Below are 144179 nucleotides of genomic sequence, written 5' to 3'. Positions count from 1 at the left end.
CCTGACTGTAGTGTATGCTTCATTTTTTTGCTTCTTGGAGCGTTCATAGTCATATTTTATTGATCCCGAGGGAAATTGGTTTTCGTTACAGTTGCACCATAAATAATTAAATAGTAATAAAACCATAAATAATTAAATAGTATTATGTAAATTATGCCAGGAAATAAGTCCAGGACCAGCCTATTGGCTCAGGGTGTCTGACCCTCCAAGGGAGGAGTTGTAAAGTTTGATGGCCACAGGCAGGAATGACTTCCTATGATGCTCTGTGCTGCATCTCGGTGGAATGAGTCTCTGGCTGAATGTACTCCTGTGCCCAACCAGTACATTATGTAGTGGATGGGAGACATTGTCCAAGATGGCATGCAAGTTGGACAGCATGCTCTTTTCAGACACCACTGTGAGAGAGTCCAGTTCCATCCCCACAACATCACTGGCCTTACGAATGAGTTTGTTGATTCTGTTGGTGTCTGCTACCCTCGGCCTGCTGCCCCAGCACACAACAGCAAACATGATAGCACTGGCCACCACAGACTCGTAGAACATCCTCAGCATTGTCCAACAGATGTTAAAGGACCTCAGTCTCCTCAGGAAATAGAGATGGCTCTGATTCTTCTTGTAGACATCCTCAGTGTTCTTTGACCAGTCCAGTGCAATTCAGTGCAATATTCATTGATTTATTTTACTTGCTGAAAGGATAAATGCTCTCCGGCAAGGTCAAGAGGACCTATGGGACCCCAGTGCCGAACACGACCACAGTCCGGACCAAGCTATCACCTGATGTATTTGTCTGATTGACTCAATTAAATGCATTTACCCAATTATTCTTATTGAGACCCTGGGATTTCATTATTGATACTGGAATACAGTGAAAAACTTAGTTTTGTATGTACAGATCATTTCAAAATGGAAGTATGTTGAGATAGTATTAAGGTAAAACAAAAACAGAATGCAAGATGTACTGTTACTGTTACAGAGAAGTACAGGACATGTAGACAGTAAGGTGCGAGGACCAATGTCATATTCAGTTCTGACGAATACCAATAGTCCACCTCCTAGGCAATGAGATTGTGAAATGTACAGGAAAGCAATGGAGTAGGAAGGTGACTATGAACTTATTTTATACTGTTCTATTTATTATTACCATGTGTAATGCTTACTTTGTTATCTTCATGGAAACAAAGAATTTCATTGCTCCCTGGTGTATATCACCATCTACTAAACTGAATTTGCATATACTGATGGGGAAAGGAGGAATAGATGTAAAGAGTAAAGGAGGAGGAAGGAAAACTTTGCTGTTCTTAAATCTGAAGGAAATGGCCTTTGCAATTTCAGTTGCTCACTCCAGGACCATGAAGTTGATTTGAAATTATTTGCAATCAAATCAGAATCCAAATCAGGATTAGGTTTAATATCACCAGCATATGCCATGAAATATGTTGTTTTTCGAGCAGCTGTGTATTACAATACATAGTAATAATAATTACAATAAGTATATATAAGTATATAAGATATGAGGCATTGATCGTGTGGATAGTCAGAGGCTTTTTCCCCAGGGCTGAAATGGTTGCCACAAGAGGACACAGATTTAAGGTGCTGGGGAGTAGGTACAGAAGAGATGTCAGGGGTAAGTTTTTTTACTCAGAGAGTGGTGAGTGCGTGGAATGGGCTGCCGGCAACGGTGGTGGAGGTGGATAAGATAGTGTCTTTGAAGAGTACATGGAGCTTAGAAAAATAGAGGGCTATGGGAAGTCTAGTAATTTCTAAGGTAGGGACATGTTCGGCACAACTTTGCGGGCCAAAGGGCGTGTATTGTGCTGTAGGTTTTCTGTATTTCTATGTTGTCAATAAATCTGATGGTGGAGGGGAAGAAGTTCCTGAAACATTGAGTATGTGTCTTCAAGCACCTACAGCCCCCCTTGATGGTAGCAATAAGTAGAATGCATGTCCTGGGTGATGGGGGTCCTTAGTGATTGATACCAACTTTATGAGGCATTGCCTTTTGACAGTATCTTGGACGCCAGGGAGGCTAGTGGCCATGATGCTGCTCGATGAGTTTACAACATTCTGTGGCTTTTTTCAGTTCTGTGCAGTGGCCCTTCCATATCAGAGGGTAATACAACCAGTTAGACTGCTCTCCAAGGCTCACCTATAGAAATCTGTGTGTGCCTTTGGCGAAATACTAATTTTCCTCAAACTCCTAATGAAATACAGCAGCTGTCATGTGTTCTTTGTAATTGCATCAGTATGTTAAGGCCAGGATAGATCCTTACAGATGTTGACACTAGGATGGTGAAACTGCTCACCCTTTCCACTTCTGATCCTTTGATGAGGACTGATGTATGTCCACTCAACTTACCCTACTTGGAGACCACAATCAATTCTTTAAAGAAAGAATGCAATTTATATACTGCCTCAAACATAGCAAACATGTCCCGAATGACGAATGATGAAAAAGATACTGAGACACCATAAAATGCGTCAGCTTGGATAACCACAGGGGTAGCTTTTTAAAGAATTATGTTTCAGAAAGCAAAAGTGAAGAGGTTAAAGCAGGAGGAGCAGCGTCTGCAGTGGGGTCCTTGTTAGGGGAAGAGTGTGGGTGTGAAGTCACAGCCAGCGGTACAAACATAGAATATAAAACACTATAGCACAGTACAGACCCTTCGGCCTACAATGTTATGCAAACATTTTAACCACCTCTAAGATCAATCCAACCATTCCCTCCTACAAAGCTATCCACTTCTCTATCATCCATGTGCCGATCTGAGAGTTTTTTAATTTCCCCTAATATATTTGCATCTACTACAGTCCCTGGCAGTCATTTCATACATCAAACAAACACTATATGAAAAAAAACCCTACTCTATACTTTCCCCCCAAACACCTTATAATTATGCCTCTTGGTATTAACCATTTCCTTCCTGGAAAAAAAAAAGCCTCTGTCTATCCATTCAAACTATGCCTCTTGTCATCTTGTACATCTCTATCAAGTTACCTCCCTTCCTTGGCTCCAAAGAGAAAAGCCATAAATCACTCAAGCTATCCCCATAAACATGTTCTCCAATCCAGGCAACATTCTGGTAAATCTCCTCTGCACCCTCTCTAAAACTTCTATATTCTTCCTATAGTGAGGTACATTTGGGAACAGGGCATTATTGCCCTTGAGAATACCGGAGTGTGCTATCTTGAACTTCTGCAGTGTTTTTGGTGAAGATATTTCCATAGAACATAGAACATAGAATAGTACAGCACAGAACAGGCCCTTCGGCCCACAATGTTGTGCCGACCCTCAAACCCTGGCTCCCATATAAGCACCCACCTTAAATTCCTCCATATACCTGTCCAGTAGTCTCTTAAACTTCACTAGTGTATCTGCCTCCACCACTGACTCAGGCAGTGCATTCCATGCACCAACCACTCTGAGTAAAAAAATCTTCCTCGATTATCCCCCGTGAACTTCCCACTCCTTACCTTAAAGCCATGTCTTCTTGTATTGAACAGTGGTGCCCTGGGGAAGAGGTGCTGGCTATTCACTAAATCTATTACTCTTATTATCTTGTACACCTCTATCCTTTCTCCTCTCAACCTCCTTCTCTCCAAAGAGTAAAGTCCAAGCTCCCTTAATCCCTGATCATAATGCATACTCTCTAAGCCAGGCAGCATCCTGGTAAGTCTCCTCTGTACCCCTTCCAATGCTTCCACATCCTTCCTATAGTGAGGTGACCAGAACTGGACATAGTACTCCAAGTGTGACCTAACCAGAGTTTTAGAGAGCTGCATCATTACACCACGACTCTTAAACTCTATCCCTCAACTTATGAAAGCTAACACCCCATAAGCTTTCTTAACTACACTATCCAACCTTTCAAGGATCTGTGGACATGTACCCTGAGATCCCTCTGCTCCTCCACACTACCAAGTGTCCTGCCATTTACTTTGTACTCTACCTTGGAGTTTGTCCTTCCAAAGTGTACCACCTCACACTTCTCCGGGTTGAACTCCATCTGCCACTTCTCAGCCCACTTCTGCATCCTATCAATGTCTCTCTGCAATCTTTGACAATCCTCTACACTATCTACAACACCACCAACCTTTGTGTCGTCTGCAAACTTGCCAACCCACCCTCCTACCCCCACATCCAGGTCATTAATAAAAATCACAAAAAGTAGAGGTCCCAGAACAGATCCTTGTTTTAACACCACTAGTCACAATCCTCCAATCTGAATGTACTCCCTCCACCACGACCCTCTGCCTTCTGCAGGCATGCCAATTCTGAATCCACCTGGCCAAACTTCCCTGGATACCATGCCTTCTAATTTTCTGAATAAGCCTACCATGTGGAACCTTGTCAAATGCCTTACTAAAATCCATATAGATCACATCCACTGCACCACCCTCATCTATATGTCTGGTCACCTCTTGAAAGAATTCTATCAGGCTTGATAGACACGATCTGCCCTTCACAAAGCCATGCTGACTGTCCCTGATCAGACCATGATTCTCTAAATGCCAATAGATCCTATCCCTAAGAATCTTTTCCAACAGCTTTCCCACCACAGACGTAAGGCTTACTGGTTTATAATTACCCGGACTATCCATACTACCTTTTTTGAACAAGGGGACAACATTCACCTCCCTCCAATTGTCCAGTACCATTCCCATGGACAATGAGGACATAAAGATCATAGCTAGAGGCTCAGCAATCTCTTCCCTCGCCTCGTGGTGCAGCCTGGGGAATATTCTGTCAGGCCCCGGGGACTTATCTGTCCTAATGTATTTTAACAACTCCAACATCTCCTCTCCCTTAATATCAACATGCTCCAGAACATCAACCTCACCCATATTGTCCTCACCATCATCAAGTTCCCTCTCATTGGTGAATACCGAACAGAAGTATTTATTGAGGACCTCGTTCACTTCCACAGCCTCCAGGCACATATTCCCACCTTTGTCTCTAATCGGTCCTACCTTCACTCCTGTCATCCTTTTTTTCTTCACATAACTGAAGAATGCCTTAGGGTTTTTCTTTACCCTGCTTGCCAAGGCCTTCTCATGCCCCCTTCTTGCTCTTCTCAGCCCCTTCTTAAGCTCCTTTCTTGCTTCCCTATATTCCTCAATAGACCCATCTGATCCCTGCTTCCTAAACCTCCTGTATGCTGCCTTCTTCCACCTGACTAGATTTTCCACCTCACTCGTCACGCATGGTTCCTTCACCCTACCATTCTTTATCTTCCTCACCGGGACAAGTTTATCCGTAACATCCTGCAAGAGATCCCTAAACATCGACCACATGTCCATCGTACATTTCTCTGCAAAAATATCATCCCAATTTACACCCACAAGTTCTAGCCTTATAGCCTCATAATTTGCCCTTCCTTAGTTAAAAATTTTCCTGTCCTCTCTGATTCTATCCTTTTCCATGATAATGCTAAAGGCCAGGGAGCGGTGGTCATTGTCCCCCAGATGCTCACCCACTGAGAGATCTGTGACCTGACCCGGATCATTACCTAGTACTAGATCTAGTATGGCATTCCCCCTAGTTGGCCTGTCCACATACTGTGACAGGAATCCATCCTGGACACACTTAACAAACTCTACCCCATCTAAACCCTTGGAACTAATCAGGTGCCAATCAATATTAGGGAAGTTAAAGTCACCCATGATAACAACCCTGTTATTTTTGCACCTTTCCAAAATCTGCTTCCCAATCTGCTCCTCTGTATCTCTGCTGCTACCAGGGGGACCATAGAATACCCCCAGTAGAGTAACTGCTCCCTTCCTTTTCCTGACTTCCACCCATACTGACTCAAAAGAGGATCGTGCTACATTACCCACCCTTTCTGTAGCTGTAATAGTATCCCTGACCAGTAATGCCACCCCTCCTCCCCTTTTTCCGCCCTCTCTATCCCTTTTAAAGCACTGAAATCCAGGAATATTGAGAATCCATTCCTGCCCTGGTGCCAGCCACATCTCTGTAATGGCCACTACATCATAATTCCATGTATGTACCCAAGCTTTCAGTTCATCACCTTTGTTCCTGATGCTTCTTGCATGGAGGTACACACATTTCAGCCCTTCTACCTTACTGTCTTTACACTGTTTATTCTGCTTCTCTTTCCTCAAAGCCTCTCTGTATGTTAGATCTGGCTTTACTCCATGCACTTCTTTCACTGCTCTATCGCTCTGGGTCCCATCCCCCTTGCAAATTAGTTTAAACCCTCCCGAACCATGGCAGCAAACCTTCCTGCAAAGATATTGCTCCCCCTCGAGTTCAGGTGCAACCCATCCAATCTGTACAGGTCCCACCTTCCCCAGAAGAGATCCCAATGGTCCAAAAATCTAAAACCCTGCTCCCTGCACCAACTCCTCAGCCACACATTCAACTGCCATCTCCTCCAATTCTTACCATCACCATCACATAGCACTGGCAGCAATCCTGAGAATGCCACCCTTGAGGTCCTGTTCTTCAGCCTTCTGCCTAGTTCCCGAAACTCACACTTCAGGACCTCATCCCTCTTCCTGCCTATGTCGTTGGTCCCTGCATGTATCACAACTTCTGATTGCTTTCCCTCTCGTACCAGGATGTTGTGCACCCGGTCAGAGACATCCCGGGTCCTGGCACCAGGGAGGCAACAAATCATGCGGATGTCCTTCTCATGTCCACAAAATCTCCTGTCTGCTCCTTTGACTATAGAGTCTCCAATGACGACAGCTCTCCTCTTCGTCCCACTTTTCTGCACCGCCGGGTCAGACTCAGTGCCAGAGGCCCTGCCACCGTGGCTCACACCTGGTCGGTCATCCCCACCAACAGTATCCAGGACAGTAAACTTATTATTCAGGGGAATGGCTACAGGGGTGCTCTGCACTACCTGTTTGCTCACCTTCGCTTTCCCACCTCTGACTGTCACCCAACGCCCTGGTTCCGACAGCCTAGGTGTGACTACCTCCCTGTAGCTCTCATCCATGACTGCCTCATTCTCCCTTATGAGTCGAAGGTCATCCAGGTGCTGCTCCAGATTCTTTACACGGTCTTCCAGATCACCTAGCTGTATCCTTTACTAGCCCATTCACTCACTGGCCGCTTTCCTTGAGCTATCCCTTTATTTATCTGTTTGAGGTTTTCAAAATGCTTGGTCACCTGACCTCGACTGCCCAATCAGCTGCTTTCTGCTGAGTCTGAGCTATTCAAATCTTGATTGACTTGTTTGCACAGACCAACTGCCATAACTGCCAGAATCTCTCAAGTCAAAGCCTCAAGCTCCACTCCCTCACTGGCCCACTCACTCACTGGCTGCTTTCCACAGGCCCGAGTTCCAGGAATTACACCAAGAGACTATGAAGGAGTGGCGGGTTACACTTAATAGTCACTTTATTTTCTTCCTCCTGTACCTAATAAAGTAACCACTGAGTTGACGTTTGTGGTTTTCTGCTTCAAGGTTTCATGTATTATGTGATTAGAGATGCTCTTCTGCACACCACTGTTTTAATGTCTTGTTATTTGAGTTACTGTTGCTTTCTTGTCAGTTTGAACCAATCTGCCATTCTCCTCTGACCTCTATCATTAATAAAGCATTTGCATCCACAGAACTGCCACACACTGGATTTCTTTTGGTTTTCCCACTGTTCTCCGTAAACTCTATAAACTATTGTGCATGAAAATCCCAGGAGATCAGCTGTTTCTGAGGTACTCAAGCCACCTCGCACCAACAATCATTCCACAAAGTCACAGATCACATTTTTGCCCATTCTGGTGTTTGGTCTGAAGTGAATACATCCTGACCATCTCTGCATGCTTTTATGTATTGAGTTGCCGCCATAAGATTGGCTGATTAGATATCTGCATTAACATGCAGACATACAGGTGTTCTTAATAAAGTGGCCACTGAGTGTATTTCTATATGATGGTGTCACAATGGGGTGCATTGGGAACGGACCCAAATGCGAGAACAGACACTGAATTACAAGGAACAGGACGTGGCTAGAGTAGGGATGTGACAGGATACAGACAAGGAGCAGGGACAAGAACGCAGACTTGGGCTAGGACATGGACTAGACACAGGGAACCCGGAAAAGGAACTATGAATTAGGAGCATGGGCTTGGACTCCGAGCCAGAGACTGGACAAGTACACAGGACCTGGGTCTTGCCTCGGGCTTGGACGCCGGAACTAGGCAAGGACATGACATGGCTACGGGACAGGACATGGCTGGGGTCTGGGCTCTTGAGGCTTGCAGGCTGGGGTCTTGGTTTGAGGCTACAGGCTGTGATCTTGGGTCTTGAGGCTGTAGGCAGGGGTCTTGGGTCTTGGAATGTGGAAGCTGATAACTCGGAGGCTGGAGCTTGGAGACAGACTGGGAACTGTACATCAACATAGAGAAGGGACTTATCCTTTGAAAAGCCGGGACTCATCTTTAACACGACACTAACATGAGACTGGACAGAACATAGATATAGAGCCGGGACGTATCCTTAGACAAGCCAGGATTCAACTTTATCTCCACACCAAGGTGGGACAGGACCATCCGTCGGGTAACAGCAGAACAGCCAGACTTACCCAACAAAGGCGAGGACAAGACAAGACATTACCCCCGCAGGGCAACGGTAGAACGCTGGACTTACCCCACGGAGGCGAGGACAAGACAAGATAGATCCTCCCGCAGGGCAACGGCAGAATGGCCTGACTTACCCCATGGAGACGAGGACAGGAAGAGACAAACACCAAAGAACGACAGACAGTTCCACCTCTGTATCGGGGTTACTCCAACTCACAGTTACGACCAGCAACCTAGGCTGGCTATGGAAACAGCTGGATCCCTACGTAGCTCGGATTCGCTGACAGCCACTCACCTGGCCCAGGAAACGGCCGAATCCATACCGCAAATACAGCTCCAACTACCGACAGCAAGGCTTCATGAGGGGTTGGTTCCTTTACGCGGCCTAAAGATGGCAAGTGGTCACTCTAGCCTTCCACCGGCAGTTTACTCCCAGGGGATCTTGACAAGACAAACCAGCAGATCACACTTAAACCCAAGGTCCAAGCCGCAAGATGGGAATCAGGTGCCTATGATTAATTCAACCAAAACAAGGGACAGCTGGAAGACTGAGTCCTAAGTCTACGGACCGGACCTTGAACTGGAATGTGGACTTCACGGACGGGACCATGACAGATGGCGTGTGACTTGGAAAGGAAGCTGTAAATGGTAGTGGATTGTAGATTTTGAAGTTACTGATTCACAGTCAGTCAAAACCTGCCCATTCTATCTCGCTCCCCCCCACCATAAGACCATAAGACATAGGAGCAGAATTAGGCCATTTGGCCATTGAGTCAGCACTGCCACTCCATCAGCCCCAACCCCTATCCTTTTTCCTGTAATGCTTGATGCTGTGTGCAAGCAAGAACCTATCAGTCTCTGCCTTAAATACACCCTATGACCTGGCCTCCACAGCTGCCTGTGGTAATAAATTCCACAAACTCACCACTCTCTGGCTAAAGAAATTTCTCTGCATCTTTGTTTTAAATAGATACTCCTCTATTCCGAAGCTGTTCTCCCTTGTCCTGTTCTCTCTCACCATGGAAAACAACCTTTCCACATCTACTCTGTCTAGGCCTTTCAACATTTGAAAGGTTTCAATGAGATCCCCCCTCATCCTTCTAAATTCCAGTGAGTACAAACCCAGAGCTATCAAACATTCCTCGTATGATAACCCTTTTATTCCCAGAGTCGTCCTTGTGAACCTCCTCTGAACCAACTCCAATGCCAGCATTTTTTACTGTATCTTAGTCTATAACTTAAAGTGCACAAATGAACAAGTTGAAGATAGATGATTAACTAGTGCACTTTGGTTGTGTGGAGAGGGGTGGGACAATAGCAGTTTCTGTTGCTGTCTCTGGTCACAAAGCTAGCTAATGGATGAGTCCTTCATTTTCTCACTGTCCGCAGTGGATCTCTCCCTCAGTACTGAAAACAGGAACAGAAGGCCATTCAGCCCCTCGAGATTGTTCCACTATTCAAGGTGAACATGGCTGCTCCTCTGTTCCAATTATTCCTCCAATACTATCGACAACATTTACCACATACACAAACAACATTAAAAACTGGGTGAGGGACTCAGCAAGTCAGGCAGCATCTGTGGAAAGACCATAAAACAAAGGAGCAGAAGTCGCCCATTCGGCCCATCTAGTCTGCTCCACCATATTATCATGAGCTGATCCATTCTCCCATTTAGTCCCACTCCCCTGCCTTCTCACTATAACCGTTAATGCCCTGGCTACTCAGATACCTATCAATCTCTGCCTTAAATACACCCAATGACTCGGCCTCCACTGTTGCCCGTGGCAACAAATTCCATAGATTCATCACCCTCTGACTAAAAAAAATTCTTCACATTTCTGTTCTGAATGGGCGCCCTTCAATCCTTAAGTCGTGCCCTCTCGTACTAGACTCCCCCATCATGGGACACAACTTTGCCACATCCAGTCTGTCCATGCCTTTCAACATTCGAAATGTTTCTATGAGGTCTCCCTACATTCTTCTAAACTCCAAGGATTACCATCCAAGAGCGGACAAACGTTCCTCATATGTTAACCCTCTCATTCCCAGAATCATTCTAGTGAATCTTCTCTGTACCCTCTCCAACGTCAGCACATCCTTTCTTAAATAAGGAGACCAAAACTGCCCACAGTACTCCAAGTGAGGTCTCACCAGTGCCTTTTAGAGCCTCAACATCACATCCCTGCTCCTATACTCTATTCCACATCCATGATCACAGCGAATGGCAGTGCTGGCTAGAAGGGCAGAATGGCCTACTCCTGCACCTGTTGTCTATTGTCTATTGTCCTCTAGAAATGAATGCCAACATTGCATTCGCCTTCTTCACCACCGTCTCAACCTGGAGGTTAACCTTAAGGGTATCCTGTACGAGGACTCCCAAGTCCCGTTGCATCTCAGAACTTTGAATTCTTTCCCCATTTAAATAATAGACTGCCCAAAAGAGATGGATGGTCAATATTTCGTGGGGGGGCGGGGGCGCAGTTCATTCCAGTCCAGATTAAAGGTTTCCACCAGAAACGTGGACTGTGCATTTCCTTCCGCAGATGCTGCCTGACCGCTGAATTCTTCAAACGCAAACAACAGGAATTCTGCAAATGCTGGAAATTCAAGCAACACACATCAAAGTTGCTGGTGAACCTAGCAGGCCAGGCAGCATCTATAAGAAGAGGTACAGTCGACGTTGCAGGCCGAGACCCTTCGTCAGGACTAACTGAAGGAAGAGTTAGTAAGAGATTTGAAAGTGGCAGGGGGAAGGGGAGATCCAAAATGATAGGAGAAAACAGGAGGGAGAGGGATGAAGCCAAGAGCTGGACGGGTGATTGGCAAAGGGAATATGAGAGGATCATGGGACAGGAGGTCCTGGGAGAAAGACAAGCGGGGGGGGGGCGTGGAACCAGAGAATGGGCAAGGGGTATAGTCAGAGGGACAGAGGGAGAAAAAGGAGAGTGAGAGAAAGAATGAGTGTATAAAAATAAATAACGGATGGGGTACGAGGGGGAGGTGGGGCATTAGCGGAAGTTAGAGAAGTCGATGTTCATGCCATCAGGTTGGAGGCTACCCAGACGGAATATAAGGTGTTGTTCCTCCAATCTGAGTGTGGCTTCACCTTTACAGTAGAAGAGGCCGTGGATAGACATGTCAGAATGGGAATGGGATGTCGAATTCATCCCCCCATCCCTCCCCATTGATCTCCCTCCTGGCACTTATCCTTGTAAGCGGAATAAGTGCTACACATGCCCTTACACTTCCTCCCTTACCACCATTCAGGGCCCCAGACAGTCCTTCCAGGTGAGGCGACACTTCACCTGTGAGTCGGCTGGGGTGATTTACTGCATCCAGTGCTCCCGATGTGGCCTTCTATATATTGGCGAGACCCAACGCAGACTGTGAGACTGCTTTGCTGAACACCTACGCTCTGTCCGCCAGAGAAAGCAGGATCTCCCAGTGGCCACACATTTTAATTCCACATCCCATTCCCATTCTGGCATGTCTATCCACAGCCTCCTCTACTGTAAAGACGAAGCCACACTCAGGTTGGAGGAACAACACCTTATATTCCGTCTGGGTAGCCTCCAACCTGATGGCATGAACATCAACTTCTCTAACTTCCGCTAATGCCCTACCTCCCCCTCATACCCCATCCATTATTTATTTTTATACACACATTCTTTCTCTCACTCTCCTTTTTCTCCCTCTGTCCCTCTCACTATACCCCTTGTCTTTCTCCCCGGGTCTCCTGTCCCATGATCCTCTCATATCCCCTTTGCCAATCACCTGCCCAACTCTTGGCTCCATCCCTCACCCTCCTGTCTTCTCCTATCATTTTGGATCTCTCCCTCCCCCTCCAACTTTCAAATCTCTTACTAACTCTTCCTTCAGTTAGTCCTGACGAAGGGTCTTGGCCTGAAACGTCGACTGTGCCTCTTCCTGGAGATGCTGCCTGGCCTGCTGAACTCTTCAAACAATTTGTTTTTGCTCCAGATTCCAGCAACTACAGTTTCTTGTGGTAAAGCCGAGCTTTTTTAATGTCATCTGCACATGCAGGTTGAGATACAAGTACAACGAAAACCTTGCAGCAGTAGCACAGGCACGTAGACTCGGACCACAACACACAGAACCTAAGTAAGAACATATGTAAGAGATTGGATGGAAATGACTGTACAAAAAGATATCAGTGGGGAAAATCAGAGACAGGTCCAGAGTAGTGCAAGAGACAGAAGAACAATATTTGGGAGCGATTGAAATATCATCTCCCTTGGACTCTCCTGTCTACAGTATCGAACACCCTGAGCGCCTCTTTCTGTCAGGCGGGTGTCTGAGCTGCAAATCTCCGTCAGTCCTGCCGAAGAGCAACTCCGTTTACCGCGTCAGGCTGTGAAGTTCATCCTTCAGTACGACGGAAACGGTGTGTGGGTTTTCTCTGGGAAGGGATGGAATAGGTGTGGGGCTGGGTGGTGATGGTGAGGAGGTGGCAGACGGGTTCAGGAAGGGAGGCGAAACTGCGAAAAAGAAGCAGCCGCCTCCAACTAGCATTCTTTTCTAGCGAGAAACGTCGCCTCCCCCTGCAGCCACACAAATTCTGCTTCGTCTAGCGAGGAGATTGTACTCCTCTCTCTCTCTCTCTCTCTCTCTCTCTCCTCGCTCCCCCCCCCCCCCCCGCGGCAGGACACAATTTGCCCTCCTCAGTCACTCTGTGAAAAGTTGCCCATGGAGATGTACCGCGGTCGAATACCACCTCGCGGGTCGCGCGGGGAACGTGGGTTGCTCAGCATTATTGCCTTCCTCGCTTATTGCGCCTGCCTCTCCGGTAAGTTGGTAAAGTTTTTCATTTCAGCTGTGTTTGCTGTTTTTCTATGTTTTCCCCCTGGACTTTCAGGGCGCTAGTGCCTATCCGAGGTTGGGATCGCTCACCCAAGCCCCTAATTCTCCCCATCTCCTTTAGACGGGTGACCAGGACGCAGAGTAACCCGCCTTCCCGCTACCCCCGGTCTCTGTGCTGCTTGGGAGTTCACTCACGCCGTTTCGGGTATCCGACCATCTCTGCCTATTAACCAACAGCCAGCACCTTTGGGAAGGCAGCGGTGAATTTTCAACCTGGTGTCAGGGATTGGTTCTACCGAGGGAGAGCCACAATGCTTCTTCCACTTCAGCTGGAGCTAAAGTCCTCCCAAGGACAATCCAACATTCATCTCAACCAACCCCGATCCGTGCGAATTGGCAGCTGATGTCCTAATGTGTGCACAGGTCATTGCAAGTGGCGGGGCGGGTTGAGAAGATAGTTAATAAGGCACCCACAATTTGGGGGTTATTAATGGAAATGCAGTATAAAGTTTCAAAGCAAGGAATTCGTAATATTTTGTAAAATATAGGCCCATATGCGATTTATTCAGTCCTGACGGCCCATTATAGGACGGACGTGAAGGCTTTAGAGAGTACAGAAAAAAGGTGGAAGAGGGTGATTACTAAGATGAAAGGACTGTTATAAGTGTAGATTGGAGAGGCTGTGGCTGCTTGTTTTGTACAAGAGCAGGCTGAGAGGAGATTTTATAAATTAATGAGGAGTGGACATGTGGTAGTGAAGGCCTGGTTCCTTGAAGGAGCGGTCGAGGACGAGAATTAAGGGCAACACGAAGAAAAGCAATCCAGTCCCCTGGATCGCACGAGGCTACGGGGGTTCTGGACTCAGCTTTCTCCATCACAGGCACAAGCCTCCCCACCATCCACGGCATCTTCAGTGCGTCATGGAGGCAGAGTCCACCATTAAAGACCCTTACCATACGGGACATGCCCTCATTTCGCTACTGCCATCCCATCGAGGGAGGAGGTACACAATTCTGAAGATCCACACTCAACGTTTTAAGAATAACCTCTACCCCTCGGTCATCAGAGATGAGGATGAATTTCTTTAGCCAGACGGTGGTGAGTCTGTGGAATTCATTGCCACGGGCGGTTGCGGAGTCCAAGCTATTGGGTATATTTAAAGCGAAGGTTGGTGGACCCTTGATTAGTCAGGGGGACAAAGGTTACAGAGAGAAGATTGAGAGGGAAAATAAATAAACCATGGTGGAAGGCGGAAGAGATTCGCTGGGCAGAATTGCCTAATTCTGTTCTTACGTCTTATGGCCTATCAACACTACCTCTTTTCACACACAAAATGCTTGAGGAACGCAGCAGGCCAGGCAGCATCTATGGAAAAGTGTATAGTCGACGTTTCGTGCCGAGACCCTTCAGCAGGGCTCAATGCGTGCTGCTTGGATTTGCAGCATTTACAGATTTTCTCTTGTTTGTGATTGGAACACTGCATCGTTATTTCTTTTTAACACTATTTATTTTGTAATTTGTAGCAGTGTTATGTCTTTACGCGGTGCTGCTACTGAAAAACAGTAAAGGCCAATTTACAGTTCGGTGACAGTAAACCTGATTCTGATTCTGAAGAAATATTTCCAAGACTGCGGAGAAGTGCGCGTGGAACTAGTGAGTTACTCCGGTGAGGAGATGGCAGAGAAACGATGCGCTTAATGTCTGTTAATGTTCTTTGACTCCCGTGCAATATGAGAGTTAATCTTTAAAAAATACCCAGCAACATCCCTTGAGGGAAAGGAATTGTCAAAGTTCCAGGTCGATACACTGCATCAGGACATTGCTTCAGCTTCCAGCATCTGCTGTGTCTTTAGTCTGAACTATGCTTCATAGCTCACTTTCAGGTGGTGAAATGCGCTCCGATTTTCCTTTGACTTACAATGAATTGGACGACGAGTTGACACTGATCTTACTTTTGACCTGTGGTCACTTCAGGCGCTGAATATATCCCAGGACATGCAAGGAGCTAATATGATTTTTTTTTCCGAAATCGTATGCAATTAGTGCCAGGATTTAGGATGTGCAGGAAGGTATATGAATGCAAGGTTGGTTAATTGTTTATGAAATACACCTTAGATGATGTGTAAAAGCCTTTGTTTTCCTGTACACACATTAATAAATTCCAGAATAGGCGTAAAAAGACGGTATAAAACTCGCATAAATATCCTTTTATCTCTTTCGGTGTGCAGAGTAAGATGGTCCAATAGACACATTTGTTGTTATTAGATGAGGTGGATGGGCAGTAACAGTTTTGTTTCTGGTGCAGGAATGAAACAGTGACTGAGGAGGTTCATGGTTGAAGCCGGGCTCTTCAAGGGTTAAAAACTGCTGGAGCGACTCAGCGGCCCGACCAGAATCTGTGGAGGCAGAGGGGTGGTCGACGTTTCTTTGACTCCACAGAGACTGCTCGGCCCGGACTCCGGATTCCGGATCCCCAGTTCTATTCCAAAGCAGTTTTTGACACAAAGTCCTTGAAAATCTAGACCAATGCCATTCTTCCAGATTCCAGCCACCCCTCTGCCCTCACATTCGCCCGACCCCCGCACACACAGGACATAGTTCACACGCGAACGCGCACCCATATAGATACACACACGAGCACACAGACCTTCCTTCTCTGTTAGTCAGCTGAACATCCTAAGATTAACTTCTTTTCATAAATTAACTATGAATCTCGAACAATCTGGACCGACAGCGGGTACAGAAAGAGAGGGGCACAGGAGACTGCGGATGCTGGGATCTGAAGCAGAAAAAAATCCACGGGAGGAATACGGCGGTCCAGTTGGCATCTATGGAGGCAGATAGATGGTTGACATTTCTCACCCCGTTTCTTCCGCAGCTGCTGCCTGACACCTTGAGTTCCTACAGCAGTTAGAGAGGTTGAGGTAAATCAGTAATGGTCCAAATCAGGTGAAAGGAAGATTAGAGGTACTTTTTTTTGCATTGAGAGGGATTTTTGTATTTCAACGATGTTTAACAAACCGCTGAACCCTTTAATTTGGTTCACTAACACATGATAAAGGCGCAAAAACAAAACAGTTCAGGGGTTTCAAGAGAGAGAGTTGAATCTGGAAGGGAAAGAGCTTGAAAATATTATGGGGCAAGAGCAGAAACATATGAGCAACTGGGTCCTCCCGGACGCTAGCACGATTATACATTACACAGTCATTTGTCATTTCTACCCTGTAACTGCCGTACTGATGACTTTATAGAAACAAAGGGTTGAAGGGATTTTAATGTGAGCGTCGTGATCATTCTCTTTCTCCTTCTCCGTAGCACAAATACAAGACCATAATATAACAACACACAAATTACTGGCAGAATTCAGAAGGTCAGATAGTATCTATGGAGTGAAGTAAACAGTTGACGTTTTAAAAGCGTTTTCCCCCTCTCGAGATGCCGCCTAATTCGCTGAGTTCCTCCTACATATTGTGGGTATTCAGAATCAGGTCTATTATCACTGACATATGTTGTGAAATTAGCCGTTTTGAGGTAGGATTACAGTGCAATACATAATATATTCTATAAGTTACAATAATAAATATAAAATATAAGTAGTGCAAAAAAGAGAGCAACATAGTTAGGGTTCATGGGCCATTCAGAAATCTGATGGTGGAGGGGAAGAAGCTGTTCCTAACACAGTGATTGGGTGTCTTCAGGTTCTTCTACCTTCTCTCTGACGGTTGTAATGAGAACATGTCCTGGGTGGTGGGGTCCTTAATGACAGATGCTGCCTTTTCGAGACGTCACTTTTTGAAGATGTCACCGGTGGTGGAGAGGCTAGTGCTCATGATAGAGCTAGCTGAGTTTGCAAGCCTTTGCAGGTTTTTTTCCGATCCTGTGTACTGGTCCCAGTTAGAATGTTGTCCATGACAGAATCTGTAGAAATTTGCTTGAGTCTTTGGTCTCTTCAAACTCCTACTAAAATATAGCCGTTGGCTTTCCTACTTAATAATAACTTCAATATCTTGAGCCCAGGAGAAATCCTCAGCATCTGCAAAATCTCTTCGTGTCTGGAGGCTACAATTACAATGTTTTGAGGATTCATTGTAAATCTTGTAAACTAGGGCAATGAACTAAATTAGGAGATTCGGGTAATGAAAAAGTATCAAAACACTGCAGCCAAACTCTGGATGCATTTAGACAATTATCGGAGAGACCCGGGGTCACTCCTGTCCTTTGGGCCATGGGGGGGGGGGGAGGCGGAGGGGTGGTGATGGTGATGTACTGATGTATCCTGATCATCCAGAATACAAGTCTAATTTCACCATGGCTATTGGAGAGATTGAATCAGAAATTAGAAATACTTCAGTAATAGTAATAACAAGACTGTCAGATTGCCGTTAATAATCAGAATTTTAACTATCCAAAGACAGGTGGGGGGGGTAGGTGGTACTGAGGAAGCAACATGATTGCAGCAGGACTTAGACAAATTGAAAGAATGGGCAAAAAAGTGGCAGATGGAATATAGTTTTGGGAAATGTATGAGAATGCATTTTGGTAAAAAGAACAATAGTGCAGACTTTTATCTAAATAAATGGGGAGAAGGTTCAAACATCAGATGTGCAGAGGGACTTAGTAGTCCTCGTGCAAGGTTCCCAGAAGGTTAATTTACAGGTTGAGTCTCAGGTAAAGAAGGTAAATACTTTATAATTTATACTTTATTGTCACCAAACAATTGGTACTAGAACGTACAATCATCACAGCGATATTTGATTCTGCACTTCCCACTCCCTGGATTACAAATATTAAATATTAAGAATATTAAGAATGGTAAAAATTAGCAAATATTAAAAATTTAAATTATAATTCATAAATAGAAAATAGAAAAATGGAAAGTAAGGTAGTGCAAAAAAAAAACGAGAGGCAGGTCCGGATATTTGGAGGGTATGGCCCAGATCCGGGTCAGGCTCCGTTCAGCAGTCTTATCACAGTTGGAAAGAAACTGTTCCCAAATCTGGCCGTATGAGCCTTCAAGCTCCTGAGCCTTCTCCCAGAGGGAAGAGGGACAAAAAGTGTGTTGGTTGGGTGGGTCATGTCCTTGATTATCCTGGCAGCACTGCTCTGACAGCGTGCGGTGTAAAGTGAGTCCACGGACAGAAAATTGGTTTGTCTGATGTGCTGCGCCGTGTTCACAATCTTCTGCGCTTCTTTCAGTCTTGGACAGGACAACTTCTATACCCGGTTGTGATGCACCCTAGAAGAATGCTTTCTACGGTGCATCTATAATAATTAGTGAGGGTTTTAGGGGACAGGCCAAATTTCTTTAGTTTTCTCAGGAAATAAAGGCACTGTTGGGCCTTCTTGGCAATGAACTCTGCTTGGTTGGACCAAGTCAGGTCATTTGTGATATTGACCCCGAGGAACTTAAAAGCTTTTGACCTGTTCCACTTGCGCACCACTGATGTAAGTTGGGTCATGTGGTCCGCTACTCCTTCTGAAGTCAACAATCAATTCCTTTGTCTTACTGATGTTGAAGGATAAGTTATTGTCTTCGCACCATGCCACCAGGTTCTTAATTTCCTCTCTGTACTCAAATCCATCATTACCCGAGATACGGCCTACAATTGTTGTGTCATCAGCAAGCTTATATATTGAGTTTTATGGAAACTTCGCTACACAATCATGGGTGTACAGTGAGTACAGCAGGGGGCTGAGTACACAGCCTTGTGGGGCACCGGTGCTCAGAGTAATTGTAGAGGAGAGCTTGTCCCTTATTTTTACAGCCTGTGTTCTGTCTGAGAAGAAGTTGAAGATCCAGCTGCAGATCTGAGTGCTAAGGCCCAGGTTCCAGAGCCTAGGAATCAGTTTTTTTGGATTGATGGTATTAAAGGCAGAGCTGTAGTCAATGAAAAGGAGCCTTACGTATGCATCTTTATTCTCCAGGTGCTCTAAGGAGGAATGTAGGGCCAGAGAGATGGCATCTGCCATTGACCTGTTGCTCCAGTAGGCGAATTGCAAAGTGTCGAGGTTGACCGGTAGGCTGTGGTTGATGTGTGCCATAACCAATCTCTCGAAGCACTTCATAGCAATTGACGTCAGAGCAATGTTGGCAATAATTTCAAGAGGAATGCAATATAAAAGGAAGCAGATAATCCTGAGACTTGATAAGACACTAGTCATGCTGCGCTAGGAGTGTTGTCAATAGTTTTGGGCACCATAATACAGAAAGGAATTGTTGTCATTGGACAGAGTCCAAAGAAAGTTCAACGAGGATTATTCCAGGAATGAAGAGGTTACCATAAGAGGAGCATGGAAGATTTAGGCCTGTATTCACTGGAATTTAGAAGAATGTGGGAGGATCCAATTGAAACCTACTGAATTTTGAGAGGACTAGATAGGGTGGGTGTGGAGAGGAAGTTTTCTATGGTGGGGATATCCAGAAGTAGAAGGCACAGCCTCAAAATTGAAGAGTGACGTTTTAGGACAGTGGTAAGGAGGATTTTTTTAGCCAGAGGGTAGTGAATCTGTAGAATGCTCTGCCACAGAGTGTGATGGAGGCCAAGTCCATTGGTATATTAATGCGGAAGATAATAGTTTCTTGATAGGTCAGAGCATCAAAGGATATGGCAGGAAGTCAAGTGCATGGGGTTGAGAGGAATCTGGGATCAGCCATAATGGAATTGCAGAGCAGACTCGATGGGCTGGATGTCCTAATTCTGCTCCTCTGTCTTATGGTCTATCTCATCTGACCCATACAGTCTGACCCTTACAAACTACCTGAAAAACAGATTATTCCCAACTGTCCCAGGAAGCTACTGGTTGCTTCTGATCTCCAAATGCTGCAGTTTCATTCAGACAAATTGAGATTGTCAACCAACTCCAGGAATGAGGAAATACCCTTCTTCGGAACTAACTAAGATACAGAACTATGTGTCTGTACAGATCCAGAAATGAGGGTGGTAAACAAAAATGCCCTGCAGTGGTTTACCCAGGGGTTAATAACAAAAGATGGTGGGAATAGTCAGAAGGTCAGGTAATATCTGTGCAGAGAGGAACAGTTATTTTTTCAGGTCAAGAATAGAAACATTCAGGAGTCAGATTCGGAGACAGAAACAGAATTAATGTCTCGGGTCAAGTATGGATATATTCGGTAGGTCAGGCTGTATGTGTGGTAGAGACACAGTTAATCTTTCAGATCGAGAATGAAAATATACAGGAGTCAAGTGTGCAGAAAGAAACAGACTTAATGTCTCAGGTCAAACATGGAACATCTCAGCAGGTCGGTCGGCAACCGTGGATATAGTAATGGGGTTTACGATTCAGGTTCACCACATTTTAAGAGAATGTTTCTGGGACATCAGCAAAATGGTCAGTCAGGTGAGGAGGAGAACGGATTTTTAAGGACGGTATACTGATGTTGTAAGCCTATACATTCGAGAAGTGCAGTCCTGGGCTTCAGCCGTAAATGCTGAACTTCCAGCAGAAACGGTATCTGCCTTTGGCCACACACGCTCCTAGTGGTGTGGGTATTCGGAGCCGTTTGCGTATGTGTAAAAGGGTCTCTGAAGGAAGATTGCTGTGCAATGCCATGCCATCAAGCCTCCCCAGCATGGGAGGATAGAGTAACTATACCGCTAACGTAGATCAGTACAGCACGGGAACAGGCCCTTCGCCTCACAATGATGTCATCCATAGATAAACGAGACCACTGCAGCTTTAACTGTGAATATGAAAAATATTGCCGGTACTTGAAATGTACAGCAGCTTTCCTTCAGAGAGAAAAAAAATCAGCGAGTTTGAGGGATTTCCCTGGTAATTGGTAATTGGTTCATTATTGTCACATGTAAAGATAAACAGTGAAAAACCTTTGTTTCGCATGCCATCGACACAGACAGATCATGCCATAAACAAGTACTTCGAGGTAGAAGTACAAAAGGAAAGTAACATACTGCAAAATATAAAGTTACGGTTACAGAGAAAGTGCGATGCAGATTGATACATTAAGTTGGAAACGCTATGAAGAGGTTGACTGAGAGACGTAGAGTTCATTCTTAACGGGGATAGTTCCACTCCAGAGACTGAATAACGGCGGGGAAGACGCTGTACTTGAGTTTGGTGGTACGTCTCTGGCTTTTGTATGTTCTGACCAACGTATGCGGAGAGAAGTGAGAACGGCCAGGGTAGGAGGAGTCCTTTATTGTGTTGCCTGTTTTATCGCGGCTGCAGAAGATATAAAGTTGATAGAGGGGAAGCTGGTTTTCGTATAGGCTAGAAATCAAAACAGGTGGAAATTTAAACCGGGCAAGTTTCTGCGTTCTACAAAGCTGAGGTCTACTCCTATGCACCCGAGAAGGCCAGAGTTTCCCAGTCCCCATTCCCAGCCCCGTTGGTTTGCTGTATGGGAAGCACTCCGGACGGTACCGCGACTTTGTGACCTTGGAAACATTTCACATCCGAAGATGCGCTGGAGTGACCAGGAAGGTCCTGGTTATGTAAAGTTACAAAATACTCCCAGAGTGTGTTGCATCGAATGCGCCTACCCAACCCTTCTCCCTACACAAACCTCCCCCTACCCCCGACCCACCCTTTCCACGAGCTGTATTTATTATCTTATTGTTCGGTGGTCAACAGATGAAGGTATTCTGCTCTTCATCTGTTCTGATGAAGGATCTCGGTTGGAAAAGTCGACTGTTTATTTCCCTCTTTAAATGCTGCCTGACTTATTGAATTGCTCAGTAATTTTTGCGCGTACGTGTTGATCACAGATGCTGGCTGACCCTACGATCAGACTTACCCCTTTGGGAAAGATGGGGTCTGGAGTTGGGATGGCGTCGTTTCGTGTGAGAGAGACTCATTTATGGTTTGTTATTCTGTTGCAGTCTTTGGAAGCCTCGTTGCCGCGAGCGTCCGCGAGCGAGAAGTGAACGGCATCGTTGGACAGTCTGCCCTTCTCTCTGGTTCCTACTGCAAACCCGACCCCGGCTCCGAGCTAACAGTGAAATGGAATCTGTACCCCGACCCAACTCCGCTTGTGAAACTGATCCGAACGCAATGCTCTCCACATCCCGACAAACCCGGTTATAATTGTTCAGATCGCTTGATTATCACTCCTTCCCACAGAGGACGAGTCCACCTCTATCCCGACAACGGATCCTTGTTACTGTGTGATTTACGGTCCAGTGACAGTGGAGTGTATGCGATATCCGTTTACTGCGGTGGGAACAGCAGCGTCGAATACAACGTGTCGTTGATGGTCCACAATGGGACAGGTAAGAAACCACTGATGTGAAAGCGCGAGTTTTGTGTCTCGGCGATGTCTATTTTCATCCCGTCGAGGTTATTGACCAAATTAACCAGAATGTTCTGTCATTAATGGAGTTTATTTGATAAATGTGTCCGCGAATACATTACGAAATCGGTTAATTTCCCATGACTAATGTATTTATCGTAGCGAAACCTAACATAAATTATTAAAGTAATTCTCCGTTAGTGGACCTTTGGGTCGTGTTCATCAGAATAATTTTATGTCTAGAAAAGGCGAACTCTACTTCCCCAACTACTCCACAGCCTCCGCCATCACCACGGGGTTTTATCCCAGCTCTGCCCATTTGCCTCGGCGTGATCGTTGTCGTCGCCATCTGTTTGTCCCTGAAGATGGCCAGGACACACTGGGGTAAGTGAAGGATTGAACAGTAGAGATGTCACGAAGTGTTGAGGAAGATGGAAGTAGCGAACCGGAGTGATGGTATTGGGTGATAAGGAGTTGTATAGAGGAAGGTGAATGACAGGCTTCCGGGAAATGGAAAAATAAGCGGCGAATTGTCGTCTCGTGGTGGAGGCAGCAGATAGGATTAACTGAAAAAAAGGAAGGAAGAGTTTAATATGTGGCTGAGTTTTGAATATGGAACGGTTTCTGATATCAATCAGATTAGATTAATTAATGTTTGTGGGTGGGGGGCGTTAGGAGATACTGGGGGCGTTAGGAGGTACTGTGGGCGCAAGACCTTTGAGAAGTGTGATGGTCAGTGTTTTGTGAAGATAGTAAGGAACGTGAGAAAACATTAGAGTTAAAAACTATGTAAGGAAAGAAAGTAACCCAATGAATTATATGGAACGATAGTGGTTTGAGGAGTTACAAACACGAGAAAATCTGCAGATGCTAGAAATCCAAAGTAACACACACACACACACACACACACACACACACAAAATGCTGGAGGTTGACGGGTCTCGGCTCGAAACATCGGCTGTTTACTCTTTTCCATAGATGCTGCCTGACCTGCTGAGTTACTCCAGCATTTTCTGTGTGTTTCTTTGGTTTGGGGAGTAATCTCTGGAGTGCCTCCAGATGTATCCACGGACCAAGTTAAAAATGATTTAGTAGGGGAAAAGTTGTAGACACTAAAGGTTTAAACGGGTTTCATGGTGGAATAAGAACAGATAGCTTATCAGTGTGAATTGAATGAGGGAAAAGTTTTTGCCAGATAGAGTTAATTTAGGCTATATGAGTTAAATGGTAGTGCAGTTGAAAGTCACTAGTAAGGGCAAAATGAAGTGGCCATTGTGCCAGTGGACCAGTGAAAGACTAGGGAGGCTTTGGCTTATGGCTTAGGCAAGAACAGCCTTGGTGAGATATGTATCTGGATTCTTCACCATCATTCTTCATTCTTCATAGTTAGAGCAGTGAGGATGGCTCCAGGGGCTGCGTTGTGATCTTTGTGTGAGATGTGGGAACTGTGGGAGACCTTCAGCCTCCCGGATAACCACATTGGTACTGAGCTGCAACTCCTCAGGCAAACTGTTAAGGAACTGAAACTGCAGCTCGATGACCTCTGGCTCATAAGGGAAACTGAGCAGATGATAGATGGGTTGCTATAGGGAGGTAATCACCCATAAGTTGCAGGAGGCAGGTGACTGTCACGAGAGGGAAGGGAGATGAGCAGCCAGTACAGAGTACCACTGTGGCCATTCCCCTCAATAATAAGTATTAAGTAATTCCCTCTCAATAATAAGTTGAGGGGGAATGACATACCGGGGTGGGGGTGTCCGAGGTGACAGGGCCTCTGGCACTGAGTCTGGCACTGTGGCTCATAAGGGAAGGGGGAGAACAGGACTGTACTAGTGATAAGGGAGTCCATAGTTAGAGGAGTAGACACAAGATTCTGTGGACACAATAGAGAGGCACGATTGGTATGATACAGCCCAGGTGCAATGTCAGAGCCGTCTCGATCAGGTCAATGACATCCTAACAGGGAAGGGTGAGTAGCCAGAAACCCTGCGACATATTGGCATCAATGACATAGGCCAAAAAATTGAGGAGGTTCTAAAGGGAGGTTTTAGTGAGCTAGATAAACAGCTGAAAAGTAGGACTTGTGTAGCAGTTTCTGGGTTGCTGCCTGTGCCTCACATTAGTGAGGATAAGAATAGGATGATTTGGTAGATGAATGTGTGGCTGAGAATCTGGTATAGGGGTAAGGGTTTCAGATTTCTAGATCATTGGAATCTTTTCTGGGGAAGGTATGACGTTTACAAAATGGACAGATTACACTTAAACCAGAGGGGGACCAATATCCTTATGAACCAGTTTCCTAGAGCTGTTGGAAAGGGTTTAAACTAACTTGGTGGGGGTGGGGATGGGAACTGGAGTGATAACATTGCTGCAAGCAGAGGCAATGTGTAGTGAGAGTGTCAGGAAGGGCAGGCAGATGATTGGGCAAAATTGCAGTCAGTGGGATGTGTTGCAGTGTAAAAGGGGGACAACATCAAAAACAGTGATGGATACAGGACTGAAGGTGTTATATTTGAACACACACAGTGTACAGAAGAGCTTAAAGTCCTATGATACATATTGTACTGAAAGAACAACCAGGTAGGCAGAGGGAGTGATGTGGCACTGTTGGTAAAAAAAAATAAATCAAATCCTTAGTAAAAGGTGACATAGGTTGGAAGATGTAGAATCATTGTAGATGAAGTTAAGAACCTACAGGGGTTAAAAATACTCTGCTGTAAGTTATATACAGCCTTCTGAACAGTAGCCAGGATGTGAGCTACAAATTGTAACAGGAGATAGTAAAGGCAATGTTACAATAGTCATGGGAGATTTCTATATGCAGGCAGATTGGGTAAATCAGACTGGTGTTGGATCTCAAGGGAGAGAATTTGTAAAATTCCAACAAGGTGGCTTTTTAGAGCAGGTTATGGTTGAGCCCTCTAGGGGATTAGCCATTCTGGATTTGGTGTTGTGTAATGAAACTGATTTGGTTAGAGCTTAAGGTAAAGGAAAACTTGGGAGGTGATGATAATAATGTGACAGAATTCATGCTGCAATTCGAGAGAAAGAAGGTGAAGTCAAAGATATTAGAATTACAGTGCAGTAAAGGGAACTACAGAGGCTTAAGTTGATTGGAAGGGGTCACTAACAGGGATGACAGCAGAGCAGGAATGGTTTGAGTTTCTGAGAGCAATTCAGATAGATACATCCCAAAGAAGAAGTATTGTAAAGGCAGGCTAAAGCAACCGTGGCTGACAAGGGAAGTTAAAACCAGTAGAAAAGCAAAACAGAGGGCATATAACAGCACAAAAATTAGTGGAAAGTTGGAGGATCAGAAAACTTTTAAGTGTGTTCCCCCATTTCATCATGGCTGATCCAATCTTCCTCTCAACCCCAATCTCCTGCCTTCTCCCTGCAATCCTTCAAGCCCCGATCAATCAAGAATGTATCAACATCTGCCTTAAATATACGCAAAGGCTTGGCCTCCATGTCTGCCTGTGGCAAAGAATTTCACAGATTCACCACTCTCTGGCCAGTGGAATTCCATCTCATCTACGTTCTAAAAGAACACCTCTATTCTGAAGCTGTATCCTCCGGTCTTAGACTCTCCCACCACGGGAAACATCTTCTCCATATCCACTCTATCAAGGCCTTTCACCATTTGATAAGCTTCAATGAGGTCACCCCTCATTCTTTTGAATTCTAACCAATATAGTGCCAGAGCCATAAAATGTTCTTCATATGACAAGTTGTTCAATTCTAGAATAATTTTTGTGAATTTCCATTCAACCCTCTTGAGTTTCAGCACATCGTTGCTAAGATAGGGGGCTCAAAACTGCTCATAATACTTTACCAGTGTTTTATAAAATCTCAACATTACATCCTTTCTTTTATATTCTAATCCTCTTGAAATGAATGCTAACATCATATTTGCCTCCCTCACCATAAACTCAACCTGCAAATTAATCTTTATGGAATCCTGCACAATGACTCACAAGTCACTTTGAGCTTCAGTTATTTTGTATTTTCTCTCCATTTGGAAAAAGGTCAACCCTTTCATTTCTTCTACCAAAGTGCATTACGTATCCTACCCAACACAGTATTCCATCTGCCACTTCATTGCCCATTCTCCTAATATGTCTAAATCCTTCTTTAGCCTCTCAGGTGGCTGTAGAGGCCAGATTATTGAGTGTATTTAAGGTGGCAGTTGATAGGTTTTTGATTAGTCAGTGTGTGAAAGGTTACAGAGAGAAGGCAGGAGAACGGGGATGAGAATGTAATAGATCAGCCATGATAAAATAGTGGAGCAGAATGAATGGGCTGAATGGCCTAAATCTGCTTCTACGTCTTCTGGCCTTGTGGAGTCTATGTGCGCTCCTCCCCTTACTTCTTTACAGTGTTAGACGTTTGTTCAGGTAGCAGCTGTGTGTGAGACTGAAGATATGTAGTAGATATGACTATGGTAATTGTGGAGAAGGCATTTGGCAAAACAGAGGAACTCAGTAAGTCGGGCAGCATCCGTGGAAAATATTGGTCGACGTTTCGGGCCGGAACATCGACCGATCTTTTCGACGGATGCTACCCGACCTGCTGAGTTCCTCCAGCGTGTTGTGAGTGTTGCTTTGACCCCAGCATCTGCAGATCATTTTATGTTTTATCTGGCAAAATGTAGCAATTGTAGAGGGGAACATAGCTCTGCTTATGCACGCTGTCCGGTGTATAAGAAAGCTGTGTCAGTACAGTGTGTTTGGGAGAAATGGGCATGTTATATGCTGAGACTCTTCATAAAGTACAAAAAACACTATCGATGGGACCTATTAATATCCAGAAAATGGACAGATTTCTGCCAGTGTGTGAAGTGCACGGCTTTATAACAAAGGATTCATTGATCGTTGATAAACTAAAATTTGCTGATTTCATGGCAGATGTGGTAAATTTCACAGCACAATCTAAAAGTAGGGCAGAAAATCACGAAGAGTAAGGGTCCCAGACCAGATCCGTGAGGGACTCCACTGGTGACCGACCTCCATGCAGAATATGACCCATCTACAACCACTCTTTGCCTTCTGTGGGTGAGCCAGTTCTGGAACCGCAGGAAATAGCAGTGGTACTTAGTGAATAATTTACTTCAGTATTCACAACAGAAAAGGATCTGGTGATTGTAGTGATGATTTGCAGCAGACTGTAAAGCTTGAGCATGTAGATAGTAAGAAAGAGGATGTGATGGAGCTTTTGGAAACATCAAGTTGGATAAGTTGTCGGGACCAGATGAGATGTACCCCAGGCTACTGTGGGAGGTGAGGGAGGAGATTGCTCAGCCTCTGGCAATGATCTTTGCATCATCAATGGGGATGGGAGAGGTTCCGGAGGACTGGAGGGTTGCGGATGTTTTTCCTTTATTCAAGAAAGGAAGTAGAGATAGCCCAGGAAATTATAGACCAGTGAGTCTTACCTCAGTGGTTGGTAAGTTGATGGAGAAGATCCTGAGAAGCAAGATTTATGAACATTTGGAGAGGTATAATATGATTAGGAAAAGTCAGTAGGGCTTTGTCAAGATAAGGTCATGCCTTACGAGCCTGACTGAATTTTTTGAGGACGTGACTAAACACATTGATGAAGGAAGAGCAGTAGATGTAGTGTATATGGATTTCAGCGAGGCATTTGATAAGGTTCCCCATGCAAGGTTTATTGAGAAAGTAAGGAGGCATGGGATCCAAGGGGACATTGTTTTGTGGATCCAGAACTGGCTTGCCCACGGAAGGCTGAGTGCTTGTAGATGGGTCATATTCTGCTTTCCCACAGAAGGCAAAGTGTGGTTGTAGCAAGGGCATATTCTGCATGGAGTTCAGTCACCAGTGGAGTGCCTCAGGGATCTGTTCTGGGACCCTTACTCTTCATGATTTTTATAAATGACCTGGATGAGGATGTTGAGGGATGGGTTAGTAACTTTGCTGATGACACAAAGGTTGGGTGTGTTGTGGATATTGTGGAGGGCTGTCAGAGGTTACAGAGGGATTTTGATACGATGCAAAACTGGACTGAGAAGTGGCAGATGGAGTTCAACACAGATAAGTGTGTAGTGTTTCATTTTGGTAGGTCAAATATAATGGCAGAATATAGTATTAATGGTAAGACTCTTGGCATTGTGGAGGATCAGATGGATCTTGGGGTCCGAGTCCACAGGACACTCAAAGCTGCTGTGCAGGTTGACTCTGTGGTTAAGAAGGCGTATGGTGTATTGGCCTTCATCAACCATGGAACTGAATTCAGGAGTCGAGAGATAATGTTGCAGGTATATCGGACCCTGGTCAGACCCCACTTGGAGTACTGTGCTCAGTTCTGGTCACCTCACTACAGAAAGGATGTGGAAGCCATAGAAGGGGTGAAGAGGAGATTTACAAGGATGTCGCCTGGATTGGGGAGCATGCTTTATAAAAATAGGTTGAGTGAACTCGACCTTTTCTCTATAGAGCGACGGAGGATGAGAGGTGACCTGATGGATGTGTATAAGATGATGAGAGGCATTGATCGTGTGGATGGTCACAGGCTTTTTCCCAGGGCTGAAATGTTTGCCACAAGAGGACACAGGTTTAAGGTGCTGGGGAGTAGGTACAGTAGGTCAGGGCTAAGCTGTTTACGCAGAGAGTGGTGAATGCGTGGAATGGGCTGCCGGCAAAGGTGGTGGAGGCGGATACGATTGGGTCTTTTAAGAGACTTTTGGATAGGTGCATGTGGCTTAGAAATATAGAGGGCTATAGGTAAGCCTAGAAATTTCTTTCTTTTTCAGTATTTTTATTAATTTCTTACATAAAAGAAAACAGAGTACAGTAGGATATATAATATATATCGATTACAATATATTGAAATCACAGATGAGGTGTAATTACCCCATATCCATATAAATTAAATTTAAACATAATACTGAAAAGAGATAATTTTATTTTACAAAAAATCTAAACCCACTACCATAAAAAAAACAGCTGTTTGGTTAAAAAAAGAAAGGAAAAAATCCTTAACACAAAATAAAACATATTATTAACTAACATCTGTGCTTAATAGCAAATCAAAGATTTTGAAAATAATTCTGAAAGGTCCATACAATGTTTAAAAATCTTGTCTAGGATCAGAAATTGAACAGTGAATCTTCTCTAAATTTAAGCAAGACATGACATCATGTAACCACTTAAACAACAATGCCCTCCTGGATATAAGAGAAAAAAAGTCCAAAATATGCTGATCATGTGTCTCCAAAATAATATCATTTCCTCCAACAATACCAAATAAGGCAGTCAAAGGATTAGGTTTAAAATTTACTTTAAAAAGCACCGAAAAAATGTGAAATACTTCCTTCAAATATTTTTCAAGACTTGGATTAGTTCAAAACATATGGATTAGTGAAGCTTCTCCATGAATACATCCGTCACAATAGGGAGATATATCCGAATAAAAATGAGACAGCTTATCTTTAGACATATGGGCTCTATGGACCACTTTAAATCGTAGAAGGGAATGACAGGCACATAACAATGAGGGGTATGTACCAATGTACCAACATTAACCAATTTAAAAATTTCATTCCAAGTGTCCTCAGAAATTGAAATCTCTAAACCTTGTTCTCAAAGATTTTTGATCTTATCTAAAGGAATATTTCTCATTCCCAACAACATACCATAAACATTAGATATAGATGCATTACGGAAGGGTTTCAAATTAAAAATTATATCAAGTAAATTTTTATCTGGACTTTTAGGAAATGTATGTAGTTGAGAATGCAAAAAGTCTAATTTGTAAATATCGAAATAAGTGAGTTCTCGGTAGGCTATACATAACTGACAGTTATTCAAATGAAGAGAGACTATCTCCAATAAACAAATCATGAAATCAGTTTTACCCAATCTATTCCACTCTTTAAAAACTACATCAGACATAGAAGGTTTAAAAATATAGTTAGAAAAAATGGGACTGGAAAGTGAAAAACTCAATAAACCAAAATATTTTCTAAATTGTACCTAAATCCTCAAAGTGTGTTTAACTACAAAATTATCAATTAAATTACTTAAAGATAAAGGAATTGAGGATCCGAGAAAAGAAATGATAGAAAATTTATTAACAGAGGTAGCTTCGAAAGAGACCCAGACCGGAATATAATATAACCAAAACTTAAGATTCCGCATTTATCGTGTGGATACGATAGGGTCTTTTAAGAGACTTTTGGATAGGTGCATGGAGCTTGGAAAAAATAGAGGGCTATGGGTAAGCCTAGAAATTTCTAAGACACATTCGGCACAACTTTGTGGGCAAAAGGGCCTGTATTGTGCTGTACGTTTTCTATGTTTCTATGTTAAAAAATAAATTATTTTTAAAGCTGCAGAAATACATCTAGAGATAAGGGACTTAACTCTAGAATTTATTCATGATGCTTTACAAAGGAGGGTTAAATAACATTCAGACTTTAAAGAAGAGATATTAATGTTTTTTTTCTTTTTTCTTTTTATTTATCTTCTTTTTTTTCTCTTTTTTCTTTTATTACAGTGGAATGCTAGAAGTTTGTTAGCTAATGGACAAGAGTTTTAATGCGGAGTTGTAGTGACAAAAAAATATGAAAGAGATGGTTGAGGAAAACTTTCGAGAACAAGACCTGGTGAGCTTGAATGATAAGCAACACACATAAAGTTGCTGGTGAACACAGCAGGCCAGGCAGCATCTCTAGGAAGAGGTACAGTCGACGTTTTGGGTCAAGACCCTTCGTCAGTACTAACTGAAAGTAGAGCTAGTAAGAGATTTGAAAGTAGGAGTGGGAGGGTGAGACTCGAAATGATTCCTCGTGTTTGAGATTGAATGATACTCAGTAGGGGGCAGTAATGCTCTTTATGTTGGTCTGAAATCCACCATTGAACATTATTATTATAAGAAAAAGAGATCAAGTTCAGCCCCGGAAGGGAGGCAGTGATGGAGTGTACAGATAACATCTGCAAAGCTCTCCCGTCACCCTGTGGAAAGATAGTGGCTGTGCAAGAGTCTAGCATGTGCTATATTTTGTGAATTGATGTCTTATTTGTCTGTTCGTTGCAACATGACTTTCTGTAAACACAAAATGTCAGAGGAGCTCAGCGGGTCAGGCAGCATCTGTGGAGGAAAATGAACAGTCTCTGCAGACTGTTTATTTCCCCTCAAAAAAATGTTGCTTGACTCGTTGAGATCCTCCAGCACTTTGTGTGTGTTGCTCCAGATTTCCAGTGTCTGCACTTGCTCTGTGTCATCTTTTTCTGTAGGACTTGTTTATGATACAATTTTTTTGAGCTGAATTAATGCACAATGTCAGAAATTCTGCTGCTGACTAGCTGTTTTACAACAGGTTGTGGTCGTAAGTCGGACACAACAGAAAAGATTGCCCAGTCTAATGGAGTTTCACGAGAGGAGCTGGATGAGGTAAGCAGGCAGTGAACTGCACGTGGTCAGGTCACTGACAAAAAATCTAATCTGCTTTGTCAGTTGTATTCAATATCTTGGCCATAATTCAATGAATCAAGTCTTCATTCTTGGCCCCAATTAGCCAAAGGGATTAATTTAGCTTCAGAACGTCCAAGGTATTGGATGCAGTTCTGGTTTTACAACCTATCTTAATCTATTCTCCATTGAAGTCATGTTGGGATGGTGATGGTTACAGCAATAGTAATGCCTGATCCCAAGGGATTCTCATCTTACATATCAAGTTAAAACCACTCCAGAGAATATATAATTTGGAAATGCATGGTGTCGTAGGATCTCAGTGATACAGCATGAAAACAGGCCTTTTGGCCCATCTAATCTGTGTTCACCATGTACCACCCATTTATACTAATTCTATATTCATCCCAGTTTTCTTTTTCTCTTCACACTCTCATTAACTTTCTACCCACAGTCACCCCTGTACATATCAAAGGCCATTTAACAACCTGCAAATTTCCAGGATGTGGGAAGATTAAAGGAAACCAGAAGGCTTGGGGGAAACCTATGCAATCATAAGAACATAAGAAATTGCTGATCTGGCCATGGAATCAGCTTCACCTACCTACCTTCCTTTTCCTCATGACCCATAATTAAGAGCCTTGCAGAAATCTAACTTATTGTGTCATAAATATATTTAATCAATGATCAATATGGTCTGTCATATGCATTTACATATATTAGGAATTAGGTAGACTTTACTGCTTCCTTGAGTAGAGAATTCCACAGATTCACTTGGAAAAGTAGTTGCTCCTCATCTCCATCCTAAATCTATTTCCCTGCTATATCTGCTGGTCAAGTACCAGTAGAAACAATCTTATTTAACCCTTTCATAGTTTTATGATTCTATATTATCCTTTTTCATTCTTCTGAATTCCAGGCATAAAGTCACAGGTGACCCAATCTGTCCTCATAGGCTAACACCACCCACACCTCCATCTCCTGAATCAACCTCTTCCGCTCTGCCCTCAAAGCCAGTATGTCTTTCCTTAAGTAAGGAGACTAGAACTGCATGCAGTACTCCAGGTACCACCTTACTAATACCCTGTACAGTTGCAGCATAACCATCCCATTCTTAAATTCAATCCCTCTCACGATGAAGTCCAACATTCCACTTGCCTTCTTAATAACCTGTTGAACCTGCAAACCAACGCTGGCATTTCAAGCACTCCCAAGTCCCTCTGCACAATAAGATGCTGAAATCTTCACCATTTACATAATAGTTTGATCTTCTATTTCTCCTTCCAAAGTGGCTGTCCTCACAATTATCAGTGTTGTACTCCATCTGCTAATCCACTGTTCATTCATTTAATATCCTTATCTTACTGCAGACTCTTCACATTCTTTGCTCAATTTAGATTTCTACCTAATTTAGTACCATCAGCAAACTTAAATATGCTGTACTTGTCCCCTCTTCCACATCATTAATGTATATCATGATAGTTGAACTGATCCCTGTGGCATGCCTCTCTCCACTGATTGTCAACCAGATAAACATGCACTTATCTAACAGGCTGGAGGTTCGCAATGCTGCCCTGAATGTTCCTTCTCCATTTTGGGTGGTCAAGAGATCGTTGATAGGTCGGGGAGTGGCAAGGAGAAAGGGAAAAATTAGGAAAATAACCCTAATTAGCTATTTTTAGAGTCAGCAACCAACTATTAAGAACCTTTGAAGAATCTTCCATATATTTCCCTCCAATGAATGTTATTTCTACCTCAAGATCATTTCCAAGGACCCCCACCATCCAGGCCATACTGTCTTCTCAATGCTGCCATCACAAAGGAGGTTCAAGAGCCCAAGTTCCCACACCACCAGGTTCAGGAACAGTTATTACCCTTCAACCAACAGGCTCCTGAACCACTGTTGGTAACTTCACTCTCCTCAGCACTGAACTGATGACACACCCTATGGACTCTCTTTCAAGGATTCTAGAACTTACGTTCTCAGGATTGGTTGTTTGTGTATCTATGAGTCTATCTATCTATCTGTCACACTATCTATCTATCCATCTGAGTTTTGTAAAGCATTGTAGATGCATCTTTCACCACACAGACATCAACCACTCATGAAAACTGTTTGTCACTACCGGCTTGGGGGAAGTTGGGAATTTGTAATAAATAACGGCTCTTCCATGATGTTCACAATCTGTTCCTGAATGAAGAAAGAAATACACAGCCATGATACAGATTTCGCTGAGTAATAAAACAGGCTGAAAGACATCCTTCAGCTCCTGAGATGAATTCTCCCCTGTATGTCATGCAACATTCTAGACATTCCCTGAAACCTTTTCCTCCTCTTCTAAACACCAATGAGTTGCTACATATTTTCTTCCCCCTTGCTACATATTACTTTCATAAATTGTCTTCTCTCTCTTCTCCACAGAACAGGGATCAGAATTCGCACGTTGACATCACGTACACCCTTCTGCAGCTTCCTTTGCCTGACTGCCCCACAACAACACAGGGACATGAGAATTGCATCATTTACTCTGCTCCACGAAAGGTACAGTGAGAGAGGAGAGCGTAGGTTAGCCGTGGTTAACAGAACTATATCTGCTCCCTGCACCTGCAGAAAAAGATGTATGATCAGGGAGAAATTTGACAATCAGGCCTTCTGAAAGGAGGTGGTGAATAAAGCCAACACCTGGCTCGTCAGGCAGCAGCTGTGGAGAGAGAAATTTAAGTACCTGATCTTCAGAATGGTCACATATTTGCAGCACTTTGGTTTTATAAGCTATGAAAACCTGAGGATCTTGTGAAATGGATCCTGTGACAGGAACACTGTCCTTGTTGGGGAATTGTGTAGTACATAGAATGACTTGAATGATCAGTGATCACTCTAAACCAGAATGACCTGCAATACAACAGTGAGCAACCAGGAAAGCTGAGGAGGCCTTTTTGGTAAGCTTCAGGAAATGTAACTCTGGTGTAAGTAGGGTTTGTCCAACGTGAAAGTTGATAGGAAGAAAGTAAAGTCTGATGTAGCAGTATTTCAGTGGAGTAAGGGTAATTACAGTGGAATGAGAGAGGAGTTGGCCAAAGTAAACTGGAAGGAGCTACTAGCAGGGATGTCAACAGGGCAGCAACGGTGTGCATTTCTGGGAAAAAATTAGGCAGATGCAGGACATATGTATCAAAAATGAAGAAATACTGTTACATGCCTCAAGGAGATCTGTGATTTTTTTTTGTGAGAATGATGTAATGGTCTTTTGGAGGTCACCTGATGCAATTTTCCCAACGATGTGAGGTCACGTGATGACGTGTGCACCACAGCTATATAAGGGTAGACCCCAGATGATGCAGTTACTTTTTAGTTTTTAGATTTCCAGCTAGAATGTACTGTGTCTCCGTTTCTGTTGCATATTTGTTTTTATGACGCAGTTTCATTTTTTAAACGGTTGTTACGTTCTGTTGCAAGGAATAATATTGCTGGACGGAGTTTTTGCTAGAGGTGTTGATGTACCTTATTCTAGTAGTAGCAGAAGGGAGAGTGAAGACTTTATTGAAGTATAGGACCCAAAGGATTGAAAGGAGTTGGTATCGTTCGGCAGTTTAACAAATGATCGAACTTATTGAGTCTTCGTTGAAGGAGTAGTGACCTGCATCGAAGATAACTCTTGCCAAAAGAGTAAAGAGTTCATACAAGGTTTGCTCTCTCTAGAATTTAAGGTCAGTTGTTCTAAACTGTTTATTTACTGCATCGCGAATCCTTTGGACAGAACCAGCAGGAAAGTCACATCTATGAAGAAATCTTTCTCCAGAGAAGTCTCTCCCAATTGAACGTATAAATCTGTTGGACTTTCGAATTTACCGTTTTATGAACTATATCTGACTTTACCACATTAAGAACTGTTTTTGCATTTAACGCTTTAAGAACCAGTGCCGAGTGGTGATTTGTTGAACGGCTGCATAGCGGTTAACTTCCGGTTAAGGTTTTTGTTTTCTTTTATCGTTCATCCATGTTTAATGAATGTTTGGTTGTTCTTATATAACCTGTCTCGATTGATATTCATTGTTGCCGGTTATGTAACAATACTCAATGGTAAAATAGGACAACCATGGTTGACAAAGGAAGTCAAATCTATTGTAAAGCAAAAGAAAGGATACAACAAAGCAAAAATTAGTGGGAATATAGAGGAGTGGGAAGTTTTTAAAAACCTACAAAATCTAAATGAAGAAATCATTAGGAGGGAAAAAATGAAATATGAAAGCAAGCCAGCAAATAATAGCAAAGTGGATAGTAAAAGTTTTTTCAAGTACATTAAAAATAAAAAAGAAATGAGAGTGGATATAGGACTACTAGAAAAGGAGGCAGGAGAAATAATAACAGGAGACAAGGAGATGGCTGATGAACTAAATGAGTATTTTGCATCAGTCTTCACTGTGGAAGACATGACTAGTAGTGTGTGAAGGAAGAGAAGTGGGTGCAGTTTCTATTATAAGAGTAAAGGTGCTCAAAAAGCTGAAAGACCTAAAGGTACATAAGTCACCCGGACCAGATGAACTGAACTCTAGGGTTCTGAAAGAGGTAGCGTTAGAGATTGTAGTGGCATTAGAAATTATCTTTCAAAAATCATTTGACTCTGGCATGGTACCAGAGGACTGGAAAATTACAAATGTCACTCACTCTTTAAGAAAGGAGGAAAGAAGCAGAAAGGAAATTATAGACCAGTTAATCTGACCTCATTGGTTAGGAAGATGTTAGAGTCAATTGTTAAGGATGAGGTGATGGAGTACTTTCTGAGACAGGACACGATAGAACAAAGTCAGCATGGCTTCCTTCAGGGAAAATTCTGCCTGATAAACATGTCAAAATTCTTTGAGGAGATTACAAGTAGGATAGATAAAGGGTATGCAGTGGATTTTGTATTTTGGACTTTCAGAAGGCCTTTGACAAGGTGCCTAGGAGCCCATGGTATTACAGGGAAGTTACTAACATGGTTAGAGCATTGGATGATTGTTAGGAGGCAACGAGTGAGAATAAAACAATCCTTTTTTGGGTGGCTGCCAGTGAGTAGTGGTGTTCTGCAAGGTCTGTGTTGGGACCAATTCATTTTAGGCTCGATATAAAAGATTTGGATGATGGAATAGATGGCTTTATTGCCAAGTTTGTACATGATACGAAGATTGGTGGAGGGGCAGGTAGTGTTGAGAAAACAGGCATGATGCAGAAACACAGATTAGGAGAATGGGCAAGAAAAGTGTCAAATGAAATACAAAGTTGGAAAATGCATGGTCATGCACTTTGGTGGTAGAAATAAATGTGCAGACTATTTTCTAAATGGGGAGAAAATCTGAGATGCAGAGGGACTTGGGAGTCCTTGTACAGAGCACCCTAAATGTAAACTTGCAGGTGGAGTCGGTGGTGAGGAAGGTAAACGCCACGTTAGCATTCATTTCAAGAGGTCTCGAGTACAGGAGCATGGATCAGATGCTGAGGCTTTATAAGGCACTGGTGAGGCCTTGCCTTGAGTATTGTGAACAGTTTTGGACCCCTCATCTTAGAAAAATGTGCTGGCCTTTGAGAGGGTCCAGAGGAGGTTCACAAGGATGATTCCAGGAATGAATGTGTTATCATATGAGGACCGTTTGATGGCTCTGGGTCTGTACTCGCTGGAATTCAGAAGGATGACGGGTGATCTCATTGAAACCTTCTGAATGTTGAAAGGCTGAGACAGAGTAGATGTGGAAGAAATGTTTCTCATGGTGGGAGAGCCTAGGACTAGAGGCCACAGACTCAGGATAGAGGGGCTAATTTCTTTAGCCAAGGGGTGGTGAATTGTGGAATTGTTGCCACATGCTGCTGTGGAGGCCAGGTTGTTGGGTGTACTTAAAGCAGAGATTGATAAGTTCTTGATAGGACATGGCATCAAAGGTTATGGGGAGAAGGCTGGGAGTTGGGGTTGAGGAGGAGAAGATCAGTCATGATTGAATGGCAGAGCAGACTTGATGGACCAAATGGCTCAATGCTGCTCCTATGCAGAAACGTAGGAAAATAGAAACATAGAAAAACTGCAACACAATACAGGCCCTTCGGCCCACATGCTGTGTTGAAAATGTACTTACTTTAGAAATTACCAAAGATTACCCATCGCCCTCTGTTTTCTAAGCTCCATACGCCTGTCCAGGTGTCTCTTAAAAGACCCTATCGTATCGTCTATAAGTGCGGAGCTGTATAAAGGAGAGCTGGTGTTCAAAACAAACATAACCTGACAGGTCCTCTGAGCTTACTTGCAAGCATTTTAAAACTGTGCCCTCTCGTGATAGCCATTTCAGCCCTGGGAAAAAACCTCTGACTATCCACGTGATCAATGCCGCTCATCATCTTATACACCTCTATGAGGTCACCTCTCATCCTAGGTCACTCTAAGGAGCAAAGGCCAAGTTCACTCAACCTATTCTTGTAAGGCATGCTCCCTAATCCAGGCAACATTCTTGTAAATCTCCTCTGCACCCTTTCCATGGCTTCCACATCCTTCTTATAGTGAGGCCACCAGAACTGAGCACAGTACTCCAAGTGGGGTCTGACCAGGGTACTATATAGTTGCAACATTACCTCTCGGCTCCTAAATTCAATTCCACGATTGATAAAGGCCAATACACCGTACACCTTCTTAACCACAGAGTCAACCTGCACAGCTGCTTTGAGTGTCCTGTGGACTCAGACCCCAAGATCCCTCTGATCCTCCACACTGCCAAGAGTCTTGCCATCAATATTATATTCTGCCATCATATTTAACCTACCAAAATCAACCACCTTGTACTTATCCGGGTTGAACTCCATCTGCCATTTCTCAGCCCAGTTTTGCATCCTAGCAATGTCCCACTGTAACCTCTGACAGCCCTCCACCTTATCCATAACACACCCAACCTTTGTGTCATCAGCAAATTTACTAACCCATCCCTCCACTTCCTCATCCAGGTCATTTATGAAAATCACAAAGAGTAGAGTTCCCAGAACAGATCCCTGAGACACACCACTGGTCACCAACCTCCATGCAGAATACGCCCCGTCTATAACCAGTCTTTGCCTTCTGTGGGCAAGCAAGTTCTGGATCCACAAAGCAATGTCCCCTTGGATTCCATGCCTCCTTACTTTCTCAATAAGCCTTGCATGGGGTACCTTATCAAATGCCTTGCTGAAATCCATATACACTACATCTACTGCTCTACCTTCATCAATGTGTTTAGTCTGTGACAAAATCCTAAGGATTATTCATTATGGACTGTGCCTTTAAAAAGAGTGAGAGTGTACCGCTGATTCAGAGAGAGAGAGAGAGGCACCGAGCAGCACATGAGCCGCTGTGGTGATAGAAGTGCGGAGCTATATAATGGAGAGCTGGTGTTCAACATGTTTGCATAGATATACAAGGTCAGCTGGCTTTCTGGTAGACACACAAAGACACAGAAGAAACGGACACTGGATGAGCTTTGAGTGCCCGCAAAAGGGTTCGTTTTGATGATCGATCGGGAGAATCAACCAAAGGCTCTCACTGGTGACCGGTGGAAAGCTATCAGTGTGTTTAAGCCTTGGCTGGGTTGATAGTTTTACCACGTGAAGATGGTACCTTCAGTGTGGTCACATTCGGTGACCTTAAAAGATTTGAAGGACCACGGAAAGGCGCCTTCAGCATTATCATAGAAAAGGATAGAATCAGAGAGGACAGGAAAATTTTTAATTGGGGAAGGGCAAATTATGAGGCTGTAAGGGTAGAACGTGCCGGTGTGAATTGGGATGATGTTTTTGCAGGGAAATGTACGATGGACATGTGGTCGATGTTTAGGGATCTCTTGCAGGATGTTAGGGATAAATTTGTCCCGGTGAGGATGATAAACAATGGTAAGGTGAAGGAACCATGGGTGACAAGTGAGGTGGAAAATCTAGTCAGGTGGAAGAAGGCAGCATACATGAGGTTTAGGAAGCAAGGATCAGATGGGTCTATTGAGGAATATAGTGAAGCAAGGAAGGAGCTTAAGAAGGGGCTGAGAAGAGCAAGAAGGGGGCATGAGAAGGCATTGGTGAGTAGGGTAAAGGAAAACCCCAAGGCATTCTTCAATTATGTGAAGAAAAAAATGATGACAGGAGTGAATGTAGGACGGATTAGAGATAAAGGTGCCTTGATGCTGTGGAAGTGAGTGAGGTCCTCAGTGAATACTTCTCTTCGGTATTCACCAATGAGAGGGAACTTGATGATGGTGAGGACAATATGAGTGAGGTTGATGTTCTGGAGCATGTTGATATTAAGGGAGAGGAGGTGTTGGAGTTATTAAAATACATTAGGACGGATAAGTCCCCAGGGACTGATGGAATATTCCCCAGTCTGCTCCATGAGGTGAGGGAAGAGATTGCTGAGCCTCTGGCTAGGATCTTTATGTCCTCGTTGTCCACAGGAATGGTACCAGAGGATTGGAGGGAGGCGAATGTTGTCCCCTTGTTCAAAAAAGGTAATAGGGATAGTCCGGGTAATTATAGATCAGTGAGCCTTACATCTGTGGTTGGAAAAGATTCTTAGAGATAGGATCTATGGGCATTTAGAGAATCATGGTCTGATCAGGGACAGTCAGCATGGCTTTGTGAAGGGCAGATCGTTCTAACAAGCCTGATAGAGTTCTTTGAGGAGGTGACCAGGCATATAGATGAGGGTAGTGCAGTAGAGGTGATCTATATGGATTTTCGTAAGGCATTTGACAAGGTTCCACATGGCTGGGTTATTCAGAAAGTCAGAAGGCATGGGATAGAGGGAAGTTTGGCCAGGTGGATTCAGAATTGGCTTGCCTGCAGAAGACAGAGGGTCATGGTGGAGGGAGTACATTCAGACTGGAGGATTGTGACTAGTGGTGTCCCACAGGGATCTGTTGTGGGACCTCTACTTTTCATGATTTTTATTAATGACCTGGATGTGGGGGTAGAAGGGTGGTTTGGCAAGTTTGCAGACGACACAAAGGTTGGTGGTGTTGTAGATAGTGTAGAGGATTGTCAAAGATTGCAGAGAGACATTGATAGGATGCAGAAGTGGGCTGAGAAGTGGCAGATGGAGTTCAACCCGGAGAAGTGTGAGGTGGTACACTTTGGAAGGACAAACTCCAAGGCAGAGTACAAAGTAAATGGCAGGATACTTGGTAGTGTGGAGGAGCAGAGGGATCTGGGGGTACATGTCCTCAGATCCCTGAAAGTTGCCTCACAGGTGGATAGGGTAGTTAAGAAAGCTTATGGGGTGTTAGCTTTCATAAGTCAAGGGATAGATTTTAAGAGTCGCAATGTAATGATGCAGCTTTATAAAACTCTGGTTAGGCCACACTTGGAGTACTGTGTCCAGTTCTGGTCACCTCACTATAGGAAGGATGTGGAAGGTTTGGAAAGGGTACAGAGGAGATTTACCAGGATGCTGCTTGGTTTAGAGAGTATGCATTATGATGAGAGATTAAGAGAGCTAGGGCTTTACTCTTTGGAGAGAAGGAGAATAAAAGGAGACATGATAGAGGTGTACAAGATTATAAGAGGAATAGATAGAGTGGATAGCCAGCGCCTCTTCCCCAGTTCACCACTGCTCAATACAAGAGGACAAGGTTTTAAGGTAAGGGGTGGGAAGTTCAAGGGGGATATTAGAGGAAGGTTTTTTACTCAGAGAGTGGTTGGTGCGTGGAATGCACTGCCCAAGTCAGTGGTGGAGGCAGATACACTAGTGAAGTTTAAGAAACGACTGGACAGGTATATGAAGGAATTTAAGGAGGGGGCTTATATGGGAGGCAGGGTTTGAGGGTCGGCACAACATTGTGGGTCGAAGGGCCTGTACTGTGCTGTACTATACTATGTTCTATGTTCTATAACAAATCACCTCTCTCTCTCCTCAGTTCTACTCAACTCAATATCACGAACTGAACTGACTTCGGTTACATACCATCGTAAAACTGTATTAGATAAGATTAGATTACATTATGGCGACACTCAGTCCTCGTTTTATGGTCATTTAGAAATGCATGCATTAAAAAATGATACAATGTTCCTCCAGTGTGATATCACAGAAACACAAGACAGACCAAGACAAAAACTGACAAAAACCACATAATTATAACATATAGTTACAACAGTGCAAAGCAATACCGTAACTTGATAACAGCTGACCATAGGCACGGTAAAAAAAAGTCTCAAAGTCCCGATAGCCCCAACATCTCACGCAGATGGTAGAAGGGAGACAACTCTCCCTGCCATGAGATTCCAGCGCTGCAAACTTGCCAATGAAGCATCCTGGAAGCACCCAACGACAGTCCGATTCTGAGTCCGTCCAAAAACTTCGAGCCTCTGACCAGCCCTGTGACACCCAGCACCGAGCACCATCTCTGCCGAGTGCTTCGACCCTGGCCCCCGCCGCCAAGCAACAGGCAAAGCTGAGGATTCGGGGCCTTCCCCTCTGGAGATTTCGAATCACACAGTAGCAGCGGCAGCGAAACAGGCATTTCAGAAGTTTCACCAGATGTTCCTCCGTGCTCTCATGTCTGCCTCCATCAAATCAGAATTGTGCACGGCATCCTATTTGACAGATTACAGATATAATTCACCAGAGAGGCCGCATGCCGCATCGTGCCGCCATCTTCTCCTCCCGGCAGTATCAATTACCACTTAAGTTTGAAGAAGTTTGGGTTTTGTATTTACACACATATATATGCATAAACTCTGCTAACCTGTTTGATTTATCTGGTTTTATGTTACTTTTTACGTAGTTACTAATAAAATAGGGTTAGTTAACAGCAAAACCAGACTCCAGGTGTGTTCCATTTCTGCTGGTTCTTTTAACCCGTTATGAGTTATGTAACAAGTCACATCCTCAAAAAATTCAATCAGGCTCGTAAGGCACGACCTGCCTTTGACAAGGCCATGCTGACTATTCCTAATCATATTATGCCTCTCCAAATGTTCATAAATCCTGCCTCTCTGGATCTTTTCCATCAACTTACCAACCACTGAAGTAAGACTCACTGGTCTATAATTTCCTGGGCTACCTTTACTCCCTTTCTTGAATAAGGGAATAACATCCGCAACCCTCCAATCCTCCGGAACCTCTCCCTTCCCCATTGATAATACAAAGATCATCGCCAGAGGCTCAGCAATCTCCTCCCTCACCTCCCACATTAGACTGGGTACATCTTGTCTGGTCCCAGAGACTTATCCAACTTGATGCTTTCTAAAAGCTCCAGCACTTCCTATTTCTTAATGTCTATATGCTCAAGCTTTTCAGTCTGCTGTGTCATCCCTACAATCGCCAAGATCCTTTCCCGTAGTGAATAATGAAGCAAAGTATTCATTATGTACTTCAGCTATCTCCTCTGGTTCCATACACACTTTTCCACTGTCACACTTGATTGGTCCTATTATCTCACATCTTATCCTCTTGCTCATCACATAGTTGTAGAGTGCCTTGGGGTTTTCTTTAATCCCGCTCACCAAGGCCTTCTCATGGCTCCTTCTGGCTCTCCTAATTTCGTTCTTAAGCTTCTTCCTGCTAGCCTTATAATCTCCTAGATCTCTATCATTATCTAGTTTTTTGAACCTTTCGTAAGCTTTTCTTTTCTTCTTGACTAGATTTTCAACAGCCTTTATACACCACAGTTCCTGTAGCCTACCATCCTTTTCTTATCTTAATGGAACGTACTGATGCAGAACCCCACACAAATATCCCCTGAATATTTGCCACTTTTCTGCCGTATATTTCCCTGAGAACATCTGTTCCCAATTTATTCTTCCAAGTTCCTGCCTGATAGCTTCATATTTCCACTTACTCACATTAATCATTTCCCTAACTGGTCTGTTCCTATCCCTCTCCAATACTATAGTAAAGAGAACAATTGTGATCACTATCTCCAAAATGCTCTCCCACTAAGAGACCTGACACCTGACCAGGTTCATTTCCCAATATCAGATCAAGTCCAGCTTCTCCTCTTGCAGGCTTATCTACATATTGTACCTTCCAGAACACACCTAACAAACTCCGTGCCATCTAATTCCCTTACCATAGGGAGATGCCAATCAATATTTGAGAAATTAAAACCTCCCACCATGACAACCCTGTTATTATTACGCCTTTCCAGAATCTGTCTCCCCATCTGCTCCTCGATGTCCCTGTTACTATTGGGTGGTCTATAAAGAACACCCATTACAGTTATTGACCCCTTCCTGTTTCTAACTTCCACTCACAGAGACTCAGTAGACAATCCCTTCATGACTTCCTCCATTTCTGCAGCTGTGGCACTATGTCTGATCAGTAGTGCCATGTCCCCACCTCTTTTGCCTCCCTCCCTGTCCTTTCTGAAACATCTAAAGCCTGGCACTCTAAGTAACTTCCTGTAGTCTGTTTTCAGGACCTCCTCCCTTTTCCTACCTATGTCGTTGGTACCAATATATACTACGACCTCTTGTTGTTCACCTTCCCACTTCAGGATATTGTGGACGCGATCAGAAACATCTCGGACCCTGGCACCTGGGAGGCAAACTACCATCTGTGTTTCTTTCCTACATCCACAGAATCGCCTGTCTGACCTCTAACTATAGAGTCCCCTATCACTACTGCCATCCTCTTCGTTTCCCTACCCTTTTGAGCCACAGGGCCAAACTCTGTGCCAGAGGCGAGGTCACTTTTGCTTCCCCCAGTAGGTCATCCCCCCAACAGTACTCAAACAGGAGTACTTATTGTTAAGGGGGTGTCCGCCATGGTGGTACTCTTTAGTATCTGACTCCTGCCTTTCCCTCTCCTGACTGTTACTCACTTATCTGTCTCCCGAGGCCCCGGTGTGACTACCTGCCTATTGCCCCTCTCTATCACCTCCTCGCTCTCCCTGCCCAGGCGAAGGGCATCGAGCTGCATCTCCAGTTCCCTGACCCGATCCCGAAGGAGCTGCAGCTCGATGCACCTGGCGCAGACGTCGCTGTCCGGAAGGCTGGGAGTCTCCCAGACTTCCCAAATCTGACACCCAGTACAGAACACTGGCCTCACAGACATACTTCCTGTTTCTATTCCTCACAGGTATCTTACCTCGCCTCAACCGGATATCGCCAAAGCCCGAATGAGCCAAAGCCCTACCACTCTGCCTCAGTCCTATGTCATATGGACCATGGATGCTGTCTGGCCTGCTGTGTTCCTCCAGCATTTTGTGCGTGTAGCTTAGATTCCCCAGCATCGGCAGATGTTCTCTTACTTGTTCCCAGTTATATAAGACCTTGTTTAGACCACATTTGGAGTGCTGTGTTCACTTCTGGTTACCTCTCTACAGGAAGGATGTGGATACTATAGGGAGAGTTCAGAGGAGATTTACAAGGATGTTGCCTGGATTGGAAGGTGTACCTTATGAGAGTAGGTTGAGATTACTTGGCCTTTCTTCCTTGGAACGACGGAGGATGACAGGTGACCTGATAGAAGTGGCATTGATCATGTGGGTAGCCAGAAATTTGTACCCAGGGCTGAAATGGCTAACGCAAGGGAGCATAGTTTTAAGGTCCTTGGAAGTAAGTACAGCAGCGATGTCAGGGGTAAGTTTTTCACACAGAGAGTAGTGAGTGCGTGGAATGCACTACTAGCAATGATGGTGCAGGCAGATTCAAAGCGTCTTTTAAGAGACTCTATTTGGAGAAATATTGGGCTATGCAGTAGGGAAATTCTAGGCAGTTTCTCGAGTAGGTTACATGGTCGGCACAACATTGTGGGCTGAAGGGCCTGTAATGTGCTGTCGGTTTTTATGTTCTATGTTCTAATTCAGAATCATCAGCAAACTAAGATATGCTGCTGTACTCAGTCCCCTCTTCAAACTCGTTAATTTATATTGTGAATTGTGTGGGCCCAGAACTGATCCCTGTGGCATGTTTCTCTCCACTGATTGCCAACTAGAGTAGGAGGCATTTATCCCAAATCTCTACCTTGGTGAAACAGTCCATGATCTACGCTAATATGTCAATCAAATCTCCATGCAATCTTCTCTAATGGAGAAGTCTTTTATGTGGCACCTTACGGAATGCTTTCTGAAAATCCAAGTTTACAACATCCACCTGTTACCTTCTATATGCTCATTATGTCCTCAATAAAATTCCAGTAAGTGTGTCAAACAGGACCTTCCCTTCATGAATCTATGCTGTGTCAACCTGATGGAGCCACTTCTATCGACATATCTCAATTTTTCTTCCCTAAAAATGGTTTCAAGCATTTTCATGATGACAGACATTAAGCTAAATGGCCTATAGTTACCTGCCTTTTGCCTACATCAATTTTTTTTTAAAACAGCTGCATGACATTCACTGTCTTTCAATCCTCCAGGACCTGCTCAGAGTCCAGAGAATTTTAATAAATTATTACAAGTGTCTGCTCTAACTTCTGTCATTGCTTTCAGTAGTCTGGGACCTGAAAGCCAGGATCAGGGAGGCTAAAGACAGGTACAGGAGGAAGCTTGAGTGGAAACTCCAGCAGTACAACATGAGAGAGGTCTGGAGGGGGATGAGGACCATCACTGGGTTTCGGCAAACTAGCAACAGAGGAGCTGGAGGCAGTGAGGACAGGGCCAACGAACTTAACCTGTTCTTTAACAGATTTGACATTGTGACCCCTGCCCATCCCCCGCATGAGCCATCTGTTGTTGGCCCCCAACCAACACATATTCCACTCTCCCCTCCTACCCCTCCTCACAGTCCCCCACCCTGCTCTGATGACTATACCCCACCCCCACACAAAACCACCTTGGTGGGCTTCATGGATGAACAGGTGAGAAGACAGCTGAAACGTCTCAACCCAAGCAAGGCTGCAGGACCGGATGGTGTCAGTACCAGGGTGCTCCAAGCCTGTGCTCCTCAGCTATGTGGAGTACTTCGCCATGTATTCAACCTGAGCCTGAGGCTCCGGAGGGTTCCTGTACTGTGGAAGACGTCCTGCCTCGTCCCTGTGCCGAAGACGCCACGCCCCAGCGGCCTCAATGACTACAGACTGGTGGCATTGACCTCCCACATCATGAAGACCCTGGAGAGACTTGTTCTGGAGCTGCTCCGGCCAATGGTCAGGCTACACTTAGATCCCCTCCAGTTCGCCTACCAGCCCCGACTAGGAGTTGAGGATACCATCGTCTACCTGCTGAACCGTGTCTACGCCCACTTGGACAAGCCAGCGAGCACCGTGAGGGTCATGATTTTTGACTTCTACAGTGCGTTCAACACCATCCACCCTGCTCTGCTGGTATCATGGATTCTTGATTACCTGACTGGCAGACCACAGTACGTGTGCTTGCAACACTGTGTGTCCGACAGAGTGATCAGCAGCACTGGGGCTCCACAGGGAACTGTCTTGTCTCCCTTTCTCTTCACCATTTACACCTCGGACTTCAACTACTGCACAGAGTCTTGTCATCTTCAGAAGTTTTCGGATGACTCTGCCATAGTTGGATGCATCAGCAAGGGAGATGAGATTGAGTACAGGGCTATGGTAGGAAACTTTGTCACATGGTGTGAGCAGAATTATCTGCAGCTTAATGTGAAAAAGTCTAAGGAGCTGGTGGTAGACCTGAGGAGAGCTAAGGTACCGGTGACCCCTGTTTCCATCCAGGGGGTCAGTGTGGACATGGTGGAGGATTACAAATACCTGGGGATATGAATTGACAATAAACTGGACTGGTCTAAGAACACTGAGGCTGTCTTCAAGAAGGGTCAGAGCCGTCTCTATTTCCTGAGGAGACTGAGGTCCTTTAACATCTGCCGGACGATGCTGAGGATGTTCTATGAGTTTGTGGTAGCCAGTGCTATCATGTTTGCTGTTGTGTGCTGGGGCAGCAGGCTGAGGGTAGCAGACACCAACAGAATCAACAAACACATTCATAAGGCCAGTGATGTTGTGGGGATGGAACTGGACTCTCTCACGGTGGTGTCTGAAAAGAGGATGCTGTCTAAGTTGCATGCCATCTTGGACAATGTCTCCCATCCACTACATAATGTACTGGGTGGGCACAGGAGTACATTCAGCCAGAGACTCATTCCTCCGAGATGCAACACAGAGCATCATAGGAAGTCATTCCTGCCTGTGGCCATCAAACTTTACAACTCCTTCCTTGGAGGGTCAGACACCCTGAGCCAATAGGCTGGTCCTGGATTTATTTCATAATTTACTGGCATAATGTACATATTACTATTTAACTATTTATGATTCTATTACTATTTATTACTTATGGTGCAACTGTAACGAAAACCAATTTCTCCCGGGATCAATAAAGTATGACTATGACTATGGATGCATCAGGACCTGGGGACTTCTAAACCTTTCGGCCTATCAGTTTGCTCATCACTACCTTTAAGTGACAGTGATTGCACTGAGGTCCTCACATCCCTTCATATCCATAACATGTCCCTTTGGCAAGTTAGATGCATACTTCACTGTGAAGATGAACACAAAGACAATCGCAGATAGAGCATGCAAACTCCACAAAGAGAGAAAAGAGTGGTGGGCAAGTGGGGACTGGGTGGACTGAACCTCTACCAGCTGCATCACTGTGCCACCTTAAACCAAATCCCAATGCCCTTCGTCCTAGTATGTGTTAACTCTGGAGTATTCAGTACTGGTGCAACAGAGAAGCTGGGATTGTTGTTCTTGGAGCAGGGGAGAGGAGATATGAATCAGAACACTGGTTAGGCTGCACTTGCAGTTCCGGTCACCCCATTACAGGAAGGCTGTAGAGGCTGTGAAGAGCATTTACCAGGATGTTCCCTGAATTAGAAGGCATGTGCTATAAAGCGAGTTTGAGCATCTTGGGTTGTTTGATCTGGAACGTCAGAGGCTGATAGAAGCTTATAAAGTTTTAACATAGAAACATAGAAAATAGGTGCAGGAGTAGGCCATTCGGCCCTTCGAGCCTGCACCGCCATTTATTATGATCATGGCTGATCATCCAACTCAGAACCCCGCCCCAGCCTTCCCTCCATACCCCCTGACCCCTGTAGCCACAAGGGCCATATCTAACTCCCTCTTAAACATAGCCAATGAACTGGCCTCAACAGTTTGCTGTGGCAGAGAATTCCACAGATTCACCACTCTCTGTGTGAAGAAGTTTGTCCTAATCTCGGTCCTAAAAGGCTTCCCCTCTATCCTCAAACTGTGACCCCTCGTTCTGGACTTCCCCAACATCGGAAACAATCTTCCTGCATCTAGCCTGTCCAATCCCTTTAGGATCTTATACGTTTCAATCAGATCCCCCCTCAATCTTCTAAATTCCAACGAGTACAAGCCCAGTTCATCCAGTCTTTCTTCATATGAAAGTCCTGCCATCCCAGGAATCAATCTGGTGAACCTTCTTTGTACTCCCTCTATGGCAAAGATGTCTTTCCTCAGATTAGGGGACCAAAACTGCACACAATACTCCAGGTGTGGTCTCACCAAGGCCTTGTACAACTGCAGTAGTACCTCTCTGCTCCTGTACTCGAATCCTCTCGCTATAAATCCCAGCATACCATTCGCCTTTTTCACCGCCTGCTGTACCTGCATGCCCACTTTCAATGACTGGTGTATAATGACACCCAGGTCTCGTTGCACCTCCCCTTTTCCTAATCGGCCACCATTCAGATAATAATCTGTTTTCCTATTTTTGCCACCAAAGTGGATAACTTCACATTTATCCACATTAAATTGCATCTGCCATGAGTTTGCCCACTCACCCAACCTATCCAAGTCACCCTGCATCCTCTTAGCATCCTCCTCACTGCTAACACTGCTGCCTAGCTTCGTGTCATCCGCAAACTTGGAGATGCTGCATTTAATTCCCTCATCCAAGTCATTAATATATATTGTAAACAACTGGGGTCCCAGCACTGAGCCTTGCGGTACCCCACTAGTCACCGCCTGCCATTCTGAAAAGGTCCCGTTTATTCCCACTCTTTGTTTCCTGTCTGCTAGCCAATTCTCCACCCACACCAATACCTTACCCCCAATACCGTGTGCTTTAAGTTTGCACCTGTAATCTCCTGTGTGGGACCTTGTCAAAAGCCTTTTGAAAATCCAAATATACCACATCCACTGGTTCTCCCCTATCCACTCTACTAGTTACATCCTCAAAAAATTCTATGAGATTCGTCAGACATGATTTTCCTTTCACAAATCCATGCTGACTTTGTCCGATCATTTCTCCGCTTTCCAAATGTGCTGTTATCACATCCTTGATAACTGACTCCAGCAGTTTCCCCACCACCGACGTTAGCCTAACCGGTCTATAATTCCCCAGTTTCTCTCTCCCTCCTTTTTTAAAAATTGGGGTTACATTAGCCACCCTCCAATCCTCAGGAACTAGTCCAGAATCTAACGAGTTTTGAAAAATTATCACTAATGCATCCACTATTTCTTGGGCTACTTCCTTAAGCACTCTAGGATGCAGACCATCTGGCCCTGGGGATTTATCTTCCTTCAATCCCTTCAATTTACCTAACACCACTTCCCTACTAACATGTATTTCACTCAGTTCCTCCATCTCACTGGACCCTCTGTCCCTTACTATTTCTGGAAGATTATTTATGTCCTCCTTAGTGAAGACAGAACCAAAGTAATTATTCAATTGGTCTGCCATGTCCTTGCTCCCCATAATCAATTCACCTGTTTCTGTCTGCAGGGGACCTACATTTGTCTTTACCAGTCTTTTCCTTCTTACATATCTATAAAAGCTTTTACAGTCCGTTTTTATGTTCTCTGCCAGTTTTCTCTCATAATCTTTTTTCCCCTTCCTAATTAAGCCCTTTGTCCTCCTCTGCTGAACTCTGAATTTCTCCCAGTCCTCAGGTGAGCCACTTTCTCTGGCTAATTTGTATGCTACTTCTTTGGAATTGATACTATCCCTAATTTCTCTTGACAGCCACGGGTGCACTACCTTCCTTGATTTATTCTTTTGCCAAACTGGGATGAACAATTGTTGTAGTTCATCCATGCAACCTATAAATACTTGCCATTGCATATCCACCGTCAATCCTTTAAGTGTCATTTGCCAGTCTATCTTAGCTAATTCACGTCTCATACCTTCAAAGTTCCCCTTCTTCAAGTTCAGAACCTTTGTTTCTGAATTAACTATGTCACTCTCCATATTAATGAAGAATTCCACCATATTATGGTCACTCTTACCCAAGGGGCCTCTCACGACAAGATCGCTAATTAACCCTTCCTCATTGCTCAAAACCCAGTCTAGAATAGCCTGCTGTCTTTTGAGAGACATAGATCAGGTAGACAGTCAGAGTCTTTTTCTCAGATTGAAAATGTCAAACATTAGACAGCATGCATTTAAGGTGAGAGGGAGAAAGTGTAAATGAGATGTTTGTGGCAAGTTTTTGTTGAATGCCTGGAACAGACCATAGGTGTTATACTCAAAAAAATTTTGTTAGCAGTGTATGGGAGGCTGCTAGATAGACACATGAATATGCAGAAAATGGGGAGTTATTGATCATAAACAGACAGAAGAGGATGCATTAAATCTGGCATTGGGTTCCTGTGCTGTACTATTCTACAAAATCTTTGAAGGAGCAACTATAAAAGGACTGTGCTCAGAGCGAGACAAAGCATGAACAAAAGGACAGCCAAAAAAATGCAGGTTTTGGAATGTTTGGCTCCAAAAATGAGAAGAGCTGTAGAGAGGCAAAGTTTTTTTTAAATGTTATGAGTCATTAAGATCAGAAATGGGAGCACCTGCTAGTACAGTGGAACCAGATGGTATCATCACCCACAAAAAGGAATTTGATACCTAGTTGGAAAGGGAAAAAGAAGAACTAGGCTGTAGGACCAAAGTGGAAGAAGAAGTTATAATTGAATAGTGCTTTGAAAGAGGCAGAGCTTTACAGTGAACTAAGTAGACTTCTTCTATGAGCCATGATATAATGAACTAAAGAGGAAGGTTGAGTCAAAACCATTGTTGTTTTCACTTTCTATAGCTTGGACAGCAAGTGGCCCAGCCCTGCTGAAGAAATGCTGTCATTTAAGTTTCTGCTTTTTGTACACTCACTTCACTGCAGTTCCTAGGTTCTGAGCTAGCTCAAAAGGTCAATGTGGGATCCATAGTGGGATGAGAGGTGATTGACTAAATGGACACTGAGTACTCCATTCCCTGTTTGATCTATGCACTGTGTTCTAACTAAAGGACTTGAGATTCTCAATGTTGCTTTGAATGTTGCTTCTCCATTTCGAGTGGTAAAGGGTCATTGATAGGTCAGGGAATGGCACTGAGCAGGAGAAAAGAAGATTAGCCATGATTGAATTGTGGAGCAGACTCGATTGGATCAAACAGCTTAATTCTGCTCCTATGTCTTATGCTTATGGTCTTATAATGAGGATGTGTGGAGAACATGTCACAATAACAGATGATATTAAGGCAAAAGGCTATCTGCCCTTCAAGCCTGTTGCACTATTTTTCAGGAGCCTGGATGATCTACAGTCTCCCACTGCCATTTCCTTTCACTCTCCACATATTCTTTCAATTTCCTAATTTATCGATCCTGATTTTTAATGCTCACAATAACTGAGTCTCCACACAGCACTCCGACATAGAGAATCTCAAAGGCTCATTCCCCTCTGAGTGAAGAACTGTTCCAGTAACTTTGCCTCCACTGGTGGGAGAGCCATGGACAAAAGGACCCAGCTACAAAATAAAGAACTGGTCATTTCAAATGTAGGTAGATGGAAATTTCTTCACTCTGAGAGTGATGAACCTCTGGAATTCTTCACCCCTGTAGTGGTGGAGGTCATATCATAAAATATATTTTGTGCAGATAAATAGTTACTGTAAACATTGAAGAGCTGAGGGTCATGGGGAACTCACACAGGAGTTAATGGCAGCATTGATCAGCCACAATCATATTGAATGGTGGAGCAGGTCTGAGGGGCCAAGTGGCTTATTCCAACTGTTTTTGTCACATGTTATAGTGTGTTTATTCACTTGGGTGGATGTTTCTGCCAACTGCATTCAAGGCCCCATTCACCTTGCACTAAATAACCCTAATTCGCTATTTTAAGAGTCAGCAACCAACTATTAAGAACTTATGAAGAATCTTCCAAAAGTTTCACTCCAATAACCTTACTTCTATCTCAAGATCATTTTCAGGGACCCCCACCATCCAGGCCATACTGCCTTCTCAATGTTGCCATCACAAAGGAGGTTCAAAAGCCCAAGTTTCCACAGCACCAGGTTCAGGAACAGTTATTACCCTTCAACCAACAGGCTTCTGAACCAGTGTGGATAAATTCACTCTCCTCAGCACTGAACTGATTCCACAACCAATGGACCCTCGTTCAAGGATTTTAGAACTCATGTTCTCAGTCTTGTTTCTTTGTGTATCTATCTATCTGTCACTCATTCTTTCTATCTACCTATGTATTTATGTCTATTTTATGTATTTTATTGTTATTTGCATATTTTGTATTTTCAATTTTTTTTCTTTTGCACTATGTTTTTTGTCCTTCTCTGTTTTAGAATTTCACTGACTCCATTGTTCCACTCTGAATGCCCACAAGAAAATAAATCTCAATGTTGTATAGTCATAGTAATAGTCATACTTTATCAATCCCGGGGGAAACTGGTTTTCGTTACAGTTGCACCATAAATAATAAATAGTAATAGAACCATAAATAGTTAAATAGTAATATGTAAATTATGCCAGTAAATTATGAAATAAATCCAGGACCAGCCTATCGGCTCAGGGTGTCTGACCCTCCAAGGGAGGAGTTGTAAAGCTGATGGCCACAGACAGGAATGACTTCCTATGACGCTCTGTGCTGCATCTCGGTGGAATGAGTCTCTGGCTGAATGTACTCCTGTGCCCACCCAGTACATTATGTAGTGGATGGGAGACATTGACCAAGATGGCATGCAACTTAGACAGCATCCTCTTTTCAGACACCACCGTGAGAGAGTCCAGTTCCATCCCCGCAACATCACTGGCCTTATGACTGATGACGACATATGATAATATATGGTGACATATATGTATTTTGTTAATAAAATTACTTTGAACTTTGAAGTTCACAAGTGGGTTTACTCTGTGTGGTGCAATTCATTCTGAGTTTTGTAAAGCACTGTAGATGCATCTTTCACCACACAGATTTCAATCACTCATGAGGAAGGTTTGCCACTTCTAACTTCTTGGAAAAGTTAGGAATTTGTAATAAATAACGGCTCTTCCACTGATGTCCACAGTCTGTTCCTGAATGAAGAAGGAAGTATACAGCTGTGATGCAGATTTAGCTGAGTAATAGAACAGGCTGAAAGACATACTTCTGCCCCTGAGATGAATTCTCCCCTGCATGTCAGATAGCTTTCCCGACTTTCCCTGAAATCTTTTAACCACCACTGAGTTACTACATATTTTGTTCCTGCTTTCTCACTTGAGTCTCATAGATTGTCTTCTCTCTCTTCTGCACAGAACAAGGATCAGAATTTGCACGTTGACCTCATGTACTCCCTTCTGCAGCTTCCTTTGCCTGACAGCCCAACAACACAGGGACCTGAGACATGCATTATTTACTCTGCTCCGCGAAAAGTATGGTGAGAGTGAAATGCCTGAGATAGCTGTGGTTAACAGAACTATATCTGCTCCCTACACCCGCAGGAAAAGATGAACGATCAGGGAGATATATTGGAAGGGGAGAAATTTGACAATCAGGCCTTCTCAAAGGAGGTGGTGAATAAAGCCAACACCCGGCTGGTCAGGCAGCACCTGTGGAGGGATAAACTTAAGTACCTGATCTTGAGAACGGTCACATATTTGCAGCACTTTGATTTTATAAGCTATGAAAACCTGAGGATCTTGTGAAATGGATCCTGTGACAGGAACACTGTCCTTGTTGGGGAATTGTGTAGCATGTGGAATGACTTGAATGATCAGCAATCGCTCTAAACCAGAACGACCTGCAATGCAACAGTGAGCAACCAGGAAAGCTGAAGAGGCCTCTTTGGTAAGCTTCAGGAAACGTAGCTCTGGTGTAAGTCCATAGATGCTACCTGACCTGCTGAGTTCCTTCTGCATTTCGTTTGGTTTGCTGGTTCCTGATGCAAGAGACAGATAAAAAAGTGTAATGTTTTCCTATGTATAAGCTTATTTTGAAGTGTTTATCATGTGCATTAGTTTTGCTGTCATTCTCATAATAATAGTGTTTTAAAAGTTGTTCATTTTTTATTGGAGACTGCTGCACGTGACAATAAACTAACCTGAATACTATTTGCGCTAGCTCTGTATTATGAACACAAGAGATACTGGAAATGCAATGTAACACACACAAAATTCTGGAGGACCTCAGCAGGTCTAGTGGAGTCCATGGAGAGGAAGAAATGTTTCATCAGACCCCTCATCAGGTCCTGATGAAGAGCATCAGACAAAAAAAATTGACGATTTATTTCTGTCCATTTGCGCTGCCTAGCCCTCTGAGTTGTTCCAGCACTTTGTGTGCATATACTTCTATTAATATGTTGTTAGCTCAACTAAAAGCATGGTGTGAAGGTCAGTAAATGGAATGTTCACTGTGTCAGAACAAAATTATGTTTAAAATGTGAGGTCAAGCTCATGTTAATCATTATGGGCATGCTTGTGTATAACTGCCATGAAAATTAGCTTTAAGTAGCAGCACATTACAAACTTGGCAAACATAGATTAAATAAACTTAAATGAACAAACTAAATGAATATACACTGTGGTGTTGGATGGAGACAGTCAGGCTGGAACAGACTGAATACATTTACTATTTTGAGAATCTGCTGACAAATGTATAGGGAAGGAAACAGGGCAGGACATGGCCTAACAGAGATAGGAACAGAAGGAAAAGCTGACACATCCTCTGAAGCAAGTGCTATCTGTGACTGAATTCTAGATAAATAGCTGAGGGTGCAACTTAAAAAGTAGCTCAGCCTTGCAAGAAAGGAAATGAGAGAAATAAGGAACTTCGAAAGAAGAAGTAGACCTCATGATGACTTGCGCATCGAACGTACTTCCAAAAGAGCAGGGATAAAGTTATCAGTTTGACAGCAGGAATGTAAGCAAAGTGAGTTCAAGATATGGGGTGAAAGAGAGAAGAGACAGAAAGAGTGGAAGAGATAGCGAGAGAAAGGAGAGAGATACAGGAAGGAGTGTTTGAGAAAGAGGGGAAGAGATAAAAGGGGGGAGAGGGGGAGAGAGAGAGAGAGAGAGAGATGATCTTCAGCACACCATAAGACCATAAGACAAAGGAGCAGAAGTCGGCCATTTGGCCCATCGAGTCTGCTCCACCATTTTATCATGAGCTGATCCATTCTCCCATTTAGTCCCACTCCCCCGCCTTCTCACCATAACCTTTGATGCCCTGGCTACTCAGATACCTATCAATCTCTGCCTTAAATACACCCAATGACTTGGCCTCCACTGCCACCCATGGCAACAAATTCGACAGATTCACCACCCTCTGGCTAAAACAATTTCTTCAGATCTCTGTTCTGAATGGGCGCCCTTCAATCCTTAAGTCATGCCCTCTCGTACTAGACTCCCCCATCATAGGAAACAGCTTTGCCACATCCACTCTGTCCATGCCTTTCAATATTCGAAATGTTTCTATGAGAACCCCCTTCATTCTTCTAAACTCCAAGGAATACAGTCGAAGAGCAGACAAATGTTCCTCATACGTTAACCCTCTCATTCCCAGAATCATTCTAGTGAATCTTCTCTGAACTCTCTCCAACATCAGCACATTCTTTCTTAAATAAGGAGCCCAAAACTGCCCACAGTACTCTAAGTGAGGTCTTACTAGTGCCTTATAGAGCCTCAACATCACATCCCTGCTCCTATACTCTATTCCTCTAGAAATGAATGCCAACATTGCATTCGCCTTCTTCACCACCAACTCAACCTGGTGGTTAACCTTAAGGGTATCCTGCACGAGGACTCCCAAGTCCCGTTGCATCTCAGAACTTTGAATTCTTTCCCCATTTAAATAATAGTCTGCTCGTTTATTTCTTCTGCCAAAGTGCACAACCATACACTTTCCAACATTGTATTTCACTTGCAACTTCTTTGCCCATTCTCCTAATCTATCCAAGTCTCTCTGCAGACTCTCTGTTTCCTCAGCACTACTGGCCCCTCTACCTATCTTTGTATCATCAGCAAACTTAGCCACAAAGCCATCTATTCCATAATCCAAATCGTTGATGTACAATGTAAAAAGAAGCAGCCCCAACACGGACTCCTGTGGAACACCACTCGTAACAGGCAGTCAACCAGAATAGGATCCCTTTATTCCCACTCTTTGTTTCCTGCCAATCAGTCAACGCTCTATCCATGTATGTAACTTTCCCATGGGCTCTTATCTTGTTAAGCAGCCTCATGTGTGGCACCTTGTCAAAGGCCTTCTGAAATTCCAAATATCCAACATCCACTGCATCTCCCTTGTCTAGCCCAGCGGTCCCCAACCACCGGGCCGCGGACCGGTACCGGGCCGCGAGGAAATGATATGATTTGGCGATAGGAGTCAGCTGCACCTTTCCTCATTCCTGGACTTATTTCCTGATCTCCTGGCATAATTTACACATCACTATTTAATTATTTATGGTTTTATTACTATTCAATTACTTATGGTGCAACTGTAACGAAAACCAATTTCCCCCGGGATCAATAAAGTATGACTATGACTATGACATTCCCTGTCATGCCCACTGTTGAGCTTGAACGCATGCGAGGTCATTACCCGCGGATCACCCATGTCAGCGCGGGAAGGAGGTCAACTCCTCGAGCTTGCAAATGATGGCGGGCTGAAAAGTATGTTTGACATATCATCTCTGCCGGCATTCTGGATCAAAGTCAAGGTTAAATGTCCTGAGATAGCCACGAAAGCACTGAAAATGTTTCCATTTCCAACATGTATATCTGTGAAGCGGGGTTTTCTGCAATGAATGCAACGAAAACTAAATTGCAGAATAGACTGGACATAAGGAACCCCCTTCGAGTATCGCTGTCTCCCATCACCCCTCGATAGGACCGTCTTGTTGCAGGAAAACAAGCCCAGGGCTCCCACCGATTCAGCGATATTGGTGTGTTGAAATGATTTTATATGTTCATATGGGGAAAATATGTGCTGTGTGTTTAATATCCAAACGTTACTTAAAATGTTATGACTCAGCACTCAGCCCATAACCCTCCATTCCTTTCCTGTCCATATACCTATCAAATTTAACTTTAAATGATAATATCGAACCTGCCTCTACCACTTCTACTGGAAGTTCGTTCAACACTTACTTCAAGCTCCCCTGATAATTGACTTATCGCTATATTCATGCGAGGAAAATATGTGCTGTGTGTTTAAGATGAAATTGGTTAGATAAACTCTTTTAGAAACAAAATTAAGTGTATTAGCCACTTATCACCTATATTCCGGTTGTGATTAACACCCCCTCCCGGAACAGAATCGCTGAAATCGATTTATGGAAAAAAATTGGCACGGGCACGTACATGCATGTGCAAATCACGCATGCGCACTGGTGCCCGCGCAAGGCTTCATGGTCATTGCAGTCTTTCTCAGGATAAACCCAACGTGTTTGACTGCTACTCTTGTTCGTTGGCAACCCTACCACCCACCCCTCCCCCCGGTTGGCCGGTCCGCAAGAATATTGTCAATATGAAACCGGTCCGCAGTGCGAAAAAGGTTGGGGACCCCTGGTCTAGCCTACTTGTAATTTCCTCAAAATATTGCAATAAATTTGTCAGGCAGGATTTTCCTTTAAGGAAATCATGCTGAGTTCTGCCTATCTCGTCATATTCCTCCAGGTACTCCGTAACCTCATCCTTGACAATCGACTCCAACAATTTCCCAACCAGCAATGTCAAGCTAACAGGTCTATAATTTCCTTTTTGCTTCCTTGTGCCCTGTGTATCCTTGGACATTCAACTCCCATAGATATGCATTCTTTAGCCACGTCTCTGTGATGGCCACAATATCATACCTGCCAATATGTAACTGTACGACAAGTTCATCCACCTGTTTTCCCCTTCCTCCGTTCTGGCATTCCGGTTCCCAATCCCCTGCCAAATTAGTTTAAACCCTCCTTGACAAGTCTATTAAATCTTCCCGCTAGGATATTGGTCCCCTTCGAGTTCAGGTGTAACCTGTCCTTTTTGAACAGGTCATACTTCCCCCAGAAGAGATCCCAATGATCCAAGAATCTGAAGCCCTGCCCCCTGCACCAGTTTCTCAGCCACGCATTCATCTGCCTGATCCTACTATTCTTGCCCTCGCTAGCACGTGGCACAGGTAGCAATCCTGAGATTACTACCCTGGAGGTCCTGCTTCTCAGCTTCCTTCCTAACTCCCGGAAATCTCTCTTCAGGACCTCCTCCTGAAGACTAGAAACGTGTGCGTATTTGGGTTACTGTTGCCTTCCTGTCATCTTGAACCAATGTGGCCATTCTTCTCAGACCGCTTCCATTAACAAGGCATATTTGTCCACAGAACAGCTGCTCCCTAGATGTTTTTCATTTTTTGTATCATTCTCTGTAGACCCTCGAAACTGTAGTGTGTGAAAATCCCAGGAGATCAACAATTTCTGAGATAGTCAAAGCACCACATTTTCCACCAACAATCATTCCATGGTCAAAGTCACTTTGGTGAAATTTCTTCCACATTTAATGTTTGGTCTCAACAACAACTGAACCTTCTGACTATCTCTGCCATTATAGGCTGATTAATTATTTGCATTAACGAGCAGGTGTACAAGTGTACCTTGTAAACTGTCTGCTGAATGGTATTTGTATATGATTGCTCTTTTATAAGATGATAAGGTCATGAGATATAGGAGCCAAATTAGACCATTTGGCCCATTGAGTCTGTTCCACCATTTCATCATGGCTGATCCAATTTTCCTCTCAGCCCCAATATCCTGCCTTCTCCCCGTATCCCTTCATGCCCTGACCTATCAAGAACCTATCAACCTCTGCCTTGTATATGCATAAAGACTTGGTCTCCATGGCTGCTTGTGGTAAAGAATTCCACAGACTCACCTCTCTCCAGCTAATGAAATTCCTCATCACCGTTCTAAAGGACACTCCTCTATTCTGAGGCTGTGTCCTCTGGTCCATAGGAAACCTCCTCTCCACTATCAAGGCCTTTCACCCTTCTATGGGTTTCAATGAGGTCACCCCTCCCTCTTCTGAATTCCAGTGAATACAGGCCCAGAGCCATCAAATGCTCTTCATATGACAAGCTGTTCAATCTGGAATCATTTTCATGCGGTTCCTTTGAACCCTCTGCAGCTTCAGCACATCCTTTCTAAGATAAGGGGCCCAAACCTGCTCACAATACTGCAGGTGAGGCCTCACCAGTGCTTTATGAAGTTTCAGCATTATATCCTTGCTTTAGTATTCCAGTCCGCTTGAAATGAATGCTAACATTGCAATTGTCTTCCTCACCACAGATTCAACCTGCAAATTAATCTTTAGGGAATCCTGCAGGACTCCCAAGTCCCTTTACCCCTCAGTTTTTTGTATTTTCTCTCCATTTAGAAATTTAAAAAATATATTTTCTATTGGTACTTATGTTCTGATAAGAACAGCATTTATTCCCCATTTCTAAATGCTGTTGCGAATGCACTATTAACAGCAATCACTAAGAGACAGGCTGCTAATTGCTTCCTGTAATATGACTATTATTTACACAGCTGCTGTCAATATGTTGTCATGTGGAAACGTTCCAGGCTACACAGAGTTCATTCAGGAGCTCTGCTGGTGGTGGGAGCTGGGCCACAGCTAGAGATGAGGTCACCGTGAGGAAGGCAATTTCTGAGAGGCAAGAATCTTCAGGAAGAGTCATTGCCTGGGGTTAGAGGTGCTAGGTTATGGTGTGGAATTGTCATTTTTCTTACAGTTTAACTTTGTCTGTATTTTTGTACAATCACCTACATACTGTTCATGTAAGTGTTCAGTGTGTTTTCTTGAGGTTACAGTTACCTCTGCATTTTCCTGGAAACATTTTGGTTTTAGTGGCAGGTGTCACATTACTTAGAGCTATAGAGTCATAGAACACCACAACATAGAAACAAGCCTTTCAGCCCATCTAGTCCATGACAAAACATTAATCTGCCTGGTCCAGATTTCCACCTGGACCATATTATTCCATACACTTCCTATCCACATACTGTACCTATCCAAATTTCACTTCTGGAATTTAACTACTTGCACTGGCATCTCATTTCACATTCTCACCACCTTCTGAGTGAAGACGTTTCCTCTCATGGTCCCTTAAATATTTCACCTTTCACCCTTAACCCATGTCCCCTGATTGGAAAGATGGCACTTGCGAGACACAGCAACACTTCATTGGTAGCAAACAAAAACTACTTTTTCTGAACTACTGCAATCAACAGCGTGTAATTTCTTTTTGGGAGTTGTACTTTTGAGATATTTGTATCACCTGGCATTTTTGCAGTGTTCTGGGAGATTCAGTGAACTGAACTGGAGTCTCAGAGGTACAGGTCCAGCTACAGCAGCCATTGCTGGACTGGAGTTGGGGCCAGGTCAAAGTGGTGGGACCCAGGACCAAGAGTGAAGAATGAACCAATGTTTGGCCAATTTAAGTGTCGGGCCAGATTGAGAAGCTCAGTGTGTTGGAGCTCAGAGCAAGAGATGGGCCGGTGTTCAGCTTGCTGCACCACAAAGTTTACTCACCTCTGGCTGAACTGACTCTGTGGCTGTGGCCTGCAGCCACCGGCGCTTGCTTCTGCACTGAACTGGCTTGATGGCTATGGCCTGCAGCCCTCTCCTCTTGGACCAGCTGCAGTGCCGAACGTGACTCCTTGGCTGTGGACTCCGTGGTTCATGCTCTGTCCGTTATTTATGAACTTTTTATTGATTACATGATTTGCTCTTTGTTTTTTGCACATTGGATGTTTGACAGATATTTATGTGTCTGTGTTTTTAATGGCTTCTATTGTGTTTCTTGTTTTGTGGCTACCTGTAAGAAGACAAATCTCAAGGTTGTATATAATATGCACAGAAGACTTGGATAATAAATGTACTTTGAACCCAACCTCAGAGGAAAAAGCCTGGTTACATTTACCCCATACCTCTTATAATTCTGTATACCTCCATCAAATCTCCCCTCCTTCTTCTACATTCTCGGGAAAAAATTCCTAACCTATTTAACCCTATTTTCCCTATAAGGAAGGGGGAAGATGCCAGATTAAAAAGGTTGGGGAAGGGAATGTGGCTAATTGGAAGATGATAGGTGGTCTGGAGAAAGGGAAGGAGGAGGGGACCCAGGGGGAAGTAATAGGCAGGTGAGAAGAAGTAAAAGGCTGGAGTGGGAAATAGAGGAAGTAGGGGTGGGAATTTGTTCAACTGAAAGAAGAAATCAATATTCATGCCATCAGGCTGGAGGGAACCCAAATGGAAAACAAAGTGTTGGTCCTCCACGCTGAGGGTGGCCTCATCTTGGCATCGACTCTTTTAAATCCAGGCTCAAAACTTACTTTTATTCATTAGCGTTTGAATCCTCCTGATGTGACTGATTTTTGGCTTGTGCCTAGGCCTTTGTATTGTTCCTTTTGTGCCTATAAGCTGTTTGCCTTGTTAGTTATGTCTATGTTTCTTGTATTTGTGATTTTAGCTATCTGCTTTGATCTGTACAGCACTTTAGTCAACGTGGGTTATTTTTAAATGTGCAATATAAATAAATTTGACTTGTCTTGACAGGGTCATGAATTGACATGTCGGAATGGGAAAGGGAATCAGAATTAAAATGTTTGGCCACTGGGAACTCCTGCTTGTGGCGAATGGTGCGGAAGTGCTCGACAAAGCAGTCTCCAATTCCCCTTCCTCTTTCTCTTTTCCTGGCCTGCTGAGCTCCCCCAGCATTTTGTGTGTGTTGCTTTGGATTTCCAGCATCTGCAGACTTTCTTGTGTTTCTGTCCCAATCCACACTTCCCAGATCCTTTCTGATACCATCAAAATTGGCCATTCTCCAAATTTTACTTAAATCTGGCTATTTAATTGGTTGATGCTATGAGTAGAATTTCTGTTATCGGTAGGTCTGGTATAAGGAGGCCACACTACTTTTAGCTTTTTCTCTCCTTCCTTTGTCTCTCATCATGCTTCTTTCTTTCTAATCCTTGCTGTTGTGACAATTAAGAAAATAATTGTAAGCCACAAGTTTTAAGCCATTTTCTAGACTTCTGAAGAAACTTAGGATCACAAAAGCCTCAGAATCGAAGAGAGGCCAGACAGGTGCAGCCACTCCAAAGATTCTTTGGAGAAGGACCACAATCTGTGGTCTTTTCACCTCTGGATACCGTGTAACAAACATGTCATGTGTAATGACGAAATTGGAGTGTGGCTGAAGCAATATAAGAGAAGGTATTTAACTGATGAAAAAAAATGAATATAGAGAAAAACATATCCTGATTACGTTTAGTGTAAATTTGATGGATATGTTACTCTTTTAAATAAAATTAGTCAAGAATATACATAAAAACATGAGAGATGAAAACCTGAAAAGGTCATTTAGTGTGAGGTGAACTTAAGTCTATGCCCCTCTTTCTCCAAACACCTCAATTCAAAACCCATTGAATTTGCCTTGTGTTTCTGAGCAACCATCTCCATGGTTACTTTGGGTAGAGAACTCCAGATTCACTACCTGGCAACAGAACTACGCTATCCAGAATGAACAGCCGTTACCCTGAAGCTAATTTTTAGACTGTTTTAAGCCAGAGAAAATATCCGCTCCAAATCCACTCTCTCTGTTTCTTCTACATTTCAGTAAGATTCCTTGATCTGGCAACTGCTCTGCACGTGACCGCAAGAAACAACACAGTTAGGGACACAGCTCTACACATTATAGACATCAGCCCTCCCCTTCATGGACCCTGTCCACATTTCTCACTGCCCCAGTAAAGCAGCCATCATAGAAACATAGAAAACCGACAGCACAATACACACACTTCAGCGTACAATGCAATGCTGAACATGTCCTACCTTAGAAATTACCTGGGGTTAACATAGCCCTGTATTTTTCTAAGCTTCATGTACCTATAGGAGTCTTTTAAAAAACCCTGTTGTATCCATCTCCACCACAGTCGCCGGCAGCCCATTCCACGCACTTACCCCTGACATTTCCTCTGTACCTACTTCAAAGCACCTTAAAACTGTGCCCTCTCGTGTTAGCCATTTTAGCCCTGGGAAAAAGCCTCTGACTATCCACACAATAAATGCTTCTTATCATCTTATATACCTCTATCAGGTCATACCTCATCTTCCGTCGCTCCAAGGGGAAAAGGCCAAGTTCACTCAACCTAATCTCATAAGGCATGCTCTTCAATCCAGGCAACATCCTTGTAAATCTCCTCTACACCCTTTCTATGATTTCCATATCCTGCCTGTAGAGAGGCAACCAGAACTGAGCACAGTACTCCAAGTGGGGTCTCAACAGGGTCCTATACAGCTGTAAGATTAGCTCTCAGCTCTTAAACTCAATCCCATGGTTGATGAAGGCCAATACACCGTATGCCTTCTTAACCACAGAGTCAACCTGCACAGCAACTTCGAGTGTCCTATGGATTCAGGTCCCAAAATCCCTCTGAACCTCCACAATACCAAGAGTCTTACCATTAATACTATATTCTGCCATCATATTCAACCTACCAAAATGAACCACCTCACACTTATCTGGATTGAACTCTATCTGCCACTTCTCAGTCCAGTTTTGCATCCTATCGATGCCCCACTGTAACCTCTAACAGCCCTCCACACTATCCACAACACCCCAACCTTTGTGTCATCAGCAAATTTACTAACCCATCCTTCCAATTCCTCATTCAGGTCATTTATAAAAATCACAAAGAGAATGGCCCCAGAACAGATCCCTGAGGCACACCACTAGTTAACAACCTCCATGAAGAATATGACTCGTCTACAACCACTCCTTGCCTTCAGTAGACAAGCCCATTCTGGATCCACAAAGCCAGGTCTCCTTGGACACCATGCTGACTTACTTTCTCAATAAGTCTTGCATGAAGTACTTAATCAAATTCCTTGCTAAAATCCATATACACGACACCTACTGCTCTACCTTCATCAATGTGTTTAGTCACATCCTCAAAAAATTCAATCAGGCTCGTAAGGCACCACCTGCCTTTGACAAAGCCATGTTGACTATCCCTAATTATGTTACGCCTCTCCAAATGTTCATAATTCCTGCCTCTCAGGATCTTCTCCATCAACTTACTGATCACTGAAGTAAGACTCACTAGGCAATAATTTCCTGGGCTATCCCTACTCCATTTCTTGAATAAAGGAACAACATCTGGAACCCTCCAATCCTCTGGAACCTCTCCCATCTCCATTGATGATGCAAAGATCTTTGCCAGAGGCTCAGCAATCTCCTCCCTCACCTCCCACAGTAGCCTGTGGTATATTTGTTCTGGTCCCAGTGACTTATCCAAATTGATGCTTTCCAAAAGCTCCAGCACATCTGCTTTCTTAATGTCTATATGCTCAAACTTTTTAGTCCACTGTAAGTCTTCCCTAAAATTGCTAAGATCCTTTTCTGTGGTGAATACTGAATCGAAGTATTCATTAAGTGCTTCTACTACCCCTTCTGGTTCCATACACACTTTTCCACTGTCACACTTGATTGGTCGTATTCTCTCATGCCTTATCTTCTTGCTCTTCACATACTTGTAGAATGCCTTGGGGTTTTCCTTAATCCTGCTCGCCAAGACCTTCTTATGGCACCTTCTGGATCTTCTAATTCCATTCTTAAGCTCCTTCCTGCTAGCCTTATCATTTTCTAGATCTCTATCATTACCTAGTTTTTTTTTAACCTTTCTCTGCTTTTCTTTTCTTCTTGACTAGATTTTCTAGAGCCTTTGTACTCTATGGTTCCTGTACCCTACCATCCTTTCCCTGTCACTCATAATGCAGTGGCACCAGTGACCCAGTTTCAATTCCCACCACTCTCTGTAAGGAGTTTGTGCATTCTTCCCATGACTGCATGGGTTTCCTCCAGGTGCTCCAGCTCCTTTGTACAGTCTGAATACATACCAGCTGGTACGTTAATTGGTCATTGTAAATTGTCCTGCAATTAGGCTAAGGTTAATTCACGGGTTGCTGGGCAGCGCATCTTGAAGGGCTGGAACGTCCTGTTCCGCGCTGCAGAACAATAAATAAATAAATAAAATCAAAGAACCCACCCACTACAAATATTCTCTTCTCCCTCCTACTATCAGACAGACGGTACAAAAGCCTGAAGCCACATACCAGCAAACTCAAGGGCACCTTCTACCCCAATGTTATAAGAATGTTCCCTGTACAATAAGACGGACTGCACCTCACAATCTGCCTCATTATGATCTTACACACTATTGTCTTTCTGCACCGCACGTTCTCTGCAGCCTTCACATCTTATTCTGCAATGCGATTGTTCTTCAATGCACTGTACAAAAATACGATCTGTCTGAACAGTATATAAGAGAAGCTTTTCACTGTACCTTGTTACATGTGACAATAGTAGACTAATTCTAATTCTTCCTGAATTCTGGACTGTGTAGTCCGCTTGATCATTCCTCATGAAACAAACCTGCCACCCAAGGAATATGTCTGCTGAGCCCTCCCTGGACACTCATATCACAGGTCCCGCACATAACCCCCCCTCCGCCCCCCAGTAGGGAGACCAGATCAAGACGCAGCTCCACATTTCAGCTATACATCTGATGTAAAACTTCTCTCATTGTGTGATCAAATCTTCTTGGAGTCAAGTCTCAACCAGTTCCTTCCCAACTGCTTGCTGAAATCTGCAAAGACAGGAACAGCACAGTCCCAGCACCATGATATGGTGCCAAAATAATTACACCAATGAATCCTAGTTACTCTAGTCCCTCAATTCTGCACATTAATCATATCCCTCCCTTCTCTGCATATTGATGTGCTTATTTATGAGATGAGGAATCCTTGAAATTGAGTCCAGGTCGTGGAAACATTTCAGTGATGGGGCAGGTAAACTTGAGTGAAGTTATCTCCACTAGTTCAAGAGTCTGATGGTTGTGAGGTAATAATTGTTCCTAAACCTGGTGGTCTGAGTCCTAAGGCTCCTGTACCTTCATCCTGAAGGCAGTAGTGAGAAGAGAGCTTGACCTGGGTTTTACATAAATGCTGCCTGACCTGATGAGTTCTTTCTGCATTTTGGGGTGTGTGTTACACAATACAGGCCTTTCAACCCACAATGTTGGGCTGACCTCTGAAGCTAGTCTAGTATCAATTTCACCCTTCCTTCCTGCATAAACATTTTCTGTCATCCGCGTGCCTATCTAAGAGTTTGTTGAATGAACCTGCCTCTACCACCATCCTTGGCAACCCCCTCTATGTGCAAATAACTTACGTCTAGCACCCCCCCCCCCAATAGTTTCCTCCAAGCTGCTTAAAATTAGACCCCCTTGTATTAGCCATTCTGTCCCTGGGAAAAAAATCTCTGGCTAACTTCTGTGACATCATCTCTAATTCTAGCAACATTCTGATAAATCTCCTCTGCACTCACTCTGAAGCTTCCACATGAATACTTTACTAATATTCTCATTCTGTTTATCTGTTTGCCTGTTTCTGCCCTCAAAGTAGCCCAAACAGTGCATTAAAGCAGCACTTTTTTTGACTAAATGGACTTAAGATGTACTAACTTACAGAATGCATGCAAAGGGCAGGGTTAAATTGTGTTATATTCATTTTAAGTTGCTCACTCGTCAACAGGCCCCGCTTTCCACACGTGATTCCAGCTTTCATGGAAACCGTGATGCGAAAATACGATGCATGAGCACGGCCAGCCTCAGCAGCACTTCACGATGCTCACAGCAGCGACACCAACCACAGCAAAAGGGCAGGGCAGCTCTATTTCAAGCGGTCACATTCTGCTAATCACCATCAGCATGTGCAAGATTGGGACAGATCAAACTGCAACCCATCAATAAGAGATAATTAAATCTTATTTTAATAAAGTACTTCGAAAAACCCGTCAAACCCTTTTCTGTAGTCAAAGGACAGCGGTGACTATATCACGTCCATTTAGGAGAGTGCCAACCACATCATCAAGAGAAATCAGCATCCTTTGGTGTTACTGCTTCCTATCTTCTATCCAGCATTAGGGTAAAAAAATATTGTCAGCCTAATTATGCTGCATGGAAAGAGAAGGGGGACATTATGGTCAAGAGATTACACCAAACATCGTCGGGAAGTGGCAAGGAAAGGGAGAGAACAAGAATCGGATGACGCCAGGGCCACACGACTCCGGGATCAAAGGGTCAGGACAAAAAAGATGAGAAAAGAAGAGAAAGAGGAGGAGAGGCATGCACGTCTCCAAAATCACAACAATAGGCACAGAAGGAGGAGAGAACAGGAATCTGATCAGGCCAGGGCTGCACGACTCCAGAATCTGAGAGAAAAAACAAATGGTAGAAGAGATGAAAAGACAAAGGATGAAAGGGCTGCACATCTCCAGAATGACAACAACTGTCAACGAAGTCGCTGTCATTATACCGAACAGCACCGAACCTGAAGCAAGATCATGGCATCCCATCATTTCAATGAGGAACTTGGATCCACCAAGGCTTTGCAATGGAACGTGGATGATGGTGGAAGAACTGCACGACAATCTTATCGTAGCAAAGATAAACATTGGTGCATTCAAAAATGACATTGTCATGATCCCAAGAATTACTCTCAGTTTATCAAAAGGGGAAGATGTCCGCGGAGCCAGTTCCCGATACAGTCATGCTTTGCTATGACTATACATAAGGTGCTAGGCCAAACCATGGAGATTGTGTTGATTTACCTGGAGAAACCGGTATTCCAGCATGGTCAGCTGTACGTGGACTTAAGCCGGGGAAAAAGAAACGAAAAAGTTAGAGTATTCTTGAAGGGTGGCAGATCAACCAGAAATGTTGTCATCAAAAGTGTCCTTCATTAAACGAGGAGGAGCTATATTTGTCTTGCTACGTCCTTTCTTCTTTAATAAACTGAGCTTTTCTTCTTTAATTTCCAAAGCATTCAGGAAAATTTAATGTTCATTCTGGTCACATCACACTGCACTACCTTTCTCTCAAAGGGTGCCCCAACGGGTCACTTGGTTGTCTAGTCCTTCTTAAAATGCGACGACCAGAACTGAACACTATATTCCAAGTGTGGTCTAACCAGGGTTTTATAGAGTGAAAAACATTACTTTGTGGCTCTTCAACTCAATCCTCTGACTAATGAAGGCCAACACACCACATGACTTCTTAACAAGGGGGATATGTGCAGGACCTGACAGATGCAGCAACTCCACAAAATGTAAGTCAGTACCAGTTATCTTGTAGCAGCCCTAGAACTTGTTGCTGGAACTGCAGCACAGAACATAACAAACAAGAAATAGACTTGACACCAGCCACCTTAGTTACTTTAGTAATCTGAACAGGGCGTAGAAGTTACTCATCAGGAGGCTGCCTAGGGTTGAGAGGATTAGCTATAAGGGGAGTTTGGACAGACTCGGATTGTTTTATTTGGGGGCATCAGAGACTAAGGGAGACCTGATAGAAGTTTATAAAATTATGAGAGGCAGATGTAGAGGAGATAGTCTTTCACTCGGGGTAAAAATTTAAAATACTTCAAGGTGAGAAGGGAGAAGTTTGAAGGCAATGTGCGAGGCAGTTTTTTTTTAACGCAGGGAGTGGCGGGTGGCTGCAATCACAGCACGGTGATGAGCCTAGAGGTTAGCACAAGGCATTACAGTACAAGCGATCCGGGTTCAGTGCGTGCTGCCGTCTGTAGGGAGTTTGCACATTCTCCATCATCGCTTGGGTTTCCTCCAGGTGCTCCGGTTTCCTCCCACCGTCCAAAGATGTACCGGTTGGTAGGTTAATTGGTCACTGTAAATTGTCCCACGATTAGGCTCGGATTAACTTCAGGGGATTGATGGGCAGCACAGCTCGAAGGACCAGAAGGGCCTGTTCCGGCTGCATCTCAGTCAATAAATACACGTACTGCCAGGAGTAGTGTTGGATGCAGGCGTGATAATGGGACTTGAGACAGAGGGGATTTGTTTAGTTTGGCATGATGGTCAACACAGACATGGTATGGCCACCTCCTGTCCTGTACTGTCTACGTCCGATGAAATAGACCACCTCTTTCCCAGCCAGAGCTCGGCACTGATTGAATAGTTCACTGACCAGAATGTTTTTCACTGTCACTGAATGCCCTACACATTATTTTCTATATAAGAGAATGAGTTCACAATCTTTCCTTCTGGCCAGAAGCCATCGTCACAATTTTTTGGCTCTGTTCACAATTACAAATGTTGACATTAACAATATTGGCACCAAATGTCTTAAATAACATTCCAGTGAAGTAACGTAGGGTGCTTACTGATACTTGTACTGTGTGAATGCCAGTCATTGTTGTACCCAACAGAAAAACCTTGTAGCAAGCAAAGGGTACAACCTCTTATGTATTTAACACAAAGAGAGAGAGAGGTAGAGAAGGAGTTAGAGAGGGATAGAGAGAGAGCGAGAGAAAGATAGAGAAATATAGAGAGAGAGAGACAGAGGTAGAGATAAAGAGATAGAGAGAGGAGAGAGAGAATAAAACAAGGAGGGTGAGAAAAAGACAGGGGGAAGTGTTGGTGGGGTAATACTGTTGGGGGGAGCTGGTTGAGATAGGAATAGTACTAAGGGCTTGTGTGTGTGTATGTACCGTACACATGTGATTATGTTTGCGTGTGTGTCTGTATATGTATGCATGTTTTTTTTATTGAGATATTGTGGAATATGCCCTTCTGGAGCTTCAAGCTGCACCAGCCTGCAACCCCAAACTTTTTAAGGCATCCGTTAGTCTTGCAAGACCATGGATCTGCGCCTAGAAATTCCTCGCTCTCCAGGGCACAGGCCTGGGCAAGGTTGTATGGAAGACCAGCAGTTGCTCATGCTGCAAGTCTCCCCTCTCCACGACACCAACGTTGTCCAAGGGAAGGGCCCATACAGCTTGGCACCAGTGTCGTTGCAAAGTAATGTGTGATTAAGTGCCTTGCTCAAGGACACAACACATTGCCTCGGCTGGGGCTCGAACTCACGACCTCCAGGTCACTAGTCCAATGCGTTAACCACTTGGCCACGTGCCCACACAACCCCAAACTTAACCCTAGCCTAATCATGGGACAATTTTCAAGGACCAATTAACCTACTAACTGGTAAGTGTTTGGAGTGTGGGAGGAAACTGGAGCACCCAGAGGAAACCCACACAGTGACAGGGAGCATGTACAAACTCCTTGTAAGTATTGCAGGCATTGAATCACAGTCACTGGTACTGTAACGTATTGTACTAACCTCTATGCTACCGTGCTGCGCCTGTACATATGGTTGTGGTTGTGTGTGTTTGTTGTGTGTGGTGTGTGTGTATATCTATGCCTCATAGACACGTCCTCAGCTTAGTGATAATGGAGTTCCCTGTCACTAGTTTAAGGCCTTGCTCAGGAAGTCTCTCAGGCTCCGGAGTCTCTGCCTCACCACAAAGGCAACAATGCCCCTTTAATTAGGTAAATGCTGGCCTTGTTCAAGTCCCTGACAAAGGGAACCTATGGCTTTAATAGTCTCATAATGTTGCACAAACACTCAAAACCCAGTCTGTTGGAGTCGTTACAGTCTAAAAGTTCAGTGTAAAAGTTACCAATTGGGAAAAGGTACCAATAGGATAACACCAGAGGACCACCTCTCTCATCCCTAAATCTGGTATCAGTCGACACCCACCATGGTAATACAGATTATATACCAGGCCAGAGTTCAACAGGAAGTGTTAGATGAGCCAAATGTTCACCTCTGGCCTGCTGGTCAGCAGAAACAGGCCTCACTGCCAGTATTAAAGTAATGGATGAAAGATATTCTACAGACGACCACGAACAGCATTCTGACTGGTTGCATCACAGCCTAGAGAGGAGGCTCCAATGCACAGGATCACAGGTAATTTTAAGTCTTTGCACTCTACTGCTGCCACAAAACAATGGCAGTAAACCTGACTCTGATTCTGGAAGATTCACAAAGATGTGATGGCATCTGCTTCAAGTTAAAACACGAAGAAAGAATTTGAAATTTTCTTCAAGGTAAGTGTACAGTTGGCTTCAGGCCCACTTTCAGACAAAGCGTCACATTAAGTGGTTGAGCTGAAGCAGTTAAGCAGAAACAAATGAAAAATGAGATGGAAGGAGGTTTTTACATACACCTATGTGCACATGTAAACATTCACACATACACTTACTCACACCTACACTCATGTGTACAAATATTGCACACTCATACACAGACATAACATACACATAAATACACACACACACAGATGGTGAATTCCATTGGCCTTCTCTTAACTTCCTCTTATTCTGGAGCATGTCATAACTTTAGAAACTCGGTCTGATTTATACTTGTGGCTTCAGCTTGGAACAGTACAGTTAAACGGTATTATTGGAATCGATGGGGAAGGAAATGAGATTTATGCTTTTGTTCTTTTGTGGGATTAACTGTAAAACTGCTGAGTTTTTGTTTGTCCAACCACTGAACATCAGCAGATAATAATCCCAGGTACTCTTGAGCACACAAAAGAGGGGCCACCCCTCCCCTTGAGTCTGTTTTGTCAACATCAAAGGCCCATTTCCACCAGCCCTACACTCATCCCATTTTATTCTCCCCTGAGATTCCAGTACTCACATACACAATGTGGGCAAATTGAGCGGCCACTTATCCGACCAATCTGAACGACAGGTGTCCTGTCGCACTCACCTCAATAACAAGAAAATGCTTTGAGATGCTGGTCAAGAACTACATCTGCAGCTTGCTACCACCCACACTGAACCCCCTACAATTCACCTACTGACACAACCAATTGACAGACAATGCAATAGCCACTGCTCTACACACCGCCCTTACACATCTGAAGAAGGATGCTTATGTGAGAATGCTGCTCTTGGACTACAGTTCAGCGTTCAACACCATAATTCCCTCCAGTTTCATCAAGAAGCTCAGAGACCTCGGCCTTCACCCTGCTATGTACAGCTGGATGCTAAACTTCCTGTCAGATCGCCAGTAAGAGTGGGCCCCCTCACCTCTGCCAACTGACCCTCCACACAGGTGCCCCTCAAGGTTATGTCCTAAGCCCGCTCCTTTACTGTCTGTATACCCATGACTATGTTGCCACCCACAGCTCCAATCTGCTAATTAAATTTGCTGATGATACAACATTGATTGGCCTAATCTCAGAGAGTAACAAGGCATCCTACAGAGAAGAAGTCATCACCCTGACACGGTGGTGTCAAGAAAACAACCTCTCCCTCAATGTCACAAAATCAAAGGAGCTGGTTGTGGACTACAGGAGGAATGGAGACAGGCTAAACCCTATTGAACATAGAACATAGAATAGTACAGCACAGTACAGGCCATTTGGCCCACAATGTTGTGCCGACCCTCAAACCCTGCCTCCCATATAACCCCCCACCTTAGATTCCTCCATGTACCTGTCTTGTAGTCTCTTAAACTTCACTAGTGTATCTGCCTCCACCACTGACTCAGGCAGTGCATTCCACGCACCAACCATTCTCTGAGTAAAAAACCTTCCTCTATTATCCCCCTTGACCTTCCCACCCTTTACCTTAAAGCCATGTCTTCTTGCATTGAGCAGTGGTGCCCTGGGGAAGAGGCGCTGGCTATCCACTCTATATATTCCTCTTATTATCTTGTACACCTCTATCATGTCTCCTCTCATCCTCCTACTCTCTAAAGAGTAAAGCCCTAGCTCCCTTAATCTCTGATCATAATGCATACTTTCTAAACCAGGCAGTATCCTGGTAAATCTCCTCTGTACCCTTTCCAATGCTTCCACATCCTTCCTATAGTGAGGTGACCAGAACTGGACACAGTTCTCCAAGTGTGGCCTAACCAGAGTTTTATAGAGCTGCATCATTACATCGCGACTCTTAAACTCTATCCCTCAACTTATGAAAGCTAACACCTCATAAGCTTTCTTTACTACCCTATCCACCTGTGAGGGAACTTTCAGGGATCTGTGGACATGTACCCCGAGATCCCTCTGCTCCTCCACACTACCAAGTATCCTGCCATTTACTTTGTACTCTGCCTTGGAGTTTGTCCTTCCATTGACATCAATGGATATGGGGTTGAGAGGGTGAACAGCTTTAAGTTCCTCGGCATACACATCACCGAGGATCTCAAGTGTTCGGTACATACCGGCTGTATGGTGAAAAAAACACAACAGTGCCTCTTTCAACTCAGACGCTTGAAGTAGTTTGGTATGGGTCCCCAAATCCTAAGAACTTTCTATAGGGGCACAATTGAGAGCATCCTGACTGGTTGCATCACTGCCTGGTATGGGAACTGTACTTCCCTGAATTGCAGGACTCTGCAGAGAGTGGTGTGAACAGCCCAGCGCATCTGCAGATGTGAACTTCCTACTGTTCAGGACATTTACAGGGACAAGTGTCCAAAAAGGGCCTGAAGGATCATTGGGGACCGAGTCACCCCAACCACAAACTGTTACAGCTGCTACCATCTGGGAAATGATACCACAGCATAAAAGCCAGGACCAACAGGCTCCGGGACAGCTTCTTCCGCCAGGCCATCAGACTGATTAATTCACGGTGATACGATTGTATTTCTATGTTATATTGGCTGTCCAGTTGTACATATTACTTATTACATATTACTATAAATTGCACATTACACATTTAGATGGAGATGTAATATAAAGATTTTTACTCCTTTTATTTGAAGGATGTAAGTAATAAAGTCAATTCAACTCACTCACCTTAGGGACATGGAAGAAATCTAGAGGATTGAGGGGAAGCCTACACAGTCACAGGGAGAACTTGCAAACTCCACACAGACAGCAGGTGAAGTCAGGATCGAATCAGAGCTATTGGAGCTGGGAGGCAGTGGCTCTACTCATTGAACCACCGTGAAATCAGAATTAGATTGATCAAACTCCGAAATTGGTGGGCATCAACTTCTCAGAGAAGATCCGACATATTAATGCAATCAAAATACTTCATTAGGAGGTTGAAATAATTTGGCATGTAACCAAACACTCCAGCAAATTTCTGCAGATGTAGTATGGAGGGCTTTCAGACTGCATCGCCCTCTGGTATGGAGACAGCAATGCACAGGATTAGAAGAGGTTGCAGAGGGCCGTAGAGTCAGCCACCTCCATCACAGGTACCAGCCTCCGCACCATCGAGAAAATCTGCAAAAAACGACTCAAAATACTTTTCATCCATCATTAAGGACCCTTACCATCCGGGACATACCCTCTTCTCATTACTACTGTCAGGAAGGAGGTAAAGGATCCTGAGGTCCCACATTCAATGTTTTAGGAAAATTATCTTCCTCTTTGGATTTCTGAACAGTCCACGAACAAGAGCATACATCATTAATGCTCTTTTGCACTGCTTCTTTATTTATTGATTATTGTTTAATGGTCACTTAAGAAAGTCTTAACCAAGCACACATATGATAGTAAATTGAAGGAGAGTAATGTTAGATTGATCTTGGGAGTAGGTTAAAAGTTCAACACAAATTGTAGGCCAAAGGACCTCTGCTGTGCTATCATGTTCAATAGCTATATTAATTTGCTATGTCTGCACTACACTGCTACCGACAAACAAAAGCATGTCTCACATCAGTAACAGTAAACCTTATTCGGATTCTAATTCTAAAGATTTTGGAGTTAGTAATGAGCAAGCTATGCAGTCTTTCCCACTAACCTCCAAATTACTCAGAGCGGCTCTCCCGGTGGGTACATCTGGGAGCCGACAAAATCCTTCCTGGTACGATTGAACAAGCTTTGCTAACATCCATCAGCTTCAGAAAGTCACAAACAGACCATGACCTAATTCATTATGTTTAAGGTGCAAATCCTTAGGATCATGTGGGTGTGGTATGTTTGTACTTTAATGACTGTTTTGGCCATGGACTAGATATTTTCATTACTTTTGGAGAGAGTATGCTTGCTTAAGTAGTGTGGTAGGGCTTGAAATGAGTTTTTGGTGATTCTCAGGCACATCTCCCACTTCATTGTCAGCCGAGGGAGATAGTCCAGATTCTGGAGATTCAGATTTGCTGTCAAAAACTTCATGACTTCTAATGAAAATCTCAATTTTCTCCTGCAAGGAAGCCTCAGGGAGGCTGGGAGCCACAAAGCTGCAAAGGGTCAATACAAGCAACAGACCAACAAGCTGGATGCCGGGTGATGGAGGGTGGGTGGGTGGGAAGTGCACTGGCCAATGCTGGCCATTGAGTTTAATACTGTTCTGGTGTCCACCTTACCCTTAATTTTCCACAGTTCCTATTTCTATTAACTATCAAGTCTTTATTGAGTTCCTCTGAAAAGTCACCTCTCTGTGAAAAGTTTTTTTTCTGTGGAAAGATAACTCATCATGGTCTGCTTCGCTTAGTTGACTGTAAATGCATTGCTTAGTGTGTATCGATAAATACGAGTGAACTATTTTTGCATCATTGCCAAACTGGGCACATTGCAGATTTCCCCTCCTCCATTAACATAATGTTTTAAAATGATTATACATGGATGGCATTGAAAATAGAGTCTTTCTCTGTATCTGTACATGTGACAATAACAAATAATTAACAAATACTTGATGGCCAAGAAACGATCTGGGACATTCCACCAGTTACGTCCTTCCAGCCTGAAGAAACCCGTTACCAATTGTCTCTTTTCTCTTTAGTTCATACTCACTCCCATCCCTGATACATTCCCTGATGTACACCACAAATCTGGCACTTTACATGTGCCTTCAGAATTCAGTCCATCTCTTCCTGGGATCCTTTGTTTAATGTGGGATAAATTTCTGCAGAGTACAATGAAAAAACTGTTTAAATTCCTTTCATTTCTTGCAGAAGCTGCATCTCTCAGGGTGAAGCACTTTGCACAGTGTAAGCTTGGTGGGGAACTCCTGGACCTTGTCACCAGTGCAGAAGGAATGGATAACGTGACCTGGAGTGGAATTGAAAGGTGGTGGTCTTCCAATGCACCTGCTGCCATCGTCCTAGTGAGTAGGGGTAGGTTGTCTATTGAAGAAGCCTCTTCAACCTGTGGGCATGAAAATGTCACCATGAACAAGCACACATATTAAAACATGAGACTTTCCTAGCAGGGAGGCAATATTCTCTGCACTGGTAGCCTGCACTCGTACATGAGAAGTGAAGAGGAACAAGCTGGAGGGAGACAGACATCACAGAACTGGCAGTACATCTCTCTGAACTGACGAATGAGCCATTAGAACAAGGCCCATCACCTGCCCCACTAAGCGGTGTTAAAGTTACAATTGGGCAGGAGAACAACATAGAAACATAGAACCATAGAAACATAGAACACCTACAGCACAATACAGGCCCTTCGGCACAAAAAGCTGTGCTGAACATGTCCCTACCATGAACTACCTCGGCTTTTCCCATACCCCTCTAGTTTTCTAATCTCCATGCAGCCATCCAGGAGTCTCTTAAAAGACCCTATCATTTCACCCTCCACAACTGCTGCCAGCAGCCCATTCCATGCACTCACCACTCTGAGTAAAAAACTTACCCCTGACATCTCCTCTGTACCTACTTCCCAGCACCTTAAAACTATGCCCTCTCGTGCTAGCCATTTCAGTTGTAGAGAAAAGCCTCTGACTATCCACACGATCAATACCTCTCATCATCTTATACACCTCTATCAGGTCACCTCTCATCCTCCGTCGCTCTAAGGAGAAAAGGCCGAGTTCACTCAACCTATTCTCATAAGGCATACCAGGCAAATCTCCTCTGCACCCTTTCTATGATTTCCACGTCCTTCCTGTAATGAGGTGACCAAAATTGAGCACAGTACTCCAAGTGGGGTCTAACCTGGGTCCTACATAGCTGCAGCATTACCTTTTGGCTCTTAAACTCTATCACACAATTGATGAAGTACAATGTACCATATGCCTTCTTAACCACAGAGTCAACCTGCGTAGGAGCTTTGAGTGTCCTATGGAGTTGAACCCCAAGATCCCTCTGATCCTCCACAGTGCCAAGAGTCATACCATTAATACTACATTCTGCCTTCATATTTGACGACCCAAAATGAACCACCTCACATTTAACGGGGTTGAACACCATCTGCCACTTCTCAGCCCAGTTTTTCATCCTATCAATGTCCCATTGTAATCTCTCCCAGCCCTCCACACTATCCACAACACCCCCAACCTTTGTGTCATCAGCAAATTTACGAACCCAACCCTCCACTTCCTCATCTAGGTCATTTATAAAATTCACAAAGAGTAGGGGTCCCAGAACAGATCCCTCAGGCACACCACTGGTAACCGACTTCCATGCAGAATATAACCCGTCTACAACCACTCTCTTCCTCCTGTGGGCAAGCCAATTCTGGAACCACAAAGCAATGTCCCCTTGGAGCCCATACCTCTGTACTTTCTCAATAAGCCTTGTATGAAGTACCCTATCAAATGCCTTTCTAAAATCTATTTACACTACACCTATGGCTCTAACTTCATGAGTGTGTTTAGTCACATCCTCAAAAAATTCAATCAGGCTCGTAAGGCTTGACCTGCCTTTGACAAAGCCATGCTGACTATCCCTAATCATGTTATACCTCTCCAAATGTTCATAAATCCTGCCTCTCAGGATCTTCTCCATCAACTTACCAATCACTGAAGTAAGACTCACTAGTCAATAATTTCCTGGGCTATCCCTACTCCCTTTCTTGAATAAGGGAACAATATCTGCAACCCTCCAATCCTCCGGAACCTCTCCCATCCTCATTGATGATGCAAAGATGATTGCCAGAAGCTCAACAATCTTCTCCCTTGCTTCCCACGGTAGCCTGGGGTTCATCCCGTCCGATCCCAGTGACTTATCCAACTTGATGCTTCCAAAAGCTCCAGCACATCCTTTTCCTTAATATCTACATGCTCAAGCTTTTCAGTCCACTGCAAGTCATAACTACAATTGCCAAGATCCTTTTCCATAGTGAATACTGAAGCAAAGTATTTATTAAGTACCTCTGCTATTTCCTCCAGTTCCATACACACTTTCCCACTGTCATACTTGATTGATCATATTCTCCCACGTCCTATCTTCTTGCTCTTCACATTCTTGTAAAATGCCTTGGGGTTTTCCTTGATCCTGTCCCCCAAGGCCTTCTCATGGCCCTTTCTGGCTCTCCTAATTTCATTCTTAAACTCCTTCCTGCTAGCCTGAGAATCTTCTAGATTCCCATCATTACCTAGTTTGTTGAGCCTTTTGTAAACTCTTCTTTTCTTCTTGGCTCGGCTTACAACAGCCTTTGTACACAACGTATCTTGTACCCTACCATCCATTTCTTGCCTCACTGGAACAAACCTACTCAGAACCCCACGCAAATATCCCCTGAATATTTGCCACATTTCTTCTGTATATTTCCCTGGGAACGTCTTTTTCCAATTTATGCTTCCAAGTTCCTGCCTGATGGCCTCATATGTCCCCTTACTCCAATTAAATGCTTCCCTTACATGTCTGTTCTTATCCCTCTCCAATGCTATGGCAAAGGAGATAGAATTGTGATCACAATCTCCAAAATGCTCTCCCACTGAGGGACCTGACACCTGACTAGGTTCATTCCCCAATACCAGATCAAGTACAGCCTCTCCTCTTGTGGGCTTATCTACGTATTGTGTCAAGAAATCTTCCTGAGCACTCCTAACAAACTCTACCCCATCTAAACCCCTCACTCTAGGGAAGTAATCACGCACGCGGAAGTTCTTCCTGTCTAATATTTATCCATCACTAATGTCCAAGCCAGATTGTCCAAATGCCAGCTCTGGAATCACACTGTGCACAAATCTGCCATATATCACGCATCACTATGGAAAAGGACAGAAGTTTACCAGAACACGAATACTCACCATACACTAATCGCACATTAAACACGAGCACTGATGTACAGACCAGGAGAACGGCTGGAAACAACCCATATCGAGCTCTGTAATGGGCTCCATCATCTACAACAGAAGATTTGGTCTTCGATTAACTTCCATGAATATTATTTTACTTAATTTTGCTTTGAGCAGTGCACAATCTGAGCGATCAGAAGCCTGAGAAGACATAATTCACTCAGGCTTTCTCACCGAGTACGAAAGGCTGTGACTCACAGCAGTTTTGGAGCTTTCAGCAGTGGCCAATCAGTGTTCAGGACTGATTAGCAAAAACAAATTAAAATAATGCAGGGGCATGCAGAGCGGTCATCATTGGAGTGGACAGAGTTAAGAGTGGAGATTATGAGGCTTAGCTCTTTGAGGCTTCAGGAAGGAGAGGCTTCAGTCAGAGAAAATGTAAAAAAGCTGTAGGGAGAGTTACTTTATTCCTGCTTCTTTACATTTTTTCAGTGTAACAGTAGAAATGTCAGGCAGGATAATTGAATGCACCTTTTGCAGGATGAGGAGGGCAGGGGGACCTGTGTCCCTGACAACTACACCTGCAAGAAGTGTATCCAGCAGCAGCTTCTAACAATTCGCATTAAGGAGTTGGAGTTGGAGCTAGAAACATAGAAACATAGAAAATAGGTGCAGGAGTAGGCCATTCGGCCCTTCGAGCCCGCACCGCCATTTAATATGATCATGGCTGATCATCCAACTCAGAACCCCGCCCCAGCCTTCCCTCCATACCCCCTGATCCCTTTAGCCACAAGAGCCGTATCTAACTCCCTCTTAAATATAGCCAATGAACTGGCCTCAACTGTTTCCTGTGGCAGAGAATTCCACAGATTCACCACTCTCTGTGTGAAGAAGTTTTTCCTAATCTCGGTCCTAAAAGGCTTCCCCTCTATCCTCAAACTGTGACCCCTCGTTCTGAACTTCCCCAACATCGGGAACAATCTTCCTGCATCTAGCCTGTCCAATCCCTTTAGGATCTTATACGTTTCAATCAGATCCCCCCTCAATCTTCTAAATTCCAACGAGTACAAGCCCAGTTCATCCAGTCTTTCTTCATATGAAAGTCCTGCCATCCCAGGAATCAATCTGGTGAACCTTCTTTGTACTCCCTCTATGGCAAAGATGTCTTTCCTCAGATTAGGGGACCAAAACTGCACACAATACTCCAGGTGTGGTCTCACCAAGGCCTTGTACAACTGCAGTAGTACCTCTCTGCTCCTGTACTCGAATCCTCTCGCTATAAATGCCAGCATACCATTCGCCTTTTTCACCGCCTGCTGTACCTGCATGCCCACTTTCAATGACTGGTGTATAATGACACCCAGGTCTCGTTGCACCTCCCCTTTTCCTATTCGGCCACCATTCAGATAATAATCTGTTTTCCTATTTTTGCCACCAAAGTGGATAACTTCACATTTATCCACATTAAATTGCATCTGCCATGAGTTTGCCCACTCACCCAACCTATCCAAGTCACCCTGCATCCTCTTAGCATCCTCCTCACAGCTAACACTGCCGCCCAGCTTCGTGTCATCCGCAAACTTGGAGATGCTGCATTTAATTCCCTCATCCAAGTCATTAATATATATTGTAAACAACTGGGGTCCCAGCACTGAGCCTTGCGGTACCCCACTAGTCACCGCCTGCCATTCTGAAAAGGTCCCGTTTATTCCCACAACTGGATGAACTCCAGATCATTCAGGAGGCTGAGGGGCTGATAGATAGAGCATGCAGAGAGGTAGTTACACCCAAGATGCAGGCACTGGAAACAGGGTGACCGTCAGGAAGGGGAAAGGGGTTAAACAGCCAGTGTAGAGTATCCCTGTGACCATATCACTTTGGAAATGAGAGAAAATCTGCAGCTGTCGGAAATCAAAGCAGCACACACAAAATGCTGGAGTAAACAGTCAACATTTTGGGCTGAGAGACTTCATCACTTTTCATTCTTTCGGGGGGAGGGAGTGATGATGCAGACGCAAAACATCACAAAAGTCAGGTCTCTGGCACTGAGTTTGACTCTGTGACTCAGAAAGGATGGGGGGGGGGGAAAGAGGCGAGCTGTGGTGATAGTGAATTTGTTAGTTAGGTGTCATACAGGGAGCGCTGGTAGCAGACCCAAATGCAAGACACAGACACTGAAGTACTAGAAACAGGACTAGGTGTGTCAAACAAGCAAGGGAAGCAGGGAATAAATGATGCTGGACAAGACACAGGCCCTGGACAAGGCTAGGATACAGGGCCTGGGCTAGGACTAGACTAGGAATGCGGGACCTGGACGAAGAAACTAGGAACTTGGAACCGAGACAAGGACTCCGAGCCAGAGACTGGACAGGGACCTGGAACGTGGGTCTTGACTCGGGCTTGGACCCCAGATCCAGGCGAGGACAGGACATGGTTACAGGACAAGGAGTGGCAACAGGGCTGGACGTGAAACTCCTGGACAGGATAAGGGAATCCCAGCATAGGAGGAAGCAACTCCAGCACTAGGCTGGGCGAGGTACTCCTGGGCTGGGCGAGGCACCTGGACAGGACTAGAACACGAAGCCTTGATTTGGTCTTGGGAGATAGGAAGTTTGGAGCCTTTGTCAAGGGAGAACAGGAACGCAGAGCCTTGGTCGCGGGAGAACAGGAACATGGAACACAGAGCAGGAATCCCTCCCTGGGAACAGCACTTGGGGCCCGGGCTCTACACAGAGTCAGGACCCCTCCTAGGGAGCAGGACGTAGGGCTGGGACTCGTACACAGAACACAGAGAGACAGCTCCCAACACAAGATAGCGGCAAACATCTGGACCTACCTAGCGAAGGCGTAGACACAGAGACAGTTCCTAATTCAAGGTAGCGGCAAATGGCCGGACCTACCTAGCGAAGGAGTGGACACAGAAACAGTTCCCAACTCAAGGTAACGACAAACAGCCGGACCTACCTAGCGAAGGTGTGGACACAGAGACCGTTCCCAATTCAAGGTAGCGGCAAACAGCTGGACCTATCTAGCGAAGGCGAGGGCACAAAGAGACAGTTCCAAACAACGAAAGACAGTTCCTTATCTAGACACAGCAAGGCCCCAATCTTGCCCCGGCGGTTGAACCTGATGGGATTACAGGCAAGGACACAGGCGAGGCTTCAGGTGAAAGGTAGCAGGCGAGGCTTCAGTTGAGGGCCACAAAAGGAAGGGGAAGGGAAGGGAACTGTCCAGCAACTTGAGCTGAACCAAGGAGCTGTTTATGTAACCAGCCCAAAATGAGAATCATGTGCCTCAATTAAGGCACACAACAGGACATGGGAAAACTGGAAAACCTGGAATAAGGAACAATGGACTGGAATGCGGACTTCACGCACTGGACCATAACATTAGGGGAACAGAAAGGAAGTTTTGTGGATGAGAACAAGATTCCTGGTTGGTATGTTGCCTCCCGGTAGTGAGGATCCAGGATATCTTGGATTGAGTCCTCTGTGGGATGGTAAACAGCCAGAGGTCATGGCCTTTGTAGGTACTAATGACTTAGGTAGAAAGAGTGACAGGATTCTGCAAAGGACATTCATGGAATTATGTGCTAAACCTCCAGGACTGAGATCTCAGGATTGCCACCAGTGTCGTGTGGTACTGAGGTCAGAAATAGGAAGATTGATCAATTTACTAGGTGGCTAAGGAGTTGGTGTAGAAGATGGTGAAGAACAGATAGTGGAGAGGTTATGGAAACAAATGTTGGTAAAACCTCAGACTGTCAGGAATCAAAAGGTTGAGCTTGGTGCAACTAGTATACTGAGTTGCATAGGGCTTAGGGCATTGATCAAAACCTGGAATTATGATATTGTAGCCATTAGTGAGACAGTTGTAGGAGGGGCAGGACTCAATGTTCCAGGGTTTTGTTGTATTAGATGTGACTAAGCAAGAGGGTTTAAGGAAGGAGGGGTGCCAATATTAGTCTGGGAATATGTCACGGCAGTAATCAGTCAGGACAGACTGGAGAACGCATCCAGTGAGTTGCTTTTCAAGAGATATTGGGGCCCTGGTGAAGAAACAAAAAGGAGGTACATGGCAGGAATTGGCAAGCAGGAACAAGTGAGGTGCTTACTGAGTATAAGAAACCTAGAGGGCTAAAAGAAGACACGACGTTGCCCTAGCAGACAAGGTAAAGGAGAATCCTAAGGGATTCTACTGACATGTTAAGAATGAAAGGATTGCAAGCGACAAAATTGATCCTCTGGAAAATCTGAATAGTTATCAAAAAGAAATGGGGAAGACCTTTAGAGAATTTTTTACATCAGTAGACTGACACAGTGTATAAGAGTGAAGCAAAGTGGCATCAATTTCATGGACCCTATACAGATTAGGGAGGTGTAGGTGTTTGCAGTCCTGAGGCAGATCAGTGTGGATAAATCCCCTGGCCCTGACAATGTGTTCCCTTGGACCCTATGGGAGGCAAGTGCAGAAATTGCCAGGGACCCTAGCAGAGATATTGAAAGCATCCTTAGCCACAGGTAAGGTGGTGGAGGATTGGAGGATGGCTAATTTTGTTCCAATGTTTAAGAACAGTTCTAATGATAAGCCAAGAAATTATAGGCTAGTGATCCTGATATTGGGGAAAGTTATTGGAAGGTATTCGAAAGGACTGGATTTATAAGTATTGGATAGACGTGGACAGATTAAGGATAGTCAGCATGGCTTCATGCGTAGTAGGTCACGTATAACCAATATAATAGAGTTTTTCGAGGAAGTTTCCAGGAAAGTGGATGAAGACAAGGCGGTGGATGTTGTCTACCTGGACTTTAGCAAGGCATTTGACAAGTTCCCGCATGGAGATTGGTCAAGAAGGTTCAGTCGCTTGGCATTCAAGATGGGGTAGTAAATGGGTTCAGACATTGGCTTTGTGGGAGAAGCCAGAGAGTGGTAGTAGATGGTTGCCCTTGCGCGGGCACCAGTGCGCATGCGTGGCCTGCGCATGTGTGTACCTGCCAATTTTTTTTCCTGCAAATCGTTTTTGGCGATTCTGTTCGGGGAGGGGGTGTGTGATGTTAATCACGACCGGGATATAGGTGATAAGTGGCTAATACACTCAATTTCATTTCTAAAAGGGTTTATCTAACGAATTTAATATTAAACACACAGCGCATATTTTCCTCACATGAATATAGTGATAAGTCAATTATCAGGGGACGACAGGGCAGCTTGAAGTAAGTGTTGAACGAACTTCCAGTAGAAGTGGTAGAAGCAGGTTTAATATTATCATTTAAAGAAAAGTTGGATAGGTATATGGACGGGAGAGGAATGGGGGGTTATGGGCTGAGTGCAGGTCGGTGGGACTAGGTGAGAGTAAGAGTTCGGCACGGACTAAAAGGGCAGAGATGGTCTGTTTCCGTGCTGTAATTGTTATATGGTTATATAAGTAAGTCAATAGCATCATAACATTTTAAGTAACGTTTGGATATTAAACACACAGCACATATTTTCCCCGTATGAACATATAAAATCATTGTAACACACCAATATCGCTGAATCAGTGGGGGCCCTGGGATTGTTTCCCTGCAATGAGCCGGTCTTATCGAGGGGTGATGGGAGACAGCGATACTCGAAGGGGGTTCCTTATGTCCAGTCTATTCCGCAATTTAGTTCTCGTTGCATTCATTGCAGAAAACTCTGCTTCGCAGAAAAATGTTGGAAATGGAAGCAACGTTTTCAGTGCTTTCGTGGCTATCTCAGGATATTCAGCCTTGACTTTGATCCAGAATGCTGGCAGAGATGTTATGTCAAACATACTTTTCAGCCCGCCGTCACTTGCAAGCTCAAGGAGTTGATCTCCTTCCCGCGCTAACATGAATGATGCACGGGTAATGACGTCGCGTGCGTATTGGCTCAACAGTGGGCGTGACAGGGAATGAGGAAAAGTGCAGCTGACTCATATCGCCAAATCACATCATTCTCTCGCGGCCCAGTAGCACATGCTTTGTGGCCCGGTGGTTGGGGACCGCTGATCTATATCAATGATCTGGATAATAATGTGATGAATTGGATCAGTGAATTTGTGGATGAAACCAAGCTTGGGAGTGTGGTGGACAGTGCAGAAGGCAACCTTGGCTTCAAGAGGGATCTGGATCATCTGGGAAAATGCGCTGAAAAATGGTAGATGGTATTTAATGGCTGACAAGGGTAAGGTGTTGCAATTCAGTGGGACGAGCCGGGGTAGATCCTACACAGTAAACAGTAGGGCACCGAGGAGTGCAGCAGAACAAAGGGATCTGGGAATACAGGTCCATAATTCATTGAAAATGGTGGCAGAGGTAGTTCAAGTTGTAAAAATGTTTTGGCACAATGACCTTCATAAATCAAAGTATTGAGTACAGGAGATGGAATGTTAGGTTGCAGTTGTATAAGATGTTGATGAGGCCTAATTTGGAGTATTGTACGCAGTTTTGCTCACCTACCTACAGGAAAGACATAACTAAGGTTGAAAGAGTACAGAGAAAATTTACAAGGATGTTGCCGGGTTTGGAGGGCCTGTGTTATAAGAAAAGATTGAATAGCTTAGGACTGTATTTCTTAGAACTTGGAAGACTGAACGTGCATTTGATAGAGGTATACAAAATTATGAGGGGTATAGAAAGGGTAAATGCAAACAGGCTTTTTCATCTGCAGCTGTGTGGGACTACAACAAAAGGTCATGGGTCACGGGTGAAAGGTGAAAAGTTTAAGGGGAACATGAGGAGAAACTTCTTCACTCAAAGAGTGTGGAATGAGCTGCCAGCACAAGTAGTGCATGTGAGCTCAATTTCAACATATATGGAGGGCTATGGTCCCAGATCAGGTCGATGGGAGTTTCAGCATGGACTAGATGGGCTGTGCTGTACTTTTCTATGACTCCACAACTCTTATTAAGGTGCTGAGAAGACTTCCGTTGCACCATGTTGAAAGAGAGCAGGGCATCCTCCTGTTTTCCATCACAGGTGCTCCTACTGCATGGTAGAACATACAGCCTATGTATCTTCACTTCAGAAAGGTAGAAAAAGACACACTTCCTAATCCCTGACTTCCAACAGCGAGTGCCTCAGGCTGCACCCAACATAGCTGCTTCTGAAATAACGTACACCTGACTGCTGTAAGTTTAGCTCTCGAGGATATCCTGAAGTTATGAGAAGCACAGAGTTGAGAAGTTGGACAAACTTGAATCTGAGGGGGACCTGTTAGATGTTTATAAAATTTTGAGGCATTGAAACAGTAGGGTGGAGGTGTGTCAAAGACTGGAGGATATAGCTTTAAGGTGAGAGGGGGGAATGGAACCCCTGCAGGGTACATTGTTTACACACAGCATGCTGCCTGTGATGGTGGTAGAAACAGACATCATAATGACAAGCATTATGACATTTAGACAAGCACGTAAACATGTGGGGAATGGAGGGACATCGACTATGAGCAGCCAGACAGGCTCAGGTTAATTTGACATCATGGTCGGCACAGACACAGCAGGCCTGAATTCTAGCGTCTGTTCTCTGTCAATGAGTTGGGCAGGTTCCGCCCCTCTGATCTATGGCTACCTGGGAGAGAGGGGGGGGGGGTTGCTCACTCTGGTGATCACTTGGTGGACTTGATCCAGGACCTGACCTAGATGGCCGTTCCTGGGTCCAGGTGGGGGGCAGCCGAGGGCTCTTCCCTCTTGCAGAGTTTTGTCCATACCTCGGTGTCCTTGGAGCAGGAACATGCAGTGACTATGGGGGATTTCTGGGAACAGTGGACTTCCCCAGGAATTGAGTGTTTTGTAAATAATAGCAATCCTATTTTAGTTTGAAATCACATTTAGTTTTGTAAATTCCTGATCATTATGTGCATTTTGTGAGAGTGTTATGGCATATTCTGGAGTTAGGTATACAGCAAATACTAATACCCGCACTAACCAGTCTTCTGATTTGAATGTGGATTGCAAATTTATTTTTAAACACTGTTCAGAACAATGGTTTTTCTAGAGCTCCAGCTGGGGTCAATTACAAATACAGAGACACTCTATTTTACCTCAGATGCTTGCATACAGTATTATATATTTATAAGATATAGGAGTAGAATTATGCCATTTGGCCCATTGAGTTATTGATGATCCAATTTTCCTCTCTGCCCCAATCTCTCGCCTCCTCCCCATATCCCTCAGCAATCAAGAATCTATCCACCTCTGCCTTAAATATATACACAGTCTTGGCCTCCACAGCTCCTTGTGGCAATGAATTCCACAGATTCACCATTCTCTGGCTAAAGAAATTACTTATCTCCATTCTAAAAGGATGCCCCTGAATTCTGAGGCTGTGTCCATGGTCTTAGACTCTCCCACCATCAGAAACACCCCCTCAGCATCCACTCTATCAAGGCATTCACCATTCAATAGGCTTCAATGAGGTCACCCCTCATCCTTCTGAATTCTAGTGATGGCCAGAGCCATGAAACACTCTTCATATGACAAGCCATTCAGTCCTGGATCATTTTCCTGAAACTCCCTTGAAACCTCTCTGTTTTCAGCACGTCCTTTAAGGGGCCCAGAACTGCTCCCAGTACTCCAACTGAGTCCTCACCAGTGCTTTATACCTTCTCAACATTACACCTTTACACCTTGCTTTTACATTCCAGTCTTCCTGAAATGAATGCTAACATCACATTTCCCTTCCTCACCATAGACTCAATCTGCAAATTAAACTTTAGAGAATCCTGCACAACAGCTCCTCAGTCATTTGTGCTTCAGTGATTTGTCCTTTCTCTCCATTTAGAAAATAGTCAACCCTTTCATCGCTTCTACCTCTGTATTCCATCTGCCATTCATTTGCCCATTCTCCCCATCTGTCTGTCCTTCTGCACCCTCTCTAATTCCTCAAAAGTACAATCCCATATACCTATCTTTATACTTTATACTTTATTGTCGGCAAACAATTGGTACCAGAACGTACAATCATCACAGCGTTATTTGATTCTGCGCTTCACACTCCCTGGATTACAAATATTAAAAATAGTTAAAATTAGTAAATATTAAAAATTTAAATTATAAATCATAAATAGAAAATAGAAAATTGGGAAGTAAGTTAGTGCAAAAAAACTGAGAGGCAGGTCCGGATATTTGGACGGTACGGACTAGATCTGGGTCAGGATCCGTTCAGCAGTCTTATCACAGTTGGAAAGAAGCTGTTCCCAAATCTGGCCATACGAGTCTTCAAGCTCCTGAACCTTCTCCTGGAGGGAAGAGGGACGAAAAGTCTGTTAGCTGGGTGGGTCGTGTCCTTGATTATCCTGGCAGCACTGCTCCGTCAGCGTGTGGTGTACAGTGAGTCCATGGACGGAAGATTGGTTTGTGTGATGTGCTGCGCCATGTTCACGATCTTCTGCAGCTTCTTTCAGTCTTGGACAGTACAGCTTCCATACCAGGTTGTGATGCACCCTAGAAGAATGCTTTCTACGGTGCATCAATAAAAATTAGTGAGGGTTTTAGGGGACAGGCCAAATTTCTTTAGTTTTCTCAGGAAGTAAAGGCGCTGGTGGGCCTTCTTGGCAGTGAACTCTGCTTGGTTGAACTAAGTCAGGTCATTTGTGATATTGACCCCAAGGAACTTAAAGCTTTCTTTGTATTCTCTGCAAACTTTGAGATAAAACCATCAATTAGATCATCCAAGTTATTGACATATAACGTAAAAAGCATCAGTTCCAACACAGCCCCCTGTGGAACACCACAATTCACTGGCAGCCATCAGAAAATGCCCCTGAAAATGCCCCTTAGGGAGTCACGTGACGCAAGGACAGAGATGGCTGCTTAGTCGGTGTTCTTGGAATTATCCTTTAAAAATTCACTTTCACAGTCTATTTTATTACTGTTGCAGCTCTGAAGTGTTACTGTCCGTGTCAGATGTCAAAACAACGTAAAACCAAGGGTTCCGGAGATACTAAGAGGCATTTGAGGTCGCAGTGCTCCAGGCAGACAGCCTCTGATCAAAATGGCAGAGGACCATCGTCTGAGGGAGACCAACAAGAGGCGAGCCATGACTTGGCTGACATATATGTGGCTTTGAAAAAAGTCTCGGACCACCTGGTAGGCCTTGAAGATATACGCCTATCTATATCGTTAATGGAGTCAAAGCCGTCATCGCTGATAACCAGGCTTGCAGATGTCGAGAAGCGGTTTGACTATCTAGAAGCAGCGGACAGGGAACGAGAAGTCAATCCATTGGCTATCAAAGCGGTTATTGCCCGGATAACAGATAAACTGGAGGACATGGAGAACCGTAATCGGTGCAACAGTCTCCCATTCATCGGCATTCCAGAGGGAAAAGAGGGACAGGATATCATCACATTCATGGATAAAGTAGTCTCGGAGCTTGTCGGTGATCGGGAGGAAAAGTTTGAAATAGAACATTCACACAGAGTGCTGGGCCCTAGACCCAGTACCGGAGATAGGCCTCGGCCTATCCTCACAAGGTTCCTCAGGTCAAAGGACCGAGATTTTGTGCTGCGAGCAGCGAGGGTCAAGGGCAAGTTTTCCTGGGACAACAATCATATTATGATCTACCCGGACTTCTCCAGACCCACGCAAGTAAAATGAGGAATGTTTAAATGATGTAAGAAGATGCTTCGGGGGTGGAATGTCAGCTTTGCGCTGCTTTACCCAACCAAGCTAAAATAGAGACAAAGGATGGTTTCAAGTTTTTGGAGTGCCCATGTAAAGCAAGAAAATTTATTGAGGAGATGGGGGGAGTTTAACTAAGCTCATTAAATTGAGCAAGATGTGGTTGTTTGTTATTTTTTTTAAATCTTGCCGGATTGTATTGTACTGAAGCTACCTTAATCTCACTTGGGCTGACATACTGTTAGTGTGCTATGTTGACTCTGAAATTGCACCGGTGTTGTTTCTGAGCAGTTAAAACTGGTCTGGGCGTTTCATGGACCATAATACTTTGTGGAAGGGACATTTGGCTGTGTTCTGTGGTCACTGTTGAGTGCGGGAGAGTTTTACAAGCCATTTTGATACTTTTCAGTTTATACGGGTTTATGAGTCAGTGTCAAAATATGGTATTTGTTTGTTTGTCCTAATTATGACTTCTCTTAATTCAGATAAAATATGTTTCACCACATGAAATGTTAATGGACTGGGGAATCCTATAAAAAGGAGAAAAGTAATGACTAAGCTTAAGAGACAAAAATGGAATGTGTTATTTCTACAGGAAACACATTTATCAACAGCGGAATCAGAAAAGCTACTGGGGTGTTTTACAGATGATGTTTTTCACAGTGCAGGGTCAATTAAGAGCAGGGGCATTATAACACTTATCAATAGGCAGCTGCAGTTTAGATGTGAGAAACAGATCAAAGATGAAGCAGGCAGAATTCTTACTATTTTGGCAGAAGTACAGAAGCAGCATTTTATTTTAGCAAACATAATACAGAAAATGCAGGACTTTTTGTTGATCTTGAAGGGAAGTTACATTCTATTGGAGCTTATGATATCATACTTGGGGGAGATTTTAATTTGGTAATGGATCCACCGAGAACGAAAACAAAACATACATTACTCAGAAAAAAATATCAGATAACAGCAAATTCTTTGGACACATCATGCAAAGAGAGAGATTAGAACGTTAGAGGCAGACAGAGAATGAAAATGATAGATGGAATAACATCATGGTTAGAAACAGGGGAAGCAACAACTACAATTTGGAGGGTCGGGGACCGTGATGGATGGAGAGACATGATCGGCCACGACAAACGGCAAGGCACCTGAATGAATGAATAGATCCAATATTGACCGTAGTAAGATGTTGTCATATAGAACCTCAAAACTCACTGTGATGGTGCAAAGAATGTGCAAAGCCCTCGGGCTTGTGGATGTTTGGCGCCTTATGAATCCCAGTGGGAGGGGTTACACATTTTTTTTCCTGCAGTTCATAAAACATACACAAGGATTGATTTCTTCGTTATATCCAAGTCACTTATTCAGGCTGTGTCTCAATGTGCAATTGGTAATAATATAATATCAGATCATGGTTGGGTTTGTCTAGAGGCAATACCTCAGTATAAGAGAATGCAGTCACATAGATGGAGATTTAATTCATCCTTGTTACAAGATTCAATATATAGGCAAGCTACGAGACAACAAACCAAGGAGTATTTAGAGATAAATATACCGACGGCCTCCTTGGCAGGGACGAACTGGGAAGCCCTGAAGGCAGTTTTGAGGGGATATACTATTCAACATACTTCTTATATTAAAAAAATGGAATAATCAGAAAATTACAAAGTTAGAAAATATAATCAAAGAGATTGAGACAAAATTGAAGCAGCGGATGTCATCCAAAGATTTGAAAGAAGTAACATGGCTGAAATATCATTACAATCTAATATTATCCCAGAAAGTAGAATTTTGACTTTTCAGGGCAAGACAAAGGCAATTTGAATCGGGGAGAAAGCTGGCAAGCTTCTTGCAAGGTGTATAAAACAGAGAATCAATATCTATTATCCCAGCTATTAGATCAGCAACAGGTGATACTTTGACGACACCTAAAGATATTATTGATGCATTCCAAGAGTTTTATAAGGACCTCCAACTCTAGTGAGGAAGAAATTGTTAACTTTCTGAGGCTATTAGGGTTACCTAAGTTGACAAAAGAACAACAACAATACCTTGATTCCACTATAACATTGGAAGAAATTATATCAGTGATTAAGATCTTACCTACTGGGAAAACTCCTGGCCCAGATGGAATTACAGTGGAATTTTTTAAATGCTATGCAGAGGAGCTAGCTCCTCTACTGCTGAATCTATACAAAGAGTCTATAGAGCGGGGTAACTTACCCCCTACTTTATCACAAGCGCTAATTACATTGATTCTGAAAGAGGGTAAAGACCCCTGTGAATGTAAGAATTACAGAACAATTTTCCTTATCCTAATAGATGTGAAAGTGTTATCAAAGGTCCTTGCAAACTGTTTAATAACAAGGTTGATACAGAGTGATCAGGTGGGCCTTATCAGGGACCGCAGCTCATCTGATATCATAAGGCGTCTTGTGAATACTATGTGGTTATTGGCCGATAATCAGTCACCTGTAGCAGCTATCTCACTCGATGCTGAAAAAGCATTTGATCGGGTGGAATGGGGTTATCTGTTTAAGATTCTTCAATTTTTGGGATTTGGACCCATCTTTTTAAAATGGATTAGACTGTTATATAACAACCCTGATGCCTCCCTTCAAACTAGTGGTTACATTTCACCTTACTTCTCTCTTAAAGGGGGTACCCGACAGGGTTCCCCGCTTTCCCCAATGTTATTCTGCCTAGCTTTGGAGCCCCTGGCAGCAGCTATCAGAGAGAATGAGAACTTTATAGGGATATCTGTGGGAGGACAGGTTCATAAACTGATACTTTATGCGGATGATATTTTATTATTTGTATCGGACCCTCGTCGGTCGGTGCCACATCTTTTTAACATTAATGTCTTACTCTAGATTCTCAGGTTAGAAGGTTCATTGGACAAAATCGGAAGCACTACCATTGACTGCATACTGCCCTGCATCTGCTTTTTACCCAGGCCAATTTCACTGGCCAAAGAAGGGTATACAATATTTAGGTATTAATTTTCCCCCTCAACTGAAGGATTTAGTAAAGGTAAATTTTGATCCATTATTGCAGAGAATTTCATGAGATGTAGACAGATGGTCATCGTTGTATTTGTCAATGTTGGGAAAAGTAAATGCCTTGAAGAAGAATAACATTCCAAAGGTTAATTATCTGTTCCAATCGTTACCAGTTCAAATCCCATTAACATATTTTAAGTAATTTGATAAAATAACTAAGGCATTTATTTGGAATGGTAAACACCCACGCTTAAACTTTAGGTTTGCCAAAGTTAATATACTATAACTATGCCTTTACTCTTAGCACATTGGTCTCTCCCTCCAGAGAGAGCGCATCCTTGGTATCGTATTGAGTGTTCTGCTCTTCCTCCCATCCCAGCATTACAATGTTTGTCTATCAAGTTACCTCCTGAGGCAAGGTCTCACACAATTATATCGCATATGCATTTGTTCTGGAATAATCTAGCCAGATTATTTAAATTTAATCCATATTTGAAAGAAGCCTCAAGTATCTGGATGAATCATCCAACTTCCCACGCACTTTTGCTACCTTATATGCCCCTTGGTTTTTATGCAGTCCTTAATTCCCCTTGTTAACCATGGTTAACTACCCCTGCCAATTGAGTATTTCTTCTTCTGTGGGACATATCTATCTAGTGCCTTGTGAACTATTCTGAGAAATTTCAGCCGTCCCTGCTCTGCCATCCTCCTGCCTATATCCTCCTCCTATCCACCTGGGCAAGTTCCTCTCTCATGTCTCTCTAATTCCCTTTATTCCATTGCATTCTGATAGATGTGACTCATGATTCTCCCTCTCAAATTGCAGTATGAATGCAATCATATTATGATCACTGCCTCCTCAGTGTTCCTTTACATTAAGCTCCCTATTAAGATCTGAGTTGTTACACAACACCCAATCAACAACAACCTTTCTCTGAGTAGGCTCAAGCACAAACTGCTCTAAAAGTTCACAAACCACATTCTTGACTTTAGAATACTTCTTCCTCTTTGGGATGCATATATCCTGTGCCTTCCAAACTGCTTCCAGAAATTCCAGCCATTGCAGGTCTGCCATCAGCCCTGCCAGTGTTCTTCTCCAATCAATTCTGGCCATCTCCTCTCTCATTGCTCTGTACTTCCCTTTACTCTACTGTAATACTGATACGTCTGACTTCAGCTTCTCCTTCTCAAAATTCAGGGTGAATTCGATCATATAATGATTCTTTTATCTTAAGCTCTCTAATCAATTCTGGTTCATTGCACAACACCCAAACCCAAACGCACCTGAGGAATCAAAAAGCAGCTCGGAAACTCAAGATTTTCTGGTGTGGGAAGGAGCTCGAACACCATCCGACTCCAATTTACCTGGGCGTGACACTGAATGGGATGCTCTCATTTGCAACTCACATCCAAAAACTCCGAGAGAAAGTTGGCTCTCGCAATTCTCTCTTGAAAAAATTAGCAGGCACGAAATGGGGAGCTAATGCTCACACACTTAGATCAACTGCCCTAGCACTCTGCTATGCACCTGCAGAGTACTGTGCACCTGTGTGGGGCAGATCAGCCCATGCGAAGAAAATTGACCTGTTGCTTAATGAAGCCTGCCGAATAATCATAGGCACAGTGCGCCCCACACCTACTAACATCATTTACAGACTTGCAGGCATTTCTCACCCAATATCCGAAGACACTCTACAACAAAAATTGAAAAAGGTAAACAGAACTCAGATCCACGGCACCCACTACATCATCATTTGCCAGTTTCCAACCACCTAAAATCGAGGAAAAGCTTTGCTGCAGTGGAGGAACTACTGCACGGAATATACCCCCAAACATACAGGATTGACCTCTGGCAAGAAACAGAAGCCAGAACCCCACCATACAATACAGTGCAAGACCCCACAGAAATGTTGCCCACTCTCACCTGATTTAGCTGACACTGACCTGCTCAACATCAAACACTCTAGAATGGCTGGCTGTCTGGTGTGACAAGCTATGATGATGATGACCCAATCCAGAATAGCTGATCCAAAAGTGGGCTCAACCATGAGCTGTTATAAAGAGCCGTCTCACTGGCATTCTGGAAAATCCCCCTCTTAGAAACCAGCACCAACATGATTTTACTCAATCTGTCTGTATATTGCCCTTCTGCCATGCATTTTATATCTTTTGTTGTAATTTGTAGACCACATCCATACTACTGTTTTGGGGGGTCTGTATATAACTCCCAGAAAGGTTCTTTTACCCTTAGTTCTATCCAAAATGATTCAACCCCTTCCAGACCTTTGTCGCCTCTTTCTAAAGATTTAATTTCATTTTTTACCAATAGAGCAATGCCACCCGCTTTGGCTTCCGCCAGTACGTGTTGTTAGAGTGAGTTTTTGGGTAGATGATTCATTTACACTTAAATGACTTTGGTCACCAGTCTTCCATTTGACAAAGTACCGCGGATTGAGTTCACAGCAATGCATTTCCTAAAAGCTGTGAATATCGGAATACTAGCCAGATGCTGCGGATCGAAGTGTGAAGTATACAGGTAGTTTCAAAGACAGTATTATCTATACTTTATAAATATGAATTGTCTTTTATGTTAGCACGTAAAGTACAAAATAAATGGATTGTGGATTTAACTTGCATTCCTAAAGGCTGTGAGTACCAACCCAGACATGCGGGGGTCAGGAGGAAAGGATGAAGTCAGAAGGTGTGATGTTTTGTATGTAGCTTCAAAAGGAAGCATTGTCTATGCATTGTCTATAACTTTGTGAATAAGGATTGCCCTCCGTGTTTAGCAAATAAATATCGAGCCCACATTGGGCTAACAACGCTTTCTACCGAAAGCGTCTCCATCCGTATGATGCCTGCTGTACCTCGTTGTGTCGAATAAAGAAGCTGCTTTGTATCTACCAGTGACTCTGTCTCTCTGATAATTTCATCCACCTCACAACACGTGTGACACAAGCAGTACCCTTAGACACATTCTTCTTTCAGCCATAATTCAGTGAAGCCTACATCATCATACCTGTCAATCTGCAACTGTGCTACAAGTTCATCTACCTTATTCCATATACCGTGCATGTTTAAATATAACACCTCAGTCCTGTATTCACCCTTTTCGATTTTGTCCTCGTTTTACATTGCAACTCATCCTGTTGACTGCATCTTCGCCCTATCACCAGCCTCTCATTGCTATGAGTTTCACTGCACATTGCCTTTCTTTGTAAACCAACTACCCTCATCTTCAGCACTATCACCTAGTTTCCCATTCCTCTGCCCAGTTAGTTTAAACTCACCTGAACAACTTTGGTCAACCTGCCCTCAAGTATATTAGACTCCTCGTGTTCAGTTATAACCAGTCCCTTTTGCACAGGTCATCACTTCCCCAAGAGATCCCAAATATCCATCATGTGAACTCCTTAACCAGTTCTTCAGCCACACATTCACTTGCCCAATCATTCTGTTCCTACTGCCACTGGCACGTGGCACAGGCAGCAACCCAGAGACTACCAGGCTGGAGGTCCTGTTTCTCCACTTTCTCCCTAGCTTTCTAAAATTTCTCTTCAGGACCTCGTCATCTTTTCTACCCATGCCATTGGTGTCAATATGTACCAAGCCTTCTGGCGAACACACACAGAATGCTAGAGGAACTCAGCAGGGCAGGCAGCATCTATGGAAAGAGCACTGTCCACATTTCAGGACAAAACCATTCAGCAGGACTGAAGAAGCTGAGGAGTAGATTTGAAAGGTGGGGGGGGTGAGGGAGAGAGAAACACCAGGTGAAACATCAGAGAGTCAGAGAGGGAGAGATGAAGCAATGAGCTCGGAGTTCATAGGTGAAAGAGGCAGAAGGACAGGGAAGATGGAAAAAGTGGGGGGAGGGAGGAACACCAGAGGGAGGCAATCATCAGGCAAGGAGATAACATGAGAGGGAAAAGGGGATAGGAAATGGTGAAGGGGGTGGGGTAGCGTTACTGCAAGTTTGAGAAATTGATGTCCATGCCATCAGGTTGGATGCTACCCAAACAGAATATAAGGTGTTGTTCCTCCAACCTGAGTGTGGCCTTATCACAACGGTGCAGGGGGCCAGGGAAGGACGTTGTGGAACGGGAAGTGGAATTAAAATGAGTGGCCACTGGAAGATCCCACTTGTTCTGATGGATGGAATATAGATGCTCGGTGAAGCGGTTTCCCAATCTACGTCGGGTCTCACCGATAAACAGGAGGCTACACCGGGAGCACTGAACACAATATATAACCCCAACATACTCACAGTTGAACTGTCGCCTCAACTGGAAAGACTGTTTGGGGCCCTGAATGGTACTGAGGGAGGAGGTGTAGGGGCAGATGTAGCACTTGTTCCACTTGCAAGGATTAGTGCAGGAGGGATATCAGTGGGGAAGACAAATGGACAGGGGAGTCGCACAGGAAGCAATCCCTGCAGAAAGCAGAAAGTGGGGGGATGGAAAGATGTGTTTGATGGGGGGATCCAGTTGCAGGTGGCAGAAGTTTCGGAGAATTATGTGCTGGAAGCTGAGGCTGGTGGTGTGGTAGGTGAGGACAAGAGGAACCCTATCTCTGGTGGGATGGTGGGAGGATGGGGTAAGAGCAGACATGCGTGGAATGGAAGAGATGCGGTGGAGGGCAGCATTGATGGTGGAGGAAGAGAAGTCCCTATCTTGGGGGAGTCTAGTACGAGAGGGCATGACTTAAGGATTGAAGGGCGCCCATTCAGAACAGAAATGTGAAGAAATTTTTTTAGTCAGAGGGTGATGAATCTATGGAATTTGTTGCCATGGGCAGCAGTGGAGGCCAAGTCATTGGGTGTATTTAAAGCAGAGATTGATAGGTATCTGAGTAGCCAGGGCATCAAAGGTTTTGGTGAGAAGGCGAGGGAGTGGGACTAAATGGGAGAATGGATCAGCTCATGTTAAAATGGCGGAGCAGACTCGATGGGCCAAATGGCCGACTTCTGCTCCTTTGTTTTGACTTATGGTCTTAGAAAAAGGAGGACATCTCATTCATTCTGGAATGAAAAGCTTCATCCTGAGAGCACATGTGGTGGAGATGGAGGAACTGAGAGAATGGAATGGCACTTTTACAAATAGCAAGGTAGGGCAAGATATAGTCCAGGTAGCTGTGAGAGTCCATTGGCTTATAATAGACACTGGTAGATAAGATGTCTCTGGTGATGGAGACAGTGAGATCGAGAAAGGGAAGGGAAGTGTCAGAAATGGACCAGGTGAAATTGAGGGCTGGGTGGAAGTTGGAGGCAAAGTGGATGAAATCGACAAGTTCAGCACGGGTGCAGGAAGCAGTGCCAATGCAGCCATCAATGTAGTGTAGGGAGCGTGCGGGGTGGTCACCAGTGTAGGCTTGGAATATAGACTCTTCCACATAGCTGACAAACAGGTAGACAGCTGGGCCCTCAGCTACCCCTTTTGTTTAAAGGAAGTGGGAGGAGCCAAAGGAGAAATTATTTAGAGTGAGGACAAGTTCCACTAGGCAGAGGAGAGGAGTTGGTTGGGTCTGGTGTCCAGAAAGAAACGGAGAGCTTGAGGCCATCCTGGTGTGGGATGGACGTGTATAGGGACTGGGCATCCATTGTGAAAATAAGATGATAGAGGCCAGGGAACCTGAAATCCTTGAAAAAATCAAGAGTGTGTGAGGTGTCATGGATGTAGGCAGGAAGGGACTGAACTGGGGGGATAAAACAGAGTTGAGGTGTGCCAATATGAGTTCAGTGGGGCAGGAGCAAGGTGAAACAATGGATCTACCTGGACAAGCAGGTTTATGGATTTTGGGTAGGAGATAGAAATCGGAGGTGTGGGATGCAGCAACTACGAGGGTGGTCGCGGTGGATGGGACATCCCCAGAGTAAATAAGATTGGTGATGGTGTGGGAGACAAAGGTCTGGTGTTCCTTAGTGGGGTCCTGTTTGAGGGGTAAGTAAGAGGAGGTATATGACAATTGTTGCCGGCCCTCAGCAAGGTAGAGGTCAGTCTGCCGGACTACTACAGCACCTCCCTTATCTGTGGGTTTGATGGTGAGGTTAGGATTAGTGCGGTGGGAGTGGAGAGCCGAGCGTTCAGAAGGACTGCGGTTGGAATAGGAGAGAGGAGTGTTAAAGTCGAGACGGTTGGCTGTTGGCAATCAAAAGGTCCAGAGCAGGCAGAAGACCATGGTGGGGTGTCCAGGAAGAGGAAGAGGGTTGAAGACAAGAGAAGGGGTCATCAGTGTTTGGGGGGGGGGGGGGAAAGAGTCCTTGCCAAAGAAATAGGCTCAGAGATGGAGACGGCAGAAGAAGAGCTCAGCATCATGACAGGCGCGGAACTCACTGAGGTGTGGGCACAGGGGGACAAAGGTGACGCCCTTACTGAAGATAAAACCTTCTGTTTCAGAGAGGGGAAAGTCAGAGGGAATGGTGAAAACCTGGCGTGGATGAGAGCTGGGATCGGAGGAGGAAGTGGATTGGTATTGTCTGAGGGGAAGGGAAGCTTGGAGTGTTCAGGGATGGCAGGGTGAGAGGAAGATGGGATCTCCGAAGGCCCAACAGCTGGTGATGAGACCTAAGAGTCTCACTGAGGATAAAATGTTCTGGATCAGAGAGGGGAAGACTTCTGGCTGCTCACTATTGACTAATGAATCTCTTATCAACACTGCAGTCACCTTCACCTCCCTGTTCTGCTGAGCCACAGCACCAGACTCAGTGCCAGAGACCCGGTCACTGTGGTTCCACCTTGGTAGGTTGTCCCCCCTCAATATCTAGAGGTATATACTTATTATTGAGGGGAGCAGCCACAGCTGTACTCTGCACTGGCTGTGCAGTCGGATCTCCTTAATCGCGGGTTCCGCATGCACGGATTCAACCAACCGCGGATCGGGGAAACCCGGAGGTTGAGAATTGCTCCCCTCACGTCTCGCTCGTTCGATACTTGTGTTGTGAGCGACAGGAAGGAGTTTAATAGAGTAGAATGGCCTTACTTATTTAGGGTGCTTGAAATGTTTAATTTTACCTCGAAATTTATATCTTGGATCAAACTGTTATATCATTCTCCTATGGCCTCGGTCCGTACTAACTCTTTAAGCTCACCTTTTTTCCCTCTTTTTCGAGGTACTCGACAAGGTTGTCCTCTTAGTCCTTTATTATTTGATATTGCAATTGCCATTCGAGAATCTCCAAATATTATTGGGATAACTCGGGGCTTAAAGTCCCATAAAGTATCACTCTATGCTGATGACTTACTTTTATATATTTCTAATCCTCAAAAATCTATCCCTGCTGCTTTAGATTTATTAGCACAATTCAGTCTTTTTTCAGGTTATAAATTAAATCTTAATAAGAGTGAACTTCTTCCGATTAATAAACAACTTCCCTTGTATCATAACTTTCCATTTAAATTGATTCATAATTATTTCTCATATCTTGGGATTAAAATTACTTATAAACACAAAGATTTATTTAAGACTAACTTTTTACCCTTAATTGATCATATTACTCAACTTTCATCTAAGTGGTTTCCATTATATTTAACTTTGATTGGTTGTATTAATGCAGTTAGGATGTTTATTCTGCCAAAATTTTTACATATATTTCAGGCATTACCGACTTTTGTTCCAAAATCTTTTTTTTGATAAAGTTGACTCTAAAACTTCTTCATTTATTTGGCAAAATAAAAACCCGAGACTGGGTAAGATACATTTACAGAAGGCTAAGAGAGATGGAGGTTTAGCATTACCTAACTTTAGATTCTATTACTGGGCAATTAATATTCGACATATGAAATTTTGGTTACTTGACCAAGATACACTATCCATCCCTAAATGGGTAATTTTGGAATTACAATCTGCTCAGGGCTATGCACTTGGCTCTATTTTAGGTTCCTCTCTTCCTTTCGATTTGAAACGCCTCAAACTGGTTTCTAACCCTATAGATAAATATACCTTACGTATTTGGTTTCAATTCAGAAAATTTTTCGATCTTAACCAATTTGGGCTAGCTATCCCTATTGTAGGTAACATTTTTTCCTCCCTCTTTCACGGATCGTGTGTTTCAAATTTGGAAGACTAAGGGTATTTCACGGTTTTTGGATTTACTCTTAGATTGTTCCCTTATGTCTTTTGAACAATTATCTAATAAATATAATTTACCAAGAATACATTTTTTTTTAGATATCTTCAAGTTAGAAATTTCCTAAGTACTATACTATAATCTTCCAGAAATAGTAAGGGACAGAGGGTCCAGTGAGATGGAGGAACTGAGCGAAATACATGTTAGTAGGGAAGTGGTGTTAGGTAAATTGAAGGGATTGAAGGCAGATAAATCCCCGGGGCCAGATGGTCTGCATCCCAGAGTGCTTAAGGAAGTGGCCCAAGAAATAGTGGATGCATTAGTGATAATTTTTCAAAACTCGTTAGATTCTGGACTAGTTCCTGAGGATTGGAGGGTGGCTAATGTAACCCCACTTTTTAAAAAAGGAGGGAGAGAGAAACCGGGGAATTATAGGCCGGTTAGCCTAACATCGGTGGTGGGGAAACTGCTGGAGTCAGTTATCAAGGATGTGATAACAGCACATTTGGAAAGCGGTGAAATGATCGGACAAAGTCAGCATGGATTTGTGAAAGGAAAATCATGTCTGACGAATCTCATAGAATTTTTTGAGGATGTAACTAGTAGAGTGGATAGGGGAGAACCAGTGGATGTGGTATATTTGGATTTTCAAAAGGCTTTTGACAAGGTCCCACACAGGAGATTAGTGTGCAAACTTAAAGCACACGGTATTGGGGGTAAGGAATTGGTGTGGGTGGAGAATTCGTTAGCAGACAGGAAGCAAAGAGTGGGAATAAACGGGACCTTTTCAGAATGGCAGGCGGTGACTAGTGGGGTACCGCAAGGCTCAGTGCTGGGACCCCAGTTGTTTACAATATATATTAATGACTTGGATGAGGGAATTAAATGCAGCATCTCCAAGTTTGCGGATGACACAAAGCTGGGTGGCAGTGTTAGCAGTGAGGAGGATGCTAAGAGGATGCAGGGTGACTTGGATAGGTTGGGTGAGTGGGCAAACTCATGGCAGATGCAATTTAATGTGGATAAATGTGAAGTTATCCACTTTGGTGGCAAAAATAGGAAAACAGATTATTATCTGAATGGTGGCCGATTAGGAAAAGGGGAGGTGCAACGAGACCTGGGTGTCATTATACACCAGTCATTGAAAGTGGGCATGCAGGTACAGCAGGCGGTGAAAAAGGCGAACGGTATGCTGGCATTTATAGCGAGAGGATTCGAGTACAGGAGCAGGGAGGTACTACTGCAGTTGTACAAGGCCTTGGTGAGACCACACCTGGAGTATTGTGTGCAGTTTTGGTCCCCTAATCTGAGGAAAGACATCTTTGCCATAGAGGGAGTACAAAGAAGGTTCACCAGATTGATTCCTGGGATGGCAGGTCTTTCATATGAAGAAAGACTGGATGAACTGGGCTTGTACTCGTTGGAATTTAGAAGATTGAGGGGGGATCTGATTGAAACGTATAAGATCCTAAAGGGATTGGACAGGCTAGATGCGGGAAGATTGTTCCCGATGTTGGGGAGGTCTAGAACGAGGGGTCACAGTTTGAGGATAGAGGGGAAGCCTTTTAGGACCGAGGTTAGGAAAAACTTCTTCACACAGAGAGTGGTGAATCTGTGGAATTCTCTGCCACAGCAAACTGTTGAGGCCAGTTCATTAGCTATGTTTAAAAGGAAGTTAGATATGGCCCTTGTGGCTACAGGGGTCAGGGGGTATGGAGGGAAGGCTGGGTTCTGAGTTGGATGATCAGCCATGATCATAATAAATGGCGGTGCAGGCTCGAAGGGCCGAATGGCCTACTCCTGCACCTATTTTCTATGTTTCTATGTTTCTATGTATACTTTCTTCCTTTCCAATGCTTCCTCCTACATATATTTTAGATACTATAATTAACCTTAATCCATGTCAGAAAGGTGCAATGACTATTATTTATAATATTATTATGAAACTTAGGAAAACTCCATTTGATAAGATTAGGTCAGATTGGGAACAAGAATTGGGTTCTATTATTTCCGTGGATGACTGGGGGCAGATTTTACAATTAGTCAATACTTCCTCTATCTGTGCTAAACATTCCCTAATCCAATTTAAAGTTGTTCATAGAGCACATATGTCCAGAGATAAATAAGCTCATTTTTATTCTCATATTAATCCTTTTTGTGATAGATGTCTGGGGCAGATAGCTTCCTTTACTCATATGTTTTGGTCTTGTCCTACTCTGGAAACTTTTTGGAGAGACATTTTTAATATTATCTCAAAGGTATTGAATATAGATATCTCTCCTCATCCTATTACTGCTATCTTTGGATTACCTAAAATTTCCAGTAATCTTTCCCCTTCAGCCCGTAGAATGATTGCATTTCTTACTTTAATGGTGAAAAGATGTATCTTACAACATTGGAAAGAGCCTAATGCTCCAACTACCTTTTTTTGGTTCTCCCAGATGATATTATGTTTAAATTTGGAGAAAATTAGAAGTAATCTTCATGATTCCTCATTTAAATTTGAACAGACCTAGAGATCTTCTGTTCAATATTTTCATTTAATGTAATTTTTTTTTCTCTTTTGTCTCATATTTATATTCCCTTCTTGCTTTTTTTAACTGTTTTTAATGGAGGTCGGGTTTGAGGACATGATTTTAAGTTTTTTAACTCTACCTGTTTCCAAGTTAGCCCATTGCTTTGCTTTGCTTTTAGTTTAGTTGCACGGTGGGTTTTTTTTAATGGTTTTTTTTTCCTTTTCTCTATTTATATATATATATATAAAATTAGTATACTATTAATTTACCTTATTATTTTATGTTTAAACTGCACTGTTTGTATCAATTTTTTTCTGTATTAATATCTCCTGTAATTTCTAACAGTGTATTAGTGCTTATATGGTTTACCTTTTGTATACTTATTTAATAAAAAGATTTAAAAAGAAAGGAAGGAGTTTAAGTCCAGTAAGGGATGGCTGGCTGGCTATGTAAAGTGCTACAGCCTCAAGAACTTAAAGATCAGGGGAGATTCGGGATCGGCTCATGCCGAGGTGGCATCAGCATTTCCAGAAGAGCTACGGTGGTTGCGTCTGTACTGAACATGTACAGACTTTTTTTTTCTTGTCAATATTCCTTAAACAATACAGTATAACAACTATTTACATAGCATTTCCATTGTATTTTAGATTAGATTCTATGAGATTCAACTTTATTGTCATTGTGCCGAGTACCTATACAAAGCCAATGAAATGCATTTAGCATCTGACCAGAAATGCAAAGAATAGTGTTATTTACAAAATAACTGTGAATTAGGTATTATAAGTAATCTGGAGATGATTTAAAGTATATGGGAGGATGTGCATAGGTTATATGCAAATACTACGCTATTGTATATAAGGGACGAGAGCATCTGCGTTTTTTGGTATCCGCAGGGGTTCCCAGAACCAATCCCCCGCGGATAAGGAGGACCAACTGTATTTCTCTTCCTCCTTCTGACAGTCATCTAGTCACCCGGGACCTCAAGGGTGGCGTTCTCAGTACTGCTGCCAGTGCTACGTGACAGTGATGGTAAGAATTGGAGGAGATGGCAGTTGAATGCGTGGCTGGGGAGTTGGTGCAGGGAGCAGAGTTTTAGATTTTTAGATCATTGGGATCTCTTCTGGGGAAGGCAGGACCAGATTGTATGGGTTGCACCTGAACTCGAGGGGGAGCAATATCCTTGCAGGTAGGTTTTCTAGCATGGTTCGGGAGGGTTTAAACTAATTTGCAAGGGGGATGGGATCCAGAGCGATAGAGCAGTGAAAGAAGTGCATGGAGTAAAGCCAGATCTAACATACAGAGAGGCTTTGAGGAAAGAGAAGCAGAATAAACAGTGTAAAGACAGTAAGGTAGAAGGGCTGAAATATGTGTACCTGAATGCAAGAAGCATCAGGAACAAAGGTGATGAACTGAGAGCTTGGATACATACATGGAATTATGATGTAGTGGCCATTACAGAGACTTGGCTGGCACCAGGGCAGGAATGGATTCTCAATATTCCTGGATTTCAGTGCTTTAAAAGGGATAGAGAGGGCGGAAAAAGGGGAGGATGGGTGGCATTACTGGTCAGGGATACTATTACAGCTACAGAAAGGGTGGGTAATGTAGCAGGATCCTCTTTTGACTCAATATGGGAGGAAGTCAGAAACAGGAAGGGAGCAGTTACTCTATTGGGGGTATTCTATAGGCCCCCTGGTAGCAGCAGAGATACAGAGGAGCAGATTGGGAGGCAGATTTTGGAAAGGTGCAAAAATAACAGGTTTGTTATCATGGGTGACTTTAACTTCCCTAATATTGATTGGCACCTGATTAGTTCCAAGGGTTTAGATGGGGTAGAGTTTGTTAAGTGTGTCCAGGACAGATTCCTGTCACAGTATGTGGACAGACCGATCAGGGGGAATGCCATACTAGATCTAGTACTAGGTAATGAACCGGGTCTGGTCACAGAACTCTCAGTGGGTGAGCATCTGGGGGACAGTGACCACTGCTCCCTGGCCTTTAGCATTATCATGGAAAAGGATAGAATCGGAGAGGACAGGAAAATTTTTAATTGGGGAAAGGCAAATTATGAGGCTATAAGGCTAGAACTTGCGGGTGTGAATTGGGATGATGTTTTGCAGGGAAATGTACTATGGACATGTGGTCGAGGTTGAGGGATCTCTTGCAGGATGTTAAGGATAAATTTGTCCCAGTGAGGAAGATAAAGAATGGTAGGGTGAAGGAACCATGGGTGACAAGTGAGGTGGAAAATCTAGTCAGGTGGAAGAAGGCAGCATACATGACGTTTAGGAAGCAAGGATCAGATGGGTCTACTGAGGAATATAGGGAAGCAAGAAAGGAGCTTAAGAAGGGCTGAGAAGAGCAAGAAGGGGGGCATGAGAAGGACTTGGCGACTAGGGTAAAGGAAAACCCCAAGGCATTCTTCAATTATGTGAAGAAAAAAAGGATGACAGTAGTGAAGGTAGGACCGATTAGAGATAAAGGTGGGAAGATGTGCCTGGAGGCTGTGGAAGTGAGTGAGGTCCTCAATGAATACTTCTCTTCGGTATTCACCAATGAGAGGGAACTTGATGATGGTGAGGACAATATGAGTGAGGTTGATGTTCTGGAGCATGTTGATATTAAGGGAGAGGAGGTGTTGGAGTTGTTAAAATACATTAGGACAGATAAGTCCCCGGGGCCTGACGGAATATTCCCCAGGCTGCTCTACGAGGTGAGCGAAGAGATTGCTGAGCCTCTAGCTAGGATCTTTATGTCCTCGTTGTCCACGGGAATGGTACCGGAGGATTGGAGGGAGGCGAATGTTGTCCCCTTGTTCAAAAAAGCTAGTAGGTATAGTCCGGGTAATTATAGACCAGTGAGCCTTAAGTCTGTGGTGGGAAAGCTGTTGGAAAAGATTCTTAGAGATAGGATCTATAGGCATTTAGAGAATCATGGTCTGATCAGGGACAGTCAGCATGGCTTTGTGAAGGGCAGATCGTGTCTAACAAGCCTGATAGAGTTCTTTGAGGAGGTGACCAGGCATATAGATGAAGGTAGTGCAGTGGATGTGATCCATATGGATTTTAGTAAGGCATTTGACAAGGTTCCACACAGTAGGCTTATTCAGAAAGTTAGAAAGCATGGGATCCAGGGAAGTTTGACCAGGTGGATTCAGAATTGGCTTGCCTGCAGAAGGCAAAGGGTGGTGGTGGAGGGAGTACATTCAGATTAGAGGATTGTGACTAGTGATGTCCCACAAGGATCTGTTCTGGGACCTCTACTTTTTATGATTTTTATTAACGACCTGGATGTGGGGGTAGAAGGGTGGGTTGGCAAGTTTGCAGATGACACAAAGGTTGGTGGTGTTGTAGATAGTTTAGAGGATTGTCAAAGATTGCAGAGAGACATTGATAGGATGCAGAAGTGGGCTGAGAACTGGCAGATGGAGTTCAACCCGGAGAAGTGTGAGGTGGTACACTTTGGAAGGAGAAACTCCAAGGCAGAGTACAAAGTAAATGGCAGGATACTTGGTAGTGTGGAGGAGCAGAGGGATCTCGGGGTACATGTCCACAGATCCCTGAAAGTTGCCTCACAGGTGGATAGGGTAGTTAAGAAAGCTTATGGGGTGTTAGCTTTCATAAGTCGAGGGCTAGAGTTTAAGAGTCGCGATGTAATGATGCAACTCTATAAAACTCTAGTTAGGCCACACTTGGAGTACTGTGTCCAGTTCTGGTCACCTCACTATAGGAAGGATGTGGAAGCATTGGAAAGGGTACAGAGGAGATTTACCAGGATGCTGCCTGGTTTAGAGAGTATGCATTATGATCAGAGATTAAGGGAGCTAGGGCTTTACTCTTTGGAGAGAAGGAGGATGAGAGGAGACATGATAGAGGTGTACAAGATAATAAGAGGAATATATAGAGTGGATAGCCAGCGCCTCTTCCCCAGGGCACCACTGCTCAATACAAGAAGACATGGCTTTAAAGTAAGGGGTGGGAAGTTCAAGGGGGATATTAGAGGAAGGTTTTTTACTCAGAGAGTGCTTCGTGTGTGGAATGCACTGCCCGAGTCAATGGTGGAGGCGGATACACTAGTGAAGTTTAAGAGACTACTAGACAGGTATATGGACGAATTTAAGGTGGGGGCTTATATGGGAGGCAGGGTTTGAGGGTCGGCACAACATTGTGGGCCGAAGGGCCTGTACTGTGCTGTACTACTCTAAGTTCTATGTTACCTGTCTCCTGCTACCAAGGGTAATTACCATACCGTAGCTCCTGTCTGTCACTTTCTCATTCTCTCATCTGAGTCGAACGTCATCAGACTGCTGCTCCAGTTCCTTAATATGTTCTCTCAGGAGCTGCAACTCGGTGCACCTGGTGCAGATGCGTTTATCTGGGAGACTGGACGTCTGTCTACCAGTCATCCCACATCCCACTCACAGTAGAAAACACTGCCCCGAGCCATTCTCACTGCAGTACTCTGCCCTAACAGATGAGGAATGAACAAATAAGGAAGGAAGGAAGGGAGGGGATGGGGGGGGGGGGGGAGAGAGAGAGAGAGAGAGAGAGAGAGAGAGAGAGAGAGAGAAGGAGGAGAGGGAGGGTGATAGGAGGGAGATAGGGGATAGAGGGGGAGAGAGGGAGGACAGAGGGGGAGAGAGAGGGGGAGAGAGAGGGGGGAGAGAGGGGAGAGAATGGGAGTGGGGAGAGAGAGTGGGAGAGACATGGAGATAGAGATGGGGGGTTGAGAGACAGGGAGAGAGTGGGGAAGAGGGGGGAGATGGGAGAGAGGGGGAGATGGGGAGAGCGGGGGCAGAGAAGAGGGGGAGAGACAGTGGGAGGGAGAGAGAGAGCGGGTTAGGGAGAGAGAGGAGGGAGGGAGAGGGGGAGGGGAGGGAGAGTGAGAGAGGGGAAGGAGAGGGGTGAAGGAGAGAGGGGAGGGAGAGGGGGGAGGGAGAGAGGGGGAGGGAGAGAGGGGGAGGGAGAGAGGGGAGAGAGAGAGGTGAGGGGAGGGAGAGTGAGAGTGGGAGAGAGAGGGGAGGGAGAATGAGAGAGGTGGAGGGAGAGTGAGGGAGGGGAAGTGAGGAGTGGAAGGGGAGGATGAGTGAGAGAGTGGTGAGGGGAGGGGGAGAGAAACTTCCAAGACAATTTCCCACACCCAAACCTGATCAGCTAAAACCACTGCAAACACTGGCACACTGAAAAAGAATCACCACTCCGCTTGCATTTGAATTATTTCTATTGGCCATTTCTAATGTATCCCTCTTGCTGATTCCTCAGCTCAGAGAGACTGCCGTGAAACTCTGTCTTTGAAATCCTGATTGCCCTCCTGATTAAATGGTAGCTCTTTCTGTGCAGCCCTAACGTGGATTGTCCAGTTTATGCATGAATGCGGCCAGGAGTCAGTGTGGATTAGAATTCGCTTTGGGTGTCGGCGCTAAGATGCAGGTGTTTGAAAATTATATGTAATTCAAAGAAAGCACTGAGGATACATTGTAAGTATAGAATTGTCCTGCCATTACCTTTGATCTTTAGCATATAAAAATATCGTATAACATTGCATCAGGAAAGAATCTTCTTCCAAGAGTGTCTTCAGTGTGAAGCCTGCTTGTTTTGCTCAAGAAAGGCTTCTATACCCAGCAACTTCAGTGTCTCCTGGTGACTTTATTCACAGCCACAATAATATTTGCTGGTTTATCCAGGGTACATTTGTATACCATCACGTGGCCATCAATCCAAACAGATTATGTGGGAAAGTATTTTTTTAAGATTAGGACTCACACTTAAATCTGTTCAGGTCAGTGAGCACGGGATCATGAAGCATCACGAACACAGCAGACACTTGAAAGTAGTGTGGTCTGTGTGTGTGTGTGTGTGTGTGTCTCTGTGTGTGTGTGTGTGTGTGTGTGTGTGTGTGTGTGTGTGTGTCTGTGTGTGTGTGTGTCTGTGTGTGTCTGTGTGTGTGTGTGTGTGTGTGTGCACACGCGCGCTTATGTAGAAGACAAGACATTTTTGGGTAATTTGGTGAGACAGGAACACCAGTTGACGAAGGGTGGACACTAAGTAGTCGGAACACCAGTAGGGTGCACGTATACTCACTATATAGCAGCAGACTCATTTACAAGTGTGTTTGTGTGTTTTAGGAATACATCTTGGTGTAACCATTATAAATGCAATGGAATACAACAGGCATTATGAGTGCAGACACACAGAGTGGCAGATTGCAAAGTACATTCTCTGGCTTTAAATAGGTGCTGTTTAATTTTTTTATCCATCAGTTATGTTTTGTGAAGTGTGGGAATTAGTGTGGAGGTACTGGAGAGAGATTATACCCAGATATACCCATCAGGATGGCACCTATTTAGGTCAGGCAACATCAGTCACAATGTCACCACAGGGAACGGGATGTTAGATCTGGCCGTTGGAGGATGAACTTAGCCTCAGCCAGCAGGAGACACAGTAATGAAGGAGAGCTTCAAGATCCAATACATCGATACGAATCAGTATGTGTAGAAGTTGCCACTGATTCTTCACTTGACTGCAGATTGGACATGTGTTGTGAAGGAGGCAAAGCAGATAATTCATCAATGGACTATACACACTAAAATAATTAAAGCACATGCTGGTAATGCAAATGAAATATTGAGTAACCCAGGCTTTTTGAATTGGGGAACAAACATTTTTATGTACTCTGATAATTAGGTACATAGTTATCAACTTAGAAGATGGAAGGCTAAAATAATGCAGAAATTAGGGATGTTTTATAAAAAAAGCAGATGATTGTTGATCTAAAGTGTGTAAATTCAGTAAGTAAGTATCAGCAGTATCTGTATAATTTAAGTTTTGGACACCTACTGGTGTTCCATGGCAGTCAACAGAAGGAACGAGGATAATGCTCTTGAGACAAATATTTTTGGATCAAGAGGAGGGAGATATTGGCCAGACAGAACCAAAGACTACAAATCAGTGAATTCAGAAAAATCAGGAACAGTGTAAGTAGACAAAAACATTGTCTTTGTTCTTGCCATGTGCTTGAAGGAGATGGAGGCAGCCATTTTGTGGGATTGTTCTTGTTGCACCCCCTCCCCTACCCCTCTTAGTGAACTCTGAACTGATTCCTGCTCTGGTATAATCTAATCAGAACAATTGAATGTCGACACAAGGAATTTCAGCTAATGACCTGCTAAACCTGAGACCATTCTGAGATGATTGGCTATTTATTACATAAAGTAGCAGGCTTGCCAGTGAAGCAATTTGATTTCTCATTACACTCAGTGTCGGTCACTTGTTTTAACTGGTTTCAACCAGTCAGAGTTGAAAAGAACAAATGCAGGAGGCTGCGGGGAAAAACAATAGAACAATACCGGTTGTTGTCCTGGACCAAAGTCGATAAGAAGGTGACCCAGGTAGGTCAGATGACCTTGAGCCAACAGAGTGGAGATGCATCATTTGAACTGTTGAGGAACACTGTAAGAATCAGGAGCTTCAAATATGAGGGAGCGATAAATCTCGAGCCACCTGAGTCCAACCATTGTAATGAGGAGGACCCCACGGGCATGTGGAGATTGGGAGCGTGAGGAACGCATAGATATCGTAGACTCCTTTTCCAGGTAATACCTTTACTCTTCATTGACTGTTCATGGAGGGTCAGTGAATCCTTGTGGGTATGCATACAGGTAGTTAGTTTGCGAAGCCACATGCATTTTAGTTGTGACAATAAAGGTTACTTGCTGGTAAATATAAATTTTCTCTGTGCCTCTCAGTTCATTATTGCTAAGGGGTCAACCTTTGTAACAATGTTCATTGACAAATAAAGCTCATCTTTATTTTTATTATTTTGCCTTTAATCAACAAGGCCCTAATGAAGGATTAATGTTTATACGGATGCCAGCATCTGTGCAATGGACGCTATGCAACTTCATGGAAACCTCACATACTCACTCTTGTTGACCAGCTGGCAGGTGCTGTTAGTGCGACTGACTTGATTTTCCATAGTGCAGGTGTAATATCCAGAGTCCGATTCCTGAATTTTCCAAATGGTGAGTGTTACATTCCCATTGGACAGGGACTGACGTTGGTCTGCTGGGAGTACAACACCTTCTCTGGTCCAGAGGATGGAAGCGGCCACCCCTCTCTGCACTGTGCAGCTCAGCACGGCTGTGTCATTCTCAGAGGTGTAGTTGCAGGAGATGGATGGTATGGAGAGAGGATCTGAAGAAAGACAGACCAATTTTCAGGTAATGAATCAATAAATCAGGATTCATTGCAACAACCCAGGAGCAAATGGAAACAATCAGACTAAATGAGTTAGAACATAGAACAGTACAGGCCCTTTGGGCCACAAAGTAGTGCCAACTTTTTAACCCACTCTAAGATCAATCTAAGCCTTCCCTGCTCCATAGCCCTCCATTTTTCTATCGTCCATGTGCCTATCCAAGAGTTTCTTGAATTTCCCTAATATAACCGCCTCCACCACCACCCCTCGTTAAAAACAAACTTACCCCTGACAACTTCCCTATATTTTCCTTCAATCATCTCAAAATGATGCCCCCGGATATCACCCATCTCTTTCCTAGGAAAAAGACTCTGGCCTTCCACTCAATCTATACTTCGCTTCATTTTGTACACCTCTATCAAGTCACCTCTCAATTTTCTTCACCCAAAGAAAATAGCTCAATCTCTCTCAGGTTATCCTCACAAGACATCCTCTCCAAATCAGTGATCTCAGCAAAGGAAGGTGTAGTTGTGATTTTGGATGCACTCAAAATTGATGAGCGGGCTTCTGGAAAGTCTCATTGTACGTAATTCAGATGGATTAACCATTGGTGGGGCAAAGGAAGAGATCTCAGAGGCCCTGGCCAAAATGGTTCAAGCTTGGAGATTCAGGATGATGGTTCGGGACTAGAAAATTGCAAATAAACATCAGAAGAAACAGTGTAGAGAACGGTAACTACAGACCTGTGTATTACTATAATCTAATCAGAACAATTGAATGTCGACACAAGGAATTTCAGCTATTGTATACAAATTGTATACTAAATTTGTACAAAAATATAAATAAAAGAGTGGTGAGGTAGTGCTCCTGGGTTCAATGCCCATTCAGAAATCTGATGGCAGAGGGGAAGAAGCTGTTCCTAGTTTGTTGAGTGTGTGCCTTTAGGCTTCTGTACCTCCTTCCTGATGATAGCAATAATAATAAGGCATGACTTGGGTGCTGGTGGACCAATATGATGGACACCAAATCTGACGGAGCTTGAAGTCTGCCAACACAAGGACTCTGCCTTCTGCCTGTGGACATGTAAGATATAGTGTCCTTCTGTCTGCCTTTAATTTCTTCCTTTCCCGACTTAAACTTTGAAATTGCCCGACATTGAAATAGCTCATAGAGTTGGAACTTCGAGACAAGGCAAAAATAGACATGTTATTGTGCATTTTCTTTGTTTTCGAGACAAAGACTGTATTATTAAACTGGAAAGAAAACAAAGACTGTTTAAATTTCAAGGCTCTGGAATTCGTTTCTTTCAAGATTTTCCGCGTGAAATTGTTCAGAAACGTTCTGAATTTGCGGCCGTGATGCGTATGGCTTTTCAAAAACAGATGCATCCTTTTCTTAAATATCCAGCTAAATTAAGGCTTTTCACTAAAGACTCTGGGGATCATATTTTTGAGGATCCAGCTGATGCATTGTGTTTTATTAATACTCTCCCTGATGAGTCTGAAGCCTGATGTTTAAAGGACTTACAATTATTTGATCATTTCGTGATATAAGAAATGATGAGATCGGAAGAATTGCGGACTATTGAAAGCCTTTCTATTGAAATGTACCTTTATCTTTGAAATAGACTGATTTGCAAGGTTTTAATTTTAGGATATCGTATGGGATCTGTTGGAAGACTGTAGAAACTTTAAATCATTTAGAATCTCTTTCCGTTTGCTACATTTATGAACTAATTGTTTTTTTTTGCTTTGTATGTTTTTGTTAAGAACTTTTAACTTACTATTCGGGTTTTTTTATCACATTTTATAGATAGATGTAATAAGTTAAAGATGGTGACTGTTTTCTCTTCTGAGTAAATATCTTAAGGATTTGTTTTGGACTTATCTAATGTTATGAAGGTTACTTTCTAAACTGAAAGACGTTTCTGTTAACTGTTTTTTCTAATTTAATTGTAATGGGTTGTATGTTGACTGTAATAAGTTGTATACTCGGGAGAGGGAGATAGATTACCTTTTTCATCTGCACCTTCTATTTAGGTAGGTGGAGTTCAGAATTGCTTCTTATGCATTCTTTGGGGCTTGCATCGATAGATAGTGACTTATTTCTGGGCTTTGTAGGTTGGGTGGGTTTTTTTTTCTATTTATATGTTTTTTGTTCCCATTATGGAATTCCAGAGTGTACGCAAATTGTTATTATTGTTGCTTATCACCGCCATTCATGACTACCTTATCCTGACATGCATCTAATTGTTTTCCTTAGATATAAAGTTTCATGATGTTACGTAAACAGTTGAATGTTTTAAGTTGGAAAGTCGGTGGTTGGAATCATCCTATTAAGCATAAGAAAACATTTAAAATGATTAATCGATTCCAACCTGATATAATTTTTGCACAAGAGACGCATGTCAGGTTATGTGATAAAAATCGATTTTTTTAAAATTTTGGAAGGACCCTCAGATTCACGCAAACTCTCAAAGTAAAATTAGGGGTGTTTCCATTTTTATTGGTTCCAATATTCCCTTTAATCAGGAGGATATTATATCTGATATTAATGGTAGATTTTTGATTGTTAAAGGAACAATTTGCAAAAGAAAATGGTTTTGGTTAATATATATGGAACAAATGTTGATGATCCTTCATTTTTTAAAGATATTTTCGCCCTATTACCTGATTTAAATGAATATATGTTATTAATGGGTGGAGATTTTAATACTTGCTTAAGTCCTTTAATAGATAAATCATCATCTAGACATCAACTCCTTAATCGCTCTGCATCACTTATTAACTCCTTTTTAATTGATTATGGTTTAATTGAAGTCTAGAGACATATGCATCCTAGTGATAGAGAATATTCCTTTTTTTCACATGTTCATAATAAATATTCGAGAATCGACTATTTTATAGCCGGCCCTCGACTTTTATTTAATGTTCAGAAATGTGAATATAATGCAATTGTTATTTCTGATCATGCTCCCTTAAATGTAATATTTGATTTGAAAGATATTGTTTCTACAAGACTACTTTGGCGTTTTCCAGAACATTTGTTACAAAATTCAGATTTTGTTGAGTTTATTGAAACTCAGATAAGAGAGTTTTCTTCTTTTTAATAATACAGGAAACGTCTCAAAGTTAGTAATTTGGGATATGTTAAAAGCTTATTTATATGGTCAGATTATTTCTTATTTAGCTAAATTGAAGAAACAGACAAGAATGGAATTAGATAAAATTGCTAAACAAATTAGAGAATTAGATAATCTCAACGCAATCTTTCCAAATGTTGATTTGTTTAAAAGATTGGAATTACAATCACAATATAATTTATTATTAACTTATCCTATTGAAGGATATTTGCTTAAATTAAAAAGTCAGTTTTATATTTTTGGGGATAAAAATAATAAGCTCTTAGCTTCCCAATTAAGGGCTGCTAGAGCTGAAAAACAAATTTTAACGATTCGTAAATAAAGATAATGGAGATATAGTAAGTAATTACGAAGATCTTAATAATATTTTTCAGAATTTCTATTCCGATCTTTATAAATCTCAGTTTCCTGCAGATCCCTCCAAAATGAAGGCTTTTTTATATAAGATTAAATTTCCTCAAATTACTGCTGAAGATCAACAGACCCCTGATGCTCCAATTGTCGAGCATGAAATTCAGAAAGCTATATGGTCAATGCAATCAGGTAAAGCTCCTGGGCTCGATGGTTATTCAGGAGAATTTTATTTAAAAAATTGAAAAATTACTTTCTCCATACCTTTTGGAATTATTTCATGAATCTTTTGAGAAAGATAATTTACCCTCTTCTTTTTATGAAGCTTCTGTTTCTTTAATCCTTAAGAAAGATAAAGATCCTACTGAATGCTCATCTTATAGACCTATTTCATTATTAAATGTGGATGCTAAAATTCTTTCTAAGATAGTGGCTAACTGTTTGGAAAACATTTTATCTAAAATTATCTCTATGGATCAAACAGGCTTTATTAGAGGCGGTTACTCTATTTCTAATGTTCGGAGATTGATGAATATTATATATTCACCATTATCCAAAACACCCCAATATGTTATTTCTCTGGGTGCAGAAAAGGCATTTGATAGAGTCGAATGGACTTATTTGTTTAATGTATTAGAGAAATTTGGCTTCAGTAATAATTTTAATAAGTGGATTCAAATGATCTATAATAGTCATACTTTATTGATCTCGGGGGAAATTGGTTTTCGTTACAGTCGCACCATAAATAATAAATAGTAATAGAACCATAAATAGTTAAAAAGAACCCAATAAGAACCCTATCGGTACTGTTATTACTAATAATCTTAAGTCTCCCTTTTTTTTCACTTTCACGAGGTACTTGACAAGGGTGTCCATTAAGTCCTTTATTATTTAATCTCGTACTGGAGCCTTTGGCTATAACAATTCATGAAGCTAAAAACATTCATGGTATTTCTATAAATGGGACCTTACATAAGATGTCTCTTTATGCAGATGATCTTTTGGTTTATATTTCGAATCTTGAAGAATCTATTCCTAATCTTTTGGAGTTATGAAATCATTTTGGAAAATTTTCAGGATATAAACTAAATTTAAACAAAAGTGAATTGTTCCCTTTAAATGTTCCTGTTTTTATATATAATGATATTCCATTTAGAATTGTGAATTCTTTTAAATATTTGGGTATTACCATTACAAAAAAATGATCTTTATAAAGCTTATAAAGTAGTTCCTTTATTGGACTCTATGAAACAATTATTTTCTAGATGGAATCCTCTTACACTTTCTTTAATAGGTCATATTCATGCCGTGAAAATGATGATTTTACCTGGATTTTTATATATTTTTCAAAATATACCTATTTTTCTAACTGAAAATTTTTTTGATCAAATTGATTCTACTATTTCGTCCTTTATTTAGAATAATAAAAGAACAAGAGTTAATGAGTTTCATTTACAAAAATCAAAAAAAAAATGGTGGACTTGCGCTACCTAATTTAAGATTGTATTATTGGGCTGTTAATATTCAACAACTATGTTTTTGGGTATATTGGCTCGATAAGAGCCAAGAACCAGCTTGGATTGATTTGGAATTAAAAGCTATTAAACAATTTCATTTAACTGCATTATTAGGAGCTCCATTACCTTTACAACTTGCTAAAATTCCCAATTTAAATCACTCCCCTGTTATTAAACAGTCCTTACGGATTTGGTTTCAGTTTCGCAACTCTTTTAATTTTAAACAGTTTAAATTGTCTAGCCCTAAATTTCAAAATTTGCTATTTAAACCTTCAATTACTGATCCTATTTTTCTTTTATGGAGAAATAAGGGGATTTGTACTTTTGCAGATTTATTTAGTGATGGTCGATTGATGACTTTTGAAGAATTAATTAGCAAATATTCCCTCTCATACACATTTCTTGCGATATTTTCAGGTTAGACATTTCTTATGTTTCTACGTTTCCATATATGCAAGAATCTGATTTGTTGGACACTATTTTTGAATATGAATCCTTTAGTGAGAGGTTCCATTGGTAGAATTTATAATTTATTTTTACTACAAAAAGATAACCTCTCACTAAAGATTAAACAAGATTGGGAGAGAGAACTTAATATGACTTTTGTTAACGAAGATTGGTTGAGAGTTCTGAAAATGGTTAATTCTTCTTCAATATGTGCCAATCATTGTTTAATTCAATTTAAAATTGTTCACCGTTATTATTTAACAAAGGAGAGGCTATCCAAAATATTTCCTAATACAGACAATTATTGTGATAGGTGTAAAACTAAAGTAGCTACTTTGTCACATATGTTCTGGTAATGTCCCTCATTGAAATCTTCTTGAAAATCTTTATTTTCTACAATTTCTAAAGCTTTGAAAATTAATTTACAACCTAATACACTGACTGTTCTATTTGGAATAGTTCCGCATCGTATTCAGGGTATTTCATTTTCAAACCAACATCTAATTGCATTCATTACATTGTTGGCAAAAAGGGCTATTTTATTGAAGTGGAAAGATACCTCTGCTCCTACACTAATTCAATGGTTTTCCCAAGTAATGTTATGCCTTAGTTTGGAAAAAAATAGAAGTAGAACTTTTGATCCCTGATTCGATTTTGAGAGAAGGTGGGGCTCTTTTGCCAAATATTATCATTTAATTTGAATTAATGTATATGGTTTCCTTCCAATTTTATGTTATATAAATCTGGTTGTTGTTTTTTTTTTCTCATATATATATACACACACACAGATAATTGTAAGATGTATTGCTCCCGGAGTTGGTTCCTAATGGGTTTTTTTTGTAGTTAGTGGGTCTTTTTTTAGTTAGTTGGGGTTCTCTTTTTTCCTTCTTTTTCATATATAATTTTTTTTCATTAGCATATACAAGTTTTTTTCCTTCATCTTTATTAATTATATATATATGCTAATCTGTTGAACTTTTGTATTTTATAGCTGTAGAAGATTGTATATCAATAAAACGATTTTTAAAATGAAATGAAGTATGCCTACACTTGTCACTGACCCACAAATCCTTGGACCTTATTGGTCATAGATGCAAACCAGACACTTCACTGTATGTTTCAATGTTTCCATATACATTTAACAAATAAAGCTTATCTTATCAGTTATGCGCTCTTTGAATTTAACAACTGGTACTAACTCATCACACTTCTCCAAGTCAGTGCTAATTTTGCAGCTGCTTATTTTTTTTCAGAACTTTCCAACAATTGAGGTACACTGTCAGGTCACTGGTACTTTATAGTGTTATGGTCATCTCTATATTACCATGCCACCCTTGAAAAAGTAACTGAGAGAGTCATTATTTGTTAAGCTTTTCGTCCCATCAAATCCCTGCTGGCTCTCATCACTACAATCCTTCCTTTCCCACTCCTTCCTCATTTCCCAGTACTCTATTAATTCAAAGCAAATTTATCATCAAACTATGCACTGTATATGTCACCATATACCACCCCGAGATTCATTTTCTTGCAGGCATTCACAGTAGATTAAAAGTGCAATAGAATCAATGACAAACTGCCCACAAACACAGACTGACAAGCAATCAGCGTGCAAAAGATGTACAAATACAAAAAAAAGAAATAACAATAAATTATAAATAAGTAAACAAATAATAGAGAGAACATGAATTGTCGAGTCCTTGAAAGTAAGCCCATATGTTACATTCAATGATCAGTTCAGTGTTGATGTCAACGCTGGTTCAATAGACTGATGGCTGAAGGGTAGTAACTGTTCCTGAACCAGGTGGTCTGGGACACAAGGCCCTTGCTCTCTTCTCTCTGCTGTCATCAGCAGGAAGGTACATGTGTATTAACTCCATCCCTGTCTTCTTGTCTCTGACCTGCACAGGAAGTAATTTGCTGCAGCCGATTAAATGTCTGCATCCCTTGGGGATATGACGGGAAGCCAGGCTACCCAGGGAAAAGCGTGGAGCTGAGAGGCTGCAGTATTACCAACATGAAAAATCAACAGAAGCTGGAAATTCAAAGCAACACACTCAAATTGCTGGAGGAACTCAGCAGGCCAGGCAGCATCGATGGAAAATAGTAAACAGTTGATGTTTCGGGCCAAGATCCTTCATTAGGTGCAATAATAACAGGGATGTGGTGCAATAATAAAAGGATTGTTGTGATGGGAGATTTTAATTTGATTGGCACCTTCCCTGAGCAAGGTGTTTAGAAGGGGCTAGAGGAGTTTGTTAGGTGTGTTCAGTAAGGTTTCCTGACACAATATGTAAATAAGGCTACAAGAGGAGAGGCTGTATTTGATCTGGTATTTGGAAATGAACCTGGTCAAGTGTTAGGTCTCTCAGTGGGATAGCATTTTGGAGATAGTGATTACAATTCTATCTACTTTAGAGAGGGTTAGGAGCAGAGAAGTTAGGAAAATATTCAATTGGAGTAAGGGGAAATATGAAGCTTTCCAGGCAGGAACTTGGAAGTATAAATTGGGAGCAGATCTTCTCAGGGAAATGAAAAGCAGAAATGTGGCAAATGTTCAGGGGATATTTGTGTGGCATTTTGCATAGATAGCTTCCTATGAGACAGGGAAAGGATGTTAGGGTACAGGAAACATGGTGTACAAATGTTGTTGAAAATCTAGTCAAGGAAAGAAAAGCTAACGAAAGGTTCAAAGAAATAGCTAATGATAAAGATCTAGAAAATTATAAGGCTAGCAGGAAGGAGCTTAAGAATGAAATTAGGAGAGCCAGGAGCCAGGAGCCATGAGAAGGCCTTGGTAGGCAGGATTAAGGAAAACCCCAAGGCATTCTACAAATATGTGAAGAGCAAGAGGATAAGACATGAGTTAATATGACCATTCAAGTGTGACAGTGGAAAATGGTTCTTAATGAATACTTTGCTTTAGTATTCACTACATAAAAAGGATCTTGGCAATTATAGGGATAACTTACAGTGGACTGAAAAGCTTGAGCATATAGACATTAAGAAAGAGGATGTGCTGGAGCTTTTGGAAAGCATCAAGTTGGACAAGTCACCAGAACCGGACCAGATGTACCCCAGGCTACTGTGGGAGGTGAGGGAGGAGATTGCTGAGCCTTTGGCGATGTCCTTTGCATCAGCAGTGGTGAAGGGAGAGGTTCCAGAAGATTAGAGGGTTGCAGATGTTGTTCCCTTATTCAAGAAAGGGAGTAGAGATAGCTCAGGAAATTATAGACCAGTGAGTCTTGCTTCTGTGGTTGGTAAGATGATGGTGAAGATCCCAAGAGGGAGAATTTACGAATATTTGGAGAGCATAATATGATTAGGAGTAGTCAGCATGGCTTTGTCAAAAGCAGGTTGTGCCTTACGAGTCTGATTGAATTTTTTGAGGATGTGACTGAACACATTGATGAAGGTATTGGTGAGACCCGACGCAGACTGGGAGACCGCTTTGCTGAACATCTACGCTCTGTCCGCCAGAGAAAGCAGGACCTCCCAGTGGCCACACATTTTAATTCCACATCCCATTCCCATTCTGACATGTCTATCCACGGCCTCCTCTACTGTAAAGATGAAGCCACACTCAGGTTGGAGGAACAACACCTTATATTCCGTCTGGGTAGCCTCCAACCTGATGGCATGAACATCGACTTCTCTAACTTCCGCTAAGGCCCCACCTCCCCCTCGTACCCCATCTGTTACTCATTTTTATGCACACATTCTTTCTCTCACTCTCCTTTTTCTCCCTCTGAATATACCTCTTGCCCATCTCTGGGTCACCCCCCCCCCCTGTCTTTCTTCCCGGACCTCCTGTCCCATGATCCTCTCGTATCCCCTTTTGCCTATCACCTGTCCAGCTCTCGGCTCTGTCCCTCCCCCTCCTGTCTTCTCCTATCATTTTGCATCTCCCCCTCCCCCTCCAGCTTTCAAATCCCTTACTCACTCTTCGCTTAGTCCTGACGAAGGGTCTCGGCCTGAAACGTCGACTGCACCTCTTCCTATAGATGCTGCTTGGCCTGCTGCATCACCAGCAACTTTGATGTATGTTAGATGTATTGTGTATGGATTTCAACAAGGCTTATTGAGAAAGTATGGAGGTATGGGATCCAAGGGGACATTGCTTTGTAGATCCAGAATTGGCTTGCCCACAGAAGGCAAAGAGTGATTGTAGACGGGTCATATTCTGCATGGAGGTTGGTGACCAGTGGTGTGTCTCAGGAATCTGTTCTGGGACCCTTTCTCTTCGTGACTTTTATAAGTAACCTGAATGAGGAAGTGGAGGGATACTACTACTACTACTACGCCGACTCAGGTCTAGTAAGGCAAGTGGAGGGATGGGTTAGTAAATTAGCTGATGACACAAAGGTTGGGGGTGTTGTGGATAGTGTAGAGGGCTGTTCTGAGAAGTGGCAGATGGAATTCAACCCAGATAATTGTGAGGTGGTTCATTTTGGTAGGTCAAATATGATGGCAGAATATAGTATTAATGGTTAGACTCTTGGCAGTGTGGAGGATCAGAGGGACCTTGGGGTCCGAGTCCACAGGACACTCAAAGCTGCTGTGCAGGTTGACTCTGTGGTTAAGAAGGCATACGGTGCACTGGCCTTCATCAACCATGGGATTGAGTTTAAGAGCCGACAGGTAATGTTGCAGCTATATAGGACCCCGGTCAGACCCCAGTTGGAGTACTGTGCTCAGTTCTCATCACCTCACTACAGGAAGAATAGAAACTATAGAAATGGTGTACAGGAGATTTACAAGGATGTTGCCTGGATTGGGGAGCATGCCTTATTGGAATAGGTTGAGTGAACTTTGCCTTTTCTCTTCGTAGTGACGGAGGATGAGAGGTGACCTGATAAAGATGTATAAGATGATGAGAGGCATTGATTGTGTGGATAGTCAGAGACATTTTCCCAGGGCTGAGATGGCTAACATGAGAGGGCACAGTTTTAAGGTGCTTGGAAGCAGGTACAAAGGAGATGTCAGGGGTAACCTTTTTTTAAAAACGTGGTGAGTGCGTGGAATGTGCTGCCGGCGATGGTGGTGGAGGTGGATACAAAACAGTTTTTTTTTAAGAGACTCTTAGATAGGTACATGTATCTTAAGTAATTTCTAAGGTAAGGACATCTTCGGCACAGCTTTATTCTATGTTCTGTTTCCTATGTTCTATGTTTTATTTCCATCAGGACTGGAGTATTAGTTGCTGCACCATTGTTCTACTCTAAAGATGACGAAGGTAAGGTAGTTGAGGTTTAAATGTTTTTTTAAATAGAAATGTGCCACATCATAGACTTGTAAATGATGCACACAGAATTAAATAGGCTGTCAGCACAAGAATAAATCTGAATAATTAACACAATCAGAGAAGTACAGGAAGATGATCACCGAACACAAGAGAAGTGCATAGTGATGTTCCCCAGTCGACACTAAGATCAAACATTTCTTTAAAAAGTTTCAATGATTTGGACAATTTAATTTCCAAATATGCCAATAACCAATCTTAGAGGCATAGTGACCTGTGAATAAAATAATGGTTATTTCTCCCCCAGACACCTACTGGGTTAAATCATGAGGTGTGGATGGAAACCTTTGCGATCTGCATAATAAAAGCAATGATATAATACTGTGGCTTTATTAGGCATTGTTCAGAGTACATTTGGAGCATTGTGCACAGTTTTGAGCCCGAATCTATAATCTTCTTTCTGATGGCAGCAGTGAGAAGAGAGCACGTCGTGGGAGGTGGGAGATGCTTATGAGGGATGCTGCTTTCCTGCAACAGCATTTCATGTAGATGTGCTCAATGGTTGGGAGGGCTTTCCCTGTCATGGGCTGGGCTGAATCCACTACTTTTGTAGGACTTTCCATTCAAGGGTATTGTTGTTTCCACAACAAACTGTGCTGCAGTTTAGTCAACATACGCTCAGGTACACATCTATAGAGGTTTGTCAAAGTTCAAATTTTTTCAGAATCAGAATCAGATTTATTAAATGTCATGCCAAATCTCCACAAAATCCTTTGGAAATGGGGGCACTTTCATGCTTCCAACATAATTGCACTTACGTCCTGGGCCCAGCATGGGTCCTCCAAAATAATAACACTGAGGAATTTAAAGCTGCTAACCTTCTCCACATCTAATCTTCGACATGTTCCTTTGGTTTCCTTCTCCTGAAGTCAATAATCAGCTCCTTGGCTTTGCTGACATTAAGTAAGAGGTTGTTGTTATGACACCACTCAGTCAGGCTTTCAATCTTCCTCCTATACCTTGATTCATCAGCACCTTTGAGTTGGCGTACAACAGTGGTATGTTCAAGCAACACACATCAAAGTTGCTGGTGAACGCAGCAGGCCAAGCAGCATCTATAGGAAGAGGCGCAGTCGACGTTTCAGGCCGAGACCCTTCGTCAGGACTAACTGAAGGAAGAGTGAGTAAGGGATTTGAAAGTTGGAGGGGGAGGGGGAGATGCAAAATGATAGGAGAAGACAGGAGGGGGAGGGATGGAGCCAAGAGCTGGACAGGTGATAGGCAAAAGGGGATACGAGAGGATCATGGGACAGGAGGTCCGGGAAGAAAGACGGGGGGGGGTGACCCAGAGGATGGGCAAGAGGTATATTCAGAGGGACAGAGGGAGAAAAAGGAGAGTGAGAGAAAGAATGTGTGCATAAAAATGAGTAACAGATGGGGTACGAGGGGGGAGGTGGGGCCTAGTGGAAGTTTCACCAGCAACTTTGATGTGTGTTGCTTGAATTTCCAGCATCTGCAGAATTCCTGTTGTTAGTGGTATGTTCAGCAAACTTGAATATGGCATTGGCACTGCGCTTAACAACACCGTCATCGGTGTAAAGCGAGTAGAGCCGTGGGCTAAGCTCACAGCCTTGTGATGCACCTGTGCTGATAGAGATCATGGAGGAGATGCTGTTGCTAACACGAAGTGACTGGGGTCTGCAAATGATGAAGTCTAGGATCCAACTGCACAAGGAGCTATTAAGGCCAAAGTCTTGGAGCATATTGATTAGTTTTGAGGGACGGTGGTATTGAATGCTGAGCAGTAGTTGATAAAGACAATCCTGATCTATCCATTGTTGCTGTCCAGATGTTCCAGGGTTGAGTGAAGAGTCAATGAGATGGCATTTGGTGTAGGCAAATTGGAGCAGATCCAAGAAACATCTCAGGCAGGAATTGATATGTTTCATCACCAACCTCTCAAAAAAATTACATCACTATAGATGTAAGTGGTACTGGGTGATAGTCATAGAGGTAGATCACCTCACTCGTCTGGAGCACCACTGTAACTGAAGCCTGCTTGAAGCAAGTGGGTACCACGCACTGCCAATGCAAGACACTGAAGATCTCAGAGAACACTCCAGCCAGTTGATTATGACCATGTCTTCACAGCTTTAATCACTGAATTAGTGTCACATGATCGGCTGATTAGATATTTACATTAACAAGCAGATGTACGGTGTACCTGACAAACAGGCCACTGCTTGTAGGTTTTTCCACAAAGCTTGGGAACCTCAGATTTTTCAGATAGTTTTACAACAAAGTGATTATGGTTTGACTGCTTAGAGTCTGCTAGTCTGGACACGTTTTTTGTTTCACTGGGATACAACAATGAGATGTATTGATAGAGTAAATGCAGGCAGGCTTTTTCTGTGAGAGTAGAACTACTAGTCACAGGTTAATGGTGAAAGGTGAAATATTTAGGTGTAAGATGAGGGGATCTTCTTCACTCAGAGGGTGGTGCAAGTGTGGAATGAGCTGTCTGCGGAAGTAGTGGATGTGGGTTCAACTGCATTCTTTAAGAGAGGCTTGGATCAGTACTTGGACAGGGAGGGTAAGATGCATTATACTCTAAGTGAGGTCCATGGTATTAGGTAAAATAATGTATGGCGTGGACTAGATGGGCTGAAGGGCCTGTTTCTGTTCTGTAGTGCTCTGTGATTCTGTTCACGTCTGAGGTATGAAATAGCAAAGTGATTTGAATTTGTTGTTGGCCTAATGAAGTCCATGAATATAGGCATCAACAAACAGCTACAAACAGTGACCATGGAGACCACATTGTATGTTAAAATCCAGAGAGACAAGAGCAATGTAGTGTTTGCTCAGAACAAACACTTGCTGCCATTATCTACAAAGAAGCAGGGCAGACAAAACAAATCAAGCAGTCTGGTGCCAGATGTCCTGACCAAATAGAGGCAGATGGTGGGGAGAGACAAGGCTTGTGGGGGGTGGGGGAGAGGGGGAGGGAGAGCAAGAGAGTGAGACGGCAGGCAGGCTCTGCCACTGTTGCTGCATGTGTAGAGCGTCGTGGACTTGTTGTTTGCTGTCCACTGTGCTCTCCGTTTAGCTCTCTGCTCCTCAAACTGACTCAGGATCATTCTTTTGCCTTGCTCTAGGTATTGCTGAAGAGTACCTCGCCATTTGTTGCAGTCATCTGCTGTATCCTCCCAGCACTCTGAGTTCATTTTTAAGGCTTTCACGTTGCGCTTGCAGTGGTCCTTGAAGCAAAGCTGGGGTCTACCAATGTTCCTCTTGCCTGTTGCTAGTTCTCTGTAGAGGATGTGCTTTGGCAGTCTACCATCCTTCATACGATGGACGTGGCCCAGCCAGCGCAGTCTGCGTTGTCTTAAAAGTGTGAACATTGTGGGAAGTCCAGTGCAGGAGCGGACCTCAGAGTTTGGGACTTTGTCTCTCCAGGTGATGCCGAGGATGCGGTGAAGGCTGCGCAGGTGAAAACTATAGAGATTCTTCTCCTGCTTGGAGTAGATGGTCCAAGTCTCGCTACCATACAGGAGGGTGCTGATAACACATGTACAATACTGCATCATTGGTACATCTTTAGTGACTCTAAGCATCCAGGCCACACCCTCCTCTCAATTCTCCCAGCAGATAGAAGTACAGGAGCCTGAAGGCCCAGTTTCATAACAGCTTGTTCCCACTGTCAGCAGGTTCTTGAACACTCCTAAGATACAGAATCTACACATCTTTCTCTCTCTGGATGACAAAAATGAACAAACCATAGTAACATATAAATTACATATAATTTATATTAATTTATGCTCTTCTTGTTTCTGCTGCTGCTGCTGCTGCATGATGCTGATTTTCATGGCATTTATACTCTGTCATGGCCATACATACCCAAGAAACCCTGAACATGAATATAACCACTGAGCTTCCAAAACAACTAATACAGAACAACATGTTGCCTCAGCATCCTGCCACCATAGAATTGTTTTACATCAGCGATTACAGATTGTCTGGGGACTTACCAAAGACTTGAAGAGTTAGAATCCTGGTCCACTTTGGGTCTAAATCCACTGTCATTTTGTAATTGCCACTGTCTGCTTTCTCTACAGTGTATAGCACAAAGGATCCATTTGAGATGTTAACTTCAATGCGATTCTTGTACCTCTCGAATATGACAGGGTGCTCTCCACCCACAGCTGTGATGGGAAGTGTTCTGGTAGGATTTGAAAACTCCCAGTTCAAGTCCGTGAATTTCTTTTCGGTTCCAGGGAAATGAACGGAAGAACCTGTAGCAGCCACAATGCTGTGACTCACCTCCTGAGCTAAAAAGCAAGACACTCAGAGTCACGGCTCAGACACACTCATTGACAAACACAAGCAGATGTACTGTGTCTATCTTTTCAGTTTGGCAACCAAAAAAAATTCTCAAAAGGTTCATTTATTATCAAAGTATGAATCCATATACGACTCTGAGATTTGCTTTTCTACATATAGCCACAGAACCTGAGGAAAAAAATCATCAAACATCCCACCCAACACAAAAAGAATGGCATCCTGATCATCAGCCCCCAAAACCCCTGCACACAGCAGGAAATGTACATCAAACCCCAATTCCCCCCTCTCCCTGCACAAAATAACTGAACAGAACACAACTAACTTGTCATCCCCCCCAAAACCCCTTTCCTGGCACAGCAAAACAGAAAGGGATGGGTGTAAAGCACAAAAAAAATAAAAACAAGCCTGAAAAAGTCCAAAAAAGTGCCCAAAGCAAAAGTTTGGGCACTCTGCATGGTAGTACTTAGTAACACTCTCTTTGGCAAGTATCACAGCTTGTAAATGCTTTTTGTAGCCAGCTAAGAGTCTTTCAATTCTTGTTTGGAGGATTTTCACCCATTCTTCCTTGCAAAAGGCTTCTAGTTCTGTGAGATTCTTGGGCCGTCTTGCATGCACTGCTCTTTTGAGGTCTATCCACAGATTCTCGATGATGTTTAGGTCAGGGGACTGTGAGGGCCATTTTGACTTCATCAGTCCACAGGACTTGTTTCCAAAATGCATCAGATTTGTTTAGATGTTCCTTTGAACCTTTTGAATAGAACTTTTCGCAATGAGCAAAGGTATGTTTAGAGAAAAAATGGAGTAGAATTTCATGAAAAGAACACCTCTCCAACTGTTAAGCACGGGGGTGTGGATCGATCATGCTTTAGGCTTGTGTTGCAGCCAGTGGCACGGGGAACATTTACTGGTAGAGGGAAGAATGAATTCAAATAAATACCAGCAAATTCTGGAAGGAAACATCACACCATCTGTAAAAAAGACGAAGATGAAAAGAGGATGGCTTCTACAACAGGATAATGATCCTAAACACACCTCAAAATCCACAATGGACTACGTCAAGAGGTGCAAGCTGAAGGTTTTGCCATGGCCCTCACAGTCCTCCTACCTAAACATCATTGAAAATCTGTGGATAGACCTCAAAAGCCAGTGCATGCAAGACGACCCAAGAATCTCACAGAACTAGAAGCCTTTTGCAAGGAAGAATGGGCGAACATCCCCCAAACAAGAATTGAAAGACTCTTAGCTGGCTACAAAAAGCACTTACAAGCTGTGATACTTGCCAAAGGGGGTGTTACTAAGTACTGACCACGCAGGGTGCCCAAACTTTTGCTTCGGGCACTTTTCCTTTTTTGTTATTTTGAAACTGTAAAAGATGGAAATAAAAAAGTTTTCTTGCTTAAAATATTAAGGTAATGTGTCATCTTTAACTTTATACCTTTTGGAAATCAGTTCATCTTTTACTTGCTTAGCTATTCACAGTAATAGAAATTTTGACCGGGGTGCCCAAACTTTTGCATGCCCCTGTATACACAATGTGTAATATTTTCAACAGGTAACTACATTTCAAACAATGTACTTTCACTTTTCTTCTCACTGAATCAGCTCTTGAGCCAGATTGCAGTCACCAAATGCCTGCAGAGACTGGAAAATAGTTTTACCTGCAGCCCACTGGCTGAGAAGCTGCGAGAGGAAGAACAAAAAGCAGCTAAATGTCTTCATCTGTGCAGAGGTGTTGGCACTGGACGCTCACTCAGTAATGGAGAGCAGGGGCAGAGGTAGCTGTAGACAGCGAGATTCCACACCAGAGAGACCTGCATCATGTAGAGAGAGTGGAAGAAAGGGAAAGGACAAAAAATATACTGTATAAATAAGCTAGAGGTCACAATTCCAAAACTGGCCTGGGAGCATACTGCACATGCAAATTGCAAATGGAAGGGCAGGTTGAGGAAATAATTAAAAAAGCATCATTTCTTCCTAAATAGAGAAGAGATTACAGGCACATGAAATTGTTGATAAACTTATAGATAACCCTTCAATAAAATACTTGTAATTCAATAAGAGAGTGTGACAATTCAGGCAACCATGGGAATCGAAGAGAAGGTATTTAGCAGACTGCATCCCTGCATTTGTCAAATCTTGCAGACCCTGTGAGCGAGTGTAGGGACCATCAGGACAAGCAACCTGATGGCAGAGCACTGCAGTCCAGGAGGCTGATTACTTGGGGGAGTTAAAAGGAATGTACTTGCAGCTGGGGACAGCACCACATAGAGCCAGGGGCATCATCCTCAGCAGCCAGGTGAGAAAGAATTGAGGCAAAGAAAAGTTCATCCAGGTTGGAAAGAAAGTTCATGAGAGGGGAACAGTCCAGCTGCCATGGTTCATACAGCTAGTAACAACACTCAGTGGAGATACTTAATAATGTAGCAAGTGGCTATTTTATTAGGAACAACTCTATACCCACTTGTTAATGTAAATATCTAATCTGGCAATCATATGGCAGCAACTCAATACATGAAAGCATGAGATATGGTCAAGAGGTTAGTTCAGGCCAAACATCAGAATGGGGAAGAAAGATGACCTAAGTGACTTTGACTGTGAAGTGTTTTTTGGTGCCAGATGGGTGCTTTGAGAATCTCAAACTGCTGTCTTCTGGGAGTTTCACACACAACAATCTCTAGGGGTTACAAAGAATGGTGTAGAAAACAAAACATCCAGTGAGCATCAGGTCTGTGGGCGAAAACGCCTTGCTAATAACAGAGGTCAGCAGAGAATGACCAAACTGGCTCAAGCTGACAGGAAGGCGACAGTAACTCAAGTAATGAGGATTTACAACCATGCTCTTCAGAAGAGCATCTCTGTATACTCAGCACATTGAACCTTGAAGTAGATAGGCTACAGCAGCAGATGACCACATGCATAAACTCAGTGACTACTTTGTTAAGTATCCTCACCGAGTGTCTGTACCTTGATAGTAAATTTCCTTTGAACTGAAGAAATAGATTCCAAATATAGCAGAAGCAATTCGATTCATGATTAAAAAACAAACAATGAAAGATGTCAAGCTGTGTATAAAATCAAAGATAAACTGTAAGTTGTTGGAAGATACATGAAGTGTTCAAAGTAAGATGGGTGAACTGACTCTTTTAAGTCAGTGCCAGCCATTAAGAAGATTGTAGGGTGACTCAAGGTTGGGAGCTGAATTTCTAAGCATTTTCAGTATTTATGGATAGAAATTGAATTATGTGGAGTTGTTTGGAGTCAGTGCAATATTGACAAAAGATTTTTAACTCGAACGATGCAGAACCAGCTAAGGAGCATCAGGAGACGGGAGGATGATCCAACCTGCAAAGAGGATTCGTAATATCGGGGACTGCATCAAAGAGTAAATTAATGGAAAGCATTCTTAAAGATGGTATATATAATTATCTGGATAGACAGGGTCTGATTAGGAACATTCAACATGGATTTGTGCATGGAAGGTCATGTTTGACAAATATTGAATTTTTTGAAGAGGTTACTAGGAAAATTGACGAGGGTAAATTGGTGTATGTTGTCTATATGGACTTCAGTAAGGCCTTTGACAAGGTTGCACATGGAAGGTTAGTTAGGAAGGTTCAATCGTTAGGAATTGATATTGAAGTAGTGAAATGGATTCAACAGTGGCTGGATGGGAGATGCCAGAGAGTAGTGGTGAATAACTGTTTGTCACATTGGAGGCCAGTGACTTGTGGTGTGCCTCAGGGATCTGTACTGGGTCCAATGTTGTTTGTCATATGCATTAATGATCTGGATGATGGGGTGGTAAATTGGATTAGTAAGTATGCAGATAATACTAAGATAGGTGGAGTTGTGGATAATGAAGTAGGTTTTCAAAGCTTGCAGAGAGATTTAGGCCAGTTAGAAGAGTGGGCTGAAAGATGGCAGATGGAGTTTAATGCTGATAAGTATGAGGTGCTATAGTTTGGTGCGACGAATCAAAATAGGACATACATGGTAAATGGTAGGGCATTGAGGAATGCAGTAGAACAGAGTGATCTAGGAATAATGATGCATAGTTCCCTGAAGGTGGAATCTCATGTGGATAGGGTGGTGAAGAAAGCTTTTGGTACACTGGCCTTGATAAATCAGAGCATAGTATGCCTATCAGAGTATAAGGGTTGGGATATAATATTAAAATTGTACAAGGCATTGGTGAGGCCAAATTTGGAGTATTGTGTACAGTTCTAGTCACCAAATTACAGGAAAGATGTCAACAAAATAGAGAGAGTACAGAGGAGATTTACTAGAATGCTACCTGGGTTTCAGCACCTAAGTTACAGAGAAAGATTGAACAAGTTAGGTCTTTATTCTCTGGAGCATAGAAGGTTAAGGGAGGACTTGATAGAGGTATTTAAAATTATGAGGGGGATAGATAGAGTTGACGTGGATAGGCTTTTTCCATTGAGAGTAGGGGAGATTCAAACAAGAGGACATGAGTTGAGATTTAAAGGGCAAAAATTTAGGGGTAACACGAGGGGGGACTTCTTTACTAAGAGAGTGGTAGCTGTGTGGAATGAGCTTCCAGTAGAAGTGGTAGGGGCAGATTTGATTTTGTCATTTAAAAAAAAATTGGATAGGTATATGGACAGGAAAGGAATGGAGGGTTATGGGCTGTGTGCAGGTAGATGGGACTAGGTGAGAGTAAGCATTCAGCACGGACTACAAGGGCCGAGATGGCTTATTTCCGTGCCGCAATTGTTATATAGTTATATGTTATCTGATTATCAGCCTCTGTAGGTAATTTTTGTTGATTCTGATGTGTTTCTTTGTTCTACTGTGAATGCCTGCAAGAAAATGACTCTCAGGGTAGTACATGGTGACATACTTTGATAATAAATTGACTTTGAACTTTGAGGTCTTGTCTAACAAGATAGGATTGGCTGATAATCTTGTCATGCAGAGATATTTTAGGAAATGTGGCCAGTCCTGACAGAATGTTTCATTAATACATAACATGAAGTATGTCAATTCAAAACCTAAAGTTAAGCAAAGTAAATTACAAAGGAATGCGGGATTAGCTGTTGATTACAGTACCTTCATTAAAAAGTACAATTCCAGATAAGGCAATGGCTAGTATCTGAGTAACAAATACAAGAGTTACAAGAGGCACTCAGAGGGAAAATAGACATAAACAAGAAGTTCAGATATGATTAGATTAGATTCAAATTTATTGTCATTGTGCCAAGTACAGATACAAAGCCAATGAAATGCAGTTAGCATCTGCAGAAATGCAAAGAATAGTGTTATTTACAAAATAACTGAGAAGAAAAAGTGCTACAACACACAAATATAAAGGTACTGAGACAGTACATTATGGGTGAAATACTGCTTAGCGCTGTGATGTGAAGTTCAGCAGGGTCACAGCCTCAGGGAAGAAGCTCTTCCTGTGCCTGCTGGTGCAGGACCGGAGGCTCCTGTAGTGCCTACCGGATGGGAGGAGAGTAAGAAGTCTATGGTTAGGGTGAGAGGCATCCTTGATAATGCTTTTCGCCCTGCCCAGGCAGCCTTTATGGCAGATGTTCTCAATGGTGGGCAATTGGGTGCCGATAGTTCGCTGGGCAGTTTTCACCACACGCTGGAGTGCTTTGCGGTCCGATATGGGACAATTGCCATACCACAGTGAGATGCAGTTGGTGAGTATTCTGTCAACTGTACAGCGGTAAAAGTCCATCAGTATCCTGAGACAGAGGTGAGCTTTCTTGATGCTCCGCAGGAAATAGAGGCGCTATTGCATCTTTTTGACCAGGAAGGAGGAGTTCAGGGACCAGGTGAGATCCTCGGAAATGTGGACACCAAGGATTTTGAAGCTTGATACACGATCCACTATAGCTCCGTTGATGTAGATGGGGACGTGAGTGTGGCTCCTAGCATGCCTGAAGTCCACAATGATCTCCTTGGTCTTCTGGGTGTTAAGGGCCAGGTTGCTGTCGGCACACCACGCGGCCAGGTGCTGGACCTTGTCCCTGTAGGCCGTCTCGTCATGCCCCCTGATCAGCCAACCACCGAGGTGCCGTCTGTGAACTGGATTATGGAGTTAGAACCATGTACAGGAACGCAGTCATATTTGAAAAGGGAGTACAGAAGAGGGCTCAGCACACAGCCTTGAGGCACGCCGGTGTTCCGGGTGAGCATGGAGGAGGAGAGGTTGTCCAACTTAACTGATTGGGGTCTGTTAGTCAGAAAGTTAAGGTGTTATTTGTGACAAGCAGCAGTCACACAAGTTTGCCAGACAAAGTAGCAAATCTGAGGGTTGAGAGTAAATTTCAACTAAGAATGAACAAAAATTGATTACGACAGAAAAAAACTAAAGAGTATGAATACAGACTGAGCCAATGAGAAAAACGGCAGCTGATGCAGCACAACATGTGTAATTACCCCACTTTGACTGCGAAAATAGATAGAGTCACGTTATCAGAGTGGTGCCAAAACTTGGAACGAGTTAGTTTACATAAAGGCTTTGGTGTCATCGTACACAAGTTACTGAAAGCAGGCAGACAGGTGTAGCAGGCAATGAAACTAGCAAATTATATTTTAATCGATGGAGCAAGTAGATTTGAATACAGCAGGACAGGATTGAAATAGAGTCATTGAAACTGTGAGGCCGCAGCTGTATTACTTACATCACTGTGTAGCCCGACCATTTGCATGATTGGTCTCCTTATCTAAGGATGGCAATACTCTAAACTGAGGGAGTATAGTGAAGGCTCAGCAGTCTGACACCTGGAGTAACAGGATTGCCAAATGAGTAGCCAACATGTTGACTAGTTTTGTATTCACTGAAATTTAGAAGAAGCTTCCAAATTTCTTTCTAGATTGGACAAATAAATGTTATCAAAAACATAAAGCACAGAACATTGGAGAATCGTACAGGGCCCATGGGCCACAATATTCTTCCAACCTCTTAACCTTCTCTAAGATCAATCTAAACCTCCATTTTTTATCATCCATGTGTGAATTTAAGTTTATTAAATGCCTCTAATCTATCTGCCTCTACCACCACCCCTGGCAGGGCATTCCACACACCCACCACTCTCTAACTTACCCCTCATTTTTGACATGGCTCTGACATCCCCCTATACCTTTCTCCAATCACCTAAAAATTATGCCCCCTTGTATTAGCCACTTCCGTGCTGCAGAAAGGTCTCTGGCTATTAACTCTATCTATGCCTCTTATACACCTCTACTAAGCCATCTCTCATCCACCTTTGCTCCAAAGAGAAAACCCCTCACTCACTCAACACATCTTCATAAGACATGCATGGCAACATCTGAGTAAATCTCCTCTGCACCCTGTCTAAAGCTTTCACATCTTTCCTGTAATGAGGTGGCCAAATGTGGTATAACCAGGGTTTTATAAAGCTGTAACATTACCTCATGGCTCTTGAACTCAATCCCCCAATTAATGAAGGCCAACACACCATATACACCCATGAACAACCATATCAACTATCAGGGAATCCCTGAGGCAACTTTATCAAACATTGTCATGCCATAGTTAGAATATCGTGTGCAGTTCTGGCATCACACTATATGAAGAATACAATTCCACAGGAGAAGGTCCCAAGGACATTCACCAGGATGGGGTTCAAGATGGGCCATTTCAGTTAAGAAGGGAGACTGGATAGACTGACTGCTTTCTTTGGAGTAGATAAGATTGAGAGGGGCCTGAGCATTTTGCAAGGTTGTTTCCTTATAAACAATCTTGAGTGTTCCCTCCTATGTACCCGGCCTATGGCAAGTCACAGGTCGGGAGCACAGTAGGAAACTTTTCTCCAGAACACTGTTGACTGAGACCAGAGATCATAGATTTTTGGTGAGAACCAAGTGGTTTGGAGGAAATCTGAAGATTTTGTTTTCACTGAGATGGTGGCTGCAATCTGGAATGCCCTGCCTGAGAAAGTGCTGGATACAAGTACCCTTACAACCTTGACAAGCACTTGAGTCACCAAAGCACAAATGGCCGCAGGCCAAATGCTGATAAATCAGATCTGTGTAGGCCAGCAAGGACATGGTGAGCTGAGGGATCTGCTTCCATGCTGCATGACACTATAACAAGGGAAAAGGACTTCAGACATGAAAAGATCATTACCAGAAGGTTGCCTTCCAAGTCAACACCATTGGGTTTTGGAAGTATAGTCATTGGTCCTTCATCATTGCTGGAGATAAAACTTAATTGTCCTTCCGCAAAGGCCCTGTGGGAGTTCACCAGAAAGACAGCAGTGGTTCAGGAAAGGAGCTCTGCCCCATCTTCTGCATTCTGAAAAAGAAGTGTGAAAATAAGCCGCTGTACTCAGTGAATAACATCTTGATTTTTCTCAAGTTGCAAGCTCAAGTCCCACTCACTGACCATAACTCTGAGCTGATCAGAGCAGAGTTACAATACCGTGGATAGCATTTTAACTGGTGGCACACCATCTGGTGTGAAGGGGCCACTGCACAGGATTGTAAAATGTCAGCCAGCTCCATCATGGGCAATTAGCCTCCACGCCCCCCCCCCAGCATTGAAAACATCTTCAAAAGCTATTGTCTCAAAAAGGGTGCATCCTTCATTAAAGACCCTCCTTTACCAGTGACGTACCCTATTCTCATTGCTACCATCAGGGAGAAAGTACAAGATGCTGTGGACTCACACTCAATATTTTAAAAACAGTTTCATCCTCTGCCATCAGATTTCCAAACAGACAATGAACCAACTTGTCACCAACTGCTTAAAATGGACATTGTTATACAGATATTGATCCAATGGAAACCTTGTGCACTTTCCAATGCCATTATTTGCAAATCTTGTTATCAATCACAATATATTTTTTCAGGTGCATATCTTTTTTTCTTGTAAATACCTGCAAGAAAATGAATCACAGGGGAGGAAAATGGACAGTTGGCGTTTTGGTTCCAGATTTAATCTGGACTGAAACTGATGCAAAATGGACACGAAACTGACAGGAAATCTTGGGTATACGTAGTCTGCTGAACGTTCGCTCGAGATCTGCTCCAAAATAATGAGAACAGAAACACGGGGAATACACACAATCGGTTGGAGGATCGCAGCATGCCTAGCAGTATCGATTGAAAAGAGTGCAGTCGACATTTTGGGCCGAGACCCTTCGGCAAAAGCAGGTCTGTTTTTTTTGGGTGTAGCTTGGATTTCTAGGATCTGCAGATTTTCTCTTGTTTCTGACATAAACACAGGGAGTGGTCAGATTTGGCCGACAATAGAATCTGTGAAGCAGCTGAGTTAAATTTGTTTGTGTATTAATTAAGAGCTAAAGCACAGAACAGGCCCTTCCGACGCAAAGAGCCGCGCCACCGAAGAACCCACCCAGTTAATGACAGGACAATTAAAAATGACCAATTAGCCTACTAATCGACCACAAAATACAGGGTCTCGGAACGACACGTCGACTGTACTTTTTTTTCCCAAAGATTTTGCCTGGTCTGCTGAATTCCTCCTGCATTTTCTGTGTGTTGCTTGGATTTCCAGCATCTGCATGTTCTCTTTCGTTACAAAGATACTATTCGGTCATCTTTGATGAGAGGAGGAATATACAGAGTCCCAGAAGTTTCCAACATTTTTATGCCATGAACTGAACACACCGAGCTCTGGCAGGGTCGCGCTAACCGCTACGCTACTTACGGGATGCAGTTCGTTTACGAACGCCTTTGTTAAAACTGCGTAAGCGAAGAATTATGTTTCCAAAAGTAAGTTTGGGCTTAGACCTCCCCAAACATCGAAGGATATCTCTCTCTCCTTTTCAACGACGATCCGTTATCAGATTGCACGATCTTGGATCGTTTACGCACACCGGCTGCTTTCACCAGGGAAAACGCACAGACGGTGAGACCCTGAGGGTGTCGGGTTTGAAAAGGCAAATCAACCCCCGGGTTAGCTGTACCGCAGGGTGGCAGTAAATAGGCCCCTCGTCCGCGGCGGCAACTGCACAGCGCTCGCTCCGCCAGGAGGAAGAAAGGAGGGGGCAACCGCTAATCATTCAATTCGAAAACAAGTTAACAATTCAGACTAAATTAAGCTTCGATTCGATCGCATATAAGTTCCAGTGCAAGTTTTTCTCTGGAAGATCCAAGATAAAAATTCACCTACAATGGAGCTGCGCCCTCGGCAATGTAAATCGACCCCCGCTATGAGGACAGACAAACGAATAATGGTGATTTCAACTGTCGCTTCTTTCCGGCTTAACCAGCTCACGGACCCGGGATAGTGCTAGTTTCAATTGAAAGGAATTAATAGAAACAATTTTTAACCTGAAATCGAATCGACGAAGCCGCAAACGGGAGCAGCAGAAAGAAGATTACGAAGATCATCCGCGAAGGGAAGATGGAGAATGTGGAAGTAAGAGTCCGGGAATGGGAAGTACTGCGTCAACATCCCTATCCTCTGAGCAAATACGTAATTTACTAGTACATTGTGGCCACATGGGTAATAAAGACGATGACGTGGGAGACAAAAGCAAAAAGATAAAATAATTTGCTTTTCAAAATCAACTCGTATAATAACTCTATCAATATACGGAATGATTTTAAACCAGGGAAAGTTCCTTCTGGAATTCCATGCTTTATTCTGAATAATGCAAAGAGAATTCCAGTTAATATTAATAATAAGGAGGTGCATCGCAGGTCTAGGCAAATAGGAACAAATGGGGAGCTTAAGGAATATATAAGAAATGCAAGAAAACACTTAGAGAGAAATTGGGAGGGCTAAAAGAAAGCAAGAGGTTGTTCCGGCAGGCGAGGTGAAGGAGAATCCAAGGGATTCAGCAGATTAGCTAAAAGCAATAGGATTACAAGAGAAAAAAATTGGTCCTGTGGTCAGAATGGTAATCCATGTGTAGAGCTAAAAGTGATGCTGGTGATCTTAAATAATTTTTTTTGGATCTGTATTTACGCAAAGCCTATAGACATGAGGCAAAGCAGCATCGACTTCATGGACCCTGTACAGATTATAGAAGAGGAGGTGTTTTCTCTCTTGAGGCAAATCAGTGCGGATAAAAAAACCCTGGGCCTGACCAAGTATTGCCTTGGACCATACAGGAAGCAAGTGCAGAAACTACCAGGGCCCTGGCAGAGATCCTTAAATCATCCTTAGTGACAGGAGAGGAACCAGAGAATTGGAAGATAACCAATGTTGTTCCATTGTTTAAGAAAGGCTCTAAGCAAAGAGTCCAACATTAGTATTAGGAAAGTTATTGGAAGGTATTCTAAGGGACCAGATATATAAATATTTGGGTAAGCATAGACTGAGTACGGATAGTCAGCATGACCTTGTGTGTGTTAGGTCATGGATTAAGACAAGGTAGTAGATGTTCTCTATATGGACTTCAGCAAGGTATTTGGCAAGGTCCCGCATGGGAGGTTGGTCAAGAGGGCTCAGTTGCTTGGCATTCAAGATGAGGTAGTGAATTGGATTAGACATTCACTTTGTGGAAGAAGCCAGAGACTAGTAGTAAATTGTTGCCTCTCTTATTGGAGGCCTGTGACTAGTAGAGTGCCACAGGAAGCAATGATGGGTCCATTGTCATTTGTCATCAATTTCAACAATCGGGATGGTAATGTGGTTAATAAGATAAGCAAATTTGCTTGATGACTTCAAGTTTGTGAATGTGGTGGACAAGGGAGGCTATCATGGCTTGCAAAGGGATCTGGATCAGCTGGGAAAATGGGCTGAAAAATGGCAGATTGAATTTAATGCAGACAAGTGCCAGTTGTTGCACTTCAGTGGGACCAGCCGGAATAGTTCTTCCACAGTGAATGGTAAGGCACTGAGGAGTGTGGTAGAACAAAGGGATCTGGTAATACAGGTCCATAATTCATTGAAAGTCATGTCACAGGTAGATAGGATCATAAAGAAAGCTTTTGGCACATTGGCCTTCATAAATCAAAGTATTGAGTACAGCAGATGGGATGGTATGTTGAAGTTTTATAAGACATTGGTGAGTCCTAACTTGGAGCACTTGTGCAATTTTGGTCACCTACCTACAGGAAAGATGTAAATAAGTTTAAAAGAACACAGAGGGAATTTATAAAGGTGTTGCTGGGCCCGGAGGACCTGATTTCAAAGAAAAGATTGAATAGATTAGGACTTTATTCCTTAAAATATAGAAGATTGAGAGGAGATTTGATAGAGGTATACTTGCTTGTTCGTCCATCGTTGACGTCGATGAGGACCTCGACACCATTATGATGGTGTCGAGACTAGCGCGTGATTTGGATTTAAGTGAGGGAGAGTTGCGCAGCGTCAGCCTCACTCTCTCTTCCCAATTCCCATCTGGGTCCAGTGGCAAGACAGAGTCTAGACGGCTGGAGATGGGACTAGGCGCAGTGGATGACCAGGACGTCTTCTGTGTCTTGTCCTGCTCTACATGTTCCACGACGCTTGCAGAGACCGCCTTCTTGACCGTTGGACCTTCCATTGATCTCATCCGCTCAATCCGCCGGAGTCTGTCTTCACATGCTGGGATAGACAACTCCCTATCTCACCGAGGGTTTGAGACCCGTCGGCTACCCTCACCTGGTTTAGCTGGCTTGTCGAAGCCGTTGCCCGGGGTGTGGCCGCTGTCACATGCAAACAGCTACGGGGAGCCACAGGTGAGAGCTGAGTGCCAAGTGGGGACCAAAGGTGGACTAACCGCCTTGAAAAGGACGCGACCAGAGGTGCTACCCCTCCCTGACACCCCATACACCCCAGAGGTATACTACATTATGAGGGATATAGATAGGGTAAATGCAAGCAGGATTTTACCCCTGAGGTTGGGTGTGAATACAACCAGAGGTCATGAGTTAAGGCTGAAAGGTGAAAAGTTTAAGAGGAACATGAGGAAAAACATCTTCACTCAGGGGGTTATGAGCGAGTGGAATGAGCTGCCAGCACAAGTGGTACATGTGAGCTTGATTTTAACATTCATGGAAAGTTTGGATAGGTACAGTATGTGGATCCTATGGATAGAGAGGATTATGGTCCTGGTGCAGGTCAATGGGAGTAGACAGGTTAAATGGCTTTGACAAGGACTAGATGGGCCCAAGGGCTTATTTCAATGCTGTACTTTTCTATAACTCGAATAAAAAGTTATTTATAGAGCACTTTTCATACAATTTAGTTCAATGTGCTTTACAATGGGATGATGTGCAAACATGAAAATAAAATTACATGTAAAAGACAAAATGATACTAGTTAAAAGCAAATATAAATAAATAGGTTTTGAGCTGATGTTTAAAAGTGTCAACTGATGGCATCCCTTAAAGTTTTACGTATTGAATTCCACACTTTGAGTGTAGTTCAAAAAAACTGACTGGCCAATTATCTTTTGTGGAAGGTTGCTTAAATTTGAGAGACTGGCAGAAGATGTGAGAGCTCGAGCAGAACCATAAAACAGAAACAATTCTGCGATGTACTCTGGTCCCAGGCCATTAAGAGCTTTAAAAACAAGTAAAACTTTAAAATCAAATATAAAAGATACAGGAATCCAATGGCTGTGCACAATTGCACAATTGTTAGCACAACACTTTACAATACAGGTGACTTGGATTTAATTCTTGCAGCTGGCTGTAAGGAGTTTGTAGGTGACCTCGTGCATTTCCTCCGAGTGCTCTAGTTTCCTCCCACAGTCAAAGATGTACCATTTGGTAGGTGATTGGTCATTGTAAACTATCCTGTCATTAGGTTAGCATTAAAAAATGGTGGATTGCTGGAAGGGCTGGAATCACCTACTCCATGCTGTGTCTCAATAAATAATCACAGATTCCATAACTCACTGGAGGTTGTTGCATTGGAACTTGTCTCTCTTTTTCACAGTAGTTGCGTCATTTCTGCATGTCTGGGCAGCACTGCCTGTCTGAATAGAGGCCCATCTTGTTGATAAGATTCATTTCAATGTGCTCATTCCACCTGAAACAAATCAAATCATCTGCTATCCAAAAAAAAATTAATATTATTCTCATTTGTCAATGTCTCCCTGTTTAAAATGATTTGTGTGTGTGTTGCCATCTCTGTTTGCCACTATCGCCGCTGGTACACCAGAGAAGTTTCATTTTGCAACTGTGCTTTTCCTCCCTCTGTGGGAGCCCCTTCCACAGTGCTTGATTTTTCCCTCCAGTTTCAAAGTAGATTTGATCTTTCTGATGAAAGGATCTGCCATTCAGTGGCACAAAGCTTGCGATAGTATAGCCTTTAAGGTGTGCATTTATGTTAACAGACAAATCTGTTGCTTCAAAAGTCTAATCATCCTCTAATTTAGCCCTGATGCCTGTGGGTAAGAGCTTATGTGACACACCTGGAAAATACCTATGCTAGCAACCCAGATTTTCCTGGGAGGTTTGTATTGCTTACATTGATATTGGCTTGTTTTTTTTTGTTCCTGTTCTGGTGTTATTACTGTTGTTGTGCTGAACGTGGTGGGATGCTATGTTGGTGCTGGAATGCGTGGCAATACTTGCTGGCTGCCCCCAGCACATCCTTGGAGTGTATTGGTTGTCAACACAAATGATGCATTTCAATGTATTTTTGGATGCACATGTAATAAATAAATGAATTTTAAATCTGAAATGCTGCTTGACACGCTGCGATCTTTGATCATTAAAAAAATAAAAAATATGTTTTGGATTCAACATCTCTTTTGTTTTTCACTGCCAGTACTGAATTCTTCCACTTTAGACACTTTGCCTTTTTTGTCAGGATCAGAACTGTTCATTTATACTTGCCATTATTTTGGTTTCAAAGCAAAAAAAACAAGCTGCTAAGGGAACTCGGCAGGACAGGCAGCATCTGTGGGGGGGAAGGGACGACACACACAAAATGCTGGAGGAAACCTGCAGGCCAGGCAGTATCGATGGAAAGAAGTAAAGATGACATTTCGGGGCCAAAACCCTTCTGGAGGAAAAAGGCTGAGGAGTAGATTTATAAGGTGGGGGAGGGGAGAGAGAAACACAAGGTGATAGGGGAAACCTGGAGGGGGAGGAATGAAGTAAAGAGCTGGGTAGTTGATTGGTGAAAGCAGCAGAAGGCCATGGCAGAAAGAAAAAAGAGGGGAGGAGCACCAGAGAGAGGTGATGGGTGTGCAAGGAGATAAGGTGAGGGAGGGAAAAGGTGATGAGAAGAGGTGAAGGTGGGGGGTCATGATGCGGGACAGTCCATGTTTCAGATCGAGACCCTTCAGCTGAACTGAGGAAGGGGAGGTAGCCATTATAAAGAGTGCGGTGAAGTGTTGCAGAAAAAACAGTAAGTGATAGGTGGATCTAGGTGAGGAAGAGCTGAATAGAGATAGGTTTAGGTGTGCTACAATTATGCAGGAGCTACAAAAAGCTGGAGCTACACACTCCATGTTCTAAATGCAGCTTCTTCCCTTCCACCATCAGATTTCTGAATGGTCAATGAATCAACACATGAACACTACCTCACTTCACATATTTCACAGTGTTCCTGCTGCATAACAAATTTCAAGATTCAAAGCACATTTATGATCAAAAAATGTATAAATTATACACCTTGAAATTAGTCTGCTTACAGACAGCCGCAATGCATGAAACCCAAATCACCCAATTAAAAAAAAAGGACAAAAAGCCACTGCATAGAGAAAGAGAGAGAGGAAAAGACACAAATCGTGCAGACAATAGAAGGAAGCCAGTAACACTCTGAACCAGACTGAGTCCACAGTTTCAATCTCAGAGCAGCCGGAGTTGGCCCAAGCCTTGCTCGCAATTCATCTCACCAGCGGGGCAAAAAACAATACAAGGAAGGAAAAGGGTGGGAAGATAAGGGAAGGGTGATGAGCAGATGAGATCAGCAGGGAAGGGGTAAGAACCTGGTTGATAGAGGCCTGAGGGTGAAGTTAGAAAGAAGTACTGTAAAGATGTTTCTCATTTGAGAAAGCTTGTAGCAGCAACTACAGAAAGAGTGATCCATTTATGATGCTTCCATCTGTCATCTCCTCTCCTCCTTCAAGACAGAACAAGTTTGGAAACTTCTCAAAGGGCTGGAGAAGAGGGAATCTGATAGGAAAGGACAGGAGATCATGGAAGAAAGGAAAGGGGAAGAGAACCAGAAGGAGGCAAGAAAAAAAGGTGTGAGAGGTAATCAATGATGAGACTGAGATGAGGCAAGAAAGAATGGAAAGCAACACATTCAGAGGGAGAGAGGTTATAATTGGAGATAAGATTGTTAAAGTCAAGACAGTTTATGTCTTGTCAGCAGTTAGCTATGAAAAGATCCAGAGCAGATAGAAGACCAGAGCAGGATGTCCAAGAAGAAGAGGAGGGTCGAAGACGGGAGAAGGGGTCACAGGAGTCCTTGAAAAAGAGGAGAGCGTGGAGAAGGAAGTGACAGAAGAAGAGCTCGGCATCCTGGCAGGCGTGGAACTCACTGAGGTGCAGACATAGTGGTACAAAGGTGAAGCCCTAATTAAGAACTAACATTCTTCCGTAGAGAGGGGGAGGTCCGATGGAATTGTGAAGACCTGGCGTTGATGAGAGCTGGGGTCAGAGGAGGGGAGGGGGTTGACAGAGTCTGAGGAGAGCAGAGGGGAAGTGTGATCATGTAAGGTGGGGAGGGAGGAGGGTGTAGTCTCCAAGGACCAAGAGCTTCTCCTTCAGCCCCTGCCAGTTCCTTCAAAACCAAGCTGTAGCCATGGCACTCACATGGGTCCCAGTGATGCCAACTTTTCATTGGCTACATGG

The 144179-nt window shown here is 43.3% G+C and overlaps 2 protein-coding genes across 8 annotated transcripts; one reads left to right on the top strand and one right to left on the bottom strand.

The window, feature by feature from the left end:
• The first annotated feature begins 15233 nt into the window (after window positions 1-15233).
• Window positions 15234-55577, top strand: LOC134346691 (uncharacterized). 5 transcript variants are annotated; one of them, XM_063048217.1, is made up of 6 exons: window positions 15234-15456; window positions 22234-22623; window positions 22887-23027; window positions 31981-32054; window positions 34495-34614; window positions 54508-55577. In XM_063048217.1, exons 1-6 carry the CDS (start codon window positions 15450-15452, stop codon window positions 54631-54633), a joined length of 858 nt encoding a protein of 285 aa, XP_062904287.1. In that variant the 5' UTR covers window positions 15234-15449; the 3' UTR covers window positions 54634-55577. The 5 variants fall into 5 exon arrangements, with proteins under 5 accessions (XP_062904287.1, XP_062904286.1, XP_062904285.1 ...); XM_063048216.1 differs by lacking the exon at window positions 15234-15456 and adding an exon at window positions 20666-20722; XM_063048215.1 differs by lacking the exon at window positions 15234-15456 and adding an exon at window positions 21603-21835.
• Window positions 55578-74784: 19207 nt separating this feature from the next.
• LOC134346690 (carcinoembryonic antigen-related cell adhesion molecule 2-like) lies at window positions 74785-137906 on the bottom strand. 3 transcript variants are annotated; one of them, XM_063048210.1, is made up of 7 exons: window positions 137760-137906; window positions 135589-135756; window positions 129119-129271; window positions 127148-127447; window positions 112150-112419; window positions 80036-80131; window positions 74785-77202 (listed from the first exon to the last, which is right to left on the bottom strand). In XM_063048210.1, the coding sequence occupies exons 3-7, from the start codon at window positions 129177-129179 to the stop codon at window positions 77198-77200; spliced, it is 732 nt and encodes a 243-aa protein (XP_062904280.1). In that variant the 5' UTR covers window positions 129180-129271; window positions 135589-135756; window positions 137760-137906; the 3' UTR covers window positions 74785-77197. The 3 variants fall into 3 exon arrangements, with proteins under 3 accessions (XP_062904280.1, XP_062904282.1, XP_062904281.1); XM_063048212.1 differs by lacking the exon at window positions 137760-137906 and adding an exon at window positions 137599-137741; XM_063048211.1 differs by lacking the exon at window positions 137760-137906 and adding an exon at window positions 137134-137494.
• Between the last annotated feature and the right edge of the window lie 6273 nt (window positions 137907-144179).

The sequence above is a fragment of the Mobula hypostoma genome, chromosome 5 (assembly GCF_963921235.1).
Source record: "Mobula hypostoma chromosome 5, sMobHyp1.1, whole genome shotgun sequence".
In the NCBI taxonomy this organism is placed as follows: Eukaryota; Metazoa; Chordata; class Chondrichthyes; order Myliobatiformes; family Myliobatidae; genus Mobula; species Mobula hypostoma.
This window is presented reverse-complemented; position numbering and strand designations above follow the sequence as displayed.

Coding starts and splice junctions, on each gene's coding strand:
- LOC134346691 (XM_063048214.1), top strand. CDS start 21,694: ATGCACCCGAGAAGGCCAGAGTTTCCCAGTCCCCATTCCCAGCCCCGT. Junction 21,842..22,233: donor GAGTGACCAGGAAGGTCCTG/GTTATGTAAAGT, acceptor ATTCTGTTGCAG/TCTTTGGAAGCCTCGTTGCC. Junction 23,028..31,980: donor GATGGCCAGGACACACTGGG/GTAAGTGAAGGA, acceptor GTTTTACAACAG/GTTGTGGTCGTAAGTCGGAC.
- LOC134346690 (XM_063048210.1), bottom strand. CDS start 129,179: ATGAAGACATTTAGCTGCTTTTTGTTCTTCCTCTCGCAGCTTCTCAGC. Junction 127,448..129,118: donor TCTCAGCCAGTGGGCTGCAG/GTAAAACTATTT, acceptor CTTGCTTTTTAG/CTCAGGAGGTGAGTCACAGC. Junction 80,132..112,149: donor CTGCCAGCTGGTCAACAAGA/GTGAGTATGTGA, acceptor CTTCTGTTGTAG/ATGATGGAGCCCATTACAGA.